The 124,651-nt window shown below is 35.1% G+C and overlaps 2 protein-coding genes across 6 annotated transcripts in view; one reads left to right on the top strand and one right to left on the bottom strand.

The window, feature by feature from the left end:
* LOC132558461 (transmembrane reductase CYB561D2-like) overlaps positions 1-3,538 on the top strand; it is a 7,254-nt gene extending 3,716 nt beyond the window's left edge. For both annotated transcript variants that reach the window (XM_060223037.1, XM_060223038.1), the window contains exons 2-3: positions 1,560-1,597; positions 2,976-3,538. In XM_060223037.1, coding sequence (XP_060079020.1) covers positions 1,560-1,597; positions 2,976-3,536 — 599 coding nt within the window. In that variant the 3' untranslated portion in view covers positions 3,537-3,538. The remainder of the gene's footprint in view (positions 1-1,559; positions 1,598-2,975) is intronic.
* Positions 3,539-8,501: 4,963 nt separating this feature from the next.
* Positions 8,502-120,104, bottom strand: LOC132558410 (FERM domain-containing protein 4A-like). Of its 4 annotated transcripts, none has more exons than XM_060222967.1 (22): positions 100,917-101,626; positions 98,837-99,538; positions 77,554-77,619; positions 75,718-75,812; positions 60,126-60,224; positions 59,472-59,556; positions 56,372-56,451; positions 52,824-52,907; positions 41,866-41,931; positions 40,525-40,582; positions 37,844-37,930; positions 35,230-35,306; positions 30,747-30,888; positions 30,152-30,299; positions 23,892-24,028; positions 23,508-23,609; positions 23,163-23,312; positions 22,830-22,914; positions 16,048-16,100; positions 15,102-15,211; positions 13,410-14,804; positions 8,502-10,492 (listed from the first exon to the last, which is right to left on the bottom strand). In XM_060222967.1, exons 2-22 carry the CDS (start codon positions 99,104-99,106, stop codon positions 10,276-10,278), a joined length of 3,606 nt encoding a protein of 1,201 aa, XP_060078950.1. In that variant the 5' UTR covers positions 99,107-99,538; positions 100,917-101,626; the 3' UTR covers positions 8,502-10,275. The 4 variants fall into 4 exon arrangements, with proteins under 4 accessions (XP_060078950.1, XP_060078949.1, XP_060078952.1 ...); XM_060222966.1 differs by having other exon boundaries at positions 100,605-101,626; XM_060222969.1 differs by lacking the exons at positions 98,837-99,538; positions 100,917-101,626 and adding an exon at positions 120,086-120,104.
* Between the last annotated feature and the right edge of the window lie 4,547 nt (positions 120,105-124,651).

Consider the following 124,651-nt stretch of genomic DNA (forward strand, 5'->3'; position numbering starts at 1 on the left):
GGGGTCAAATATGTCAAAATCTTTAAATAACTTCTTCTCAAATACTAGAAGGCCTAGGGGGCTAATACTTGGCCCATAGCATGCTGGCATGGAGCCCTACAAAGTTTGTTCAAATGAATGACCTTGGCCCACTTTCAAGGTCACAGGGGTCAAATATGTTAAAATATACAAAGGACTTCATCTCAATAAGCAAAAGTCTATGAGTGCCGATATTGGGTCTGTAGCATGCTGGGAGGAAAGGCTACCAAGTTTATTTAAATGAATGACCTTGAACAACTTTCAAGGTCGCAGGGGTCAAATATGTCAAAATCTTTAAATAACTTCTTCTCAAATACTAGAAGGCCTAGGGGGCTAATACTTGGCCCATAGCATGCTGGCATGGAGCCCTACAAAGTTTGTTCAAATGAATGACCTTGGCCCACTTTCAAGGTCACAGGGGTCAAATATGTTAAAATATACAAAGGACTTCATCTCAATAAGCAAAAGTCTATGAGTGCCGATATTGGGTCTGTAGCATGCTGGGAGGAAAGGCTACCAAGTTTATTCAAACGAATGACCTCAACCCACTTTCAAGGTCACAGGGGTCAAATATGTTAAAATATACAAACGACTTCTTCTCAACAAGCAAAAGTCCATGAGTGCTGATATTGGGCCTGTAAGATGCTTGGAGGAGAGGCTACCAAGTTTGTTCAAATGAATGACCTCAACCCACTTTCTAGGTTTGGCTTGCTTTTTGTCAGATGACCGTTAAGGCCCATGGGCCTCTTGTGATGTATGTTTAGGTCTATACCAAGTATAGCATGAATGATCTGGTAGTTTTATACTGTAACAATTTAAAATCTAGCTCAGTCTAACTCTGTTTACTGGGTTTATTGCCCTGATAACTGCCAACCGTTACTTTGAGGCAGGGTCTATTTGTAGTAGCTGGTGGCTGTGTCACTGAACAATATATGGGAGACCCCTCGTATGTCATCCACAGCAGTTGGGGTCTTGCCTAAGAACACAATCAGAACAGAACAGACTAGGCCATTTCTTAGCTTTCCGGGAAACGCAAACTGCTACGGGTGTGGAGTGGCTAATCTTGGATCTCCGACCGAAATTATATACACACAATGCACTAACTCTTTGATGGGAATGTCATTGTTAGTTTAATGTATCATAAATAGACCATCTACCTCTGAAACACTGTTTTCAATTTTCACAATAATTCATGGAAAAAGCCTTTGGACATTGCTAGCCATTCCATTAGAGTCAAACAATAGATGTATTTGGTCACAATCTCAACCCTCATACTATGTATAATGCTATTTTTTTTCTCCAAAAACCAAGTGATACAAAATAAATAGAATGTATTTACTTCAAAACTGGAGAAGTAATGACAAAAAGACAAACAGTTGTTATTGGGGATTTGCTGATTAATTCTATTTAACATAATAATTTTCATATGCACAAGAGCCTGATGTATTCAAACTCATAGTTACTGTCATTGTATTATGTGTACCTCCAATGAGATGTTGAAGGATTTTGACATTGTTTGACATTTTCCTTATATTTTTCAGGTCTCTTTTCCTGGCACCCAACCTTGATGACAATAGCGGTAAGAAATGATCATTTTAGACGTTTATTGATTTTGATATTTTCATAAAGTATATTCTTACATAAGTCATTGTTGTTGTCCATCTATAATGATCAAGGTTAAAACATCTTAAGATCCCCCTACTGATACCAACTTATTTATTGTTCATTATTTGTCCTGATAACCCAACCATATTTATATTGATGTTCAATAAAATTAACATCAAATGCTATTTCATTGTCCTGCATCAAGTTCAATTCCTAATTTTGAATCAGAATTTGAATGTTGCCCCGGCTTTCCTCTCACAATAAGGCCCCTTGTACACTTCAATTAAGTCTGGGCCAACAAGATTTTAGCTTGTGAACAATTTTTACATAAAGTGTATGCATAGTGTACAACCCCAAACCTAGGGCATTTAATTGTGAGCACCAGGACCTGTTAGTTTAAGTGCTTGAATTTGCTCCAACTTGGAAACAATGTTATTGTTTCAAATAGCCATGCTGTATCAGTCAGATATGAGTGAGAAATAATTTCCAATATTGTAGAGTCTGTGCACCATATGAAAAGTGAAGAAAAGATAATTTAGGAGCAATACACAAAGGTTTTTTTACCCAACTTCATTTTCAAGCACTTCAACTTATGGTCCATGATACTCACTCTTCAGCAACCCTAGGGTAGGGGTTGGACACTTTGTTATCACCGATATATCCCTTAATGAAAAATAGTTTTTAATCTTTTTGTTTTATACATATATTTTGTGGTTGTTTTTAATAAAATATTCTCACAAATGTAGACACTGGCAAATATTTCACAACTGACACACACAGCCACTCCCTTTAACAGGGTGATGAGTGTTACCTGGTATTACATATTTGAATGTTAAGGTTTAGAAAATGATAGAATTTGCCTGCAATTAGTTATTAAACATAGTGTGTTATCATAAAAAAAATCATGTCTAAAAAATATCTTTCTGAAAAAAAGTTACGTACATTCATTAAAGAAATTATGTATGTTCTCCTGAGCAGTTTTTGGCTTTTCAAAATACATTACATCTATGTAATACATTCTTCCCTCTGTATAGTCACACATGTATACTGTATATGCATTGTATGTCTCTCTATACCATTTGTAAAAGTGTTAGGGTATTAATCAAATTGTAAATTCTCAAAACGATTCACATACCGTATAGTCGGTAATACTTGTGAGGAATTTAACTATGCTATATTCAGATAATTTACTAACGTAAGAGGAAGCTCGAAATTGAAAGTTCATCACAACTCTGAAACATGCAAATGAAATAACTATACAGTATACTTTAGTGTATTAATATTGTGAATAAGTATTTATGTTTTATTAATAATCTTTAGTTACCGGATTTTTTTTCCTGTCTGTTTTGCAGTTTATGCTGCTGATGTTTGAAGCAATCATTGTATTCTCCAGAGAGAGCTCTCTGATTCAATCTAGCTCACGTGTTGCTAAGGCAGAGGTGCATGCCTGGGTCATGGGCATAGCTGCAACGTGTGCCTCATGTGGCTTCGCTGCCATCTACGTCAACAAAGACCTAAACCATAAAAGTCACTTCATGACATGGCATGGCTTTATAGGCCTTCTCACCCTGTGCTATGTCATGCTGCAGCTAATCGGAGGAATACTTTTAAAATACAGTGGTATACTACGAAGTTTAAACATCCAGATAAGATTAGCTGATATGAAGTTATACCATGCTACGTCAGGCTTAGTTTTATTCACAGCTATCAGTGTTACTCTAATCTTGGCCTTCTGGTCCGACTGGTTCGTCTCACAAACCAACGTTTATACATGGTATGCATGTTTTATGGCCCTGTCCTGCATTGCAATGATTGTGATGATGCAGATTACATCAACCTACCTACCTCAAAGCCGACGACCCGGAATAGCATTCAACAACGCTCCAGCCCGCAAGCGAAAAAAGCAAAAGTAATTTTGTACATGTCATCATCATTTCATGTATTTCTATTGTTTATACTTTCAATAAATGTTATTTATACAGATGTGTTTGTGTAATGTTGTGAATAAGCATGTGACTTAACATGTTTTCTCCCAAATCAAACATCTTGGATAAGAGATCATCTACAAACCTATTCTATGTGAAGTCAGTTTTGCTTTGTTGCACCTACAAAAGTAGTAAATAGTAATTGCAAATTACTTTGTGTGTTTGTCTGTCCTTCAGTCCATGCTTTTGTATAAGGCTTTGTGTGTTTGTCTGTCCTTCAGTCCACGCTTTTGTATAAGATACCTCCTGAACCCATCAATAGATTTACTTCATAATCTGATCATCAAGTTCTATGCTCGATTTGATTTTAGAGGTCATCAGTAAAGGTTTCAGGTCAAAGGTCACACATTACCAGTTTTGAAACAAATTATTGTGTTGAAGATATCTCCGATGTAGTTCACATTTATTTACATCAAAGCTTCACACCATCAAGTTCTACACCTGACAAGATTTTAGAGCTCAACAGTGAAGGTTAAAAGCCTAAGGTCACTCCTGACCATTTTTGAAAAAAAACAAAACAAAACAAAAATTTGTGTACAAGATGCAATGTATCTCATGAACTCTCCAAATAGATTTACTTAAAGTAATGATCGGGGAGGAGGTGGTACATATCCATGTTAGCCCCATATTTTGTTTTTACCAATTCCACATTTTTTCTGTATTCATCCGAATGTTTATAAAGTCTTCTATGCATCTCAGTAATTGGTATATCAATCCTGCCTGATCTTTCACACGTACAGCTGTTCATTATTACGTTCTCACATGAAATATAAATATTTTTTATTAACATCCGATTGAAACGCCATGGACTCCAATGCAGAATGTAAATTTCTGATTTGTTGCAGTTTTATAAATTTTGATAGAATTGTCCTGCCCACAGAAGAATTGTACTGTATAATCTGACCTGGTGTGCTGAAAATGATGATGGTTTGTTGTGTTATTCCCATGTCGTTTTTATGATTACAGAAGTTGGGGTATAGTGTCGGCCATAACCCTTGCTCCCATCTTCGTTTGAAGCGGATTTTTTTTTGTCTCTATATATTTCATTTATTCACGTGAATTTGATCAAATGTCAACTGTAACACTACCCAAAAGAATATTTTATAGAATACATTTGATTTATTTTACTTTATTCCGGTGTTTGTCTCTATCCTGTTTATACCGATCCCATACAAAAGTTGCAACGTCACCGCATCCTGTACATTGATATCACCACACAACTAAGCTTGACGTCTTCCTGGGGCAGATTGCCAATTTATAACGGATATTTGGAAAGACACGAACTCGTTACTTATAGATGGAAACAAAATGCGGTCATCCTCTTTTAACTCCGCACAAACAAGAAATGACCACGTGATCCCAAGAGACATCCCTTAATACACATAATTTTATATCTAGATAGGCCTTGGCGAGTTTACTCGGACATTGTTCTCAGTCATCGGTTCATGAGTCACTCTGGAATATTTTGAATCTTTGGTCACTGTAACCTAATTAATTGTGTTTTCTTCACATTGTATGAACTATTTGACTGCCTTGAACAGTAAACGAGAATTTTTGCTACATAACCTTTACCCTGTGAGAAATCGACCTTCTAACAGATATAAAATAACACAGCATTTCAGCATTCCTCATTTGATTGTTACATATTGCCAATTTGCAATATTTAATCGCTCTCAGTTTGAAATAATCAATTATTATCATAAACTCATAATGGTCGCTCTCCATACCTCAACATAACACTTTATTACAAATAAATAATATACAACGAAAAGTCTATGATAAGTCCCATTTTGTCGCTCTCCTCTGTGCACCAATTTCAAGCTCATCGTAAATCGGTTCGGTGTCCTTAGTGAAAACAAAACAGTTCTACTCCATTCTCGGGATTCACTTCACAGTGTTTTGTCATCTCATTCTCAGTTCCGAATACCATAAGTCACGTTTGTATAGGTTTTTAAATATATCCCTGAATCCCCGTGTTATTCGGTGACATACACAATAAACCTGGTAAGATGAAATCGTTGATAACACACATATATAAAGCACAATGTTCTAGTGAGGTATTGATGTTGCAATATTGACGTAACAATCTGCTCTAATTGGTACCTAAGTGACTTTTTCTCTTTGTCTTGAATAACGGGCTTTGAACGAAGCCTTCATGGTAGCTATTTTTATCCATTCCTTCCAGACAAACCTTTGATGTTATTCCGAGCACCAATCGCGTCTTCAAGAATTTATACTTCCACATCTATTTCCGCTGCAGACTCGTCTCCGTGCCCGTTTTTGGGCAAAGGGTTAAAACTCATCAGTATCCAACTGAACTGTTGGTGTTATTATCATTATTATTAAGTAGCGGCAGATCCTAGTCTCGCTTTCAGAATTGACGCATATGACTTTCTGACTGCTGTCCGAGTGGTCCACATTGACGAGGTCTGTTCAGCTGTAAGGCGATGTCCATGAGCTAAACATGTGAACCTAATACGGGTTGGAAGAGATGTTGTACTTTTTAAGTGTAAACATATGATTGGAATCAGTTAAAAAAAAAGTTTGTTGTTTAAGTGAACTCTTCATCCGTAACTACTGGTGACATATTAAGTCTGTTCAAGCTGTGGACAAACGCACTTTTATCCGTAACTGCTGGTGGCATAGTAAGTCTGTTTAAACTGTGGACAAACGCACTTTTATAACTTAATTTTTTATTTGCAAATATCTTCACAAGCACAAGGTTCCAAAATAAATTCTGTCAAATGAAGAGTAAGAAAAACAAAATGATATTTGGAAACTGACTCATAGTCTACATAAGCAAACTTTAAGTAATGATATTAATTAGTTTGAATACTTGGTATGATTCTCTTAAACATGTAAACATTACTGAACACAGCGAGTCACGTGATTTTGTAAGTTACTGAAAATGAAACGTGTTCTGCTGTCAGTCTTTTCAAAATGGCAAATTGGCTGGTCAAGATGATATTTTGAATAATATATACAACAGACTATCGATATTTTACACACTGTATGTCTTTTTTTTTAAACGAAGATATTGATTCCGATACTTGGTCAAACCGTGTTATTATACCGATATACAAAAAGAGACGTTGAATTTTGCCTGAAAATGATCGACCCATTACAATACTTAACTGCATGGGTAAACTATTCACCGCTGTTTTAAACAATCGTTGGACGTGGTTTTTTTTTCAAATAACGAAAGTCTTTGTCCGGTCTGGCGATCCAGATTTTGGGGATAAGCTTATAGAATATTGCAGAATATGATCATTTTAACATTGTTTTCCAAATGTTTCAAAATATTGAATAATGTGTGAAGCACAACGGTAATGTATCCCAATATTTTTATTGCCATTCTGGTGTACGACAAGGCGAAAACCTGTCTCCTTTTTTCTCTTTGCCATTTTTCTGAATGACCTTCAAAAAATAAACAGAATTTATTAACAGAATATATTGACGTCATAATTCTGTTATATGTATATGATTCTGTCATTTTTGTAGAAAATGCCACAGAAATGCAGATATCACTGTCGGAGTTTTACAAGCGTGTTGTATACATTGGGAGTTGTTACTAAATACAAAGATTATCTTTGGCTCAATGTGTATTACAATACCGTAGATCTAGTTATCTGATAACTCTGGAAATTTCTGATTTCTATGAATACCCTGGTTTATAGCTGTTTCGAAAGTTTTTGTGATTGAAAGTATTGTTAATGTTAAACGAAATATACCATTGTATATGCTGTACGAGATATTAGGACTTTTCCCTTTAATGATTAATATTAAGAGTCTCTGGTCAGTGGTAATCGATATAAGTGTATAATGTCTTATTGACTGAACACATTGGTGGTTTTTATACCAATAAACAGATAGCTTTTGTCGAAAATATTTTTCAATGGCGCTAGTTTCAGTTACGTATGTTTGTCTCAAAATAACCAGTCAATACAGCAAGAATTTACATCTTGTTTTTTTAGAAGGACTTCATAAATATTCACAAATATAAAATGATACTGTTTACCATTTTTGAAAAAGTTTATGCTATTGACCGTTAAAAGATCGTTTAAATTTAGAAAAAAAAATGCAATTTTAAACGACTGAAAACACCTTCAGAAGGTATCGTACAGGTAACCATTGACTTCCAATGGAAACTGGAAGATGGGAAAACATTGCCAGGAGAGAACTTATCTGTCCATTGTGATATGTCAGCGCTACTGATGGTTCAATATATACCAACCTGCTCATATATCATTTACTGTACGACTCTTTCATGTGACTGGGTGAAGGATATTCCTCCCCAAGGTCACACAGTGTCGTAAAACTGAGGCTTTGTCAAGGATTTTACCACATTTTGTGATCTCGAGGGCGAAATATCCCATCCTTCACCCCGATATATGAAAAAGTATTTTTTTTCTTGTTTCTTATCCTAAAATATTAGGACAAATTAGCTTCAGATGTTGACAATGTACTTCCAGGTTGAAGACAAAGGAAAAAGCTGTATTATAATAACTATGATCATGTTATGTCATTTTATCTTGTGTTATATGAAGTTCAATGCTTGAGAGTTTGCATATTGTTTATTGCTAATATCACGATTCTCATTTTGAGAACGTTGCATGGATTTGATTTACAGCGATTTACAAGTCGGTGAAGGAGACTGGTGTTTCTCTACCAGAACAGGTAGTACTATTTTCTTAGTACTTTTTCTGAGCATCTATATAATATGTTCATTGTTCAGTTTACCAATGTTTTAAGAGTCGATCTCTTTGTTTGTGTAATCAACATAATTTCTCATTCAATGACAATTTTTAAGAAACAAATGCAAATAGATATTTGCTCAACTGTGTTATCTGATAAAAATACTTAAGTTGTAGCGGAAAAAAACAACAACAATGATTTGATTCTTATAGAATTTTTAATATATATATTTCAAGTTTTAAAAAGACTGAGAGCATAACATCTCACCAACAAGCTGCCATCACTTAAATATGACTAACAAGTACTTCATCACTATCTAATACACATGTGCTGCTATCACTCAAAAAGGTTTCTGCCAGACACCCGCTATAACACTGACACTCCCCAAACACCACACGTAGTCAAACAACCACCACTCTCGCCCCACAATATCCACACAGTTGTGTTTTCCTCCTGATACATCTGTGTCCACATATCCACATAAACACACTGGATTTCTCTATCCACTGCCACTTAATGTAGTTTCTCAATTTTCTACTGGTGTATTTTCCTCAAACTATTAGTCCAATAATACAGAGACCTAAATATAGATATGAAAATACAAACAAACGAAATAGATGACTGGTATATCTCGAAATTTGTAATAATAAGTATGTCCTGGTCAGAAAGAACTACTATTGGAGACAAATTCCTGGTCTATGTTAAATTTACCTACGGTTCAAATCAAACCACTTTTTACCATCAAATCTCATGCAGTACAACTTTACATATAAAATTATTGTTTTTCCTCATAATAAATTGATAAGATCTTTTTTTCCTATCACTCCATAGACAAAATCCAGGGACATAGCTCCGAAACATTCCTAGAAATTTCCGTCCTAAAATAATCACTGCTTTTCTGACCTTTATAAAGCTTAAACCTGTTGTCCGTCTTGATGGTAGTTGACCTCTCTGACTCTAGATTATTATAAATTGCTAACACGAACTATAGTGTATATTTTCTTACTTAAACACACCCAATATAGCATACTGAATATTTTGTATATATATTTGAGCAGTCACAAAAGTCTTCTATCAATTAATAATATTCTAGTTATAAAATATTGATATGACTAGGTATGTCTAATCTCAAAAAATACTTCATCTGAATGCTGAAGACATAGGACTGGAAATATACATCTCTCACCAGCAACATCAGGCAAATCATTCAAAGGGAGATAATCACTGCAGTCTACTATGTATCTGCAACATAGTTTTGCCTTTTTGGATGTTGGAGACAAGACTGTTGATTATTTCTTTGTTGTCAAAATAGCAGAGACAAGTTTGTTGTAAACAAATATTATCTTTTCATAAAATTATATCTGAATTAAGTTTAAAAACTAATGAATCAAATTTGAAAATCTATAATCTAGGTGCATACACACTAATTGAATTGCCATTATAAGACGAATAAATTTGTCCATTAAAAAAGAAGCGTAAAAATATAGAGTCACAAATTTAACAATCCACTAATTCAAAGTTTCTGCTAAACCTTAAAAAGAACACTACAAGTTAAAAAAATATTTGTTCTCAAGTGTTGTTCATGGATAAAATTTTTACTGATTTCATACTAAGAAACATTGCAGTGTACAATAAAATCACTTCAGGAGATAAAACTCGATCCCGATTAAGATTTCACCATTTCTATGTTGGCTATTCCTTGTTGTTATTTAAATTTTCCCAAAAAAAAAAAAATAATAACTCAAAGCCCTGACTTCTAACAAAAAAAGGGGAGATAATTCCAAATAAATTTATCCTTGGGTTTGTTCTAAATGAAGAAAAAAGGGAAATTGCCATTTTTTGATATCATGGTATTAATTACATAACAATGGTTACAACAGGCAAAAGAATATAATAATTGAGAAATATATATCAAAGAGGTTTTAGAGAAATTGGTCTGTAGGTATAGCACTTGACTACATAACACATTAGATCATACATAGGACGGTTTCTTCCCGATGTTACTACTATCATCATACCAAGCCATCATTTCCTCACTGAAATCATTAGCTACATTGTCCATAGGCTCTAAGGCAGAAAATGTTGTATCTAAACAGGACACTTGTGGTTCAACATGGCTCCGTCGATGATCTCTATCCCGGGCTTTTCGCTGGATTTTCTGGTCCCTGATGTCTTTCACTTCTCTATGCCTGTTAAAAGTTAAATTCCATTACATTCAGAGTTAAATATCATCATTTGTTTTATACAGTATTGTCACACAATTACAGAAATAATGATCTGATATCTAAATTTTTTTTCTTAATTTCACAATACCACATGTCACCATCATCACACTAAATAGTTTACTTTACCTGTAAGAGTTACTTCCCTTCAGTACAGTAGAGCAAAGGCCAATTTCAGGAACTCTACCTTGAATTCATTTTCATTGGCAACCAAAGCCATCACAGTATAATAACAGGCTCTTGTGTGTGTTTGTGTGTGTGTGTGTGTGTGTGTGTGTTATATTTTTGTGTTTTTGTTGTTGTCTTTTACTGGAATAGTCTACTTTACCAAAACAGATACTGTGCATGTTTCAAAGTACAATAAAGATATTCTGCATCAGTTGCAGGTGTGTCCCATGTGTAAAAGGCATTGATTGATATAGACAAAATTTGAACCATGTACTTTTAAAAAAATTGATATTTGAATCTCTAATCAAATTTTTGTTCTGGGGTCACATATTCTGACAAAACACTGAAAATCATAGGTTGTGTCCAGGTAGATTGTACAGTATTTGTGTGCTCATTGAGACAAAACAGTTTATAATGGATTTCATTTTAACTGGATGGTCATAATTCGGGTCGAACCTGATCTGGACAGCCTCACTAAGGTTACAGGATAACCTAAGATATGCTTTAATTCTAAGCCCCTCCCTGGAATCATTCATAAACACTTCAACATGATGTCACCACACATGGTATTCTGGATGTGTTATACATTAAAGGTCAGGGTTTCTAAAAGGGTGACATACTCAACAGAAAAAATGTTCATTTTCATTTACAACACAATAAGTGGAAAATAGCCCATTTTTTTTTTTTTTTTTTTTTTGTTTATTTTTTTTATTCTTGAACTGTTTTTGATATATCAACCATATGTATCGTCATGCTTTAAATTTTTCAAGCTATTTTATCTTAATATATATTTCACCCAGAACCCTAATGTACTGAAAACTTGCCTCAAAGGTTTATATCTGTATAAGTTTATTTTCAGTAGCCAAGAAATCTTACAAGTCCTACATATGAATCCCAGTTTGATATCTAGACTTAGTCAGAAGCTAGATGTTTCTAAACAGCAGTTTGACAATTACTTAAAAAAATAGCATGAGCTAGCCCACAGACATGCAGCAATTGAAATAAACAACACAGTTATATGTTTAAAATGTTTTATTTCAGATCTTGTTTCAATATCTCTATAACTGGTTCCAAGAATAAAACACCTCTTTCTTTAATAAACATCTCTTTATCATACATCAACAATACCAACATTTGTAATCAAGATAAAATAAATTAAAAATTCACAATAATTAAAAAGAGTAAAGATAAGAAACCATATTAGCATGATGTTGGTGAATTAATTACAAAGACTTAAAGGAATAAAAAAAATGCATAATATTTTCATAAGAAATAAAAAAAAAACAGTTGGATCACATGCGGAAACATGACGAGAGATTCTGTAGGCGGATGTGATGGCATTCAACAATGGGGTGAAAAAAGCATGGGAGATGACCTAAGTGAAGAAATGACAAGCAAGGGAGGCAACCTCAGTGTGGGTAACAAGCAAGGGAAACAATCACAGCTGGGATGACGAGCAAAGAGACAATCATAGATTTACATTGCAGTCAAGAGAGGCAAGATGAAACAGCAACAAACAGAAAAAAACATATGAAGTCAGCATAACTGTGTGCAATTCAGCAGCAAAAATTTTATATACATTGCGTTAGCAGGGAAATCAGCAACAGACAACATCTTCTAAAGTATCAATTCAAGAGAAAAGTGAAATGACAAAACACGAGTATTCCACTTAATGACCGTAGAAAGAAACAGCAGAGGAACAATACATGCAGCAGTAGGTTTTGTTGATAAAGATGTAAGTGTGCTTTAGGGTGTGCATGGAAAAAAGTTTTCTCTCAAACAGGATTAAATCTTTGCTGTTGGTCATGGATAATGCATGCTTGCTTCATGAAAATATGTTGAGTTATATTATATCTTATAATAATATATTATATTATATGATATTATGTTAAAAAGAATGATATGCTTTGAGAAAACACTAATGTTTGAAATTGCCTTCAATTTAATAACTTGAAAGAAACTTTCAAAAAAATTTGATGTAAAAAAAAATGAACTTGCTTATGGAGTATTTTAAAACTTATTTCTATGGTTGACAGCAAGCAGCAGTATCCAATGTTTAAGAGATGGAAATAACATTCTAATTAGTGAATGTCTGAACATGTATGTTGTTATAAATGAAAATGTGAATGTGAAGCTTGTAGGAGGAAGCGGGTGCAACTGAATACAAACAAAGCATCCAATCGATCAAGATTGTTAAAATCAAATGAAAACTTTAAAGAAAAAATGTATTCATAATTTCATTGTTCTAGGCACCTTGACAAGTGTGAATTCAAAATTATCCTTGTTTCAAAAAATAACATTTGTCTCATATGGCTGTCCATACTTCTGTAAAATCAATGTCACAGGAATTTTAATTTTAAAATTGGAGACAGATCGAAAGTCCTGGGGAAAAGAGAGAGCTATCTTCTCAGGAACAGTGCAGTAAATGCACACGCGCAACAGAAAAGTAGGTCCCTGTTTGCAATTTGATTTGTAATAAATTTGGGGAAAAGCTCTGTATAAAACTAGTCCATGTGAATTTTGATTGACAAGCAGTGTAGGTATAAAGGTCACACAGAAAGGCAACACACAGTAGATTGTGGGGGATCACACATGAAGATTTTGAGGTCACAGCTCTAGACTAGAGGGGGGCGGGCTGCCTATACACATCCTCCGTACTGAATCAGTCTTGACTAGGGTTTCCGCATGGTTGACAATCCACCTGTGTATATCTCACCTTGCACTGGGTGTGCGAGTGGATGGTGCAGAGGTCACAGGGGTGGCAGTCTGGTTCCTCACTGGGTCACACTTTTGAGGTGTTAAAGGTTTGTACTGTGTATGTGTGGTTGTCTGCACAGATTTATAAACACGTCCTCCTGTCGCTGTCTGCACTGTATATTGCACGTGAGTACTGTGTTCTTTAACTAGCTTTGGTGAAGCATGACTAGGAAACGGTGACGACTGGTCATATCCTTCTCGCTTGTGGGCAAGGTAGGGTGACATCTGTCGACTAGCTGTGGCAAAGTTTGTAGGGGGACCTGCCCTGAAAGGACTCTGTGATGGAGAGCCCTGCCCTGATGAGCCCTGTATATATGAAGGGTGGCGGTATGAGGTAGAACCTGAGTGGGAGGTTTCCCCTGAATCTGATGAGTGCTGGGAGGGTGTGGAACACCGCGAGCCCCCCATCAGCTGCTGCTGGTACTGTTCTATCATCCGCTGTCGCCGAATCTTTTCACTGTATTTATAGAAGTCTGACATTTCAAATGGTTTTGACACCAACTCCACACTCTGGTGGGGGTTTAACTTTGTCACAGTTACTAAAGCACTTGGATGTTTCTTGTGTTGGTGAGATTCTGTCCTCTTGGTCGTTGTGCCTGCCTGGTCGGCTGACTGCACGTCACTATGACTTTGGAATGAGCCTTCGTATATACGAGGGCTATAACACTGTCCTGAATAAACACTGTCTTTACTCTCCTGTCGCATGTGTTGAGGGCTCTGCACAATAGGAGACGGCTCCGTTTGTGCCGTGTCCTGCCAGCTATGCTCTGGCTTCTGCGACGTTGAGTGATACTCCTCATGCGATACAGGCACCTCAACTACACTGTTTCTTGGCGTTGTCAAGTCGTACTCCGATTGTGAGGATCGTTTACTCCCATATTTAGAAGGTTCTAAATCTACAACAGGAATATGAGTGTCACTGTCACTATGCTGTCTATCTCGCGGTCGATTACTGGGATGTTGATCCCTTTTTTTAGAATTTCGTTCTAAGCTTCCGTAACTTTGTTGAGAAGTCAATGATTTTCTATAGCTACCATCCAAACTACCATGTTTGGACTGCACAATTCTGTCATTACTAAACACACTGTCAGTATCAGGGTGTGGCTCCTTGTTGGTGGGTGTCTTGATCTCGTCCGTACTATCATAGTGTGACGTACGTTGAGTCATTAAGTTATACATGTTATTTGCTGAGCTGAACCCGCTATCCTGACTGTCATAGCGGTTATAGCCACGAACATTCTCATACTCTGACTGGTTAGACATGTTGCTTCCTGAGGACTGTGAGCGATTGGCCAATACTGGAGAACAGACCTTTCTGTTATATTGGCCACGACCCTCTCCACACAGCTGGGGACTGAAAGTTATACAAACATGTTTACAACAACGTTATATTTCAAAAGAATAGCAAATTGTATGCAGACATAGCATACAGAACTTGTAAAAAACTGATCCATCACGCCAATCTATGGCATTAAACTTGTAGAGTATTACATTCATATATCAAAGATGTAATTATTATAAATAAATCAACATTTGAATCTTCAAAAGATGCTGAACTTAATTCATTACCTTAGCTAAGATCATGACATCAACAATTTTTAGAGTCAGTTTTTAAATCATAATTTCTGTGTATCACACTGTGCATATTTACCTGCTGAGGGTAGGACTGAGTTGTGCAGGAGAGCTTTGTGTTGGTGATAGTTCTCTGGCCGTGGCAGATCTCTGCATCATAGGAGGGAAGTCCAAATCACCCTCCCGATCCTAAATGGGAGATAACTCTTATTCATAATCTTATTCATAATCTCAATCAACAAACAGCAATGGTCAACATCTTTGTAAAATAAACTAAAACATGTACCATCAGAGTTCTCTTACGTTGAGTGCTAATTGTCTACATATATCTAAACTACTTTCATTTTACACAACTGGTTCATAAGCTTATCACAGAGACAAAAGCATGCCACTTGCCAAAATGTCAAATGGCATCATGGTTTAGGAGAAGTTGTTTTTCATATCAACACATTTGACCGAATGCTACTTTGAAAGTGGGTCAAGGTCATTCATATCAGCAACTATCAAGACCCTTGGCTTTTTGGTTACTGAAAGGATGTTGTTTGAAGCTTTGAACACTTTTTTTTTATCTTAAAAAGACAGTCTTGGTCATGCCAATGAACAAAATACCAAAGTTAACCATCTAAAACACACCATTCTTCCGGCTTACATATCATGGTCCTGTGAATTTTAGGTACTAATTAAAGAAAATAATAATTGGAGACAGAGAATGGACAATTGTTCCGCACTAAAATAAAAGTCACATACTTATTTGACTGGTGAGATTAAAAGAATCTGAATTATTTCATGTTGATCCTCTATAGAAGACAGGATACATTCATAATATACCTGGTAGCTGGATATTTTTTGAAAATTCTATTTGAAAATTTGTGTTACTTCAAAGCCAATCTTGTTGTAAATTAAGTTATTATCATAGACAAAACCCTAATTAGAATTGTTTCACTAAATATGACTGGACACATTTAGAAGTTCTAAACATTATCAATACTGTATATTTACACTGGGTTGTATTAATCTGTACTTACATATTCCTGTTGGCGACGAAGTTGCTCTGGAGACTTTGTAGGACTTTCTAAATCTGCAACAGAAATCAAGAAAAAAAAATTATTTTAGTTGTACACTACCATGATCCTGTTTGAAATAACAATAAAGTTAAATTCACTGAACCAATATGTGTGATGATTGTATTAACTGTTAGGTAACTACATGAGAAAACAAAGAAAACATCACCATTCTCATACCTCGTAACTGGTCAACATGCAATCAGATACGATAGAACATATACAAAACATGCATGCAGTAATCCACTATTAAACCCTCAGATAAAACAATACCTTTGTAGTACAGAAAATTAATCACAGCACAAAACCATAATATCATAAATATCAATTTAGCAGCCTTTGTATTCAACCTGTTTCTGTGCGAACAAAGGACTGCTACCACATACAATTCACATGTGTCTGTGATTAAAACTGAGAGAACAGGTGAGCCAACACAACAGGAAATGATTAAAAACTTAACACACTTTTATCTGTGAAACTTCCACAGGTCAGACGAACTTTCTTAGAGACAGATACAGCCTGTCGACCCGTGTGTGCATGTAATCATGTGCATTTCACTCTGTTCTGACCCCATTACGCTACAAACGAACCTGTCTCAGACATACACTCCTCATAAAATCTAGCCACAGGCACCTAACTTCAAACTTTACAAACAGCTTAACAGAAGATTATACTTTTTGATGTGTGTTTATTCTTATACTCAATCTGCAGAGATTTGTCCTAGAAAGATAAAGGTCTCATATCAGTCTGATTGGAATCAGTCATTAGCTGACTGCTAAGTACTCATATCCTCCAGCTTCTGAAGTGGAAACCATTGAAACACCAGGAGTAATCTAATCTCCTAATGGTACAGGGTTTTATAGATTTTTTCAAAAGTGATGCACTTTGATTTCAACATCTCTGACTCATACCAAAAAATATGTATATACTCCTCTAGAGGGTTGTAGTGCATTTAGATATAACAGCAAGGTTAGATTTTATGTGCATCAATGCCTGAACCTGATTAAACTTTAATATTTCTCTATGTTATCGGATAGCATTACTTCACCTGTTTACCATATCAGTGAATTGGAAAGGATGCTTTCAACACCTGCAGGTGAACATAACAAGACCCCCTCTGATGGTCATACTCTGGCCATCTTCATCAGTTACATGCAAAAATCAGGACTATTTACATAAGCTAACGGATCTGCTTTACAAGGGAGATAATCAACTTAAGTCTATTTGTAATAGATAACATACAAGAAAATCCATTATCAGGTGTGATCAGATGAAAAGGTTCACGAATCCTGTACAACAGGTTAATGAGGAATTGAATTTTAAGACATAATGTGAATTCATTAACTCATTTAAGAGGTGCTACTGTTGGAGGTTTTACCGCCATTAAGTTTTTTTTTTGTGTTTTTTATTTTAAATATTATCGGTCTAACATCATTTTCATCCAATATCATAAGTCAATTTCATAAAATAAAAACAACTCTTGTTACATTTCCTGTAATTTTTGTGTTAGAAATGATCTGCCTGATTCATCTTTTAATTTAAAATCTATCTGAAACATATGTGACACCAGGTAATAAGCAATGATCTTCAGTAACCCAAGGGAGGTAAGTATCAAGTTTTCTCTTAAATATTGACAGTAAACCAAAAGATAAGAAACACAGAAAATTAGAAACCAATCTGGCAAGACAGCTGTAATCACTCACAGGAAATTCACCTTCCCTACGTTAGAGTGATGGACCTTAACCTCCTGAGGAGGAGGTTGTAACATGTTTACATCACTCTCTATACTGATGATATACTACTACTGATAAAAGACGATATACACAAGATTTCTCAGAATTGCATCATTGGATTACTGACAGCTGTTTTTCTACTTCATTTTTCATCATGTTAAGTTGTGAGCTTTTTCATCCTGTGTGGGTGTGCATCATGTAGATAGATAGCGTATTATTCAACATTACAAGTAATGCTACAGAGTGTCTTATCAATGGGAGGCTAGGGTTGTGGTTTGTGGCGAAAGGAACTCAATTAGACTTTCTACAAGAAAGATTCAATTAAAATGATAGACGATATCATTGTACTTAAGATTTTTTTTCATGTTACTTCTATGTAGATTTTTTCCTTCTATGTTTTACTGATGCACTTTGGACCCCTGGAAAGTAACCAAGAAGATCCCAGAACAAGTAAATTACTTCAAATACTTGTATAAAAAAGTTTAAACGTAAAATAAGTTTTTTTTTCATTTTACTTTTTTCATGCTGGTTGATCATAATTCATTTCTATACAAAGATCTTATCTGTAGAAAGTGTTAAGAACTCAGTTTTTCATCCACTCTAATTTTTTTTCTATTTTTTATTTAACGGCTGGTTAATCCTAATTCATTTCTACACTAAGATCTTATCTGCAGGAAGTGTTATGAAATCATCAGATTTTGATCTACTCTAATCTCTTTTTACAAACGCTATATGAATTTTAATAAAGTATAAGCGCCAAGTTTATTACAATACTTGTGTACGTAACAAGTCACCATTTGTTGAAGGGAGTCGGTAAGAGTCATATATACTGCTCATTAAATTAAAGGGTAAAAAGTTTAATATCCAATGTGAGTTCCAAGTCTATTTTCCATATCTGAGAGGTCCTTGTTATTCTACACGATTGATTTTAAGATACATACAGTGCTATTTTGATTTCTATTTTTTAATGACGGATCCCCATTCTCTACTGGCTATTTGATCTTTTTGAAAATATGCACGAGAATAAGTTCGTCATCTCCTAGCTGAACCTACCTACCTTATTTCACATTTAAAGGATTTTTTTTTAAACTGTTAAGAAAGTAAATATTACTTATCTGCTTTCCATGTTACAGTCAAATACATTTTATTATTTACCTATAGCATTATTGAGTTTGTTCAAAGTCAGTATATCAAAGATATTTGAAGTGGTTTCTTTTGAAAGTTTATTAATCTCTATTTGACATTCTCATTTCTTTTATTATCATCAAATTGAGTTCAAGTTGGTTAACACCTGAAAAGGGATTTCAGATTTTATTCACCCTTAATTTGCCCATCCATAAGAAGATAGGGCTTGCTTTGTAGGTGTAGGTAAACTGTAAGGAATGTGTTGTTATCATTGAAACTATCAGCCAGGTGCTACTAATTGGTCTATCAGCAGGTGCTTGTCCTGGGGCTTCCCATGGAGACTTAAAGACTTCTACCGAGTATCTGTACTTTGATTTTTCAATGTATAGGTATCTGTATTGTGTGAGTCCAAAGTGAGTCTGTAGAATCCTAAGTTATCAGTGAAAATCTATGGTGGGCAGATGTTTCCAGCTGTTGCCTATTACCAGTACTAACTAGACACCTTCAATAAAGCACTCAGTTATTTGAACCCAATTACAGAAGCTCTGCATGACTTGTAATTAACCATGACACATACGGTGACCATTTTGGGTTTTTTAATCAGACCACTTACTGAAAAATAAATTTTAACTGATTGTCTGCCCACTGCTTGTTTTATGATGTGTTTCACAAAGTCTATTCTCTTTGTTATGAGTACCTGTTATAAACAGCTGATTCCATTTACAGTTGGCCATCTGAATCAATTACATTTAAAACCACATAATTGGATGTCCAGACAACATCTCTACACAATGTTCCTAATGTTGAATGAAAATTTTATCTTCAATCACAATCTAACTGAATGATTGTGTTGTAATTGTTATTAATGCATTACAATGAATGCCAAAAAATGGCAATTCTATCTTGTCAAAATTTCCAAACTCATGGCATTATCAGTTAGCCTTATTTTCTACAGACATCAAACTTTTCCTCTTAACCTTTCTGTTTTCTGGGGAATTTATGAAGTCATTGTCATTAATTTGTTGCAATCATCACAATGACATTTGACCTTGCCCTATTATTTTAAGTATAATGTAACCTTTGACCTTAGTCTTTCCTGTGAACTCCTGTCCTTTGACCTTGATCGAGTCTTTTGTGTATATAAACTTTATAGACTATTGTTTAGTGTAAACACTTGTCCTTATCTTAATGCTGTCTTCTGTTTTAGCTGTCAATCTTTTGTCAGCCTTTTGCTATACTAATGACTGTGACCTTTGACATCTTTTTCCTTCACTATTAAGAGAAGCACTTTGAACCTGATTTGCATGTTGAAAAATTGATATGACCTTTGAAATTTCTTATTCAGCTCGAATTGACCATCAATCTAGTCATATGTGTCTATGTATTCATCTAGGATCCTGTTTCAGTCAGTGACTTATGATATTTCTTGATATTGAAATAATTAATAGTTTACTTATACAGTCAAACCTGCCATGTGAAAAATTCAAGGAAACCAGATTTTTTATTTAACAGAGTCATATGGTTGGTGTAAAGTTAGGTAGGGACCGACAGAATGCTTCAAATTAAAAGAGTCTTTGAGTTATACGAGTTTGAGTTAACAAGTATTGACTGTATATATACCTAAATGTGACTTGACATAACCTTAGCCTTTGTGTATTTATGGAAGTGACCTTGAACCTGCCAACAAAGATTTTTGACCTTACATGAATACTGATATTGTCTTTTGACTCCTGGTGAAAAAGGGAAAAGGTGAAATGGGATCTCGACTTTTCTGTTTAAATTGTTATTTCAACTTCCCTGTCAGCTGGATTCCGCTGTCCACTGGACCTGAAAGTGACATTTGACCTTGTCTGCTAGTTTGTTACTGGCCCTGAATTTTTTTTTTTTTTTTTTATGTTTCAATTATAGCAAGAATACCATAACTTGAAATAAAAATGATCACCGTGTTGATGTCACAATCTTTGCAAGTAACTTTATAAGTGTCATAATGCAATTGTCCCTTGTCCATGAAAAAAAGCACAATACTGTGAGATTATCATTTTTGCTGGGTCTAAACACAATCATTCAAAATTTTGCTTTAATACCACTTATCATCTTTTTCAACATTTTCTTTAGAAATGTTGTATATTTATATATCTTTATATTTTCTTCAGTGAATTTTGGCCAAACTTTATCCAGCAAATACTACAACCTTCACAGCAATCCACAAAACATGGTGACAACAGAGTATCACTTAACATTTCAACCACCACTAAAACATCTCAATCTCAAACACTGCGCTCTTTGTGTAAATATTATTGGTTTAGATTAGAAGTTCTGCCATGGAGAATTAAATTCTTTTCCCATTTTTTTCCATTACTAATAACAAAACATTAATATTTTTTCCAAACTGCCGTAAATGTTGGGAAGTGGTGTTTGACTAGATGTGCTGTTGTCAAAATTTACATGCAATGAAATTAATGAAGCAAATGAATACACAGATCATGAAAATATATATATTTTAATAGTGAAGGAGATGATATGATTGGTCAGAGACACCACACACAGGCATTATATGTAGCCACATTTAAAGCCATTAAACCAAAGCAAACGACACCAACAAACAATGTTACATAATGAACAATGCTGCAGATAATTCCTTATTCAGTTATCTCCCCCTAATAGCCTCTTTTAACATTTTTTTTCAATACATGCATTTGATACGTATACCAATTCTTTAGAAAATTTAAGGTTGAAATAATCATGGAATTCATCTTTTCATAAAAAAAATACCTGCAAAATCATTTTTTTCCTTTTGTTTTTCAGTTTCAATAAAAAAAAAACAAGTTGATAATTACAATAGGAATTCTGTCAAGCATGATAAATTAGAAGGAAGCCATGCATTAACTCTTATTTAACCAAGCGTGCAGTTTATACAGATATATGGCAGTGAAGCAAGGTGGTTAGGCAATAAATATACAATGACACACACATATGGATATGGAAGATGATACAGTATATATAATTTTCAGACATACATGATTGTCAGTTTATCAACAAGAAACAAGTCAGATCTGATTTTGTTATTTAAATCATCACACATATTGGCAGTGAAATCTTTATAACAAAAATTGCATAAAAATAGTTTCCCTGGATATCACAAAATGTCCTGATTGTCAGGGCTGAGATTGTTCAGTGTACATGTCTCCTTCACAAAATTACATACAACAGGGCACACACAGGCCAAAACTTGTGTATAACCCTTGGCACTATTGGAATGATAAATAATCTTTGTAGCACAACACAACAATCAATAAATAAGAGACAGATAGCCTCACAGTGTCACTAACACATGCATAGTTATCTCCCCTTTGTAGGGTTAGCTCCCTTCATTAAGGCACTTTGAGTATATATACAGGATCTGTGTTAAAGTTTGTCCCCGGTCACATCCAACCACTAGGAAACCAAAGGCTACATCACAGTTCCTCCAGATATCCAGCCACTTTTAGCACCAACACTTATAAGACACTTGGAAATGAAGTCACATCTTAAGACACTTCTCAATTACAAGAAGTCACACCTGACTCTCAATGGCTGGCGGTAACTGATGAATCTTCTCATAGCAGTATGTGTGCCAAGAAGCACGGCTGGCAGGAGACATCTCAAGCACAGAACAGTCAAACACTTCATCATCGAGCAAACTGGAAGAGTTGGTGCTACTGACGGAGGAGTCAAGGTCGTAACTGGACTTGTTGAGCTTGTGGCGATAGGAATACTTGTAACGGAAGGACTTGTAGAGGCGACTGGTGATTGAGGAGTGGAAACGCTTCTTACCGTAATCCTCAGTACGACTCTGAGACAAACAATCATCTAAACTATACTCTAAACTGTCATTACAACTGTACATACCATCATATGATGGTGTTGATGGGGTCACCTCGGCCAAACCAGCCTCCCGCTGGCTCTCTTGTAGCTTCTTCTCCATCTCCTTGAGCTGTGGACAATCAAATGACATAATTAGAATAGTGCAGGTGATGTAAAAACTTCAAAAATATATTTCCCAGTAAGACTGAAGTAATTTCTTCTGTTTTCATATTTAATTAATTTTTTTCTGTTCTTTGTTTGATTGATTTTCTTTTCTTTATTCATAAGAGAGGAACCTATCTTAGGAAAGTTATGAATGTTGAATGAAGTATTACACCTTTTTTCCTTAACGCATTTAGAAACTTTAATGTCACATACCTTGGTCTGAGCACGATGGAAGGACTGGCGTCGTTGCTTGCGGACGTATTTGCTGACATTCTTGTCCTGGGACAGCTTGTGGGCAGCGCTGGTGATCTGCTTCTGGAGCTCATACTCCAACTCAATACTTGACACCTGGTCATCATCATTCTGAAAGACAAAATAAACTCTGTAAATATCACACTTAACAATCCACAGCAAAGACATAATACAACCAACAACACAGCTAAGAATGGCTAGCAGTTATTATTTTATATATTGTTAGACAAATATTAGGGAAAGTAATAAATGAACTATGTTTCAATAAGTATTATATATATATAAACTTTTTATAATTGTGCTTACCTTGGTGGATAAGGAAAAAGCTGTTCCTACACGTCTGCGAATCTGTGGGGGCTGCTCTCCAGGGGCCAGGGGGGTCTCCTTCGGAAGCTTACCAGTCAACTCCTGTAAATAATGAACAAAAATGTTATAAAGAAACATATTAGTGTTTTATTTTATTTAAATAAAAACATTACTCAAAAAAAAAAGAGTTTATTTTTCTTGTTGTATTCTAAAAGAATTTCACAAGCATTTATGCAAATCTGAATAAAAAATAAAAATTTCAGTCTGTTTATGGAAAAGATGTAATTTCAAACATAATCAACTGATTATTCTTTTTCAACTGACCACCTATCTGAAATAACTTTAAAAAAAAAAAAAATCTGAAATGACAGTTTGGTGACTTACCCCTTCTTTGATGCAGAGAAGCTTCAGTTCCTCTGTACGCTTACGGAGGGATTCCTCAAGAGCCTCTCGGCGGGCTTTCAAAGCCTGGTACATCTCCCTCTGGGCCTTCAGTGCGTCTACGTGCTCTGGGATGTTCACTGTAAAGAAATACACATGTTATCAAAAGCATATAGAAACCAATTTCTTGATGCTGGCTAAATATGCCCTTAATGACCAATGGAATAGTAAATGTGGTGGGATTACCATACCTGGTATTGACTGATCAGCTCCTAACTACCCATCACACCCATCCCTCTCTGCCATACACGCTGTGTTAACCCCGACACTCCATCACGACTACTGCACTTTATAACCCTAACTCTTCAACCACTAAATGGTATCTCGAAGGTCTGTAGTAATTTCATGTTTATATATCCACTGCCTCTTTGATATGTTATTGAGATCATTAAAATCGGATATCCATGTCCCTCAGTCAACTTCCGAATTGATTATTACAAGAATACATTTACAAAAGCTATTGAACTTTTGGCAGGTAAGCATACATGTACCCGGATACTATCCCACTGACACATTTAACACACCTATTGTAGTAGTTCTGCCAGGCTAAGTACACACCTGTTTCTACAAACTATGGGTACACATCACTGCACATTGGAGTCACAGAGACAAGTGAGGCGCCCCTGTCTTAGAGATAGTGAAGCATCCCAGTCACAGACTCGTAAAGATTGGTGGGAACCTGGAGCACCACTGGACCAGATACTGTGATTAAATCTCTATGTTGGGGGTACATCCCGTGTCTATACATACAAACACTGACTCATCTTCGATTCTATACTTTGATATTTATTACGCATCCTTGGAAAGTAGAACTCTGAGTGCTGCTATCTTATCTATCGTGATTCAAGTGTTTTTAAGGATCAGGTTTCTAATATTTTTTACCAAAATAACAAATTAGAACCCTTAATAGCAACAGACCATTGGCTAAGCTGTACACTAATAAAAACAAGGTTGTGCCTTGTTATACACAGGGAACTATATTTGGATCCATATTTGATTTTATCGTATTTTAAACCTGACAGACAGCGATGATCTTACAATGACTCATTAAAAATCATAAAAACTTAAAGAATTAACAAGAACAAACAACATGGGATATTAAAAAAAAATATTTCTCCTTACATCTATAAGCACTAGTTTTCAAAAAAAATCATTTTGATACCATCTTAGCTTTCTCATTTGATTGTTTGTCAATAATTCTTACTTTGTATATAATATTCATGTCCTTAGATTTTTTTAATTCTTCAAAATGGAAAATTGCACTCAAAAGTTTATTTAAACAACTTTGAAATGTAGACATTATTTTCTTAAACAATAAAGAAACAGATTTTAGTATTTAGAAATTTGACTCAAAAATGAAAAACTGATGTTTGATTTTGGAAAAAAAGTTAAATCACATAAGCAGAATTTCAAATGAAAAATTTCAATGATAAAAGCAGAACTGAAAACTGAGAGACCATTCAGCAAATTGAAGATATACAACTAACAACATAACATAGAATACATACCAAAAATCTTCATTCTGAGAGTGTGAGTGTTACTATCAACATGCTATGTCTTACTACCTTCTCATTTCTCTTACCTATCTGTATATCATTGTGATGTCAATCTTATCTACCTTCTCAGTAGCATTACACAATTACTTCTTGTGACTCACCTGTTGTCACTAACGAGATTTAGGTACACCTGTCAGGTAAATGACAATATACAGGCCAGTTAACACTGAGAAAAACCCAATACACCTACAACAGGTGACCCCTGACACACCTGAGGAATGGCATTTTATGAATGGATGTCTAATTTTAGAAGTATATATCGTACCATAGTTTCCAATACAAATATAGATCGTGATGTTTATATAAAATATTGTCCACAGAGTAATAAAAGTCAGACGCAAGTATTTCCTTTCTGAAGTTTTCTATTTACTTTAACTATTTACAATACATATACAAACGAATAAATTATGTGGAAGTATTATATTTCTAATACTTGGAACCCCAAAAATCTACTGGCAAAACGAAATAAAATTAAAACATTGTTTCTTTATTGAGTGTTCATGAAATTTCAGTGTCGTTTATCACTTTTCCAGTACAGACATTACAAGATTAATTTAGAAATTTGTTCTTTTAAAAATTCATTGCTTATTTTAATACGTGTATCTGTTGATATACCACTATGTCTGCATTCAGAAAAAGAGCTTGGGACCGGATCATAGAACATATGCTAAGGGTCACGTTAGCCAGAACTTTCTACAACATCTTCAGTATGCCTTGTTATGCCACACTGAACAGTGATCTTGAGAAAAATTAAATGATAGACTTCAAGGTAAGGCAGTATCAAGAGCTTGACTCCTTTGTTTCAATATCAGAAGAAGAGCTCCAGTATATTAATTACACAGATCTTTAATAAACTTTATGTATATCAATTTCTTAAGCTGCTTGTTTTAAAGACTTAATTTACCAGAAATTATATCCTGTGTAAGTAAACAGGGAGTATGGTGTTTATACAGGAGCTGTGAATAAGCCAATTCTCCAGACTGGATCAGACCTTTACTGTTATGATATATCTTTTGATGTGACTAAACTGATTAATCAGAGACAAGAAGGTCTTTCATCTGAGTATAATCTATAGATAGAATGGTCAACCCATTCAAAATACATAGACAGAGTGGAGGAATGAGAAGGACGTTTACAAAGCCCAGATAATCCTATTTGGTGCCAGATAACTAAATTATCAAAGGTAGATGCGACCCCTATATTGCTGTAAAAACAGCTGTCTGGACACCAATACAACATCTCAACACCTTGCCTTCCTCTAGTAAACCAAAAAATCTCAGGTTTCCCAACAGAAAGTTTGGATAAAATAATTAGAATAATATGAGATTTTTTTTTAAAAAAAAAGAGAAAAAAAAACATCATACTGTTGTGCAATATTTCAAATAGTTAATTTCTAAATTTGCATTGATATAATGAAGGATGATTTGATTTAAAATCTGTGTAATATCAACTATAAGCAGAATTTGTATTTATTATCAGTTAGCATTAGAGTACAAAACAAAATAAAATAGAATTTGTCCTATGTGAGATATAAAAGTAATGAAATTTACAAAAATATATTTTATATAAGTATATACATATTTCTTTTTAATCTTTATCAATAATTTTAAAATAACATAATTTTAAAATATAATTTCAAAATTAAGCAAATATTTACCTAATACTAATTATAGTTTTCTTAATTTCTAATGATAATAAAAGTTTTATATATTTACATTCACTCAGTGACAAAATTTACATCCTGATTTGAGATGCATATCCAACTTAAAATGTACTATTTTACCAACATAATTATTAGGCTCCAAATAAATTCAATTTGATTAACTGTTAATAAAGTTTAAACAAGTATTTAATATCCTTCTTGGTCAATTATAAAAACTGAAGATTTCAATATTACAAATGATCATATTAAACTACCATATGGTGTCAAGTATATGGTAGAGGCAGGTAGGTGTATCAGGATGATGACTGAAACACAAGATCCCATTATTTGTAGTGGATAAGGGATATCACAACTTCCTAACATAGGAGATAAACATCAGACAATTGATGCAGACTTGATGGCTACATCAGAGAGGAGGACAAATATTGGTACTCACCAGAGTCATTGAGGAAGGAATCAGAGATAGGGGTCAGACAAATATCCATGATTGAAGATCCTCAGCCTCTAGATGTCAACAGTAGTCAGGAAAATGTCACAATGTCATTCCCTGTACAGGCTATCTCGGGGTAAGGTGCGATGTTGTGATGGGAATCAACTCAATTCTCAAAACACTTGGCAATCTTGACCAATGGCCAGACAGAACAGTGACCTTCAGTAATAGTGTTTGATAGGTTGAGCAACTCTATGGCTGAGTTCTTCTGTCAGACTGTCTCTACACTATCCAAGCTGACCACTATGATAACATTAGACTGGACACACACTTCTTTACCATGAACAGATCAATGAGCTTATGACCACACTGACCCTCTGATCTAGACTTATACCCACACTGACCACTGAACCAGTACAGGTGACTGGTCTAATGAGGTGGTAATTGACCAACAATTACCTGTACAGGAAACACCTTTGTATCATGTAATGAGACAACAATAGGTTGTTTACAAACAAATCAAGGTAATCATTGATCACAATGCCAATCAGCCGTCACTTAATCACTGACCTGGGTGTTAGGGTACACAGTGTAGTCACTGAGCTGTGACAATGGGGGGAGTAGTTCTTGGGTATGCAATATTGGGTCACAGGTAACATGTACCTGAGGGCCAGAAATACAGAGAGGTGTGTTAATTGATGTAGGGTATGTGGGTAAATGAAGTGTAAGAGTCCATTATCCTCTGGCACAGGTGTAAAGATCTCTGTGGGAATATGGTACCACATGTTGGAAACAATGGAGAGTAGTTTCCATACCTACACATCATCTGTAAGGTGTGATAAAGTCCTATAATACTGTACATCAACATTACAACCTATGACAATACATTATATCTATACAGATAATAGTATAGGTGCACATGCTATCTTAACATGATAAGAATGATCAGGACAATACCTGACACTGGTGAACTTTCAATCATTCTTTATTAAAATAATACCCATTATAAAGTGTTACTTTTAAGGAATTGCAATGAGTTTTAAATTGGTAAGTATGTAATATGTTTTTTCTATTGGTCCTGTTGAATATTACATGTTTTTTTTCTCCTTAATTTCAAACAAATACAAATTCAATTCATTTTTATGATTTGGAATGAACCCATTGCACTGGCATAAATGATGTAAAAATATTTGAATTCCGGTTTTAATCACTAACTTCAAATGCCATTTAATCAGCAGTTTATAGTCTGGCTATGTGCCAAGACTGTTCCATTTTATTAGTGTTACAAATATGATGATATTTAGAATACATGCACAGATATATCTTTATTAGCCTTCTGATCAAACTTCATCCAAGGTAACACCCTCTAACACCCACCTGTCTGCCTACCTGGGGTGTACCTATAAGTTCAGCAACCCCGCCCAACTGAAGACCATAAACAACCCAATCATGTCACACCCATCATAAACATGTAACACACTACCATAGAACCATAAATAGCACTAGAACTGTGGATTCCTAAGACGAGATTTCCCACTTCATTCTGTAGTAAACAGGTGTCAGGGTAGACACCTGGCCCTCACCACTAATTAGGAGGTACCAGCTGATTGGTTTATTAGTTAATTAAACAGTGTCAAATAAATGCCCCCCTGACTGGAGTAGAAGGTAAATACTCCACATCCAACATGAGTTAAACATAGCCTGATTACTTCTACATAACATATAGCTACCTCATAAAAAATCTTAATGAATGGTTGTAGATAAAACCAGAGCAGAATGTCAAGACCAATTTGTATACGAGTAAGTAATTTGTTTCATCTTGGTGTTTTTTCAAGCATTTAAAGATATTTAATTTAAAAAAATGATTGTTATAAAAAAAAAAAATAAATAACAATATAATTTCTGTTAAAAAAATCAAAATTTGATGTGAAATAATCTAAAAAATTTAAGGCACTTGATCATCTTATAAAAAAAGACACATCTAATAGATAGTTGGAGAAATTAAAAATAAGACAAGAATTCAGTTACTTAAGCGACAACATTAACTTTTCAACGTTATGTATTGGCATGTGAATCATATATACTTATATATCTGTTACACGTTTGCCAGTGAAATATAGGAATATATTATATCATCACTAGCGATGATAAAACTTTTCATTGATGATGTAATAATTCTGACCAATAAGAGCGATGCTTTCTAGTCACCGTATTAAAATTTACTTTAAGACGCAAATGAAGAAATAAAAGAGTTGGTTTTCCATCCAACTTTCCTTGTGTATATTTTGGGTTTTCTCTAAATTGGCATAAAAGCAGTTTTGTCATCACAATTCTTTCAAGATAACACGGAAAAAAGTTGCACAGCTTTTTTAAACCACCCATATAAAATGGCATTGTTATGTGCAATGTCAAACTATTTTGACGTGCTAATATCTCTCAAACTATTTTCCTTCTCGAGATTTTTATACACAAACAGACATATCAGGATATAACTGTTTCACACCAAAATCTAAGTGTAGTTTCAATAATAGAGACAAACTGAGGTAACACTCACAGTCAAATCTGGACGTGGACAGACTCGGTAGACTAGCTGAGCTGCCGCTGCGACTTATCCCGTCTGACCCAAGTGAGCCTAGAGATGTTGTACTCCGTGACAACTCGGCAGCAATTTCGTTGACACTCCGCACACAAGGAAGGTTAACCTAAGACAAGAAAATGAACGTTCAACATCAGAAGCATAATCTACCGAAATGTTTTTCTCCCTTAATCTTAATTAATCTGAGTCTCCAGCTTTGAAAAAAGTAACAAAAACCACAATTTAACTCAGTATGACTGAGTCAACAATGAGCAAAGTTAAGTGATGTAAGAGGTCAAGTGATACAGCAAAAACACCTTCACTATGGTAACCAGGCATTTGATTCTAGAACAGGCACATGCAGGGTTCTCTTGATTTAAGTGTCTCCTAAAGAAAGCCCTAACAGACTTCCATGTGGACATACAGAAGTTATTGATACAATTTGTTCTCAATGGTTGTAAAATAAATATAGTTTATAATAAATGTAAATATTTGTTGGTTTTTAACAGTCTTTTATAAATCTGCCCTAAGGGAGATGACTGCAAAGTGTAGGATTATATTATTGTGTACTGACCTTGCTATGTTTGCGGTCGAGATAGAATTGGTGTTGTGCTACGGCCATAGACCAGATACATTTTGTCAGCTGTGGTGTGGCCCCAAACCAAGCATGGACAACAACATTCCCTGGACCAAATGTCCGCCGACTCACTGACACTCTGAAACAGAAGCAGATATTGTCATTACAAAAAATAAAACTGAAAAGTTTCAAATAAACACTTTTATTTGTAGATTAAAACATTTGATAAATAGTCCTGAAAAAACTACAAAGAATCTGTCATGTTAACATGCGGTCAGCTAAAACCCGGAGCTGAAGGAATCCTGTAGTAACACCAAAATTTTGATCCAACCTTTATCTTAGTAAAAGACCTGAAACCTTGTTGGTCAGTCCATTAATTATAGATGAATTCTCACTTAAAACATCTTTAGCTGCTAATATTTTATGCTTCAGATGGGTAAATAAAAAAAATATGAAATTTGAAAGAAAAAAAAATAGAGACCAAAATGATACCTTCTTCTTGTCTTGAAAATAGGCAAAAATTAAAACCTATCCCATCTCTTCATTAATCAATGTTTTAAAATAGGTTGTCAAATTGATGGTACAATTTTTTGAAGTGGTTTACTGGTCAATAACTTGTATAGATAATAAACAAATATTACACAGTTTTGAATTTGAAGTGTTTTCCCTGAAAAAATAACCAAATATGGTAGATTGTTATGCTTCAGACAAGATAATGTTAACACAAGGACATAATATCCCATAATATCATATCTTATCAAGACAGTTGTAAAGCTTAAATAAAGTACCAACATTATGTACTATTAAATATATAATATACAAAACACAAATTCTCTCAATTCAAATAACCAAAAATTCCTTCAGATCTGTTAATCAATGTCAATGATAAAACTCTGATACAATTTTCATTTGTGATAAAAAGTTTGATGATCATATAATTCAATATTGAACTTTATGAAATGTTTTGGATTTCTGGGAGCATCTGTCGATATAGTTTTTGACATTCACTTTTTTCACTTTTCGTCACCCCTCCTGGCACAGTATAATTCATTATTTGGTTATGCTGTATCTATAACTATGAATTAGTATTGAAACATGCTATTATCCTGCGTGACTTTAGTACAACCCTTCAATAACTTTATCCCTGTTCTTTCCTGTAGTAATGGTCTGAATGTTTATCTCCCTTTCCTGGTTTAAATCCTAAAACATCAGGACTCTACGACTCTACTAAGATTAAGTCTGAATCATCATCTTACCTTCATGGGATAACCTAAAAACATCACGACTCTAATGATTAAACCTGATCTTTATCTCACTTTCCTGGTATAATCCTAAAACATTACCACTCTAATATGATTAAATCTATCTTATCTCCCATTCACTACGCAAACCACATCATGTGCTTTATCTAACACATTACAAATATACAATATTTTTCTATATGTCTATGAATTTAATTGTTATAACAAACAACATGAAACCTATCCTTTGATACACATAGATGTTCAGCAGTTGGTTAGAGTTTACATTAACACATGTACCACAATAAAATTACTGTATTTACAATACAGAGTAAATAAATAAAGAGTAAAATACACAAAAGAAATCAAATAAAGTAAAATCAAAGCAAATTAGAAATATCCAACACTAGCAAAAGCATAGCAAATATGAGGTGCAACAAAAAACTGGGATCAAGCATGACACAATCTGAAAAGATAACAAGCCTGGTATGATAAAGAAAACCATTGTGTACAGTGGAGAGTGATTGTAGAGTTTTGTTAATATGTCAATAGTTGTAAAGAAAAGAATTTCTGTAAAATGGAATTTTCATACCAAACACCTGACTTCTTAATCAGAAGACAAAGAGAGGTTTTTCCTAGAAGGTTCTAAAATATCTTCCACTGGAGCAAAAATTAATGTATAGCAAGTCCGTTAGAGAGATACTGTTATGTATCAACCACAAAGCAGATATGATGATTCTTATATAGCACACAGTCAATTATTTCTTGGTCAGGCACACTGACCACACACAGTATCCAAAATAATGGTGAAAGACCATATCTATGTCATGGGTGAACTTCTTTTGAAAAAGTATTGCAAACAATGACAGACAATTATGTTTTGATGTGTCTGTATAAAACTGATCCCACAAGACAATATGTGGATAGATGAAAAGCATCGCATCATCAGATCTTGTTGTCTCCTTAAAGAGTTATCTCCCTTATATCTCCAAGCAACATGCTGTCGTGCAAAATGTAGTATTTGTTTATCAATAGAATTTGGCAGAACCTTGTTAAAAGCAAAATGCAAAAGAAAATGCCAATTGGGAGCCAAGGATATTTTTGTTATCTGAATAGAAAATAAGATTTTTTTTCTAGAATTGAAAAGAGAAAAACAATTGAGAAAGCATATCAAAAAATGAACACTATCAATAATATAAAATCTGTTTGCCATGTTTTGGTGAAGAAGCTTGAAGGCCAAGGTGTAGCTCGCTGACCAACCAGTGACTTAGGGTGATGATAGCTCTCTTTCTATTGGTGGGAAATCCGAAAGATGTAGAAAGCCCTCTTTTGATTGGTGGATATCTAAGTACTTACTGAGTGGTAGGGTCAGAAATGGCGTTGGAAAGGTCATCAAATTCCTCTGGTGGCTCTCTAATGGCGTCCTCATACAGATTAAAGCTGCTGAGCGTATGAACAATGCTACAAAAGACAACACGCCAGCATACATACACATGCACTATCTACATGGATGAGATGTTTGGGTCAACAGGTAAAAGATAGGAAGGAGTCATGGTCAGTATATATACCAGTGTCCAACACCTACAGTGTCTATATAGGTACAATATATACTATTTCTACAGTGTCCAGTTTTAAAACAAGTAAAAAAAATAATTCCATTTTATTATATTTCTGAACAAAAAAATGTCTTGTGGTTAAAATATCTGTTAATAGTGAAATATCAACACTGACTTACACAGACATTGTTTACTATGACAACTGATTATATAATATAGACATCGGTACAGGAGTTATCTACCCTTATACAAATACTAAATGAAATAAGAGTTATATACCATTATACAAATAATGAAAAGACATTGTACATGAATTACAGAGAGTTATCTACCCTTTTATAAATAATAAATATGACATCAGTACAGGAGTTACATAGATATCTACCCTTATTCCAATTATAAATGAGAAAAAGTTATCTACCCTTATACAAATAATAAAATAAGAGTTATCCACCCTTATATAGATAATGAAAAGACACTGTACAGGAATTACAGAGAGTTATCTACCCTTATGCAAATAATAAATAAAACGTTGGTACAGGAATTACAGAGAGCTATCTACCCTTTAGTAAATAATAAATATGACATCAGTAGAGGAGTTACAGAGTTATCTACCTTATTCCAATAATAAATGAGACAAAGTTATCTACCCTTACACAAACAATAAATGAGACAGATTTATCTACCCATATACAATTAATAAAAAACAGTTATCTGTCTTTATACAAATAACAAATAGGACATTGGTACAGGAGTTACAGAGAGTTATCTACCCTTATACCAATCTAATTTCACTAAACAACAGGCTATACATTTGAACCATTTACCACACTACATATGATGTGGCATGCTGTCCAGAATACCATGTGTAGCTTCCCTTAGGAGGCAAAAATGTACATGGATGGTCTTACTTCCCCTGTACACAAGTTGGTTTGCAAAAATCAGACTTGTCTCCCTTGCACCATATAATACACATGAGGATGAAGTTAACGATAACACAATAAGCCTTATTAGCAAACAACACTGAGCACTGAAACTCAGACACAAGCAATGCAGCTCTGCCATTAACAATGGTTAGAATGTTTAGGTTTTGAATGGCATACCAAGTAAAGGTTCAATATCTGGTTTGAAATTTAAAGAAAACATTCACTTCTAGGGTCTAAAATAAAGTCTATAAAATAGTTTTGACAATGAGAGCACTAGTGCAGCAACTAAAAATACTTTTGGTAAAAGCAGCTTATATCTAGAAACTGAATAATTAGACTGGCAACAAAAACTTCACTATTAATAATGAACAGTTTTGACAATTGTGATGTGGTTTATCGCGAGGCTGAATACAAATATGTATATATCTTTAAAATTATACGCCTTTATTTATCTATTTATCCATTTATTTATTTCATTTATCATAACCTTTTATTCGGTTGAGTGAAATGGGTTCGTACTGAACACAACAATAATTCAAAACTACAGTTAGGGAGTAAACGTAAAATAAATCAAAAATAAAAACCACAGAGCAGGCAAAGATTATAAATACATACATGCCAACACCAACTCAGGCAGTGGTTGGGAAAAAAAAAAACCCACAACAAAGACACAAAAAATACAGCTTTCTTTTAAAACAGTTGTCTCCCCTATACCATGAGCTCTTTGTTACACAACTAATTTTCATCAAAAACTTACCGTTTTGGATCATGGACTTCAATCGAAAATTTCTTATCTCTGTAGTATAGATTTTCTAAAAGCTTCCATGTAAATATCTGAAAAAAACATAGAAAAAAATCTATGAATATCAACTCATCAACATTTAAATAGCTTATGCATCTCAGAACTGTAATTCAGAAATCCCCTGGAGCCACCTCCATGCTATCTTGTATCTACAGAGTACATCGGAGCAGACCTCAAAGAGATTTACAGCTTATTAGATTTCTTCCCTTCCACACCCATACTTATCCCACAAGAACCAAAATGCTGATATTAACCTCCACAAACCTATCGCTTGTAACCCGATAGCTAATTGTATGTATCAAGTAAGCACAATTAGTTTACACTTACTGACAACCATGATACCTTGTTGGTGATTCTGGTTATGTCACACAAAGACCACCAGCTAATGCTGTGGAACTCACACCAGTCACTACTGATTCTCCCCTCACATAAAACTCTGGATATCCAATCTACTCCAAGTCAATCAACAGTCAGTATACCAAAAATACATTATATGCTCCACTTAATGTAGAGTTCCTGTGCTACAAGTTCTGTTTTCTTTGATATTCATACACATAATTTCTGAATGTTATTTTTGTTGTGTTTTATATTTGGTATAGATTGCAAAGTTACACCGTGGAGAAATCCAAATCTACCATCTCCAACATTTGGTTCTCTAATCCTACAGTCTTACAAACAACACACTTATATATACACTTATTACATGGCGTCAGAACCTAAGCTGCGGAAATAAGACTTACAGTATTAAATCAGAATTGGCACTAGTTTATACATTACATCTATTTTCATGTTAACACAACCTGTTTAATCCAGAAACCTGTTTATAACCCCCGACAGCTACATTATCTCCCAGGATTCAGTCTCACTATTATTCAAAAGTAGCATACACTCACTATTACCATCAGATTAAAATCAGGCCAAAAGATGGCTACATAATCACAAATGCCATCCCAAACTTATTAACGTAGTAAGCCTGGATAATTACAGAGATGTGTGACGTAAGTTTAGATAAAATGTATTAGGAAAAACAAAATAAAATGACTATCTCTTATGTCATGTTACAGTGACTTGACCTTAAATAACTGGATCATGACCTAGAAAACCGCATCACCGTATCAAACTGCTTCATTCTACTGAAAGTACTACTGTCCTTATGTTAACATATAAAACTAGTGTTACAGTCATATGTCCCCTGTATATTCCTCACACAGCCTCCTTCTGTTAGTCCTGTGTTGTGTCTAAGGAAAAGACTACTGTGAGGATGACTTGGGGGAAACAAGCTCAGCAGATCTGGCTAACTGGCAATAAACTCTCTCTACACTGTACTGATGGTATAAAGGTGTGTTTTGCTGGCTGCGGGGATTATAATGAAATTGATTCACGGTCTACATTACTGACATCCACTGGTTTCAATCAACAAGATAAACAATTTACTGGATAACCAGCAAAGAAACATACATTTATGTGAAAGTCTGTATGTTTAACAACTCTTTTGTATAATTTTCTGGTTTCTAAACATGCTTTAAAGATTTGATCGCTCCCAATCGCTGAAACACTCCTGTTTACTGTACCTGGTGTGTGGTCATAATTATTTAGCATCAGTTTACAAATAGAAGACAGATCTTACGTCCTCAGTAATCCTTAACAGTATCTATGCCTAGTTTCTCTTGTATGAAACTAAATCTTGTCTACTCCAACAAACCTGACAAGGTAGGGGCCATCAGTGATACATCTCAGAACTGAATAGACATTAACTGATAAAAGTTTTGGTAATTCTTGTTCAGTGTTTATGGTCCTTAACATACAACATCACAACTAAAAAGACCGAGATCAAGTATTGTATGGGTCTTGATAAATTTCTGAAAGTGCGTAGGAAATAAGTTCTTGAGAAATATCACATCTTATCATTGCAAATCACAACACGAAAATGTTGTTATTGTAGTACTACAAAGAACTTGAAATTTATTTTTTTTCTTAATAAGTTTGGAAGTTTCCAGATATGAATTCCTATCTTGAGACAGGAATGTCCTTGCTGGTAACCAAGGAGAAACTTGTAACTTTTTAGTATCATTGGCTTTGTTCAAGTATGTACTCATGAATTAAGGAATTAAAATAAAGTCATGCCTGCAGAGTTTTATTTAACAAACTCCCAATGGAGTTAGGTAAGGTTCTCCAATTCCAGTCTTGCTGTTTGTGGGTGTGTGTTTGTGTGAATGTGTGTGTAAATCATAATTCTTAATGTTAAATGGCCATAAGTGAAGAAAAAAAATTATCACAACCATATTCAAACTTAATCTGCATGATTACTTGTATATCTGTATCCATTTAATATGATATGAGCAAATTTGAAAATATGACCAAATGGCGGACAAGGGTAACTCTGTATGCCCCTCACCAGAAAAAGGAGTGAGCATAAAAAATACCATCATACCAATTTTTTCCCATGAACTTTTCAAATTTTAAGAAAATTGAATTATGGATTCTAACAAACGACAGAAATCATAAATACAGGAATCCAGTGAAATCATCCTGACATGGTACCGTGATAAGATAAAGGGAGACAACTAACCTTTCTAGGTGTTGTTTTGTCTGTCTTGTCATACACTGATATCCCCTTGTGGCTTGCTCCTAACCACCAAGGAATCTCCTTTTTATCCTGAAATTAGAAAGATGTATTTAAACACAAAACAATAAAATGTTTAACTATCTTAAAACACACAAGAAACATATTACAATCAGATGTTTCAATAAAATGTATTATTCATGACAACATACAGCGAACATTAAGCTATAAACTCGAAAGAACACAGCATGAAGGTTTGTAAATAATCCTGACTAATATTTTGTCTTTTCACATTCTACATATTCTCAGAGAGTTAGTAAAGTATGCTAATAAAATATTGATATGTTTACTAGATCTTCCAGCAATGCACCTTATACAAGTTTGTCTTTGTTATCTGTGATATATATCAGAAGTTCTCTAAGGCAAAACCAGAAGATTTACACTTTCTGATCTGAATTATTTACAACAGGTGAATTTGTAAAATGTTTATTGGTGTACTCTAGGGTAAATAAACCTCATCTGTCTGTAGCCAAGGGATATAACATTACCATAGTAACTACTCTTTTTCTTAATTACACCACACAAACGTACATGATTTCAAACCTCCAAACTTAATGAAAATAGATTTTTATCATGATAGACCAACATTTCATTTAAGATATCTAAGTATGGCAGACTATAAACACAGCCAACTAACATCCAGAACAACTAATGTGTCACATTATCCGTGTAGACTAATAGCTATATATGGAGCCCAATTACAAAGATTGTAAGCCAAATTAAAGCTTCTATTACCTTATCTGGTATCACACTATCATCAGATGGTAACAATACGGACTATATCAGATGATTCATGAATCCTCGTAAAACAGCATATAAATATTCTGTAAATAACGCATCACTTTCGCTACATTACACAAAAATAACCCTGCCTAAAATGTCAAGCCGATCATTTCGAGGCAACACCCTTGATGTTAGTGAGTAGGGTTTGGTGGATGAGCAGATTGGTATAGAAATAAAAGCTGATTTGATAGCCATCAATAGGTAGAGCAGATATTTGTATATCTTACCTCATGTAACTGGTATACATTACTCATGTACCTTACCAAAGAAACCTTACTTGTGCACCTTACTCATGTACCTTTTCCTTAGTCAGTAGTGTACCTTATCAAGTGTACCTTATTCAATGTACCTTTTCCTTACTCAGTACCTTACTATTGTACATGTACTGTGCCCATTGTACTCTACTCATGTGCCTTACAGTGTACCTTACTAGTATACATTGCCCAATGTTCCTTACCTGGGTACCTTACCCAGTGTACCTTACCAGCATACATTACCCTATGTTCCTTACTCATGTACCTTACCTGGGTACCTTACCCAGTGTACCTTACCAGCATACATAACTCTATGTTCCTTACTCATGTACCTTACCTGGGTACCTTACCCAGTGTACCTTACTAGCATACATTACCCTATGTTCCTTACTTATGTACCTTACCTGGGTACCTTACCCAGTGTACCTTACTAGCATACATTGCCCTATGTTCCTTGGGTACCTTACCCAGTGTACCTTACTAGCATACATTGCCCTATGTTCCTTACCCATGTACCTTACCCAGTGTACCTTACTAGCATACATTGCCCTATGTTCCTTATTCATGTACCTTGCCCAGTGTACCTTACCAGCATACATTACCCTATGTTCCTTACTCATGTACCTTACCTGTATATCTTACTCACATGCCTTACTTGGGTAGCTTACCCAGTGATAAAGATGTGACTGTACTCATCACTTCAAACAGAGACATATCAATGAGATTACATACTCCACAGTCAAGTACCAATTCACTGATGAAATGAATGGGCAGATCAAGAGGACAATTGTGTGGGGATTACAGTTTACGTTTCTAGACAGCCTGCATACATCTGACAACTATAAAATCACACATCCAGACAAGGATATATTGGGAGATGAGATCATGTCCCATCTTTGATATAATGAAAGGACAGATAGCTGGTGAAGATGATGAAGACTTGATCTCTTTTATACCCAAGTGACCTGTTGATGACTGCCGAGTGGGAACTCTCCTGTCTGGAGATCTGAACAGTCTAAGCATCAACCATCAGTCTGATGATGTTACAAGTATACCCCCTTCCTTCTCCCGCCAAACCTGCATTCTAAATCCATTCTAGAGATGAAACTGGTTCAGAGTGAAATCCGAACATTATCCATCATAACCTTACCTCTTAGATACTTGCATATTCTAAATCAAGTGCTTTTTCTAAAGATTAATTTTGCATTTTTTTTTTTTTTCATCTACTGCAAAGTCAATTACAATAGACATTAAAACAGTATCGTCTCATAATTCCAAAATTTTGCCTTAAAAAACCCAACAGTCAATTTTCAAACATAAAAAGCATACCTCCCAGCAGAAGTGTGATAATTAGTTACAGATCTAGCAGTAAGGACTATGACATACAGAGTGTACATCACTCTCAACAAAAGCAAGGAGAAACAAGCTACCACTTCCTGAACATTTTCCAGGATAAACAGATTTTTTTCACACATTTCCCTAATTGAAAGTAAACAAATTGCCTCCCTCCAGGAGAACAAGATACACATGGAACATAAGTATAACATCGGGTCTATGTCTAGTGGTTGTGACATAGCATCATATACTCACCTTTACTTCGTAATAGTGTATTCCATATGTAGGCAGTGCTTCCACTATGCTCATATAACTGTAAAACGTAAAAGAAGATAGTTACTGAAATATCAGTCACATGTACCAACAGTGCTGTAAATTTCTTTTGTAAAGTGAAATCCCAAGGATCTACATTCTATGTTAAGTGTTATTAAGTATAAGTCCTTTTCCTTCAGTTTCTTAGTACAGTCATTCTCAGTATCAGGAAATTAGCTCCTCCTACATATCCTCAGAAGCAATGATGTTCTTCACGAACAGGAAAGTGACACAGAAATGTATGAATACTGACATAACGATATCATTATAAGATTTTACATACACACTACAATACTGACAAGCTTTTTTTACCCACAATGCAATTCTGTCCACAAATCAGGTACATACAAAAATGTATTTCTTCAATTCGCTGTGATAAAATCATACTGATCTTTCTCACAGGATATTTTACCTTCAATTTCACTACAAAGACATCAATTTACCTATTCTTAATCCTAGCACAAGTTTACTCCTTCGATCCAGGACAGACACTAGATAAATACATCTATTTCAATCCCTGTACAATTTTTACCTAATAAATTTGTGATGCAAATAATAAATACTGATCAAATATCCAGGAGGTGTTATTGTCCTAGAATGTGATACAATCCATAATACACACAAAAACATCCGTGTGCCTGCACCAAAGTCTATTAGATATACAGTGCACCCTTTCTCAACTGCATTATAAACAAGAGTACTATCTGGAATTTTCCCACACCTTGTTCCCTTCTGTAGCCTATACAAACCGCTTTTTAATTGATTAGTAAACTGGCATTTTCAAATCCAGATACAGCACTGAATATGAGAATTGATCCAAGTTATCTCTTTGTTTGCCACAATAGATGTCAGACCACTTTACCCGATCACTGTGCAGAATACCCTGTATAACAAGTCTCACTAAATGCTGTGGAATACAAACAACAACTGATTGATACAGGATTTGGCTTGGGGCCCATCATTTACAAAAGCTAAACTGTTCTCCATGATTAATGACACAAAAATGCAAAGTCATATTGGATTCTATATAATTTTTTTAATTTTTTAATTGATTCTGCATTAAAAACAAACTCCAACCAGAATATATTCATTTATAAACCTTGTTATCCTTATACATGTAAGCATCACTAATATTGTGGGCCTGTTAATGACTGCTAGACCTACTGCTGTGTAAATGATAGCCAATCTATTATCAGGCATGGATCTAAGATTTGTCAAGCAGGGTACTGCAACTGTTATATAGATAAAAATAGGGACGACACTGGTGAACAGGGATATACTTACTTTACAATAGACAGACCCCTGGAGGTGCACACAAGTTTCTTGTAGTATTCAATAACTCGTTCCTCACTGAAAAAAAAAACAATATACATAGATATATGTGTAATTTTTTTCTAAAGAAAAAGAATGCCCATCCATATCAGCAAGATGGACCCACTAACAGAAACACTTTTGAGCCAAAAAGTTCTCATTTTTTGTTCTGAGGAGATGGAATGTCTTGAGGATATAAATCTTAAGACAGTTGACAGTACTTGTTGGAGCCACTGTAGTAGGAGGTGTAATAAATGTCTCCCCTCCCACCTGTGTCTACTGCTTCCCTTCTAACCTCTGTAGGAGGCCGTGTGATATACGTCTCCCCTCCCACCTGTGTCTACTACATCCCTTCTAACCTCTGTATAGTGTGATATACCTCTCCCCTCCCACCTGTGTCTACTACCTCCCTTCTAACCTCTGTAGGAGGTGTGATATATGTCTCCCCTCCCACCTGTGTCTACTACCTCCCTTCTAACCTCTGTATAGTGTGATATACGTCTCCCCTCCCACCTGTGTCTACTACATCCCTTCTAACCTCTGTATAGTGTGATATACCTCTCCCCTCCCACCTGTGTCTACTACCTCCCTTCTAACCTCTGTAGGAGGTGTGATATATGTCTCCCCTCCCACCTGTGTCTACTACCTCCCTTCTAACCTCTGTAGGAGGCCGTGTAATACATGTCTCCCCTCCCACCTGTGTCTACTACCTCCCTTCTAACCTCTGTATAGTGTGATATACGTCTCCCCTCCCACCTGTGTCTACTACCTCCCTTCTAACCTCTGTATAGTGTGATATACGTCTCCCCTCCCACCTGTGTCTACTACCTCCCTTCTAACCTCTGTATAGTGTGATATACGTCTCCCCTCCCACCTGTGTCTACTACCTCCCTTCTAACCTCTGTATAGTGTGATATACGTCTCCCCTCCCACCTGTGTCTACTATCTCCCTTCTAACCTCTGCATAGTGATATATACCTCTCCCCTCCTATTCGTTTATCCTCTCTAATACCAACATATTCTATCATCACCATTCTTACTGAAGTAGAACAAAGTCAGAAATTTTTGTCTGACTTTTACATTACCAGGCAGCACAAAGTTGATACCACCCATCCATCCAACTGTATGTCTGTCTACACTAAGTTCACCTATGGAAGGACTGATTTCTTACCCTTCAAAGATTGTCACTATTGAGAATCATCACAGCATTTTATCAATTAGCATGTAAGGAACATGAGCAGTACATAATGTGTCTTCAGATACACAGACAAAACTGCTTACATACAGACAATGATATATGCATCACACAATAGATACAGAATTTATTCAGTATACCATCCATGCAGCTAGCACAGTCTCCCAAACTTCAAAATATTTCAGGAAACTCAAACAAGATCATATGAGCAATGAGATAAACATGTTCATATAAGCGTGTATTGTAAATGACACGATAATCCTAAAACTGCACTAAGCAAGCTGTTGAGAGTTTGTATTTTTCTCCCAAACAAACAACTTTATTCAGTGAAGCTGTCAGGAGCCTGTGTTATTGACAGTCTTCACTGCTTAAATTTCAGGGAAATGACAGTTTTGGTATGAAACATAGGCAGTACAGGAGACAGACATGGTCTAACCGCTAGGATCAGTGTTGTATGACCCACATGCCTGCACACAGGGACAATGAAGTAACCAATTATCTAACTCTCCACACAACCATAAACAATTGGACTATGCTTGTGTCGAGCAGCTTCTGTTTCTTGTGATCAATACCAGTTTTTTCTGATCAGTTGGTATCTGTGGTAACAGATCAGCCACAGTTTACATGACTCTCAATGGATTTAATCTAAATTATTTAAAGCTATTTACATAGAACAATGGTTAAAATATTTACACAATAAAGTAGATCTGATTGGGCTGTCAATCTTGTGGATAAATTGGGTTCACTGACTGGGAGCACGGGTTTATTAATACAATTGTTTTAACAAGACTATCTAAACTACATCTTGAACATATTTTCTTTCCAGATCTTTACAGGTCTCTACTTCCAATGGCTAAAATCAATCTGCTTTATTTGCTGATCTCATAGCTGATCCTGACAACCGATCATTTTTATTTACGGGTCCCAATGCTGACCCTGACAACCAATCAGCTTTATCTATGGGTCCCAATGCTGACCCCAACAACCAATCAGCTATATTTACTGGCCCTAGTGTTGACCCCAACAACCAATCAGCTATATTTACTGGCCCTAGTGTTGACCCTGACTACCAATCAGCTTTATTTACTGGTACCAGTGCTGACCCTAACAAACAATCAGCTGTATTTACTGGCCCAAGTGCTGACCCTGACAACCAATCAGCTTTATATACTGGCCCTAGTTCTGACCTTAGTAATGCATCATGTTCAAACTTACATCTAAAAGCTGAAGTTTTCAGAGTCATCATCAATCATGCTTTTCTAAACTTACTAAATCAACTCAGGACTTGCCTTAAATTGAATGTTTCTATGTCAGGTTTACCTCCCCATGAACAGCTAAGGTCATTTTGAGATGGATTTCCTTGTAGTTGCTGGTGCCTTGCGCACTGAACAACATACAGGAGGCCTGTCACAGGCCATCAAATACAATAAGGCTAAAATGTCTTACCCAAAGACTAAACCACACCAGCACATACCAAAGCATTTCTCAGCTTCCTTAGAAACATAACTGCCATGGGTTGGGAGTGTCAAATCACACACCATGGATCTTTAACAGAGGCAACATAGACCTACACTTTAACCAACTGAGCTATCACAGTCTCCCCTTTCATTTCTGACACTGTCAGCCAATCAGACACAATCTTGCACTTGGTCAAACATCCAAATTGCAAACCTACTGACAATTTATATCAATTAGGAAAGGAGACAAAATCAATGACCAAAGTGTCAATGTACCAACAAGTATATAGAGTTACATTCCAGTACACTTTGCATGTTGAGTCTTAATGTTATTTAAATCTGCCTTCTACCATCCCAGGTGTAATTAAGCTACACCAACACAGCAGTAGTAGAAATGTTTTTAAGTGAGCCTTCAGAAATGTAACTGTACATGTTCACAGCTTACAAGGATAAGTTATTTAAAAAAAAAAAAAAAGATGTAAATTTTGATTAATAAAGCATACAGTGTAAAAGTAATTTTCTTGAAATGTTGCAGACATTTTAATTAATCATGAAGTAATCGTTCTGTAGCTCAACCATGAAAATTACCTCACATCCCACATATACTTAATCTTACCATACCACTACTACATCCTAACGCACATGTAAACCACAAATATGCACATGTATGTTTAAAAAAAAAAATCATATGTGATTGTAATTTTTTTGTTTCAAAATAATTATGAACTGGTCACACTAATGAAAACAGCAAAGCTGATTAAGTCCATATCATATAAGCCTCCTCCCAAAATTTTTTAATAAATATCCTATGAATATACCATCCCTTCTCCTCTCTTCAATGAAAATTCCTGAACTGTTTTTATGATAGTCTCATCAATTAAGAGATCTTTCTATATGTTTCTCCTTTACTAATTCAATTTTCAATTAACAAGATTCCAACAAAATTAAATGAAAGGGTATTCTGAGAAACCTGTATCAGATTATAAAGTCTATACTCTTAGAGCTTGGTCATTCTATGTCAGCCATCTCTCCTGTAGGTGTCTATATTGGATTACAATGTCCATCGTCTATAAGAGATTGGCCAGTCTATATCAGTCCATCCCTAGAGGTGTGAGGAAGTATACATACCAAAATCAATAGGATTCATCCAAATCCAAAATCAGAATTCAATTGTGCGACGTGTGCTCCACCTTCAGAACAATATCTCCCGAGATATACGTGGCCATGTTTAATCTGGCCAGCTTTCCTGGGTAACTTATAGAAGCCATCCAGGATAAATAAAGCATCCTTTTTCCCCCCTCCTCACACTGGCCAATTTGCCTGGCTAACTGTTCAGGGAAAGAGCTCTAATCTACATAGATACCTCACACTAGGGGACAGATAACCTATAAAAAAATATCTCAAAAAAACTTGTGTGCCCTTTAAACCGAGGTAGCGGCACCCCGTGGGAGTCAAGGTTGGCTGTTTTGATAACCTCCCTCCAACAGATACATCACAGGAAATACTGGTTTATATACATTTCAAAGGCGCAGGAAAAGGATTAAGCGATTGTACCTTTACGGAGAAGCATCTTTACAAGCAACTTATCACACGGATCAAGTGCCCATCTTTGCAGTGTAACAACTTATCACGCTTTAAACCTGAACATTAAGAAGCAGCCGTGGGGAGCTCTCAGTACAAAATCTCAACAAGCCAATATACTCATGGCTTTTAATATTTTTGGCTCATCTGATTTTTTTCCTTCAGATGAAGACCCATAAAATTATATACATGATATGTTGTATGCAATTCTGTGATTCGTGATTCAATATCAACAGACAAGCACCATTACAAGGGTCTAGCTCTGATGGATTGGAAACATCTGTGAGATAAACTTGTCATCTTTCTCTCAACACATCTTACATGTTATCTGGTGCTATCTGTACAGAATCCTATCACACTTACATACAAATACATCTGTATATGTTTTAGTGTCTTGTATGTCACTGCAAATTGTAAAACAGCTCTTAAATCAAAATTGAAGAAAATTTCAACAGTTCTAACAAGAAAATTTATAACTATTTACCCATCTCATCCACACAGCTTAGTCACACTATTTACCCATCTCATCCACACAGCTTAGTCACATTATTTACCCATCTCATCCAAACAGCTTAGTCACATTATTTACCCATCTCATCCACACAACTTAGTCACATTATTTATCCATCTCATCCACACAACTTAGTCACATTATTTACCCATCTCATCCACACACCTTAGCCACACTATTTACCCATCTAATCCACACAGCTTAGCCACACTATTTACCCATCTCATCCACACAGCTTAGCCACATTATTTACCCATCTCATCCACACAGCTTAGCCACATTATTTACCCATCTCATCCACACAGCTTAGTCACACTATTTACCCATCTCATCCACACAGCTTAGTCACATTATTTACCCATCTCATCCACACAGCTTAGTCACATTATTTACCCATCTCATCCACACACCTTAGCCACACTATTTACCTATCTCATCCACACAGCTTAGTCACATTATTTACCTATCTCATCCACACAGCTTAGTCACACTATTTACCCATCTCATCCACACAGCTTAGCCACATTATTTAACCATCTCATCCACACAGCTCAGTCTCACTATTTACCCATCTCATCCACACAGCTTAGTCACATTATTTACCTATCTCATCCACACACCTTAGCCACACTATTTACCCATCTCATCCACACACCTTAGCCCACACTATTTACACTATTTACCCATCTCATCCACACAGCTTAGTCACACTATTTACCCATCTCATCCACACAGCTTAGTCACACTATTTACCTATCTCATCCACACACCTTAGCCACACTATTTACCCATCTCATCCACACAGCTTAGTCACATTATTTACCTATCTCATCCACACACCTTAGCCACACTATTTACCCATCTCATCCACACACCTTAGCCACACTATTTACCTATCTCATCCACACACCTTAGCCACACTATTTACCCATCTCATCCACACACCTTAGCCACACTATTTACCTATCTCATCCACACACCTTAGCCACACTATTTACCCATCTCATCCACACACCTTAGCCACACTATTTACCCATCTCATCCACACACCTTAGCCACACTATTTACCCATCTGATCAACATCACCTTCTTAAGTGAACTGTTTTATACCTGTCCACAGCAATCTCCAAGAGTCCAGACTATATAGTTATAACACAGTCATCGAGATGTATCCCATTCACAACATTTTAGAGCAATATATCCAAGATAAGTCAACCATTCCATTACCTGATCATCTGACCAGAAGAAAAAACACCAAACTATCTACAATGGCTACACTTCTGACCGTCAGTAAAATGTTCCAGACACCCAGCCTGAAGGCCAGACAAAACATTCACCAGGGCCATGTAATACAAATACATAATCTGTAACAACACCTGGGGAGATTGATTAACGAGGGCCAAACACCAGTCCAGTCCTATCTCTGCCCTTAATCAGTTGACCAGCAATGCCTGCTAGACCCCCAGTGGTTAGACAGTGGTCAGATCCTAGTCAACACTGTGTTCTGAGGAAATATTTATTTACTTTTTCATAACGGATTTGTCACTTGAAACCGGATGTAATTGGAATTTTAACAGCGAATCATTACTTGAAGAATTCCTTGGAGGTTTTTCAGGTGGAATTGATAGGATGGAGGATTATAAACACCAGGATTATACAGATTTTTAAAACTTTCCACTGATATTGATAATTCAGTGAGTTATATTTTTCAATACAATTCAGTGTAAATTACTTATTGAATAACACTTAAACCACAAATAAGACAGACTACTACCACAGTGTAACAGTTTATCCACAGTTTTATTTTCAGCTTAGTTCCTCAACTCCCTGGCACTAGCACTTTCTTGGCCACTAAAATCTACAGAATAAAATGTCTTGTTCTCGACTTAAACTTCGACTGGGCATATCAGAGCTGTGAAAGGCACCTTCTCTGCACCAGCAAAGCACTTACATCTGACGCCAAGAAATCAGGGAAGACACACCACTTGGAAAAGAGGAGACAATTCTGTGTGAAGTAGTAGAGACAGTTGGGCGGGATATAACAGACATGTTGGTGCCTCATGTCCCCATGACAATTGGTGACAAGGTTGAGCAGTAGATGACAGCTCATAGCCAAGATGGAGGATGCTGGTTGCATCCATTTAATGCATGCTGTACCTGTTTCTGCCCCACTTACAACTACTTTTAACACAGCCGTGACTAAGACCTCTGGGAACCTGTATACATCACCTACTCTTGTTATCGCCTCACACTTGTGGAAATCTTGAGAAAATTCTCAAACTAATTCCCTTGTCAATAGTTGTCAAAAGAAAAAACCTTTCTATGTGTGCATGTAAACATGATTTTTGAAGTTTTCATATCTTTACTACAGTCCATAGAATACCAAAGAATGTTACATCTCAAATATGGGAATCTTTTGGACAAGCTAAGTCCATCAAAACTGGTCTCTGTCTTGGAGATAGCGAGCTATTGACTCTGTAGTAGAAAGAGCAGATTTATCAGAAAGCCTGTAATACATGATAGTTTTTACCCCGATAACTCCTTGGGAAATTCGATGGAACCTGACTGGATTGATCAAACAGGGCACAAAACCCAATTACCTTGCATTACCTTGTGAACCAGCATAAGGCTAGAAAATAATCAATGTTATGTAACAGTAGGATAATCTGTTGAGAAAGTTATTGGTGGGTGTAGTTCCATGGACAGTCTAGAGGAATGCGCCATCGTCGTAATGCATTCAATCAAGTTTATTGAAGATTTTGTTACTAGATAGAATTAGCTTTGTTCCATATCCATGGAGACAGACAGAAATTGTTTCTGACCATTCTGAACTGCAGGTGTTTGCTCCTGCCAAGCTTTGCAAATATTATATGTAGAAAAAAGTTTCCAAATACACTTTGTCCAGCGAGGCAGATAGATAAACTAGATTTCCCCTACCTCAAATCACAACAAAGAAACAGGTATAAGCTTGTCCAATTATCTAAACCTAGATATTGGAACTCCAACATTCAAGAATCTTATGAGAGAACATGAGATTTCTTGCTCTCAAAGTTTTCAGAAAGTTTTATTTTCCTCCAATCCTTAATTAGAATGATTAAGGAAAAATGCACCTCAACTATGACAACAGTGTTATGCAATTTACAGCATTTTCTCATGGAATGTCGTTTTTACTATGCAGTCTCCGATAACATAATAAAATTCTTTCCAATGGGAAAGAAAGTGTTTCCTTCACTGTTTTGCCTTGCCTTGCCTATATTAATAACCGATGAGAAATAGAAGTGCACAGTATATGTGATAAGTATAGACCATTTACTTGCATGTCGTTTAGAATACCGTCCAATATCTTCCATAGACAGGGAGAAACCTATATTGTTAACACAATTACTCCATGATGGAGACAAATGCAGACAAACTCATGTCTCCAAATCTATTAGTAGTTTCAGTCACTTTTTATCAACCATCTTCCTGATATTTTCCAAAAAACCAAAATCAAGATAAAATGAATACAACATTATAGGAACATCCAATCAGCAATGTTACATTGTAATTCATACAAAACTTATAGAAGACCAAATGAAAACAAAATTTTACAATTTTTATTCATTTCCTGCAGACTGTTAAGTGTTCGGTGATGGCTACTTCCTGGCTGCTGTACGAGTTTTCGTCTGGTTTGTATAACCATCCCTGTCTGCACACGCACCATACTCTCTGATGTTTAGTACCAACGAGCAAATGGTGCAATTTAATTGTACTGCGCTTCCTCCAATATGATTGGAATGCATTGTTGTTGCTGTTATATTTATTACTGCTGTTTACAAGAATTCTAGACGGTAATTAGAAACACAGTATATCTAAAGACTATTTCATGACTGCCACAGACTGTTTAAGATTCAAGCAAAACTTACATAACATTAGGTCTGGTTGAGATGGCCAGTAAGATTGCATTAAGTGTTTGCTTAATGACTGCTAGTCGTGGAGAGAAAGCTGTAGACAGCTGGACAAATTACTCTTATCAGTCAACATTACAAGATCTTAAGATCGCTGACGAACTGAATTAATATTTAACAACACTTAAATGCATTCACTCCATAGGACAGCCTCATCAACTTACACACATAAATTGTGGCAAAAACAATGATTATCACTACACAATTAACCAGAAACCAATGTGATACAACAGCTGATACTGGACTTGTGTCACCACCCTAACAGCTATTAAATATAAGGTCCTACATACAATATTGTAATATGAGCCAGTATCTCCCGAGAAATAGAGATAACAAACTTCTATAGGTAAAATCCAAGATGACTGCTGTCAGCCATTTGTTCTTGTAATTAATCCAATAATCAAAATGGCACAACAAGGGACAAAAGGGAATCTACATGTAAAATTAGGGAAAGATTGATCCTGTACTTCTTCTGAAATAATGATAACTTTATACAGTCAAAAACCAAGATGGCAGCCTGTCAGCCATATTGTTTTTTTCCAATCAATCTCAAAATAAATTAAGGTGATTGATCCATCCAGTACTTCTTATGAAAAAGCAAGCTATTACTGTAAAATTCCAAGATGGATGCCAGGTGGCCATTTGTTTTTTAAAATCAGTTCAAGGTTGGGACAATCCATAACTAAGAACCAATGGAAACCTATATTTGGAATCTGATGAAGATCCAGGTACTTAGTGATAACAAGGATAAACAGATGATCACAGACAGCAGAGAAAGGGTGATTTGAAAAGCCCACCACCTAATGATGAAATGAAGATATGACTTTTAACAATGATATGTGTTATCATTGATTTTTTACCTGCTTAGTTCTATGACGTCACGTGTCACCAGAATAACTACAAGTTGTATTATATATCAATCGAGTACCTGTCTTGTCATATTTTTACTCTTAGTATAATGGAATATTTCATCACAAAATTCTGTGGCGATAGGAAACACAGATAAGGCACTGCTATATTGGTGATCCTCATCAGTGATTCATACACAATGATTAAAACTTAATTAGACGACGTTTGAAGCAGAGCAACAATCAGTCTCTCCTCAGACAAAGGACTAGACAATTTCATCACATGACATCAGATCAACTTTCAATCAATGCATTACATCACACACTAAACAGACTTAATATCTGAAAATTCAGTGTAATATCAAAAATATTTCAGTCCATTTTTGTCCACAGCAGTATATTCAGTGTACTATATAAAAATATTTCAGTCCATTTTGTCCACAGCAGTAAATTCAGTGTACTATATAAAAATATATGTTCAGTGTACTATATAAAAATATTTCAGTCCATTTTGTCCACAGCAGTATGTTCAGTGTACTATATAAAAATATTTCAGTCCATTTTGTCCACAGCAGTATATTTAGTGAACTATATAGAAAAATATTTCAGTCTATTTTATCCACAGCAGTATATTCAGTAACATTTATATATATTTAATAATAGTGTTTGTGACACTAAGAAATTATCCATGCATATTTCAAAGATGTACTTTTATGATTTTATATAACCTCTATAATACAAAAGAACCATTGATCAACAATGCTTTATTCCAACAAAGCCAGTCTTATACCAACATCAACAGAAAACCCAGTACCTCGTCAAACATTAAAACAAATCCTTTTATACTTCAACATCATCAATATCACCATGACAAATTAGTGGCCAACAGAGAATCTAAGGGCAGATTATGTAATCGTCTCCGACAGGACCATTGACCAGAGACTAAGACACTAGAAATCAAAGTTAACAGATCATTGTAAAAAACAGAATGGCAGCCGGGGACAAAATCAATATATTTCCATGGAAATACATGAGGACTCATTAATCATTGCCATAATGAAAAAATAGGGAAAAAAAAAAAGATAAAAATAAAATATTGAATTTTTTTTTTGACATTTTCTAATCTATTTATGCATCTTTTGATTTTCAAAAAGATGACATTTGGAGATTGATTTTTGCCCGAGCAACCAGCACAATCTATCAGAATTTGTAAATATTTAACAGCCTTCTGGTATAACGTAACAAACAAAACCCTTGAATCCAAATCAATTTCATTAATAACAGCAGAAGCATTGTTAATCACGATGTCACAGAACTAGATCCGTGGCCAGAGGGTGCTGGCTCTCTCCTCACTCAACATTATACCAGTGTACAGTATTTAGAGGTACTTACCAGTATGCTATGGAAGGGTGCTCCTTCAAGGCACTGGTAGGTATCACAGGCAGTTTTCTAAGGTCATCCCGCGTGGTGGCATCACTGCAAGTGAAAACAAGACAACTGTTACAGTGGCTAACATTCAATACAGCTCTCCGTGTGTCTGCTGTCGCCAATGAGCTCTTGTCTCCTGCAACACACAGTAGTCTATAGGCTGTTTCAGAATACTCCAATGTTTGAATCAACGTATCATTAATTCTAGGGTGCCTCTGCGAAAGCAATACCTCCTTGTTCCTTGTATATCCTTACAATAGAATAGTGCCGAGTGTCTTGCCACCTCAATGGTCACACCCTGACAAGAAATTTTGAGGTATCTTTCCACTTCACTCGTCTTAATATGGTGACAATGTATCAACTTTACCATAAAATGCAGTGTGGTGTTTAGGATAAGGTCCAAAGGCGTCAGAAACATTGGCAGAATTATACATCAGAGGGCTAGTCACCCATACATTCCTCCTCGTCAATTCATCACTCAAGACCCAAAAATATAAAGCTTGCCATTCATATATCCTTCTCTACCACATCACCACAAGACAGGTCATACATCCCTCCCTACCACATCACCACAAGACAGGTCATACATCCCTCCCTACCACATCACCACAAGACAGGTCATACATCCCTCCCTACCACATCACCAAAAGACAGGTCATCCCTCCCTACCACATCACCACAAGACAGGTCATACATCCCTCCCTACCACATCACCACAAGACAGGTCATACATCCCTCCCTACCACATCACCACAAGACAGGTCATACATCCCTCCCTACCACATCACCACAAGACAGGTCATACATCCCTCCCTACCACATCACCACAAGACAGGTCTTACATCCCTCCCTACCACTTCCTTAAACACTTTTCCTCTAAAGGATATATATCCATAGAAGAGATACATATATCTTACAGGACAATGGACTCTTCACCTCTAAAGTATACCTGAGAGACAAAATTGATTAATTATGTGGTATTAAGGACATAAAAATTACAATTTGTAGAAAATTTCATATCTTTGTCAAAAAATGTATCTTCTTATTAATTGATACTATTTTTTTCAACTCCAGGATTTCTTTTCACGAAAGAAAAAATTCTGGGGTACAAAAGTTAGGTTATCCAGATCTTGTTTTTAATGGTCTGATGATGGGTTCATATTTCTATTTTTTTTTTATAAATATTTTGAAGTGTTAAAATTGTTTATGATGATTGTAACTTTTTTAAAATGCAATAAAGGTGAAAAAGAGGAAAACAACAATATGAAACATAAACTGATACATTAGAATGATTTGAAGCTAACAATCCTAACAGCGTGTTTGCTACTGTTTGTTTTTACAGTAGCGACATATAACAACTGGGATATAGTGTATATACTCAGACAAAATGAGGAAAACTCCTGATTCTAGTAAAATGAGACAAATTACTATTGTGTCAAGAGTCCTGACCCCCACCAGACAACACCAACCTGATCTGTAAAGTAACCTCTGTCCTCGCCCTCATACATTCTTAGCATGGTTTTAACATGAGACTAGATATACAAATGATACACATATTAAGTGTCCCATCACATCACAGACACATGAGTGAAAATTTATATGGGGATAATGTAACATACCGACATACATCTATTTGATGTCTGTACACATCACAGAAAATATACTAAATGTACCTGCCACAATTCTTCCTGGCCATCAAGAGATAATTAGGATGATTTAGAATCATTTTAAGTGCAAAAGGGTGACACTTATTAGCACACATTACTACATAAATTTTATTTTTTAGGTATATTTCAACTTTTGTTTACTTTCCAGAGTAAATCCATTAAACATTTGGAGGTTTATTCTTGTAGTGTTGGTGTGTTTTGTTTATTTTTCATGCTCCAGAGGTTATTTATACACTACTGGAATCATCACTCGTCAACATGTGGGCCATATAAAGATCGCCCTTTACATGAAAGCTTGTGACAGTGATCTCAACCTTACAATGCTTTCTGTCAATATTTTCTCTGTGTCTAATGCAAGTCTAACATTAAAATAAATCACCTATATCTTGCAAAACAGTGATTTTCCACAAACCAAATGTGTCTTTTATCCAAACTGATTATTTCAAAATCTAAAAGACAAAGTACATCTCCCAACGCTCCAATGAGTTTGATGCTCTCTTCATCATTTTTTTCATTAATTATCATCATTTAAACTAATTCATGTAACATATATATCCATAACAATCAAGAGTCATTCAGAGTTAAAAGCTGTGAATAGCATTAACAATCACTTAATCTATATTTATTTGATTCAATACTTTTTATATGAGAAGTTTCATGGTGAACGCTACCTAAAGAATCCTAGCTGAATCTAGCTCGTTCACATGTTTGTTTTTACACTGCATATAACCAATCCAGCAGAGTATAGGTCGTTAACATGTTTGTTTTTACACTGCATATAACCAATCCAGCCGAGTCTAGGTCGTTCACATGTTTGTTTTTCCACTGCATATAACCAATCCAGTCAAGTCTAGGTCGTTCACATGTTTGTTTTTACACTGCATATACCAAATCCAGCAACGACATGACAAAGATAAATAGTTAACAAAGATTGCAAATTAAAAAATAAATTTCTTTATTTTTTTTTTTACCTTTTCTGTTTATCAGGATAAATTTTTAAAAATGTGAAAATGAACATCATGGTGTGATACTTATTGAAAAGATGTGACACTTATTGAAAAGATATTACACTTATTGAAAAGGTAAAACAGTGTAACATATGGCAGATGAGTATGACTGGACATTGTTTCAAACTATCAAAACATAGATACATGGTTATTTCTTGATAAGTATAAAAGATTCTACAGATTTAAAATTCACTCCTGCTAGATGTACAGTATAGCATATATGGGCAGCAAAGTAGAGTATAAACAGATTTCCATGTAGGACACAACAATATATGCATACACAGACTTCATCCATAAGACCCCGAGACAAATGTCTTCAACATAACATCTTCAATGTAGAGCCCTCGATCAGACTAAGATGTGACAGATGTCATGTACACAGACCGACCAATCAGCACACATTCCTCAACCTCTGATACCCATACATAAACCATTATGTTGTCTGACATTTCGTCCAGAGATGTTAGAATCCAACACGTAGAACTTTCATCCATATGACATATCAATAATTGATTAGGGATCTTTACTGAAGTCCACAGACAACAGTAAAATACCACTTAGTTGTTTACTCTGTAGTTTTACTGGAATGACATATTCTGAATATCTTATAAAATCTAATAAAAAAAGTATGATAAAATTTTAATTTTACATCCATATAATATGTAAGTGATTTCCTACACAAAATTTCGGTGCTTTCTGAAACAGATACAATATGTTTGCTACTTGCTGTAAATTTGTCTAGAGTGTCAAATTCAATTATTTCCTCTTCACATAATTCACTTATTTGGAATTTTGATTAATTGATTCATTCATGCAAATGTATGGTTTTAATACTTACTCTACATAATCTCCATAGTTAGTCTGTAGTACATAGGCTGCTAACTCAAACACAGTCTCAGTGTCACATTCAATCTGGCCCTGAAAACAAGGAGTAAACAAGAATTATAATAGAGACTAAACACTTCTCTATCACTGGTACTATAGAAATGGTTTTACAAGCATGAGGACATACAGACAGACGCAGTATACGCAAAAGGAAACAAGGACAAAAATACAGACAAATGTACGCAAAGACAGAAACAAGGACATACAGACAGACGTAAGTACATTCTAATAGAAACAATGACATACAAACAAATGTACACAAAGACAGAAACAAGGACATATAGACAGACATACGTATATATAGACAGACAGACAGACAGAAGTACATACTGACAGAAACAAGGACATACAGGCAAACAAAAGTACACATTGACAGAAACAAGGATGTATAGACAGACACAGAATCATGTTGCAGACTCCACGTTGTAGACACAAGGACAAATGGACAGACACAATACAGGCTCCTCTCCGAAGAAATACGGGCACAAGGGCATACAAATTGATGGTCCTCGGTTTGGAAAACAAAGATAGACACTCAGTGACAGACATAATATAAGACATACATACAGGCACAAGAATAAGCAGGTAAACAATACAAGCTTTCTCCTCCCCAGACAGAGCCAGTGGTCTGATGATGGCTCTGAGTTGTTGTTGTAGCACTTTGCTATGGCCTGCTACATTCCTGGTACTGACAGTTACTGACAGTTATCATCACCCCTCCAGCTCTAAGGACAATACTGGCCTCAGCAGTTCGGAGCCCTACTTCCACAAGGACTTGACATGGAGTCAGAATAATCATTATACAAGATATTTGCACACATTAACATGAAACTCTGACACCTCATCATTTTTAATGCATCACAGATTTGTCACTCATGTATACCATCTTCTATGTCTACTCAGTAGATCATTTTTCTATTGTTTTGTAAACAACACCTGATTAGTGTTATCTGTAAATACCAATGTCTGATCTGGATTTCTACATATTAAATGAATTTCTGTTCAAAACCATGACCTCTATCACTCCTAATAGATAACCTCATACAATACACAACTTCTAAATACACCCAACATATTTCTGTCCAAAAAAAAATGACCTCTTCCATCCCCTAACAAAACATTCCTCATCATCTGACATATTTCTGTCTAAAAAATGACCTCTACTCTCCTTTAAACAACCGTTGACATCAAATGTATTTCTGTCTAAAACAGTGACTTCTTCCCTCCTATATAAATGACCGTAAACACTAAGTGTATTTGTCTGTACAAAATAATGACCTTTACATACTATTAGAAGTTTTATCTACCAACTAATGTTTTTTCATCCAAAACATTGGACTCTGCCCTTCCTAATCCCTTCCTAATTAACAATGCCCTTATGCATAATGTTTTGCCATAATGCACCACCCTCCAGCTGTACAACATCCACTTCTGACCATCAGAATCACCTAGTAAAAATGACATAGGAGGTGATAATTCTAAACACTTGACAAGACCCAGTCACCACTGAACTCGTCTACTCAAGCTGGACCCTTCACACCGAAATGTCTATGACCCGGTTCCCAGGGGAACAGTTCCGGCCTAAGTGATGTATTCCTATCATTACAATGAGCATCTCCAGTCCACTTGATCCAACGACAGTGGAACACCTCATTAACTGTGGCATTAGGTCACAAATGACCCCTATGTGCCAAATTTATTAGAAAAACACAATAGGCATAGAGTGGCTTCCCTTTCCTACTTCACTGTTTGAAAGAACATAAATTAGATTTTATTTCTAAATTTGTATTTTCTCTGTTAAGAAAGTACAGTTGATCCTCAAAGAAGGAATACGGCAAAAATTTGTTACCAGAAAAATCGCACTTTTTTTTTTTTAGTTTTCTTTAGTATATTCTCCTTGGAATTTTTTAAAAAGAAAAATGAAATATTAAATAATATCTCTTATTGTAATTCAAAGTGCAGGACATAGTCACCAGAAAGTATTCTAAATATTCCTTGTGTATTAAATGCCAGAATGTTGTATAACATGTACAGACCATTACCCTGTCTTATAACACTATGAATAGGAGTCGTATAACCGCACCTAGCTCCTTTCAATCACTGCCAAAATGACGTAATGGCCTCTTTATGTACTGGTTTTTCTATAATTATATGTTTGGGTGGATAAGTAATAGGAAGTACTATCTTTTGTTAAAAAAAACTGGAATAGAATATAGTGAATTATCAATGACAAGAAACTATAAGAAATGTCAGAATGTGTTATTGAATACCTGTCTTACCTTTTGTCTTATCTGTCATATAGAACTGACACCACCATAATTACCCAGGTCCATTATAGCAATATGATGATCACGACTATCTATTATGGTGACAAGGGCAATCAGGACACAATTTATATCGAATACCCAAACCTGAATAATCTATATCCATGTAAATTGTGGGAAATATTGGGTAAATAGAGGATATATATATACCAGATTAATACAGTTTCATCCACTCATAAAAATTCAAAGTATCCTAATTAATCATATTGTGAAATAGAGATGCTAACGTCACGATTCTGATTTAGAATTATTATTTAAAAAAAAAAAAAAAAAAAGAAACAAATCAAAAATTTTATTCTTCAAGATTTTGCCTTATACCAGTAAACAACTTAACATAAAAGATAGCTTTTGATACCAAATAACATGAACCATATTTCTATCATATTGTCAACTACAAAAAGATTTTTGAGAACAGTGGACCAATGCAAGAACCACACAACCAATTAACTTCTACGACAAAGACCTTTGGTATTTTCAAGCTAATTACAATTCCCAGACTGGATTAACTTTGAAGGAACATGTATGTACCATACAAATGCAGCCTACTATAAATCTTATAAGAAAGTTGTTCAGTGATCTATAGTGTGTTCAACCTTTGGTATTTTCAAGGTCTAATTTCAGTTGGCAGCTTAAAATTCTACCATTGTATTTGAAGCCTTGCAGTCTGTTGCTAAAGCACGAGTATTCTGAATACTGGTTTGGCGCAGAAAGACAGCTTTATTAACTTACTGTGAATATTGCTTGTTTCGCATTGAGGTAAAACAATTCTACGGTAGCTGCATCCCGAAGGTTGGCAATGGTTTCGACATAATTTCTACAAAAAATAAAAATGTTTACATTATTATAGCTACAAAGAAACAAAACACAAGACCAAAGAACATCCTAGATAAACTGAACAGTTTCTATCGAAAAGCAAAAAATGAAAAAAGGCTTGCTGAAATGTTAATTTTAAATATTAATCTGCATTTCCAACATTATTTTTCATCATCTATTAAGATTTGAATTGATTTCTTTCTAACAAGTGCTACCTGGCGTAGGAGAGAGTGAGTCAGTTGTGAAATGAATCAATGTTCATATCCACACTGTGAATCAGAAGTAACGCTGCAGGTCTTGTTAAGTCTCCCTCAGGTACTGAACTACTTCACAAAATACGGGTAATCCCGCAGAGTCTGGTGTAACTATTTTACATCCTGTAGTTTTATTCCTGTTACTATACCAACACTTACAATGGATTATCGCATCACTATAATCTGTCTGTACGATTATAAAATCTTAAACAATTTTCTCATATTCGTTTGATGAAATGCACACCAATCACATCAAAGAAAGAATTTAGGTAGATTGGAATCAATGTAATTACCCTTTTCGAGATACAATACTTACCGAACTGCAAAAAATAGAACTAATATGTTGACTTTCTTAGGGAAGTCATGTTCCAGTACTCGTTTATCAGGGTTCAGCCAGTTATGGTTCCCTCGAGATCTGTAATAAATGCAACATTATAATTATATCATGTGTGAAAATCTCCATTGCTAACATTGACGTAATGTTTCAAACACATCAACATCTTGAGAAAACATCTCTTGAAACATACATGAGTTGAAGGAATAACTTAAATTCCAACTTCAGAAATATTTCAGATTTCTCAGTATGGACAGAAATCAAGTGTTAACTTAGCCTGTGAGCATTATCTTGATCCTGTTTATATATACAATATCTAAACACACACCTCTCCAACACAGCTATATCCTGGCACCAGGACCCAGGAGAAAGTATGCCTATTCCTTCACCAGCAGACAATCATATACAACACAGATGGATATTAACCAAATCTCAAGTACTGCTCTATGATTTTTTAAAAACATTAAATTCCAACAGATAACACAAAGAAGCTAAAAAATATCTCTTAACCTGAGTGCCTTTGGTTAGCAGATTTCACAGATAACGAGTATTTGTATTGTCTGTACAGTTGTAAAACAGAAACACATGTATGACCTGGGGGACTTCTGACCAAGATTAAAATGTCATACAAACATGAAACATGACAACAATGCCATAGTTTAAGTATTATTTATGAGCAGGTATGGTATAAGTGTTGTTTCCTCCAATCAGATAAGCTTTAGCAACACTGTCACTATGTCTCCCCCAATCAGATAAGCTGTATTAAGTTCTACATCATAAAACTGCCATCTAACTGTACTTTATACCTAGACTTGTTCAGGTATTTTTCATTTGCAAACAAATAATGTACAGCAAAAGACTATGACAATGATGATGATGATGATGAGGATGATGATGAGGAGGAGGAGGGGGAGGAGGAGGGGGAGGAACAGGAGGATGACGACAATGATGATTATGATGATGATGATGATAATGATAAGTTGATGATGACGTCGAGGACGACAACAACATTGATGATGGATTGTATTGCCAATATTGTGCATATACAAACTGACAGTATGATGTATTCTTAGTTAGAAAATATTGTTTTTGGTATAGTTACTCCTTAACTACTATTAGCTTGTCTCTGATGCATTGATAGGTGTAAATGCTACAAAGAATGTATTACAAGAAGTTCTAGAATAATAATAATAAAAAAAATTCTCATGGGAGATGTCTTTACTGAATATCATTGGCATGATATGTAAAACAGCATACATCTTTATGGTCATACTGAATAATAAGATATTGTTGTGGGGACTCAATTTCAAGCTTTTTGGGGAAAATTTTTTTTTAAAGACTAGATTTTGTGGATAAAAATAGTGCAAAAAATTTACTTATACTTACCAAGAGGTTTGGGGACATATATTTATTAATTAAGAGTACCCAAAAAAATAATGAAAATAAAACTCCACAAAATTAAAGATTTCACAGTATTGGATTCCAAATAGTCAATGCATTGTAGGCTAGCAGATATATCAAATATACTTTTTCAGTTGATTTCCTGCAGTCCAATACTTCAAAACCAATTCTTTGGTGGTGATTTTTTATGGTTCAGCACACGACTTCATGTACTAATCTTAATGTCTCTGAATATAAAAATGACAATGCAGAGTGCATAGGTTTTTGGACAGTACCAGTACAAGTGCTTCAATATCAGATTCAACAAACATCAGTTCCTATCTGCATCTTATTCCGATAAAAGACATATCTGTATGATAAAATCAGCATCAATAGTGAAAGTGCATTATGGGTCCTTTTTAAGCATTTTGTTAATGTGAAGAATGTCACAGTACAATGCTTAAGTACAGCTGTACCTTGTATAAAATTTAGATCTTAACACTTTATCTGTCGTTCACACACATCGATATCTGACACAAGAACAACATTGCTGACACTATCTTAGAGATTTTTACCAGTAATTAATTTTATGAAAAAAAAATCATGAAAAAATAAAATGCACTAAACGATTTATCAAAATCTATTTGTGTAAATATGGCAAACAGAGACCCATTCATGTCCTAAATTTTTATAGCTAAAACAGCAGTAAGATTGGGTGTTTTAACATCTCCTTCCAGTACAGTTCAGTGTTTTTTCACACAGATCTACAGAAGCCAGTGTTTTCAGGTCAGACTCCCAGCTGTTATGTACATAGTATCATTATCATGTCAAACCGAAAATTTCAGAACTTTTATCAAAAATCTCCATTCCATTTTTGAGTATTATAGCTCTCACATAGCAACTCTATCCTTTCCTCACTGCTGTGACCCCCATCACCATGACAACTGGCCAGTGTTTGGGTTCAGAGCCTGGGACAGGAAGTATCTATCTTATCACGGTAAACTAAATCTCCACACCAAATGACACTTCCCCTCAAGTTCGTACTGGTCTACTCATCCTTATCTGTTCTCCATGGCTAATACAAACTAGTTCTAATGATATCTGACAGACTAGCACATTAAGACTGTTAAACATACATAATTCCACAGCTCCCTTTGACTGGAGTTAATGTCAGACAATAGGAAAGATTGCAGTAATCATGAGTGTTAAATCACCATAAACATCCCCAGTCCCATCACTGCCTCTGAATCTGATCCTCGCCAGGTGACCTTGGCCGACCTTTGTCCTCTAAATCTTCCCAAATCATTGTCAATTATGACTACACAAAGGCTTCAGTGGGCAGGCTGACAGAGGGAGATAACTCTGCTGACCTACTGACCAGATACCTATGTGGTAATGGGATATTATCATTCTCATATAGCCCCTGCGCAATACCAAGTTCAGCAAAGAATTAACTGATAGACAGTTTACTGGACTATCTGGGGTGGGGAATGGGCCTGGCTTTTTGTTGATAGGTTTTGGGAAAACTGACCAACTGGGAAACAAATTTTCAAGATAAATTTCAAATTTACAAAATAATTCAAGCCTTTATTTATAGGATTAAATTGATAAAGGAAGAATTTCTTATTGTCTGAAAAAAAACACTCAGAAATAAGATATGGTTTGTAACTGATAAACTATGAAGGGTAACAATAAGGGGGAAAAAAACAGTTGCTTCCACTTGAAATTCTAGATCACTGTGTCAAATCAACATAAGGACTACTACAGAATCAATGGTTCTCTTCCTTATCTTCTTACTAGGGTCAATAATTGTATCAAAATAAGTTTGTCTCCTGTATAATAAACATATTTTTTTGTTTCCCTCTTGTTTCTGATCAAATTTTTCCTGTAGTGACATACTCTTGTCCTGACTTTGTCACACTTTTGTGGTTTTCTGTCGGTAGTATAACTAGAGTATAAGTATGTCATATCTATATATGTATATCACATTTACAGTATGGCTATTACTAAGGGACATCAGTACCTGATTTGTCCACCTTTACAATAAACACCATTATGATCATCGATGTAGACAGAGAACCACCATGTGTATATAGATGACACATACCAACTGACCTGCTCATCCCATAAATAATACTGACCACAAGACACACCTTTGGCATGACACACCTTACAGACAGAAACATAATGTATTTGTCCTAACAAACAAGAGGATGTACAAAGGTAAATCAAATTGAGATGCTGTCAAATACACATACATTCTTCATGGAAAACCTAAAACTTTTCCATTCTAGCATTAAATACTTACATCAATTTAAAAAAACACCCTCCATCAAAGAACTGGAGGTGGAGAACGTGACTTCCAGTTTATTAAGTAAAAACACTTATGATTACATCTTATAGAAAATTCTCAGCCTTTAAAATCATGAAATGAAACTCTGGTTTCATTACTTTGACAGATATACAGATAAACTCATACTGGAATGAAAAGTTATTATGACTGAAATCTGGTAAGTGTTGTTTGATAACCTCTACCATCATTGTGGGTGGTTAAAGGCAACTTCTATTGGACATGGGTTCAAAGGGTGCAAACAACACCCCTTAACCACGGGAAGGGGTTGAAAAAACAGACGTCGACTAATGTTGCATCTCAACTCATAACCATACTTCAAACAGGAAGTATTTGAGCACAAGGGTAATTTTGAAGTGAAAATTTGCTGTCAAAAGTAAATTATTGAAGAAAATTATTCCTTAATTTTGAATTACACCAAGAGAATATCTTAATTGGGGTGGGATAACTCATGTCTTACATTGGGGAAAGGAGGGGCAAAGAGTACATCATAATAACTAGGTACCACTTATATAGCTATTGATTGCGTAAAGAGAGCATCCTTGTTATTTAGAATGAATAATTGTTTTACTAACAGGAATCTAAAGAACCAATCTACTGTCGGCTAATTTGATATATTTCCATACCAGATGTTATAAACTTATTTTAATAACCTGTTTTTTTTCCCCGTAGATCATTCCAATCAATGTCCATTGAAACAGAAGCACACAGAATCGGTCATTCCTTTCCTCTATTCACCAGGTGCTAACGTATCAATTTAGTGGACCACAAATGGAATGCAGGTCACACTGCCATATGTCATAATCAAATCTCCCTAAAAATTGCTACATTTTTTCCTGTGTGCAAGTCTGTATTTGGTATTTAATTTCACATGATTCAATTACGTGAATTTCAGGATCTAAAAGGGATGTGCTGCTGGGGATACTTAAAACCTTTACTTGGGCTGTAGCACACGACCTCTGTTCAAAGAAAACATAATTAGAGAATGCATCACAGCCTCTATAGGAATTCAATGGTAATAAAAGTGACAAGGAATTGACAAAGTCTGTAACGTAAATTAAATGTTGTGCAAAATGTGGCATGGTTTTATTATGACACATCCCACGTCTGGATATGGATGCCAGTAAAGACCTAAGGAAAAACATAACGGGGCTTGGAGGTGTTATATGTCCCTATTAACCGAATGGTTTTAAAATCAATATCGTCTTGTCCATTCTGACGTAAATAATCACAGAACGTTGTTCCTTAAATTCCCATAGGGAACTTACGAGGTTTTCGTTTTTAGCGGAGGAAGGACCTAGCCCCTCAGCACTATAGATATAACAAGGGAAGAATTGAACTTATTTATGGGCTTGTGCAAGTGGGTCTAAGTATTGAATTGCATGTTCTACGCTCTCTTACTTAAAACTGTAATGATCATCTCCTCCCTACAGTAAATGATTTACAATGACGTTTTCAAAGCAACCTCTGATTTTATTATTTCTTATCCATTAAACTATGCAAAACAATATGTGCATTTGCATACTTGTCAAGTATTTTTGGAATATTTCTAATCTGAAGCCTCAGGAAAGTTCACTTGTATCTCTTTTTAACAGTGCATGTACATATCCTACAACAACCAATTTTCAGATGATCTCTCTAGGTGTGAATATTCCTTTTTCACTTTCAATTTTGGTCTGAAATCAAAGTGACAAAATTAAGAGCATTTATCCAATACCATACTCCTTTTTTTGGGTATGCATTTCTGATGTTTTTAAAGCAATATATAAATACTAAAGAGCTCATCTCTCTACTGTACCAGCAGAATGATTTTCTTTTTTTCAAACCCCTTTCCCAGTAGAGTGAAGTCCCTATACATGCCCTGAAGCATCAAGCCCTTATGATAGTTTCTAGCACTTCTTCAGTGATGTCGAAGTCCTTTCTCATTCCAAAGTGTTAATAAGTTCCTGTTCTAGTCCCCTAAATAGATCATCCACAAGTGTGAATCCCCTATATCAGCACCTATAAAGGCAAGTGTGAATCCCCTATATCAGCCCCTATTAAGGCAAGTGTGAATGCTTAATATAAGTTGTCCTCGAAATGAAAGGGACTATTAACAGAGGAACACACTTTCACCTCAAAAGTCACCAAGTGTCCTGTCTGCAGTCCTCACAGATAATGACACAGACAATGATCTGACCTAGGACCCAATTAACTAAGGAGACAAACTTCTCCATTACAGGCACAAAGGACAGCTCAAATGGTCAAGAGGTCAGATGATTGCTCACTAAAGCCTCATTTCCTGTACATAATAGTACCTACCATATCTATAGATGTCAGCCTGTTAAAAACTACCATTAATGGCACTTACAACTGCCTTTTTTCTGGATTTTTTTACCTGTGGACAAATTGACTTATTTGTCCGTGACACCATTACAGGGAAGGGTACTTCCTGCACCAATTACAAACACTGGTCAATCGTGTATATTTAAACAGCTCCTAGAATGTTGTCAGTAAACATTTAGATCTAATAGAATTCCTTTCACGAATCAATAACATTATTTGGGGGTATATTCTTTTGGTAAACACTTTAAAATCTGTAGCCCTGGGCAATCAATGAGACAGCTATGCAAAAATAGATTTTCGCTTTCAGCTTGTGTATATCCAGATTCAAATCATTTAATTATTCCTTTAGGCATGTGTGGTCAAAAACTGTCGAAACCTTTTCTCACATGACAGGTAGACACTTCTTTAAAAGGCCATAAAACTTTAGATAAAAAAGTTTAAATTGCCTATCATAACTTAAGAAATACTTGTCATGTCTCCAGGTTTGGACTTCATGGAGACTAATTTATTTCAGGTTTAAAAATATGGAAATTTTTAAAATTGAAATAATTTTCATGTTAAGCAATTTTTTTTATTCCTAGACTGAGTAGACATTGTTATACTATGTTGAACCACAAACATAACTGAATTGAAGTAAAATGACCAACTATCTCCAGTTTGTGATAGACTGACTTTAAAATAGACTGAAGATTTCTAGTTTTTTTGTTTAGATCCATGCACAGCTATGCTTGACTAAAAAGATTAAATCCATTTTTTTTTCATTTTCTTTTTTTTTCAGCTATACAAATAATAACTTGACTACAACAAGTACACATGTCAGTACCATTTGAATGAACCACATCAAGTTATTCTGTGAACATTGAGACTGTCCAATCCAATTATTTGTCATGTGAACATCACTGCATTTATACTTGTACCATTTATTTTGGAGGCAGCGATCTCCGCCAGGAATGGGGAGATAGTATCAGCCTGGGGCTGTATCCCCCATATCCATTAGGCTGCCTAATGTCATTATGTATTGAGTCACTGTGAGTGGCCAGCGTGAGGACAAAACTATCAGAAACCACAACTATCTCTTAAGCCCAAGTATCAGGAACCAAGCTCAGAAACATTGGCAAATCGACCACTAACCAAACACATTCTGAAACACTGAGGAATCCTTCTCAGAAATGACCACTATCTTTTATACCCTGTGTGTCAGAATTCAGAAATACAACATTGAGGAATCCCTCCCAATAAACGATCACTATCTCTTATAGTCCATGTATCGGTGATTCCACCTTAGAAAGGTAACATTGTGGAATCACTCTTCAGAAATGACCACTATCTTTTAGATCTTGTATGTCAGAATTCAGATATATAACATTGAGGAGCCCCTTCTCAGATACAACCACCTTTTCTTATAGCCCAGAAATATAACATTGAGGAGCCCTTTCTCAGAAACAACCACCATTTCTTATAGCCCAGAAATATAACATTGAGGAACCCCTTCTCAGAAACAATCACCATTTCTTATAGCCCAGAAATGTAACATTGAAGAATTGCTCCATAACAACTATCTCATAAAGTCCTTGCATCAGAATTCAGCTAAGAAAGGACCACAAATTTCTTAAAATCCACATGTCCTGTATCAAGCTCCGACACGAAACATCCAAGACATTAGAATTTACTACCAAGCAGACATAAATCAATCACCTGCAGATATAGTCACAATTAATGCTTTATCCTGTCATATGCAGTTGAGTGAAAATTTACTTCTGCTGCACATAGTACAACAGAAATTTTCCTCTATATAACAGTGTTTATGCTGTACAATCAGACATTCGTATCATAATCTTACCTACCTTCATTAATAAGAAATATCTTCTTCGGTACATTTAAACAAACAACACCTTCATGAAAGACAATGAAATGGACATCCTTGTCATTTCCAGGTAACTAAAGACCGATGATTGATTCATGAAATCAGATCATATTCGTAAACAAGAAAAAGGTTCAATCTCTCAATGAGAATTACTACGATACGCAATCTGCTATTGTATAGTAAGCATGTAAGTATGTTAATGTTACCTGTAATTAAGTCATCATAAACATCTCACCTGTCACTAAGCTGTCCAGCAGTCAGGGAGGTTCAGACAATCACAAAAGGTCTAGTGTCTTATGTAAAAACACAGCAGTATACAGCTCCTGGGATATTATATTGTATGACTTCCGATTCCTAACACCGTCAAGTACACCTCTACGGGGCTATATCACATGCCGTTACCCAGTCACATCCCATTGAACACAGTGATCAGTCAAGCATAACCTGGTCACATTCCAGTAGATAAGGAATACACTAATAAATGTCACGCAAACATTTTTTTTCTGTAAATAATTCCTATAGTAGTGAATGACGAACAGACACTTAGAAGCACTGGTCTGTAGCAACAATGCTCATAGACATTAATTGTGATTTGGATACACTAGATGGCCTGTAGTGGAATATACATTGTAGTATACAGGTGTGGGACTTCAGTCAAAGAGGCCCTGTGTCTGGCATATGTGGAAGAGATGTCTTGACTCCACCCACTCACAGTGTGATGTTTTTGGGGTAAAGGAGTGCTGTACCACAACTCACCTGTGTATACTACTACACCAACTAAATACACCTTACAGGTATAATAATGTCCAGTAAAGCACAGAATAACATGTGCCTATATACCTGTTGTAATGGTTTCATTGAACTCTCCAAACACAGGAAACAGTACATCCCTTAACAGGAAATACTCCGGAAGAGAGGGTTATTGAATGTCTAGCAATTACAGGTGGTAGACCAGTCACCCAAATTCAGTCACCCAGCTCCATATTACCTTACAATAACCTGTTGTGAAAGTTAAAAATCTAATCTAATTCAAGATGATGGGTTAACCCACTGGTGATCCAGTTAATAACTTGTTTTCATAAAGTCACGCCAAGCTGTGATTTCAAATTGAAAACATATGACAATATTACAAGCCAAAGTTTCATGGTGATTTTTTAATGTTTTACAAGCCTTAATGTGATATTTATTTTCCTACATGATGAGCCAGAGAAAAGACTTGTTTTTCTTTTGATAGATAATTCTGTAATGCAAGTTGATGTTCCATATCATCTGGACCATATTAACAATAAGTGATTCAAAATTTGATGCAATTTGAAGTCTGTAACCTATTTATCAAATGGTCAATTATCAATATGACCTGATGTGTGGATATCCGGTACAAGAACTTGACCAAGTCTCATTGTAGTGTCTAAAGGTAAATAAAAACTTGAGCAAGACTACATCACATTAATTTTAAACACTTATGGCTCTGCATTTCTTTAGAATCCCAGTACTTGAAAAAGCTTATAAATATGCTTTAATGGGTCGTAACTCGAGAAAAACCTGCACAGATGTCCTGTAAAATGACTCAGCATGGATAAGGCGTGGAGTATCCTGAAGATGATTTAGTCCAGAACTGTAAATGGTAGTCCTGTGCTATGTCTATAAACTATAACAGGTCATAGGTGTGACTTGGCAAGAATTTACAGTACAATGCAACACAATAGATTTTTAAAATTCACAGAATTTTCTGAATTTTTTGTTACAAAGTCTGGACTGTAATTGGATACACATCTTTACATATGTAAATATAAAATATGTGATAGTTTAGTGGTACAATACAAACTATCAAGATTTTTTAATTTTAAAGTTAGATGTTTTATAACAATGAAATTGATCTTTAGTATGTTCCTCATTTTCCTTTCTTCCCTTGAAATGTGAATGTACTATATATAATATACCACTGATGTATTATTATATCATACATCCCTGGATTTACTGATATATCAAATTATCTATTTATTCTTAAATTTGCTGAAAAAAATTCATCATTAGTTTTTACTTTGTAACTCTAATATTTGTTTGGCAAATTCTGCATTTTAACATCCTTCACAAAATTACAAAAATATCTATCAACCACATCTTTTTGTAGGTACGAAGCGATCATTCTTTTTTCTTTTTAAGACATATTTTGGCTTCCTGGCATGTCTCACAAAACATTAAAGATGAACCTTTGACTTCCGGAAAGAGATTTTTGTCTATAAAAGTGATTAACACCAGATCTAGATCTGTTTTGTACAAGGCCGTTTTTCTGCTGTATAATCCTATAATGATTAACGGTTCCCTGTAACAGGCACAGGAAATGATGTGCTAAACAACGCCTTCAGTAATTGGTATCATTATGGGGTACAATAGCAAACCAGATATATAGAGTCAGCTCACTTTCCTTGGTAATGGAGAGTGTAGCCTCCAGAGGGAAGACCATTTCCTGGTGTGGACAGGGTCCTACCATCAAATTTATTGTCTTTGTGTGTCTCCCTGTTTAATACCGTCTAGTCTATTACACCAGCTATGTTGTGTTGACCGTTATATAATCGCAAAATTATACAACACCAGATCAACATGGTTTAACATTTAAAACTCTGAACAGATCTATGTATAGAACATTTTTAAATAATCACATACTGAAATCTTTGTCAGAACCAGTCTGATACTTGTACAATACCCCCAAGACAATACATGACAATATAGGAGATCTACAAACTGTTTCTGTTCTGTCCCTAATCCATAATGGCTGTGCAATTATATCATACAAAATTTGAATTCCACCAATATTTAGTAAATTATATCACAAATGAGAGTGCTGTGTCAATAGTTTCTATCTCAGGTAAAATTTGTCAGAATATCAGGATGGTTTGTTGTTTTTGAAAATTAAAACATGTTGATAGTGTTATATAATTCCCTGTGTGACCAGCTAAAGTAAGTTTCCTTGCATAATCATTAAAACTCTCAACAGCCCTTTATTTCCTTACATTTTATCTTGAACAATCTCAAAAACAGTCTTTTTTCCAGACATAATTATATAACGATCATTTCTCTTCATTTTTTCGATAGAATATACTGCTGTTTTTCTGTCTGTACGTTCAGGAAAAGCCTAGGCTGCAGCCTGAGATACATTTTTATTGTGGTGTTGATTACAGTAACTGGCTGGGTCCTGATATTCCATAAAGTATGTGAAAGACACCAATACTTCCCTCACAGGTCTCTAGCTAAATGCCATGACATGATTTGGCAGTTAGACTTGAGCAATTCTCACACAGCCACAATTACAGACCCTAATCATACAGCTCAGTAACGCTCATTTCAGGGCAACAACTGCTGGCTGATGAGACAGAAAGCTATTATATAGTGGCCAATACCTAATAGCTTTGTCTAGTGTTATATAACAAATCTATTGTACATGCTCCGTATGTCTTTACAACCAATGCCATTCTCATCTCCTGCTCTCATAGCAGACCTTATTTCTCAAAAAAGGATATGATGACTTTATGCAACATCAAAAATAGACAGAAACAAGATAACATCACCTTCAATTGCATAACATAACTTCACAATATATCTGTATATCACATGACCATTAAAGAAAATTCTTCCCTCATGCCTTATATCTTAAAGATAAAATAAAATAAAAAAAACATAAATTAATAAGGAAAATTTTATATTAAAAAATATTTCATAAATATTTATTATTCAATTATTAATTTTAATTATCAACTCATTTTTGTGACATTTAGGTGCTGTGTTAGAATTTGCCTGCAGCTAAGATTGACAGAGTTATTCCCCTTGGACCAAAAAATTTTGCAGTCATAAAACAAGGTAACTTTGAAAATTTCCTTTCCAGCTGTGCTTTTCCACTTAACACTCAACTTAATATCAACAACTCTGACATATGACTAAACACTTCACTGTAAATCACTGTCAATAGTCTTCCACTTTGCTATGACTATCTATGATCAAGCACAAAAGGATGACTACCACACTAAGTACTACCACACTAAGTACATTATTGTATTACAAGTGGATTACATAAAGTAAATTTGAAACCAATACATTTTCCTAGAATAGACAATATGAATTTCAATTTTCCAAAAACATGGAATACTTCAGAATACTTGGCGATACGTACAATCACCACTTATCATAAATTGTTTTAAAATTACAAGTCGAGCATGCTAGTACTTGACGATTTCATCATGAGGCTACACAGCTAAAGAAAGAACATATAGATTTTGCAAATATGTCAATCAATTGAGACTTTTTAATTTTTTGGGTCAACTGTAATGTGTTAAATAAACATAACCGTAATGAACATGATTGAAATCATCTTGCTCACATTCTGAAATATAGGAAAATAACCAGCTCCTTTGCTCATAACATAACATTTACGGACATTGGCAATTCGCATAAAGATGAGAAGTCTTGAATACCAACCCTCAACACCAGTTAAATAAATGACAACTGTTAAATAACATTACTGAATGTATTTAAGGATTATGAACTGTAGTTATTGCAGAAACAGAAAAAGCCTGAAGATTACATAATTACAATCCAAGTAAACACTATAAAAGTCAACAATCAACAAAAATCAACAATAGAATAAGCGTATAATTTTTAAAATCCTAAAACAAATTCTGCTAGCTTTAAATGTCTGTTTACCTGTTGAGAAAATCTGGGAAATTAAAACTTTCATTTTCTATCAAATTTGTTTCATGACAAGATCAACTAGAACAGGTGAACACCTGATCCTATGAACACAAATCATTTTGACTATACAGATAAATGGAATCCTAGAATTTTTCATCGATTGTGTTATATTTAAGAAATTAAAAAAAACAATCTCCATATCATTGTATCATTATTCATTATATATACAAAATTTACTTAGATATGTTACAATTTCAACACATTTATCATGATTATTATTCCCCATCCTTTTATAATAAACATATAGAATCTTACATAAGCTTCCATTTCATATGAGATTCATGAAAGAATTTGTCAATTTCAAATGGTAATCCCCTGGCAAGCGAAATGAAAATTTGTAATGGTGACAAGATTTAAAATCATGTATGATATTAAATGAACATAAGAACCCTTTTATTACACAATCATCATTTCTGCAAATATTGCAGACAACATTCATGATGTCAGTAACACTTCCTTCCCCTTTACATACTTAATGTCAGTAATTTTCTAATTTATATGTCATTCACTTAAACTCCATGACATTTTCCTCCATGGTAACAAACAAAACATAACCTTTAAGATTCAAAAGAGTCAAGAGATAAGATAAACAGGTATGAGTAGAATCAATTAATGTCTAAATTCAGAGTAGGTAATGACAATACCATCTGTGGCATGTTATATTTATTTACGTAAATCATCCTCTCCAGAACCAGGGTTGTCATACACATTCATCCTCAGTGTCTAAACAGGCTATCTGAGTTACCTCCCCTACATCACCATACTACAAATATGTCGCCAACATTGCCTGATCTTATGTTTTGTAACTGTGAAGAATGTCCCTTGTGACCTTACACCCTTCCTTTGATGTCCTAGAAACACACAGGATGTCAAATCCTATCTATAGGCTAAAATATCATGTATATATGATATGCAAACGTAAGAAACACAGAGCTGACTAAGGGTTTTTATGTCTGATAGGAAGAGACAGAAATGTTTTTTTAAACTCATTTTTAGATAACAGGTGAGGTACATCATACATGAAGCATATCACAGCTGCATTCAGTATACCATGTGTAATGTGTATTGCAATATATTATCAACCTAACCTTCACCTTCATTCACTTTTTGGATATACTGTATCTAATTTTGAATTTTTAACATGTATTATTCACTTGTGTATATTTTGCACAATCCTTCTCAGCATACCACTATACAACAACTAGGTTTTCTAGTCCCGCCTGACCTGTGTATTCAGTCTACCCTCTATGTTACTGACAATATACACAAGCCTTCAAGGGTTTCCAATCCTGCCTGACCTGTATTCAACCTAACCTCCATGTTACTGACAATATAAACATGCCTACAAGGTTTCCTAGTCCTGCCTGACCTGTGTATTCAGTCTAACCTCCATGTAACTGACAATATACACAAGCCTTCAAGGGTTTCCAATCCTGCCTGTCCTGTATTCAACCTAACCTCCATGTTATAGACAGCACAATCCATCTTTTCGGTTTTCCAGTCCTGCCTGGCCTGTATTCAGCCTACCCTCCATGTTACTGACAATATAAACATGCTTACAAGGTTTTCCAGTCCTGCCTGACCTGTATTCAACCTAACCTCCATGTTACTGACAATATAAACATGCCTACAAGGTTTTATAACCCACCCAGCCCTGTATTCAACCTACCCTCTATATTACATACAGTATATTTGTGCCTACAAGGTCTGCCAGTCCACCTATTGCCCTGCCTAATCTCCGTATTACATGCAGCATACACATGCCCAGGTCTCTAGTCCTGAACTGTATTAAATCTATCCTCCATGTTACAGACAGTACACACCAGCCTACAAAGTTTTCTTTTCGTACCAGACCTGTGACAGCTGTGCAGAATGATATGTTATTTGCAATAAAATACCACAATCGATACCTGAGTTGCTAGTTTAGCAAATATAATCCTCTTTCTAAGCACACATTCAAAAATTAAGTTAGCCTTTAATATTTTCCTTTTTCTCGCTGTATTCAGATACCCCTTAAGTATTAATTCATAACCATTTTAATACATGAAGAACTATTGGGTTGAGGTAGGAGTGGGGGGGAGGCGGTTAAACAACGTATCTGAACATGTTGCCAGTTGCCACTGCTTCTGTTTCCATGGAAATGAAGCAAAACATCATCTTAATAAATAATTCTGCTTGCGGAAAATTCAGTTTAATACTTATCAGAAATTCAGCACAATAATCTTGAGACTCAAAACTGACTCAGAAACAGATGAAAAAACAAGTCTAACCTTAACATATAACCAATGTCTCCTTTTTATAACCTTATGACCTAATGTTCTGATAGTTTCATATATCACAACACAGTATCTATGGAATCTGTCAGCTTTAGGATCCAGATCTAAGTAATGGTCAACAACACTGAAGGAAAAATTATCCAAAATTTTAAATTCAGTCCTTATATACATGCAGCATTCTATGGTCAGTTTATTACAACAAAAAAATCTCACTTCAACAATTTTTTTTTTTTTTATTTTTTGACTTGATTTCCCAATTTCAGAATTCATCAACAGGATCAATTGATCTAAATGACTCAGAATTTTGAGGGGACACATTCTAATTAGTTTTAATAAGATATTGTTATCGTTTGTGGACAGGGTGATATTAGAAACAGCTACAAGATCCCCCGAGCGGTTGTTAACAGTAACAGAAATAGATATATTTTAATAACATGATGCCGACTTGATATATCGGTGAATGACCTTCCCACTGTAAGTATATCTAATACGTTCAGGAAACAGAGAAATATAAGAAGACCTCACAAAACAAGGACCATCCTTCATATCCACTACAACAATTATACACGGGGAAAGTGCGCACATCCAACATACATTATGATCCACTTTGATAACTTAAAACCATTCAGTACTTACGTCTCATCAAGATAATAAATCCCAAAATATTCTTTCTCTTTTAGTTTAAAATGTGATGCTACCAGATCTAACAGGTCTTTTGTGTTCAATTTTGGCTGAAATGAAAAAAAAAATACATAAAAATGTAAATAATTAAATGAATATAAATTATAATTAGATATCTTAATTTCTGTACAAAGTGTTCAGAGCCTGATAACAGATAATTTTCATATTCACAGTATATAAAACCTATATACAGTTTGATTTAATGTACTGAATATAAGATGTATTATAATAAGTCTGACATAGAAGCCATAGCTAGGTTAACATTAAAGTCACTTCAAGGCACTTATCAATACACCGAACTACAATTCATACAAACAATATTGTACAATTTATACGACCAATATAATATCACTAAATACAGTTTGAGTATACATAGTAACAGTCCTAAGCCACCATGTTAATACGTCCATGTGTACGTATGCCCACATGTCTAGAGATCATGATGTACTGTGTTCTATCATGCAGTGAAGCCATGATGTTTCATAGTGACATCTAACTACACAGATACTGCAGCACACACCCAAGACCAATGTAAAATTCAACTCAGATTACTGAAATCGTGTTTGAAAAGAATTTTTTTTTCTGTCAAATTCATGCTTCAACTTAAAGCCACCCTGCCCACATGCAATGTAGAAGTGTTTACCACATTGCCAAATATCCTCACAGACAACCATTCAACTAGTGTATACAGCCATTCTGATTCAAGGTTTCATCCTCAAAGTCATTAGACAAGAATATTGTGTCCTATAAATTCAGACGAGGGAGGTAGGCTGAAAGTTCTCAACAAAGTAACTGATACTGCTAATGAAGTATTGATATTACATACAGGGACACATCTGACCTACTATATCTTTTGTTTCTCTCCAGTATGAAATTCAGAGAATATATAAATTACTTACTTCAGATAATCAGTTATATATCAAAAGATTTTTTTTCAAATCTAACAATCCTGAAAATCTGTCACTTCTGTGACCTTGACCTTTGACCCTCTTTACATCAAAGAAGTATTATGCCTCTTTTGTTTCGGAAGAGATTGAGCACATCTTCAATGACCCTGGTCTTGCATAAAAGATTAATCATTTCCCCTACTGTTTTACCCTAAAGACTTTGTTGACATAAAAAAACCTCTGTACTTTCATACACAGCAAGATTCAAGTTACAAGGACAAGATCAAATAATCTTAAGGGTTTGATCCAATTTCTAAGGAGATTTTAAGCTCAAATTAATATCGTAATCAAACACTCTTATTTACTTCAATTTGATCTCAGTTTACTAGGATTCAATGCATTCTGTTGCAGTTTGAAATTTTCTTTTTAATTTTTAATCAAAAAGTCAATTGAAATAACAGGATTTACATAACTCTTTTTCTTATCATATCAACATTAGATTTTTTTCTATCAATCATGAATAAATATTAGTGTGTAACATATATTAACTTCAAAATGATTTTCACTACCTAATCAATAGTAAGCATGTAATGAATATTCACTGTAAAATTAACGTTAGAATCATTATTATGTTAATGTGAAAACTACTGTGTAATTAATCTCAATTCATTGAAATAATCTTAAATACAATGGTTACTGCAATTTTCCCTCTTTAAATATTTCTGTAATTAACACAAAGCGATAATGAACACCATAATACTGTTAAACTTGGTAAATGTCTCCGAGAATTGCATTCAAGCAATGACACACAAATTACTTGTAACCATAGTAAAATGATGCATGCAGTAATTTGCAACCTGGAGTTGTATTCCAGGAGTAGTTTACCTATAAAAACTCTGCTTACCTGTATAAGAATATCCAATATCCTTTCATCTGGCAGTACAATTTGACTTTTTCTGCCCTCATTCATCTGAAAAATACAATGAATTTGTCAAGTTAAACGCAATCCATTCGTCAAAATACACATTACAGCGCCACATGCCATGATTAGATAAACTAACAAATTAAAGCTCGTCTAGAGCTCAAATACAGAACATCCTTGGAACAACGGAAACAACTGACAAATCAGGTATTGTTTTAGAGCTTCAAGCCTCAATACAAAATACTAGAGTTTTAGGCTATAGAGAAAAACATCAACAAGTTATAATGTACACATCCAACATTACCTCAGCACTTCAGGATTCTCAAAGTATGCAATGCTGTGATACAAGTTATGTGTTCTTAAATGAAGAAAGTTGTTTGATAGACATCTGAAATATTCCAGAGATCTCTATCACGTCTTGAGTTTTCACAGCTACTGAATCTTTCACATGTATGCTGTCAGTAACTTGTGTAAGTTGTAGTCTCAAGACAGATATTCTATCCCAAAAACTCTTGTCATATACAAAAACAAATCCCTCATAACTGTAAATGTTTTCTACAGATCAACAGACAAGCTGCTATCACGCATGTTTTCACTTTCTTCACTCTGGAATGGCTCATTGCAAGAGAATCTGATTGTTTCAGAAGCTTTACGCATCTCAAGTCAGACATCTGTGTGTGATATTGCAACCACGATTCATCAGTGGAATTCCATCATCCAATTTAAACAAAAGCACGTTTGTATGAAACATATCCAATTCTTAACTGTTTACACAACCACTAAACAACATAATTAGGAGCTCAGCGACTCCTAAACAGCCGAGTACGAACACCATGTCTACTCCATAGAGGTTTAATATGTCGTAAGTTCTACATGTCTACAGAACAATGAAATCAATAATAATATCACAATTTGCCTCGAAAGCGGAAGTGAATTTCTACAATCAATGACAGGTATCAGATGTGATTTCACAAAACTGGGACAAGGTTTGAAGATATTTTCTTTTAACGCCCGTTCCAGACACTTCTGATATCAGAATCTTATCTCTTTTTCCAGAAAACACAAATCAGAGGTGTCAACTTGACCTAGTACCATTTTCACCCTATATACACAAGACTAATTTTATAAGTAAACAGTGTTGATTTGTGAACAGAATCACAAGATGTAGACACACTATATAACAACACAGTAAAAATTAAAGAAAAGTTATTCTGAAAGAAGAGATTTCAAAATCCTAAATTCAGTTGCCTCTTACGATCATGAAGTGAAGACAGCAGGTTCTATTCTCTTATGCACTCTCTAAAGTATAACAATTCCAGGACATGTTATCTTACAAACATGAAGGTCAGCTTCCTGTGATGAGGTCTGTGTATCCTTGGAAACTGTAGTAAGATATCCTATACACAACACTTCCTTGATAACCTATCTAGTAATATAATCAACTTGTTCAAGGCTTACAAATCGAATTCTGACTCTTACTAAAATCATCCACAAGAAAAGAAAGGTTTTTCGAGTATGCTCTTTCATCTATGACTTTACTCACTGATGAAGTTTGTGTGGCAGAGAGGTCTGTGTCTCCAACCTTATAACAACACTGTAAATTAGATATAAAGTCACTAGGGACACTGCCTTTAAGAGCACTGAAGACAAATTCTACTTTTATTTATCATTAAAGCTAGTTTTAAAACTTTAGAATGTAATTGAAACAGATTTTTTAACAGCTGATGAGGTTTAAATGCAGCTTAGATATTGTAGGATATCTAATTCTGCATTTTTATTCTTTTAGATGGTCCTAACACATGAAGTAGGCCTTATAATGATGTAACAATAGTAGTAGAATTGTCAGAGAAAAACAACTTATGTGTAGAGGTTCCTAATATCATTACAGTTCTATTTCAAGCCCTATTGTCTCTTTACAGAGTGATTGACTATCCTACAGTAAATTTATGTCAACAGTTTTTTCTGGGTGTTATATATACCAGGTCCACCTTAAGGAATAGCAGTAACTTATTCAATGCGAGCATCTTTTGAACCAACAGTTTTCCATCAAATAGGCAAGACAATAATTATTATTTTGGGACGAAAAACATGTTCAGAATATGTCTTGACTGAATGACCAAAATGATACTCTGCTATTTAAAGTCTGCATTTGTGATGGATTCACTGAAATGAATTTGGGTTAATTTTTCATTTATATTATAATTGTGTAGGGTATCTCACTACGAACACCATGCATGCTTTAATCAATAGTCATTGGTCTAAACAAACAGATGCTCCTCTAGCTGGTGCTAATTTCCCACAGGTCTGTTTCACTGATATATTGACCAATATTGCATGGTAAATATGGGAATAACAAAGGTTAGGGTGACCTAAGCTAAACTGGACAATGACCTTCTAAGTTCTGACCCATCACAGACCGATATCTTCCATCTCCCACACATATGAGAGCTGAAAGTCAATTGAACAAATGAATAAACCTGTCCACAAATACAGGAAAACACAGGTAAACAAATGATCAGACACACACAATAAAGCATGGCTACATGTATATGAGACAGCAGGCCTGTGATATGCCCTTGCCCACAGCCAGGGTGTCACTGCCAACTTGACAACATATTTAACCTCTGGCCTTGCACATAGGTCATGACCTAACAATCTGCATACAGCAGGAATAAGATTTTATTTAGTAGGTAAAAACCATTTCCCATTATAAATGATGTTTACGAAGAAAACAACGTTGTTAAAAGACTTTAATGAGATATTCATTGTCATTCTAAAACATTGCTGAACGGGGATGAATTATTAAGAGTTTCATCACAAATCGAAGATTGTTGGATATGGAAAATGGGAAGAAGGTGCATCTTTTAGCAGTGAATATAAATCACCGTATATAAGATGCAGGTATCAAAGAACAACGCAATAGATGCTGGTAGGAACTAGGCCCATTATTCTCACTATACACAAAGTTACATCCTGTTAATGCCCCTACAATGCCAGGTTCCACCACAGACCAGCACTGAGAATAATTATTCCATCTTGAGAAGTTCTACCATTTCTGAAGAGTAAACTTCCATTCAATTTGTGTAGTAGATCACTTACAGTCTGCCTTTCCTGTGGGAACCATTACAAGGCTGTTAATTCCATATATAATGTATTACCTACCTGGTACAGAAATCCCCCTAAACACTCCATAGAGGCTTGTTTTATACTCCTCCACAATTAGTTGATCTGCTTACAGTTCAATAAGGACCACTAAGGACTACCTAACCATACCAAAGTCTTCGTCTGCACGATCTGAACAACTTATAAAACCTGCTGCGGAATGGTCTCTAAATGAATAAATTGACGAACAGCCGAGATCTAGCGAGCAAGATTAACAAAAGATTACTTTGTACATTCTTCCTGCATTCAGAAATTAATTAAGAAAACATGTTTTTGTGATGTAACAGAGTTTTTGATGTTGCAGAGTTTGTTGAAGTTCGGAGTTAATTAAATGTATTCCATTAGTACGACACTACTTGGCACTATGACAAATCTTTCTCACACATGTAATTACTTTCACATTCACAAAACAAACAGTTGCAAGTCACACTTTTTTGTGGAAAAGTGATATAACTATTTGGTTCAATTTTCATTTACAGCATCGTGTACCTTAACAGGCAAGGTCATTGACAGCTCAGGGTCATTCGAACGTGCCTGTGTTTGCAATTGTGTTTTAATGACGGCTGTGTATATAGGAAGTGAAATTAGTGCCAAGTTTGAAATGTCAGTGTTTAAGGAGGTGTAAGAGGTGCAGTATATGACAGACAAGCCTGGTAATTACCTCCTCACTACCTATCTCTGAAAGAACTCCTCCTGATTCTGTTCTATCTTATCCCTTTAAGTGCTCTATACACACCACTATCAGCGTATCATTATAATTCAGCAGCAATGCTGACAATAATACCCTAGTTACAAATGCTATCAAATTTTTTTCATTTCACTCAGATTTCCAATTTAACATAGTTACAACATTTTATCTCTGGAGAAATATTTTATCTTAAACCAGCATGAAATTAATAAAACTGAAAATCATGGTTTTGAAATTTCATCGCAGATTTCCTTCATGAAACACAAGTGTCCACCTGAATTGCATAAAAATTTGATGATGTAATCATTAAGGTCAGAGGTCAAGGTTCAATCATCTTCCATGCTGTGTACAGCTTGCTGGAGCATTTTGATAGAGATTTGTCTGTAAATATAAACACTAGTACATGCCATGTCAGACAACCTGAAGACAAAGACGATCACATCACACTCGACAAGTGTACCACTCATTCATCGCACATGTAATGCACATGCTGTGGTTAATCACACCTTAATCATGACAGAACCACAGTCGACTGCAGTTTCTGGAGAAATTTATTTTTGTATTGTTGATATAGTACAAAGTTCATAATAACATAATTATAAAATTACGAAGCCCCGTGTGCAACATGGATATTATACAGTAAAACCATGGTAATAAGGCTTTAAAGCTGTTCTAATCTCTAATAATGAGAGGACTATACAGATGGAACACCAAATAATTAAACAAAATAGGGAAGGCATGGGTGATAGGTCTCAAGGCTCAACATTAAACTTCATTTAGCCTCATTAAAACAGATTATCCTGGAATGACATGATCATCCCCACAAACTGAAGTATCTGCAACCAATTCATCAACACTGTGTTGATATCACTGTTAAACATAAAATATGACTTCATCACATTCTAAACCTTTCAAATCAATTAACAATGCTTAGTCACAATTCACAAAATAATGATTAGCCCACTTGACCTCTTACTCATCCCTGTAAATATGACCTCAGAGTCACCATGGTATACACAAAGGACACACTTCCTGTGTGTTCTTTTCACCTTCCCTGATACCAGAGGTCTGACCTTTAGTAACATGTAGCCTCAGAGAAAACAGGACAAACACTTCCTGCGATTCTCTGAAACACAAATGCAGAGTTGCCTGCAATACTTCCTATACCATTCGACAAGACACAAGTGCAGAATCCCCTTCCTTGTTAGGATTTCATTCAAATCATTTGTCACAGATGTAATTTATACAGCACTAATCCTTCATAATATATTCCAGAAAGCTAGTAATTTTCAAGGTTCTAAATTTTAACAACTTTCAAATAAAACAATTAAATTATATTTCAACAAATTAAAATTTCATGAACTGGATGTGCAAGGACATCAAATACACTTGTGTCTCATTGTTCCCCAGATCTAATCGTTGAGATATCATCCCCACACATTACAACTCATATTAAATGGAAAAGCAATTAAGACGTAGTTTGTACAGCAATTTAAGAAATAGTTCATCTCTTTAATAGAGAAATATTCAATCTATCATGTAACCAATTTTTAAAGAAATATTCATGATTTGAAAGAGGAGAAATGCTAGGGTTCACTGATAACCTGTTGGAATATTTCAACAGCTAGTTACAAAAGCTGTGACAAAAGGCTGAAACCTGCATTATGTTTAGCCTAATGTGAGAGGGGGAACGATCGCTTTTCTAAAATTACATGTACTAATTTAATACCTAGAATATTGCATGTTGTAAGAGTAATCAAGGGATGATATCTTTGTCAGAGAACTTAAAATTCTGTAGCCATTTTTATTTGATGTACTTGAAACTCATATTTCACAAGCCCCATATATATTCTGATTCTGTTATGTCATTGGACAACTCTATAATACTGTTATCAAGGCTAATACTACTGTATTGATATCTGTATATTCATAAAAGCAAAAATTTCTTCAAGAAGTCAAGGATATCTCCATAATGTATCTTCATAATATCAAGGATATCTTCATAATGTTAAGGATATCTTCATAATGTTAAGGATATCTTCATAATATCAAGGATATCTTCATAATGTTAAGGATATCTTCATAATATCAAGGATATCTTCATAATGTTAAGGATATCTTCATAATATTAAGGATATCTTCATAATATCAAGGATATCTTCATAATATCAAGGATATCTTCATAATGTTAAGGATATCTTCATAATGTTAGGATATCTCCATAATGTTAAGGATATCTTCATAATATCAAGGATATCGTCATAATATCAAGGATATCTTCATAATGTTAAGGATATCTTCATAATGTCAAGGATATCTTCATAATGTATCTTCATACAGAGCTCTCACATCCTATTTTGGGACTGGGGCCCGGGGCCCTTAGAATTGGGAAAATAGCTGCGTTTTCCTTAGAATTGGGAAAACTTGGGATCTAAATTGGGAAATAAAGATACTATTTTGCATTGGGAATGGGGCCGAATATCGGTCCCAAATCTGGCAGATCGAGAGCCCTGTCATAATGTCAAGGATACCGACATTAAATCAATGATATCTTCATGTTGCATCTTCATAATGCCAAAGATATCTTCAAAATGTCAAGGATACCTTCATTAATTTGTAACTACAAATTTAAGGACTTTCACAAATGAAGGCTATGTAAGGAGAGATAAGAGTATTACTGTAATTTAATCCTAACTTGACATACAATATTTACTCTAATAAGCCTGGTAATAATTGTGTATATTTACTACTAATTCTATAAATCCATTCCTTGAGTATGATGTAATATTTGTGCCCCCTTGGCTAATACTGCAGAAAAAATATGATATCATCAATCAAAATATGTAATGAGATGGTCCTGTGGAAATGAGTTTGTAAACTGGTGAAACAATATCATTGTTTTGACATTGTCATCATTAAGAGTCATAAAATTATAAAATATTCACAAACACTATCATTCTCTTCTTTTAAACTGAACCCCAATACTGATCCATTAAGATTACTATCAAGTTCCGTTCATTGATAAGATTTTATATTTTCTACGGCCAAACAGTGTTACACAAGCTCCCTATGGGTGTAGGACTTTATAAAATATTCATCCTATATCAACTTATATTATCATATATCATTTTTCTCCTGTAAAAGGCCTAGTCATCATACATACTCCGACACAACGTCAGGAGGCAGGATTTATTTGTTTATAATTCTACTGAACACCTATATTTGTAAGTGGTCCATAAATATGGTTAGTTTGGGATTACTTGTTTAGTCCCATAAATATACTTTATTAAAGAAATGCTTAGTTATGCGACAAAAAAATCCTCATACAATCTGCTGAACAAAAAGTGAGAGAAAAAATTACTTATCTACAGCAATAAATTTTAATCAGTTATTTAAAACGTTCTCATTACAAACTTCCCTATATAGTGAAAGCGATGAAAAATAATACATCCATTATTGTCACAAATTTCCCACTTGACGAGGAAACGATAAGATGAAGTTCCCCATTGTAGCATACTGGTTACCACAATTACAGTAACAGGAAACTACACACAGCCAAAAAAACACTAAGAAATGTATTTATACATAACATGCTGACAGAGACTTTTCAAGCTTAATTTACGAGTTTACATTACATGTTTTGTTGTAAATATTCAGACATACCCTAGAGGTGAAATTATTTATTCCACACTCCCTAAATACCTTTGTATGACGAAATGATCAGTGGACACATATGAACAGGTGAACGTAAAAACTATGTAATACTAGCCCCGTTAACTTTACATAGACAAGTTTATGTTTTTAAGTCTTTAGCAACAATAGATATCAGCCTAATTTGTGTACCTTTAATCTGGTATTATGGTGTATTGGTGTACAGTTATAGGTACGTACATTATATACAAGGGAACCAGATCCAAATTGGCTACGTTCAATACACAAGTTAATTATATAACATAAGGGCTGGTAATTCAATATGACATAACACAATGAAGTTCATTTGAATCATGATGTTTTTTTCCTGTGTTATTCAATACTAAAATACTGAAATATCTGAAATGTTTAGAATGTCCATGATAAGTTAAGAGTCTTACTTTGTATGATAATTACCTGTTATGCCAGTTAAAAAGCTTAGTGAGGACTGTTTAGTACAAAGTACTCTACATATGTACACAGGCCATTTGCCAACTCATATAGAAGTTGTAAAAACAATTTCTTTGACCACAATCATGTACATTGTAACGAGCATGCCCGTTCCTTGAAAATTCGTAAAAATGTTGTGAAAATATACATTTAAACATGTCTAAAGAACAGTATACGGACTCGCATTCCTCCGTAATGTGTTTACCTATTAACCAACAGTCATATCTAATCTCCAAGACGCACCTTAATAATGTGACATTGTAATCTCTTCTACAACTAATCCTTGGTCTTTTAATTCAAGTTAAAAAATTTTGAATTCAAGTGACAGAAAATTGCAGACCAGGGTAATAATCCATCTTCCTGTGATGGGAGATAAGTTTGAAGACAAAATATTTGTCTGACCACATGCGATAATCACTGGTTATCTACCTATCTAAATGTTAACAAATAAAGTCTTACCCAAACAAAAGACAGACGACGTCTGACTGACTTGGACATCCTCCTCCTACCCAGTGACATCATGACATAGAGTCAATATACCAGGGTAGACATAGTATGGGTGTTCTCTGTAACGACCACCCCTACAACAGTTGTGATCATGAGCCCCATATGGCGTATATAATACAAATGAAGGGACTTCAGGATGTGAGCTCACAGGGACATATTTCCTCACTTTACAATCAGTACACATCAGAACTATTATCACACTAAAGCCTCTTGTCAGGCAAACGGCATAAAATTCGCTGACTTCCTCTAATCATAGGAGATGTATTAAACTCCTTGTGTTTTCTTTTTACGATCCAATTCCAGGTCAGCTCCAGTTAAAATAGCTGTGCTAATGTGTCTGTACAGTGGTCTTATGTAAATCCACAATGACATGTGCCAGTATTATACACAAGGACTACCACTACATGCGTTCAGTCAACTTCATATTAAACTGCTTATATAGGTACATCAGACCTATTATACACCAACACACCTTGGTGTCCCATCCTCTAACATAGTAACAGGTATCACATACTACCAGGTATACAGTGCCTAGCGATGCTTATAATCTAGACACATAAATATATAACTTATTCCCAGTAACTTTAAACTAGAGGTAAATTCTGTTAATTCAATGTGAAGAACAAGCCAAAAAGTGTACATTGGGCGTTAGTCTTATTCATGAAGGCAAATATTTTATATGGTTGAAAATTTCACTCCCTGTTTCTGGTTCAGTTACTCTATACATAAATATATCTGTTATATGTTTCATATTGTATTGTTACTACAGCTCATTATAGCCTAGCAAAACCACAACACTGACGTTTATCATCATAAATTAGTCATCAATAGTCAAGGTACAGGTAACATCAATGTAAAATCCAAAATACAAAGAAAAATATACAAGCAGTTACAGATAAACAAATTTCACCTTGACTTATACACTCGGAAATTGTACATTAGGTAAATACTAATTTGACAGCTGACCTACTTTTGATTTAAATTTACTCATACCATGAAGGTCAAAAAGTACCCTGGTTATGTCTCGTTAACTGTAGAAACTGAAGCGTATTACAAACATATTGATGAGTTTATATAATTGTTGATTAACACTACTTGAGCAATCTATCTCTTTACAACATATACTGAAAGTTTGACCGCTAATGACTTGATGGAGTCAAAGTGAGGGTATATATATGCACTATGGATACTTGATTGAATACCCTAACTGAATTACAAGGCATTGGTCATTTGACAGACCAAGAGGACCAATGAAAAAACAAGAAAGTGCTTCAAAAACTACCGTCTACTTTTTTTCATCAAAAGTGATTATCTAATGGAGTTATGGAGAGACAATAAGAGACAGAATTAGGTATTGCTACATCTTGAAATACATCCTCCAACATTACTGAGTGTGGAATGGCGGGCGTAATATACATATAACAGATACATTACTGAGTATACATTTAAAAGCATTAGGCACTAGTCTCCTGATGCTTCTGTGAACATCGATTTAGATAAAAAAAAAAAACCCAAAGTAATGACCAATAACCTGACAATGTCCTGTTTCCATGACAATGACTATTATGTCCTGTCCACATCAAAGACCATGTAATTCAAATTAATTCTCCAACTGCTTTATTTCATACAAAGGCTAGACCTAGACCACTATAGATCGGCTGGTGTAACGCCATTAGTGTACCAGGATTGTCATAAAACCTGTATGTACACAGAGTGACTGCCTGGTGATGAATATTTGTATGTATACAGAAAGACTGCCTGGTGATGAATATTTGTATGTATACAGAGAGACTGCCTGGTGATGAATATCTGTATGTATACAGAGAGACTGGTGATGAATATCTGTATGTATACAGAGTGACTGCCTGGTGATGAATATCTGTATGTATATAGAGAGACTGGTGATGAATATCTGTATGTATACAGAGAGACTGCCTGGTGATGAATACCTGTATGTATACAGAGAGACTGCCTGGTGATGAATATCTGTATGTATACAGAGAGACTGGTGATGAATATCTGTATGTATAAAGAGTGACTGCCTGGTGATGAATATTTGTATGTATACAGAGTGACTGCCTGGTGATGAATATCTGTATGTATAAAGAGTGACTGCCTGGTGATGAATATCTGTATGTATACAGGGAGACTGGTGTTGAATACCTGTATGTATACAGAGAGACTGCCTGGTGATGATACCTGTATGTATATAGAGAGACTGCCTGGTAATGAATACCTGTATGTATACAGAGAGACTGCCTGGTGATGAATACCTGTATGTATACAGAGAGACTGTCTGGTGATGAATATCTGTATGTATACAGAGAGACTGGTGATGAATACCTGTAGTGTATACAGAGAGACTGGTGATGATGCCTGTATGTATACAGAGAGACTGCCTGGTGATGAATATCTGTATGTATACAGGGAGACTGGTGTTGAATACCTGTATGTATACAGAGAGACTGCCTGGTGATGATACCTGTATGTATATAGAGAGACTGCCTGGTAATGAATACCTGTATGTATACAGAGAGACTGGTGATGAATACCTGTAGTGTATACAGAGAGACTGCCTGGTGATGAATACCTGTATGTATACATAGAGACTGGTGATGAATATCTGTATGTATACAGAGAGACTGCCTGGTGATGATACCAATATCTATGTCACCACTGACTGCTGAGTGATAGAAATCAGAGACAAAAGGTATTGATTACATCAGCAAAACACAAGGGAGATTTATTACATTAATGCAAAGCAGTGACAATGTACTTTTCACCAATGACATGTAATGTTGTCACAAAACCTGTCTGACAGCGTCATCAACACCTCAGCTTAACTGTTAAAGTAGCTAGCACCAGGAAATTTATCCTAAACCGTCAATATATAGGTTGGCCTGTTGGCTGGTTGTCTGGTTCCAACTTTTTTTCAGCTCTGTGACTTTTCCTATTACTAGAGGCTGGTTCACTGATGAATGTCAGTGTTCTGACATCTGTCAATGGGACAGTCACTATTCTTTATCAACACCTGTCTTGAAGTTCCAGGGCCATGTCCTCCTTAAAACCATACTAAAGCTGTCTTACAGCCACATCAATACTTCTATGCTTTTTTAGAGGTAGCTTGCAGCAAGACATTTGTTTTACATTTGTCTATAAAACTGACTATTCATTAATAACACTTACAAAGGTGGGTATATGGCAGTACCTTATACATCTATACAAAATATGTAAACCTATCAGCCTCATCAACACCACCAAATGCTTTATAAGATGGCTGTGTGATAGTGTCCAATAATGACAAAATATCTCATTAAGATGACATTAATCCTAATCCTGTCACATAAGTACCCACCTTTAACACAGCTACCAAAGCGACATGTTGCCTGGAGTTCAACACAGAAAAAGTCTAGTCCCCCATATACCTGCAGTCATGATTATCATAAAGGTATCTTGACTGTGGGCAGATATTATCTCAAACAACAATCTGTCATATGACAGCCTACTTAACGCCATGATAAAGACTATTTATAATAAACACATAAATATCCTTTGTTATACCTTAAAATGAAGACAAATTTTTCAGATAGAGTTGTCTCTCTTGTTCAATACCTTGTGGGTTTCAAATATACATATATATGTAAACTGAAACAAGAGTTCTTGATTGAACTAGACAGATAAAATTCAATCTTTATCCCTATAAACATATGGTAACGCAGTAGAATCAATAGTAGTCTACCTTAAAGGCCTGGTCCACCTATTGTTATGACAGATGGTGGGACAAATCAATGACATGTACTGGCCGGATAATATCTCCGTTGGTAGTCATAATTGAATCCCTCCAAACAACTAAAGGCTGTTATTGATCAGTACTGGCTTATATATCAGCTAAATAATCACAGGGAATCTGACATGTATCTTTAATACATTCATCTCTAGTGATGACATAGGCAGGAAGTATTTTAACATTCTACAACTACCTCAAAGTAGCATTGCATGTTTGTACCACAATTAGCCAGAATTAACTAGACGTGACTGAATATTTGAGGAATTATCATTTAAATGATAATGATGTTTTAACACAGAAAATCCATACTGACAGAAAATGCAAACTGCTTCACTAAATTTCAGGAACATTTAGAATTCAATTTACTACAAACATTTACATGACAAGAATGTCTGCCCCTATCTCTGGTAAAATGAACAAACACTGGGAACAGTATTTCATACAGAAATTTCAAATGACATTACAGACAAATATTATTCATTTTCCACCACAGTTGCAGCCTCCTAACATTATGTAATACAATGACAGACATTCCAAAGCACACAAAGTTGGCAGCACACTTTTCTGAGAAATGTCACAATGCCAAAGGCGGAGGAGTAGATGATGGGTAGTTATGTAGCAGGGTAATTTCCCAGACCTCACAGACTGTCAATGTCATTGCCAATTTTGTAAGGAAATGTAATTCCATTTTTAAAACTGACAAATGCCTGGAGATAAATAAAATAAGGCAACATCTGACCTCTTTCACCCTATAGGTGTTACTTGTGTCAGCGAAATTTTACACACCGATTTTCTCTTGTCGTAATTACGCACTAATCATAGAAAATGGTTGGCAGATTCAAAACTTATCACATTGGTGAAACTCCAGCAGGAAAATTTCAAGAGGTAGAGTGGCTATATTGACTCTAATAAGTAGGCTTGTTTGATTCCATCTACTTCCACATACTTCACAAACAAGCAGAAGAGGAAATGGTAGAAAGCCAAGTATGAGAATGAGGTGAACTGTTAAAGTACAAAAGTATCAGTTTTTAATCAGACATCTAAGTATTAAAGAATTCATAACTGAAAACAGGACGATACTTCAATTTATTCTGTGACCTATGCATTAATACACAAGTAGTTACAAACACGAGCATGGGCTGACCTTTATAGAAATTTCATATCCTGAAGTCTAAGTATCAATTCATGCATCAGACTGGAGTGAAATGCACTGACAGGAAAATTGTCAGTGCATTTCCTCTTCTCTCTCTCTCTTTAACACGGAACCACATGCTGTGATATTGTTCATGTATTGCCATATCTTCTTTGAAACTCTTCCTCTTTCTCCTACCTCTCTCTCTCTTCAATAAGAGATCACATGCAGTGATAATGTTTAGGTATCATCACCTCATTTTGTAGAACTGCACCCCCCCACCCCTCACCCCTCTCTCTCTTTCTCTCTCTCTTTCTCTCTCTTCAATAAGAGATCACATGCAGTGATAATGTTTAGGTATCATCACCTCATTTTGTAGAACTGCACCCCCCCACCCCTCACCCCTCTCTCTCTTTCTCTCTCTCTTTCTCTCTCTTCAATAAGAGATCACATGCAGTGATATTGTTTAGGTATAATCACCTCATTTTGTAGAACTCCCCCCCCCCACCCCACCCCCCTCTCTCTCTCTTCCTTCAATAATGGACCACATGCAGTGATATTGTTCAGGTATCACCACATCATTTATGGAACCCCTTCCCTCCCACTTGTCTGCATTCATTAGGTGACCATATATCCAGCATGCAGTGATACTGTACAGGTATCGTTAAATCATATCTTCATCACACAGTGATCACATTAAGTTGTTACTGTTCAGGTATTACCACCTTTGGGATCCCCTGCCCTCTCTCTTGATCCCTTCTAAAGTGACCTCAATAATACTCTTCAGATATCACTATATCCTCTCAGGGATCCCCAACTCTCTTAGGATCCATAAGTGACCACAGTGACCAGTTCTAGCACCCTCCAATCAGATCATAGCAGTATTTATTGTGATAATTTATGGGTTATATCAACAGTTTTGTGTATCCCTGCCAAGACCAACTGCTTCATTTATGCCTGATAAGCTAGTCCATTACAATTGTCTAAGCTTGGTATTCATACCATTTTACATGCATGGCCTCTATATATCGTTGTAACCTATCATTTATGTGGGGCTGAATGTAGATTGCAGTTGTCACAGTCCCTGTGATGTCTGAATCTACTGTAATACAAAACTTAAAGCAATGATCCTGATAACACAACCATCCCTCCAATCTTCAGTGATACTGAGGTAATGTTTACTAATAACATATATACCTAGATCACATTTCAATACAATAAATTCCTCTTGTTTTAATGAAAATGGGGCCAAAGACAATTATCTTGTTTGGAAGGAACAGAGCTAAAGACGAATTCCTTCTTGCTTTGATAAAAATGGAGCTAAAAACCAAATTTAATGAAAGCATTAACATCTCTAATTGAAATATCTAAATGAAATGAAACCACAATGATAAATTTAAGCAAGTTAAGTCCACTGAGCAAGCAGCATATCACAATGACCTATTAAAAAACATATTGATGTAGTCCATCTCCGAACATTATGCTTTCCATCTTAGTGCAAGGTTATACTACAACCAGAAAGATCTGTAATTTTATTAACATCATGTACACTGTGTACTTCAGGTTAAATATACTTCAAACCAGTCAATTGTCTGATGAAGGTGACGGTGTAGGTGACAAGATATAATTAATGCTGTAGGTACTACTGAAGACAAATATTTACAGTCTTATAATTAATTATGAGACCTAGAACACGGACAGGTTAGCAAGGACTCTCGCTATGTGGCTGGTATATAAGCATTGCATGAAGTTTGATTTAGATTGGGCAAAGCAAACTCAAGTTATCACACAGAAACTGATTTCAACTTAGAGTTACAATGACCTTTGACCTCTGAACCTGAATGGCAATCTATCTTAAACAAGCAAACTGTGGTTCAGAAGCATTTCATTTTGATTAGATTGGCTACAGCAAACTCTAGTTATTCCAAAAAATGGATTTTCCATTATAGCAACAATAACCTCAACCTTTGACTTCTGGGTCTAAAAAGTAATCCCTACCAAGCACTTTCAGTGAGAAAGCATTGTATAAAGTTTAATTTGATTGGCCAAAGGGAACCAAAGTTATATCACAGAAACCAATTTCCTACTTAGTGTAACAGTTATCTGGATCAATGACCCTGGAATCTGAAAAGCAACCCAAAGCACGCCATTTTTGTAAGGAAGCAATGTATGAGCTTTGAGTGTGACTTGCCAAAGCAAAACTGAGTTATTGCAGGAAAACTGAATTTACTATTTATAGAAACAGTGACCTTCATCTTTGACCTTCAAAACTTTAATGCAATCCCAAGCAAACACTTTCAGTAAGGAAGTACAGTATGAAGTTTGGGTTAGATTGGTCAAAGCAAACTCTAGTTTTAACATGGAAACTGATTTTTCATTTGTAGCAAGTGACCTTGACATTTAACCTTGGGAGTTGAAAAGTTACACACCCCAAGCAAGCACTTCCTTCAAGGAGGATTGGCATATAGTATGAGTGCCACTATCCCAATAGAATTTGAGATACTGTACAGAAACCAAAAGACGAATGGACGGACAGACAGAAAAGCTGATTACTATAGGGCACCCGCATCTTGATGCAGGGCCCTAATTAGATAGACAGTTGCAGAAAAATAAGTCTAACACAATTTTGTATATGTACAGACAGATACAATGTTAAAGACAACATTATTGCTCTCTCCATATTGCTGTGGTAAATTCAGGAACTCATTCATCACAACAACTGGAAGCTCTTCTCATATTAAGGTGTATTCAAATAATGCTGACATTTTGCAGGCACTGCATTAAAACTGCCTCCTAAAGTATAAAGTTCAAGGAGCCTATTATTTTCAGTTCTTTAACAGTAATTGTAAAACGAAAAAAAATTATATACTAGGTACTTTGAAATACAAAATGAAATTCATTCAGCATTGTACGATTTAATAAAACTTCATTTATTTTATTAAACTGTGTTTATGAATATGTATTTAGAATACTGCTCTCATTTCATGCTGATTTCATTGTAGAAAACGTGATGTCTGGGTAGTTGTGTTTTTGTACATACATGTGTCTGGGGTCATTCAAGCCGTGGGTAACAAGGAAGTGCGTCATTCTCATTCTTACTGAGAAATAAACGACAATCCACACATACAACAGAATATAACACATGACATCACATATTTATAGAGTAACCTGTGTATAACATTGCAGGATACATCCAGCAGTCAATATGACTTGACAGATTTTGCAAACCTCAGTACTCTTATGTATACATGTATACATTTCAGTATAATTTTTGTTAAACAACAATTGTGAAACAAGTTTTTCCAACTAATATTAACCACTCTTGTTGGCCCGAATAGAAGCATGCAAGGGGTCCTATTACAGGGAGAAACCGGCTGTACCCGGGGAAAACTCATGCAGTCTGGCAAGTGACCCCACACCTTTTCACATCCATTCCACGAATTGAACCAAGGATGGCTTGATGAAAGACAAGTGCGTTACCACTGCACCACCTATCCACCCCGATTATATCTCATTCATGTCATCAAATAACATCTTGTCATAAATAACTAACTTGAATGGCATGAAGCAGATTAATGCATGTCTTCAAATTGAACTATTTTTTTTTTAGAAATCTGTCCATGGAAATGAACATCAATATCTGCTTCATTTACAAATACCAAAGACTAAATCTACATTAGACATGTAACTCCGGTCTTGAACTATGTATAGTACTGGGTCCCTGTTCATAGAATTAAGTGGAAATAAAATTTTGAACTGTGAGATTAAAAAGTTTGTTTTCTCCTTTTTTTTTTAAACAAATAAGAAAAATAGGGACATATATGACCCTATTCAAATTAAGGAGAGATTTGATAACAAAATGATTCTGGAAAACTAGTGCTATGTGGTCAGTCTCGGCTCATGTCTATCAGGTCATGTTACATTAATTAAACTGTTGTGTGAAAACCTTTATAATGATCCCAAATTAATTTCTTTTACATAAAATGACCGACTTTCAAAATTATTTCATACTATCAACACAAAGAGACAGGAAAAACACAACAAATCAAGTACATCTGTAAAAGTAATGTTTTGTTTTTGTAAGTTCTTATGTGTGTAACTTAAACACTGTTATCTCCCCTTGCCCAACTCTCCTCTGACTTCTGATCACTTGAATTTCGATACACATCCTAGATATGCCAAAGTCATCAATATTAGCAGAAAGTTCACAGAGGCAATACCATGCTAAGGATTACTCTATCAAGTCTGCCATATCAAAAGTAACCAAGTACACAAATCTGAACTCCTACTAAAACATCCCCTTCTGGCTTTCAACGGATCACAGGCTACAACAGTTCTTTACATGTAACACAGTTGTTTTTAATTTCATCTCTAAATTTCGTTTATAAACAGCAAGTGGATGTGTGATATGGCAGACGTAGGGCTGAAGAAGCTTTTGTCTGTGTTTGTGGCTGGTGAGGCCGTGAGCTTGAGATACCCACACACCTTAAACATATCCGCCAGTCTTTGATAATCTTGCCATAACATGTGGGTAGCATTTCTCCTCAAACATAAAACCAGATCTTTCCTATCATCACAGACCCTTAGTACCATAAAGCATTTTTATCCTGGGTAAAGTTTTTGTATTCAATAATCCACAAGTGTTTAACGGAATTACAGATATCAAAATAGATAAAGTAACTTTGAAGGAATGCAACTTGTCATATCTCAAAATCAAGCACAGAGTTTCACTGAAAAATAACGTAATTTCTGTAAAGTTTTTTTTTTTGTCAAAATCACGTGAGAATGCTCAATGTATGATACAGGGTTTTCCATTGATACATCTATCTTAAGTTTTTATCTTTAGTTTGAGTGTATTTCTCTGACATTCTAGACACACCTATAACACATGTATTTTAACCTTTCCAATTTTGAGTAAAAATCTGAACACAACAGTACAATGCACTTTCCACTTTCAATTATAAATTGTAATATAACTTCATTTTTTTTTCACATTTTATTTAGATATAGGATCAGATGCTGTACTGATGAATATTAATTCCTTTTCAAAAAACGTAAAGACTGGACTTCATCACAAGGTAGTTAGAATTCACAAAGTGAGATTTTTTGCCAATTAAACAAAACTGACCTACAAAATACCACAAAATAGCTATTTTCTACAGTACTTGTGAATCCTCTGTCGACTTTGTATGCAAATTGTCAGTCAGTAAAAACATCTATCAATCATGTTTTGCTTACTTTTGTCAGCTACAGCTACATATGTACGATGTTACACTCTGTAGAAACATATACTGATCTGTAATATTCTCAAGCTTCTTGAATTACATTTCCAACATTTTTGGTAGGTAAACATAGGTTGAAAATAGTTCATGGACAATTAACTTCCTTAAAACCTGTGAATTTTATTTTTAAATTGAAGAACCATGGTTTTGTCAATAACCGAGTTGACAGTAGTGCCTACATATACTAACAACTGTCCGTGCTGACAAGACAGAATGACAGATATCAATAAATAAATCTCTGTTCTATCCATAAATGTGTCGTACTGAACTTCTAACCAGTTTATAACGCATGTGACACATATTCCTCATACATTTATGCCCTGCTCCTCTCAGGTGTAATTCAACACATATGTTTATATTCAGAATGGTTGGAGACCTACATCTGTAACTGGTAAAAATGAGGATGTGCTATAGAGATTGGATAAGTGGATTAGGGGTACAGGTGTACCCAAATACACACCCTTGTTATTAACATAGTGCTCTACTTTCATTTCACTAATAAGTGTAACATTTCCTGCACTTACTGAGTAATTACGACAAGCAGTAATCGTAAAGAACTTACCCTTTCCTATTAATGCAGTTATTCAAATGAATCAAACCAGGCCATACCTGTACATAGTGCTAACACATATTATTAAGGAAACATTATCATTTGTTATCTGTCACTTACTGCAGTACATTTGTATTATTGGTTAGACCCTACTTTCAATTTACTAATATATAACATTGGACTACTCTGTGCCCAAGAGACTGTTGGAGAAATAGGTATGTCAGTTAGAATTATAATAATTTCCAATAACGATATGTACAACTCCTAGATCCTAGATTTCATCTTGATCTTATCAGGAAAATGATGCAAACACTGAAAGGAAATTCCTTCCATTGTACTTAATTATTTAGCATGGTAAAATTGCTAAATGGAGTATGAAACCAGTACTACTCAAACAGCCATCTGGTTATAGTTGATTTCTATTGAAACAAGAGGTCACAAGGGCCTGGAGATTATTACACAGGCTATAGCTGTAGGGGCTAGAGAAAGCTCAGAGAGGGTTGGTACAGATCCATATGGTACTGACCACAGCCCTGGAGAGAAAACCAGAACACTTATGTATTTATACAGGAGTGTATTGAATTCTCCAGGGCAGGCCTTATTAATAAAACATCAGGACATCATAATGATCAATTTCCACCATTTACTGGACCAATTGTGGGCTGTCAGTCAGGTGGAGGGACTAAATGGCTAGAACCTCCAGCCTAGCAGTACATAGATGCAGGACTGCTTTTCATCATATATGTAGAGATTAATAAGTGACCATGTGGTGAACAAGGGCCTCTAATCTTGCACGGGAATGAGAGGCACATTATCATGTCATCATGTACATATTGTTACAGAGGGAACAGCTCTGTATTGGTATACAGTCTGTGTACAATAATATACAGGACACCATCGGGACAGGAGGGAGGGGGGGGGGGAAGGGAGGAAAGGTCCTGGTATTTTACTGATAGACAACATGCACATAATCTAGACAGCTAAAGCATGCAAGGGAAATCATACACCTACATACATACATCCTAGCTGATATATTACTCTCAAGTATGAGACAAGGAGAGGAGGGGGGACCTACAACATTAGCACAAAACAGGTATAGCACCTGCTAATGAGTATTTACCACCACAAATTTATACATAATTAATGTGTTTGTCAAACATACACCATCCTGCCAACCACCAATTAAAACCCTTCTTTCCAATTATCTACCAATCCAGAAAAGATCTACTGAGATTTACCTCCCATGGAAATTCAAAGGATAATTCCTGAAAATTCAATATTATTTGTACATACTTAAAAATATTCTGTTGCTTGAAATTATCTGTTGCTTGAAATTAATCAATTTTTTCATAAAATATCTAGTTCCAGTGAATAGATGTTTTTGCTTCTTCTAAAACTAAAAAATCCATAGAAAAATTGTCAACCTTAAATTTGTTTTCCAACTAGACCAATGACCTTTGAGAATACTATCCTGCTGAATACCTTTAACTTTTGAAGCTCTATCACACCTACATACTGAAACCACTCTATGTCAGTGTTGTAATCACAATCCCAAACCATTAAACATTGGCAAGCCCTGTTCATAAACATACAGGTTAAGATAAACTAAACTATATAGCTTCAGGTTGTTCTGAACCACATCTCTGCCTACCTATCTAGGATAAACAACAATTTCTAAGTAAGCTAATTCCACTAAGGTATACCTGTACATCATAGCCCCAAGGGTTTTTTCACACTACACAATGCAGTAAAATGCAGTACCATAATTAAAGACGGAGCCTTTATCATCTTTATATTGAGGGTCAATTGAAAAAAAAAAGTTGATTATAAAATGATGACATCCTTAGGCTTGCCATTTCACAAAATAAGATATGTTGCTAATTAAATGTCCATTTATTTCATAGAAACTGATAAATATGCAACAGTTACTTAATTAAGACCACCACTTAAAAAATGCATGGACAATCTTCTAAAACATTGGCGAACTTCTCCAAATACATCTAGAATCTTAACTTACCGTGTAGGTTTTAGTCTCAAACATCTTGACGAGGTGCCGTACAGAGTTCCTGGACCCTGTTCGTACCAGGGCCACCAAGCTGTGTTCCCGCTTTCGGGGAATATTTTCCTTAGGGGTTGTTGACTTAACATCTTGAGACTTAGATCTGCGGACACGGAATCGAGAGCGAGATCTACTCCGTCCTTCTCGACCTCCAGATTCTGGACTATCCGGAAGGTCCTCTGCAAATCCCACCTTCTTTTTGCCTTTGCTCGGCATTTTATCCTTCATCCAGGCAGTGTGATTTTACCACTTAATAATCCCAGGCAAAACTACAGCAGAATCATATTGGGGTCCTCATCATTCCTAAATAGGTTTTAAACAGAACTGCTGTCGTGCTTTCATTGTACAAGCTATGCTGATTGCAATCATAATGTTACAAGTGCAAAAGACTGTCATACAATAGTCTTATTGTCAAGATAACAAACATCCTGATCACACGCCCCTCATAAAAGGCAGTATTACTCAAGTCGTCATGAATGAAAAAGACCACACTTCCCCGTCATGAACCGGTGAATTGTAGTTAAGCATAGGCATAAGTTTGGAATGTCAGATTTGTGACAGTCCACTTGATTTTTGGAAGCACAAGGTATGACTTCATCCCGTTATAAGTATACACAAGTCTATGGACACAAGGACGTCATAATCTCTTACAACTTCCTCCTTCAGAAGAAAAGCATACACATTTATTTATAACCTGCTTAAGAGATTTCATATTTAAATTTTCGCCGAAAATATCATCAAAAATGAATGTTTCTTTTGTTCCTGACACATTCATAAAGAATTTCTTTTGTTTGCGTATTAGCGACTATCAAATTTCACTAAATCAGTAATAAGTTTAAATAAATACTTGACCATTTCCATATAAGCATGTGTGATCAAAGTTAAAATTACTTCTGGCTTATATTAACTTGTCACGAACATTAAATTGCCTTTCGTGGACCGGATATATGAAACTTCTGTATTGAAAGGACCTATTTCCTGCACACATTTACAATATTACATATATATTTGTGGATACAACATCTATACCTTACAACAAGAACCTGACATTTGCGAACTATGAATAATTAAAGGGAAAAAAGACCAAAAAATTCATGTATGATTCTGCATAAATAGTACATATCTAGTATACTAACAGCAAAATTTGAATAGAACCCTTGAAAAAAACTGTGACAACATTACACAAGCTATTTCAAGGCCAGATTCCAGTCATAATTTCTACATAGAAGTACATACAACAGACAGAAAGATAGCAATCTCTCACATTGTCAAGATTGTAGATCATGAATAGATCCCTCCACCCAGCACATATTCTGAGTAACCTAATATATAATTACTTGTAGAAGCTAGGACAAAACTTGATCTTATTTGTTCTCCAATAAGGTGTGAATCTGATAATTAACGAGATACAACACCTGAGTAGCTTATCACGACAAGCAGAATTAACCGTTGTCAGACTCATGCAGATCTAGAGTACAGTACCCTTTTAAGCTTCCATGTGCTTAGGGAATTGAATTCTATTTTCCAGCAGAGGCTTAAAATCGAAGAGTACATTAAATTAATTACCAACAAAAATCTAATGAAATCCTCCATGAAAACACAATAGATAGACTGTCTGTCCCTTACTCCTCTCACATCGATAAATCACACAAAGTGTTAAATCTTACAGTCCTTACCACAGTTTGATTACATTCCAATCCAATCTGTCCATACATTGGATTCTTACCTGAGAACAAACCCCTCTATCCTGGGGGAATTACCTGGTAGACAGGTAGGTTATCATACTAGTATTGACCTGAGAGGAGTAGAAGTCCGTGGTGTGTATGTGTATGCCGCTCCAGCAATCATCCACACCGCCAACACTCAAACATGCCATTCATCTCCATTGGCAAACAAATCATCTGTGACACTTCTTCAAACACGCATATCTGGTCAATGAATGTAGAAAATCCTCTCCAATCCTATTTGTCTTAGCGTGTACAGGTAAATTATAAACATCTACGTAACACTCTATTCTACACCATAAAGAATTAATTACCTGGAATCCTTGAAAAAATCAATATACCATTCAAATGGTGATCCGTCCTCGTCTCCAAAGCATTCCAAAGTATTAAGTTCAATATGATTTAAATTCTAAATGGTTCACACCAATATAAATACCTGTGTGTGTGTCACAGGCTTATAAATATAACTAAAGTCACATATTTCTCATGGTCCATTGTACTTGAGCTATCTCATTCAGGTATCCAACACGTTTTATTGTGAGATCCTGTTAGGATGTGAAATTGTTAGGTTATAGCCCAGAGTTTACAGGCTACCTGTTAAAATCACTCAAAAAAATATGTATTTTCTCAACTGCCTGGAGCATGTCTATTACACAGCCATGGCAAAAACACTTAAATTCCTCACCACTCAATACTTCATCTATAAGCAAAACAATGTGTCCGTGCTTGGAATTGTCATATAACTTCCATGCTTATTCCTTACATCACTGTCGCTGTATCTCTGTCGGCACCTCCACTACTTCAATTATCACTGCTGCTATGACATAATTTCCAGTCAACTCCTCGACTTCATCACGAAAACACGATTATTTCATTTCTCTTGTTTAACTGAACACATATCAGTTGGCCTTGTTAGATGATTTACATTGAAGAGCTACCCTTCACCAACCCGAAACTTCAGTCAGGTATGCTGGAGGTAAACCCTCCTCTACCTACAGCTCCCCACACTGTGTAAAGAGCCAGCTACACACAAATCTCCACATCTCCACTCTTTCTCAGTACATGTGAGATATCATCACCTTGTCAGCTGATTCCTCCCCTACACCAGTCTATCACTTGTCCAGAAGTCTGACAGTTTGATCATACTTCCCTTTATTCTCGGCACAATACACTATAAAATATATACATCAAGCTTATCTGACCTCCTGTAGAAGTTTGAACCTGTAATTTTTTTTCTGTTTACAAACGGAAAGTATGAAGCCACAGTAACTACCCTTCCTTCCTAAGGCTAGGAAAGTGTGAGGTTCACTCAGATTTACTGTCAGTCAAAAGAGCCACCTTGTATTATTTTCCGGTACATTCCATGAGATGGTACCAGTAGGGAGGATACCTGATCCAGTCTGTACATATCACTGATACCTTTGACAGTACTATTCCTCGGCAGTGTCACTCCGCCCCCAGCCTCAGAACCACTCTATATTTAATTAGACCAACTCCTGACAATGGCGAGCGTGAGTTTGATATATTACGACCAATCAATGTCCCCTTGTGTCTCATGTAACTAAAGATCAGTTCACCTAATTGTATAAAGCCTGATGAAGGCTCCTGCATGCCTTCTGTGGTAAAATCACCATTCCAATACTCAACAGTCTTTAACTAAAGAATGCCTGTAAATGATTGTAATATATCGCCAGTCAACAAACACACGTCATCCGTCAAAAAATATTCTGTTCTCCTTTAATCAGTAAAATACCAGTAATACATCTATGTGTGTATTGCATATTACATATATAAATATTGGTATAAATACATCTATATGCATATTGTATATTATATATACCGATATTGGCATAGATTATAAAGATTATTGTATACATATACGTATATATACATATATCGACAAGATATATTCATTACTTTGTGATTTCAATGATATGTGGAATTTCATCAAATCAATAATTTATTTACACAGAGACGTGTTGTCTGAATACTAGCAGGTGTATTATTCGACAACAACAAACACCTTTAAAAGCTTCTGTAATTCATATTGCATCTATTGTATCTTGTACCTGAAAATTGAATTCTAGATTCTAAAAGTCAATAGAATAAATACCTGTTTCAAATGGCATATAGTAAAACTATTAATTTTCCATTTACAGAAAATTTAAAGCATATGAGATTTCACAATTTCTATAACATGTGAAAAAAAACAAATGAAAAACAAGTCTGTGAATATCCGATTTTTCTATGTTACAAAAGGTTGATTTTCAAGCTAATAAATCAATAGATATTTCTATGTTATATATAAAAAAGGATGACAGGTGGCTGGTAACATAAAACTGATCTGGAAGTATAGCATGTGTTAAGTAAAATGATCCTCCGGACTACAGCTACATATCAATATAACCATACATTTAGTGCATGTCATCAATGAGTACACACAACATGCACAGGCCTGGTCCTAATTACTGATATTCTCAAATTCAACACGATTTCACTCAAGTTCATTTACCATGACAACATATGTGGTTTCTTGTGCTTCAGAGATTTTTTTTTTTTTTTTAATTTAAGTTCTATGGAAATATGAAATAGTGCCTAAGTGTAATCAGTGCTGACTACAATGCTGGTTGTGTAATACCAGTTCTCGTGATGTTGAGTTTTCTGTACAAATTAATGTTCTATCTGCCTCCAAATATAAACTAAAAAAGGTGAAAAATAGTTATCTGCCCTTTGATGATTTGCCGATAGCATGTACATTGAAGTACATTTTATCATCTGTGCTATACTGTAAATATAATATGCAGAGTTATCTGCCCTTTATATTCTGTGTCTAAGTCTTGTTTGACCAGTTGACCTTTACAAGTCAAATCAATAAGTGAGCAGGACAGTCCCTACCACATGAAATGTCACTGGTCACTGAGAAATGGCTCTGGTGTGGGATGGATTTTGTTCCCCGAGGACAAATTGACAGCTACAAGTAAATGACAGAAAGTGACCTTTGCATAAAGGTCAAATCATCCAGAGCTAAAGACAGTTGTCCCGTTGCATTATTTGTCATTCATCATCACATGAATCCAACATATTGAGAATGTTCCATTCATGAAATAAAATGTAAAGGAATGTTTTGACAGACCTAATCTCCAAGGGATATATAGAGGTTTGATATACAAATATATCTTATGGCTAGTGTATATATAGCTAGAATCTATATATCAGTTATTTCATATGTAGGTATCAAGGTGAGTTTATCTTGTATGACGAAAACCACAGAACACCCTATCTCTATGAATCCATATCTTCCTGAACAGAAACCAAAAATTCTGAAGTTATCTCACTGCCAAAAACTAAAACCTCGTCCATTTTAATGGTATCCTGTTCATCATTTAAGAATCACCTTTCAGACGACCTGTTACAGGGTTTCGCCCAGGTTTCCAGGTCACCGGAGGGTTATTATTATATACAACATCCTCCCTTTATTACTAGTCTGACTCCATTAGACTAGCAGCAGGGCCTTTTGGGTAAACACTTTGGAGCCTGTGGTATATACAACAGGTCCTTTCCCCCAATAGACACCACAAGATATTGCTTTACACTGGGAGTTAGCTGTTATTATCATACATATATAGTAATGTTTTCTTAGCAAAATTACAAGAAAGAAAAGTTTGTACAAAATAACACTAAGCCAGATTTAAAAGAATGACAAGACACAAATATGCAAGGCACAATTAGTCCTAAAAATTCAATTAACACTGACTATGAAATACAGAACTTATATATCAGAGCACAAAAGTTTAAATACTGTATTAATCTAAAATGAACATCAACCAATATTTCAAAACACTACCTCAATAAAATACCAAGGTACATTGATGGGACAGTCAATGTCATTTGAAGAAATTTATGAAACATGAAATGGAGTAAGTGTAATGACTTATATGTAGAAAGATTTGTCAAGCATATCAGACAGGGTCCTTTCAAGGTTGAGATAATAAACTCTAGTTTAAGGAAGAAAGACATTAGTATCCCTAAGATAATACATGTATATACCTGGAGAGGGTCAATGAGTACTAAGCAAAACTCAAAAAGAAATCCTTTGTTTTCTCCATATTTATTTTAATTTTACATAGAGTGGTCCAGCCTACTTATGACACTGGCTAAAAATTAACTAAAAATTGTCCCTTGCTTAAAACTCTCAGGCTTTTCCATGTAAAATAATGTAATTTGGATTGTTTAAACTAATACAAGCGAAAACATCAGGACCAGACATGTTAAAGTCAGTTCTGACTACGAACCAATTCTCATGGCCATTTCAAACAGGATATCTATATATATATATCAACTATTCCTTTCTTTATATGAAATAAGGCATAACAGAACAATTTCTTCTTTATATAATAAAATTACAATTGTCAGAGGAATTTCAAGACAGGCATCACTGACATTCAATCTAGCATTCTATCTCATTATCCAATGTTCTAGCACCTGTGTCACAATAACCTCTCACATTCCCATGCACCAATCAAATGGGGACCCTATTCCCCTTCATAAACACTTAACAAGAGAGGTATGAATTCTGTTTAGAATAAATATTAGATCATCTTCCTTCCTCTTTGTGTGACATATTGTGACAAGAGAGGAGATCAGTGGAAGTATAACATAATGGGCTCAATTGTAATTTTTGCCCTGAAGTAGGGAACCACCAAACAGGATCTGATACATCCTGTTTAGCTAGTACAGAAGGGATTGAGTGACTGTGGTTGTTGTATAACTTAATACATGTCAATATTTAGAACATAATTAAAATATAGGGGTTCATTTTTAAATACTTTAACACAAATGTCCTGTAAAATGTATGAAACAAATAGAAAAAACAAAATTCTTATGTCTTTCTCCAAAAGACAAGAACCACCTCATAGAAGTTATCAGATTGCTCGAACCATATACAAATTATTTTAAAAATTTCAGTATGTATCAAGAATTACTACTTTTCTTCATAAAACAGACAGAAAAGGCACTTGTAGATTTTAGATTTATATTTAAAATGGGTGAGTAAAAGACTGCTTTCCAATGATATCCATACATTTCAAACATAAAGAGGGTTAAATGCTTTCCTGATTTTATCTTCAAAGGGAGGTAATCATCTTCATCTTAGCATTCTGATTACATGGTTAGAACATTGACATGGAAGTTGAAGAACCTGCTTTTCCAGGCAATGACTAATTAAGTGACTGAAGGCTCGTCCATCATTAACCATTAGGCACTCAACCAAATATGGAGTCAGTTCTAAATGGGCACCCAAATCAATTACTCCATAACACTGCCAAATGTGCCCTTGCATTATTTAAACACAACAGACCAACCCTAATATCAACAGAGCCAGAGAAAATCAATTCATGTCAACTTGAATTTGACATCAGATTTCATACAAATGAAATTCAAAAAATAAATCAGCTAAATTTTGTCTAAAAGATCAATCACAGAAAAAAAAATCCAAATTCCATCACCGTTTAAATAATACTTTTCATTGGTCATTGAAAGCACAAGTCCTTGTTCATGTACACTAATTTACCACAATCAAATTGTATGCAATTATTCATTTCACATTCAACAAAACCCGATTTTAAAGCAGCAGCTGCAAATGTTTTATTTTTCTACTCCTAGCAATGAAACCAGAATATAGTTTGGCTAATTCCTCAAGCTACTGAAACAGGTACATTGCTAACATGTGCACAGAAATATCACAAATTCTCTGTTCACTTAAAACAAGCACATTTATTTTTCAATTTTTTATCCCCCCGCCCCCTCCATTATCTAACATGTTTCCAACCTTTCTCCCTCCATTATCTAGCATGCACCCCCCTCCCCCACCTTAATCTAGCATGTTTACCTAAAATATCTACGGATTAAATTTGTCTTGTCCTGTAATAAGGTTATATGGCGATGGGAAGATGTGGTGATACCTATGTTATATTTATATATCCTGTAGTCCCCCAACATCCCCACCTGTTCTGTGATAGCATGTGAAGGGAGCTTTTCACCTCTACCTGTGCATACACATTACCTGCATATACTATACCAGCAACATCACACCTGATTATCTAATAGAGGTTTAAATATCTTGCATCTTATCACAGTCGTCAGATATTTTTAACCAAAAAAATGTCAGATTCTTTTTATAGATTCACATATTTTCTTTCATTTCTTCAATATCTGATAAACAACGTCCATGGTTGCACTGCAAACGCTGATAGCAAAAGTGCCATTTATCTTTAAAAAGTATATTTGCCACAGTACTGTATATGTGATACACAGACCATATATCTCACCAAGTATAACCCCATGCTATGGATGAGCCAATCCCCCATATCATGAGTTCCACAGTTTTCAAAGTTGTGATTCAGAGTCATGCACAAGTGAAGATGCATGGGAGCAGAATATATTTTTCAAATATTTTTAAAAGCTCTGAATCTTTTGAATTGTCACCTCTTCATCATAAGACCTTTCAATAATGCTGACCCCAAGGGGGATAATTCTACATGACTGCAATACCAAAAACTACCAACACCCTTTTGGCCTAGATCATTCCTGTTGTAACATAGTTACATTGAAATGGTTTAGACAGGTGATCTCCCTAATGTTAGGTGTAGGGTCAATGATTGGTAGGCCACAACTGGTTTATTCTAAAAGCAAGATGCTGTCCAGTCATGTGCCAGCTATTTACTGTTTACATCAAGTTCAGGAGTGGAATACTTCCATATGGTCTTCAAAATCCATTCTATAGACATGGTGGAACATCTGTAAAGTCTACTTTTACTCATCATTAAGCTAGATCATATTGGTGTTTCCTCTTAATTGAGCTAACTATAAAATTCTATTCAAGATGTTAAGAGTCATACAGGATCCACAATGACAGGTTGGTTTTATATGTAACAGTACCCAATAAGACACAAAACCTCAATGACATCAATAACAGTGACAAAATGCCTCTCAACCTGCGTTAATGATCAAATCCTATATTTAGTTTAGATTCATTGATTTAACAACGAAAGTCACTGAAAACACAAAACATTTTCCATTGTACTTTCCTCTGGACATACATTAAAAGATGTGACCTTCCTCCTATGGTATAGATGAGAGGGCTCTCACACCCCATTTTGGGACTGGGGTCTGGGGCCCTTAGAATTGGGAAAAATAGCAGCGTTTTCCTTTGAATTGGGAAAACTTGGGGTCTAAATTGGGAAAAAAAGATACCATTTTGCATTGGGTATTTAGCCCCAAATCTGGCAGATCAAGAGCCCTGGATGACAACAGCTTTGAGAGTTGTACTGACTAAATATATAGTACTGCTGAAGCAGGTAATTAAAGAAAAGTTTAGGGATAAAAACTTAATTTTCCATATTTTAGTGGAATCACTTCCATTTTATATAATCTACAAATTCACATCACAGATGGGTATCAAAGCTGTTGTGGAGGAAATACTTTCCAATAAATAGCTAATGATACCCGTACATCTTTTTCTGATCACTTTTACACAGCAAAACACATTTATACATGTTCCCCTGAAGAAAGCATTGAAAGGAACATATGGAGGAGAAAGGAGACAACTCTCTCCTAAGGCAATTTTTCGAAGATCCTGCACCAATTCATCTCTCCATGTGGCCTGGAGACAAAATAACACTAAGACTTTCTAGCTATAACCCATCTGGTACATAATGTGATTGGAATTTTATCATATATAACTCAATAAAATACATTTAATTAAATTTGACATATCATTTTAATTCCACTGTCCCAAGAATAGGTTGACTTCAGACCTTATATCTAATATGACTGGTACAATATGTCTTTGAAACATCAATAGGAATAGTTCTTTGATATTTCTCTGTGTATTTGATCTTAAAATCAAGTTTTACAAGCAATCTACATGCACTAATCATACATACATTAAACATTTCCGAAATAAAATTTTGAGTTTAGATTATTTTTCTGAAAAGAAAAGAATGAATAGTTATGATTACACTACATGTTAACGGAATTCAAACAAGATCACTCAACATTTACAGCATCAGAGACACAATGTGTCAGATGAAAACTATGTACAAGTTAAATTTTTAACTAAAAGGAAATTGCAAACACTTGGGAGGCAATATTAGCTACTAGTTTTCCAATAAGTGACGTTAATATGCAAAGATCAAAGAAGAGACATCGATACTAGGCTATAGAAATTCCATTTAATGTGAACCAGCCCAGAAATTACAGGAGGGTATATATAATGTATAGGTAAGGTTGATAACAATCGGGTCACACTTACTTTCATGTACAGTAATTATATATACCTGTATTCCCTTTTACCTGGAACTTCCATAGACTGTGTATTATTAGCCGTAATGAAGATGCATCAATATAACTACCACAGACCAATGTACATGTAACATTTTAATTTGTAGACAAAATATCTATTAAAACTAAACTGAAGTTGAAACAGCTTCTCAATCTTGTGTAATGCTAAACAATCAAGATATATTACTGATATAATGTTTTCCATTTTCATGTCCTTGCAATTTCATGGCTGGGGGGCATATAATGTTACCCTTGTCTGTCATTCCATCATTTTTTGTTTTTGTTCAGATAGAACTATAATTTGGTATGAAGTTGTATGATTATATTATGCAGGTCAAGTTCTGATTTGGTCAATAATGGACAAAATCTACACAAATTATATATATTAAGAATTCTAAATAAATACAGAGGGAACATTAATTTCATGTCAACAAGAGGCCCATGAGCCTTAACCGTCATCTGACATAAAATACAAGATTTCAAATTTTGAACTTGAGAAGAAGTCGAAAATGTGTTTTCAAGATGGTGGCCATGTTGGATTTCAGACCAACCTGAAATTAACAAACAAAGATCATGTCACAATCATTTCCAGTAAGTTTCAGCTCAATGAGACATGTAGAACTTGAGAAGAAGTTGAAAATGTTTACGATGGACAACAGACGACAGACGACCTACGACGCTGGACAAAAGGCGATCACAATAGGTCATCAGACCCTTAGGTCAGTTGACCTAAAAATTATGACAATAACCTCCCCTTGGTTGCCCCTAGAGGCATTTGTGTCACTCTAATACATCTAGGCTCTGCTTCACTTTTTTACACCATGTAAATAATTTGTTTAAGATTTAACAAGAAATAATTAATTTCCACTTCTTACAAATATAGCCTAGGGGATGCTGTAGCAACACAATCACCTTTCCCCTGGACAGTCTGGTTTGGATTCCCAGACTAAAAATGAAAGCATATGAGGTCACCGGAGATTCCAGGCCAACAAGACTGATATATACTAGTTGATGAGACTAAATTCACATTTTATATACATTTGCATTTAAATTTCTGAATCAAAGTGACGCCAGGTATGGAACTTCATTGTACCAAAACTTTTCATTACATTGTGGCAGAGTAACTAAGCTGTTAATCAACACGTCTTTTTCACCAATAGTTCTACTTTCTGATGAATGCCTGCAGACAGTTAAAAGAGATGTGCAAAAAAAATGGACTTCCTGAATTATAAAACTGATAGATACTGAGAGGACCCTTTGTAATGTGTGCAAGCTGATCATGACTAGCCATACATATATGCATACCAGTTTTGTACACCCTGGTACATTTGAAACTATATCCCTACCCCTTGTACTATTTTAAAGAGAATAGCCTTGACATCTTCTTATACGTAACATGTAAGGAATTTTTTATTTCTGGATTTTAAGATACAGTGGTCATTTCTGAGAGAAACAGAGGGAAAGACAGATGGACAGACTTTCACATCACAGCAGTGCAATGATATAACTTTGTTATCATAACATACATCCAATAAAAACTACTGTGCATTAGGGTTAATCCTTTTGTAAATATTTCTGTAAAATTCATCACCTATCCTGACTGCTTATTAGTTTGTTATTGTTTGCTTACTGTAATCCTTGTGGGAACCATATAACCTCATTCCAGTGGATAATACTAGGTACAGAGCCAAACTGTTACTGGCACACTATAGGGTCATCAATGTTTACCTAGATACAAACTTGATCAAGATCATTTCCATCAGAACATCCCTCCCTAAGATTCCTGAACACCCCTCCCAAAGATTCTCCTGATCGCCCTCGACAGTTGTCAGCTGAAGATGAGAAAATAGACTGACAATGACAGTTGTTGATAGTGCTTAGCACAGCCATTACATTCCAAGCAAAAGTCGGCTAGTATCACCATGAGTTGTAGATATCTATACAACACGCAACACATTTCCTAACACAACAAACATTCTAAACCAATGATAACACTTTATAAGAAATATCTTAAAAACACACAGTTGTCAATTTTCGGAAAAATTTGTTAAGTTGAAAACTTTGTATCAATGAATGTAATTAATACATCCATACATGTATTTTATAATTTAATTATTAAGAAATCAGAATTCACCTTCCATTGATCACCAAGTCAAATGATTATATATATTTCTGGTTATGTGATCTACTAACAAAACTACATATATATGCTACCTTCTTATTTTTCATTTCTGACTAATTGTATTGATAACAGTATTTTAAGAAATGTGTCAAATATCTAACAATGAAACGCCCACTTTGAAGTTTAACACACAGTCTGTGCCCCATGATGAAATGATAACGCATAGCCTTGGATCCTGTGGAGTTTTATAATATAATTGATTTTTTCTCTGCTTTCTATCATCACTAATCAAGCATTAAAATCTGCTGATCTGGAGGTGATGAGAGGAAGTGGACGATCCTTCTCCTGTGGCCTATATCTCTTTCACTTAGCCTCCATACAACCCTACAAATCTACATACAACCTCTCCCTTAGGTACACTTCACAAAGCTCTCCACCTACAGAGAGACCACAGGCGAAAGTACAGCTGGACAGCTGGTTATATTTGCATGTCAATCAAACACAGAGTATCTGCTCTGTGGCTTACACCTAAAAAACCTAGGATAATGGGTATTGTACATCCATCACAGCAGCCGTACCAAACCATCTCCAAGGGTCAGCATTCTAGTTGGTTTCGTTAATCACTTCAACATATCATTGGTTACCATAAAGTACTCCGATCAATTACGGCAAAGCCCTAATTCTATCTGCTGTATATTTACACATATACCAAAGTCAGCATGTTTGTAGCTAACTTGATATGATTTTTACATCATATCTGATGAAAAATTATTTAGAGGTCACTGCTGAGCATTCACTATCAGTATCTCATCAAGGATACCTCAGATTTTCCAACATTTTTATGATGTCCGTGGGCGTTGTACATAATTATTGTTTGAACGTGTTGAATCAAATACATCGCCTTTTTTATTTTCACGGGAACATACGCACTCAGTGGTCACGGCTGTTTCCTCATTTCCAAACAGCAGAAAGTAAAGACAGTACAACAACATTTTTCTATGTACCTAACTACACATGAAATTAATACACTATAACCTATGATCATTTTGTCTTTATTTCTTGATTTATCAGGGATTCAACATCACATGTGGAAGTTGTGCCAGAAGAATGATACTTTACAGAGACAACAACTTCTGACATTGTAAGCTACACATCCGTTTCTTCCAACAGAAGCTAGTTCCTGCCAAGTTCATGCATTTAATGTGAGATAACTTGGAGGGAAAAGATGCCAACACACCAAAACATTTACAATATGAACAGGCTGTCAATATTTCATAATTTTTTGCCAAAAACAATATACTATGTAGATGAAATTCTTGCACACGATCAGTTTCTCAGATGTGTTAGATCTGTCAGTGTGTTCCCGTCAGGTTTGAACGTGGAATCTAGAGATTACTAGCATCATCTGTGCTTTGTGTTACTAAAATACTGTTGCAGTCAGTTTGTAATGGTTGGCTTGGTGTACAGCTGTAATGCACCACAGACTGTGCTGACCAGATCAAAGAAATCCACAGGCTAAATAATGCAGATTGTGCAGTAAAACAACCTGTACAGAAAAATCTTATGGAATCATGTATTACCTACTACAAATTATACATCAACCAATCTGTTGTACAAAATGGGCTTGTATATAGCTACATGATACCAAATATACCCTTTCTAATAGTAAAATTACTCATCAAAGCAATATCTACCTACATGTATTCAGGGTTCATTTTGTCCAGCCCCCTTGTGCCATTGGCCCACTTGTTACAGAAATGACCCTGCTTTATTTCATCAAAGGGACAAATTCACCCCTAAGTTGTAAATATGATCCAATATCTTCATCCAATACAGTCATTTCTAACACACCTTTCATCAACAGTCTGTAAAAGTCTTGGTGACTTGGACTTTGAATATATTCTAATAACCAAATAAACAAAAAGAAATCAGGAATATAACAGACCCTATTACATATATTAGCTATATCTGGAATTTGACTAGTTTCATTTTTATACCAAGCACTGATATAAGCGCACTGATGATCTAGACAGTCATAACAAAGGGCATGCTGCCTGGAACCAAAACAGTTGAAACTTCCTAAACTTCTACCTAATCAATGACCTATAACATCTTTTTCAAAAATGAAATGATGTTCATAAGGAACCCAAAAGACCAACGGAGGTCAGTGAAAATAAAAAATAAAGTCTACAGCGTTGAACTGAAAGCAATCCTGACAAGGGAAGCTAAGAATTTCTCTACGAAATTGAATGTTTTTGGAAAAATATTTTGCTTTAGTGCTTTTTTAAGTAATCATAGAGGTGCATGAATGGGGCATTTTAACCAGGTAGACTTGGCTAAAATTCATTTTGGCCCCTGGACCCAGTTGGGGGCTTTGTTGGCCCCCATACCCAAGGCCATATGGGTCATTGACTCATAACTTTTCATTTTGAAAATAACCCATGCATATTTATAAACAAAATATATCATTAATCAAGGGATATAACTCTGATAAGAATATCTATACATAAACCATGCAGGCTAGGGCATCTTTAGCTAAAGCAGAAACAATGATCACAATACAGTACAATCACAACAAATGTATCAATATCAACACATATTAAATTTCCATGTATAAAGTTTAGAACTGATATTATTATTAACTCATGTACAGAGTACAATTGTTGTGTACCATATGGTAAGAACAGACAAAGAATCAAAAATCACTGAAAAAACACTTCATCAAATAACTGGTATAGTTCAGGAACAATCTTTTATATCAAGATTGTACATAAAAGTTTAATTCTTGGTATAAAATGGTTTAAAGGCAATTTACATTTTGAAGGCTAAGTATGATGTGTCGTGTTCAGTATTAAATAGACACAAATAGAACAAAAAACAATATTCCAAAACATAAAATTCTAATGCATGCGTTTATTTCTTTTTAAATTCCCAAACGTATCTTTCCAGAATTCCTTTATATGAACAGCCTAAAGTTGCATTAGATATCTTAACTGCTATGCACATTCAATTATCTATTATGAAATCAGATCTTATTGTAATTAATATCTTTTTGGTGGAATGTATTTTGGGGTTTAAAATCAATAAGGCTACCTGTTTCAGCCAACTATAAAACATTGACAGTAACAACCCTACCAAATTTTGTTCATTACATTGGTATTTTGTGTATACATCTATTATCTATATATTACATATGTTATTTTTAAACACTATATACCTATCTCAATTCAAATTTGTAGTTCTGATAACTTACTCAAATAACATGTAGAACCCATCCTACAAGGTAAACATGTATCTTTATTAATTGGTTAACAGTTGCATAGCCCGGAATTCCTGAGATAAGGGAACTAACTCTATATTCTGGTAATTTATCAAATGCTATCACAGCAGAACAGGTTAACAGCAAAACTTTAAGCTTTGCTGATTAAGTGTGTGTTTATAAAGATCCAGATTTGATAGGAAACAGATCTAGAACTTGCTTTTTTTCCCTACAGTCTTTTTGGATTTTGATTTCCAACATACACACATGGAGGATAGATCATTGTACAGGTTTAATTGGAGGGATGATCGATATCAACTGCATGTATCTTAAGAGATGTACAAATCCATATGTATTTAACCAGGACATAAAGGCTATGTAAGTATGATACAACATCTGATCTACTTTACCAGGAAAATTAACGAATAGTTTATCACAGTTCCTCAAATTCTATAAATACATCACCCATCAAGTAGTCTTTTTGAACAAACTGATCAAAGCAGCAAAACCAGGCAAAAATACATAGACAAAGCAAAGAAACAGACAATATGAAAAGTTAAACAGACCTCTGTGAGGAATTAAAGATAAATTACTATCTTTGATATATGGTTATTTCACCCCTGAAACATATGCCACATATAAGAGTTTAATGACTGACAGGTTTACAGCATTTAAGTAAAGAAGTTGAAATTTTAAATCTGTTGTACCAAAAAATAGACTGATGGACTGACCAAAACATGAAGTAAAAGAATTTAAAAGGCAAGCCACTCATTATCCACTATACTGCTCTGTAAAAATGGTTCCATATCAAATTTAAGATATTTAAAGTATAAAGCTGTGCTGCACCCAAATATATCTAAACTATTGATATTGGTCACTGAAATGCTTGTCAGTACTAGCATTAAGATATCTGTAATGTTTGAAGTGTCAAAACAACCGAGATTTGCCAATATTCGTTCAATATGATTTTGTCACATCTAACCTATATCAACTGTCAAAATTACATATAGACTTGTACTGCAAAGCATTGATTGTTGTTCAGATTCCAGCTATGTGCTTATAAGGTACATCTGTAATCATCAGTATCTACAAACAAGGCATCAGGTAATTTTTACAAGCTGAAACTTACAAAGCATCAAAATACAAAGATATCTAGTAGTTTTCCCAAAGGGTACAATTTTAAGTGGATGAGCACCTAGTATGGTTCTATCAGACTCTAATTAAAGTTTGCAATCTTCTTACTGAAAAAGCCAACATCTTTAATGACAGAAAGAGTACATGACTTGGTGCTGAACTTTGAGCAATCAGCTCCATGTTGTATCATAAGATTTTGATTTTATCTATAAAGCAGAAGTTAAACCATTATAAAAGGTTTCTCCTCACTCATTTGGGAAAGAATTTCTTATCACATTTTGGGAAGAAAATTAATCAGTTAGTAAGGAGTAAACAATTCAGCCATATTATGAAATAAATCCAATTTGGAATGGAGTCCATAAATGGCCCCATAGAGCCCTAAGAAAAAGCTGTGGTACCACATTTAATTTTGTTTATTTACCTTAATTTTGATTATTTACCTTAAGCCCATCAGTACATAATATACAAAAATTCATACAGTCATTAGATTGATAGACATCACCTAAATAAGTCAATATTATAGCCAAACCAGTAAAAACCCTGACACTGCATTTGTACACAGAAGACAACAAGAGTGCTCTCCCTTTAGCTGACAGACTATATTCAATAATCAGAATAGTACACAGAATAAAAGAATACAAACAACTAAATTGATAATAAAATATTATATCTTTTATATATACATATATATATGTATAATAGCAAAAAGCATATTATTTGACAATAATTAAACAATCTCCCATTTGTTTCAGAGGGAAAGTTCCCATTAAAACTGTCTTTTCATTTGCAAAATATATTTCTAACAGTTTGGAAAGTTATTAAAACGTGATCCATTTTATATACATCTATATATATGTTTTTACATACAGCAAACAATTACACATGTATATGCTATTGCAGACAAAAAAAATTAAAAAATATTAACTTTGCTTTTTATCATTTTTTTTTTATTTATAAATTTATACACCTACAAATCCCACAGGCAAATAGAGACAGTGACATCCTCTACCTATACCTACAACGGGCTAATTCAAGAAATGACTCACTATACAAACATTGAAACAATGCTATAAATTATACAGCAGTCATATATAAATAGACCAAAATCACAGTCGTAATACTACACATACATAATGTACTATGTGAAGTTATAAACATTGATATAAATATTGATAACATTTTTATTTTCATTGAATTTAATTTATACTTATTATGAAGCCATCCATACTATATTTTTAAGAACATAAACTTGAATATTTCCTTAATTTACATTTTAATCTTAATTTTTTGCACCAATATTTAAATTATCCAGGACTTTTCTGTTCTATCTGATATTACCATCTGTTCTGCATATTGACGATATAGTTCTCAAAATGTATACAATCATATTTTTAAGACAATTTCTAAGACAAATACATACATATTTATAAAGACTAACATCGGCCTCCAATTCTTATAAGGAGGAAAACAAAATTCAGTTTTGTACGAAGAATGTTCTTTAACATGTGAAAGGACTGTCATTTTACGGCATATATATTCTGTTGTTGTATAATTAAAAGTTTCTGTCTTGAAATGAAGCAGATGGCAACACGTTGAATCATCACTGCCAACAGTTAAAACACCACTTCTTTTTAAATTTTCTGGTACACAATATGTCACATATCTATAATCTGGACTGTTCCAATTACTAAAAAATGTCTACAGTTCAGTGCCTTTTCATATAACGTTACTGCAAAATTGTATCACTTGCTCGAGAAAAAAACAAATAGGGGTTGTGATATTTATGTCAGTACATCACATACCTGGTACATGTGTACAGCAATAACAGAGTCATAATTCACAAAGAAGGTATAGAGTTTTCATGTTGGGAATACAAGCTTTAGAGACACAACAAAACAAGAAAAGCAGAATAATATTTGACAACTCAGATTTCAGTCATAAAGTATATTCAATTTCTAATTGATATATGCCTATGAAAGCATTTAATTAACTTTTCCAGACAAACGTGGATCAAATGAAATTCCAAATGAAGCTATTTCTGTTACTGCTAGCTCTGTCGATAACATTTAAACCTTGTTGTGAATGTATCATCATCCTCAAGATAAATGATACTTAATTCAATTTTTGTAAATCAAGTTAAGTAAATGTATGTGGGAGTGAAATCTGCTGTCTTCCTTATTTTTTTTTAAAAATTGAAATGGACTGATTGGTGTATAAAGAAGAAGATAAAGGTAAAATGTTTATGTCCACTTACAAAACTTTGTGTACTTAAATTTATGTGGTGAAATTGATAACCAGTTGAAAGTGTCCATTTCAGATTTCTGAACAACAAAAAACAGGTTAACCTACCAATACCTATAGCTGAAAAATGCACAAGTTGAATGTGCATATAGAATTGTTTGAGAGTTAAAGAAAAAAAGAATTAAGTATAACACTTGAAAGTTCAAACAATTTCTTGTTCACATTAGAAAAGAAAGTAGATAAGGTTCCTACATCTCAACATTCAACAATAACATTTTTGAAAATTAAAAGGAATATAATTATTCAATCTGATTACAATGCAGATCTTAATTTATCACTCTAATAATTTCTGATCTTAATGAACGGAAAGTAATGGAGTGGTAAATTAAGATATGTATTTTAATCAGATTGAATAATTTTGATATAATATATAGTTTCAAGTGCAGATTTCTATTTTGTGTATACATATTACATGCAATGCACAGATAAAAGAGCATTGTTTGCTGTATGTCTCCACCCCTACCAGTGGAAGTGGTGTGTGTATGTTTACTTTGTCTTATCGTGACACTAAACAGGTCATACACCACGATAAACGGATGTAAAATATGATACACTACATAAAGTTACAATTTTCAAGTTTTATAAAAATGCGACGACATATATGTTTTTCACATGTTGCAGTTTCACATCAAACAAGTGAAGTTGATCAGAGATAAGCATTGATGAGAGAAATCAGCTCTTGTGAAAAACAAATAATTGTTTATAATTTTTATCAAATATTGAAATAAATATTCAAATTTCAAATCTTAAACTGTCATTTTGAAAATATGAATAATTTTCCTAAGTAACAAATATCTACTATATCCCATGTTTATACACTGTTCAACACTCTCATACATAGAGGGGGAAAGAACTGACAGGCTGTCCTGCATGTTCATTAATGCCATGCATACAGATATCTTGTCATTTGTAGATGGATCATTATTTTTACACATTTACCTTTTAAACTCTGCTTATAGATTTGGAGTAACAAAAATGTTGGGGACTAATATTTGGAAGAATAGCAATTCCAGATCTCAATTACAAATGATTTTTAAAAGTACATCAACACTCTTTCCAACTTAAGTTTATGACATATATGACACAAAATGTCAGTCATGAATGACTAACTTTTCATATTTCACGATCAATTATCATATCTTAACACAAAACATGGATCAATGAACAGCTGTTTAATCCTTATTTCAACCTGAGATGTCAAACTTGAGGATATAATAACTATATCATCAGGATTGTTTCCAGGACTGTAATGGAGACCTGAGTCTTATACATCTTATTATTATTGGACCTGCAGATTTTTGCAGACAACACGAACATAAACATCTGTGGAATCTAGTGTGTCTTTGTCAATTATGATATTCTCTTTACAGGATGTAATCCATACGAAACCTCTGATACACTCCCACTTAACACCACAATTATTGGCGACTATATGATCCAACACAATAACAAAAGATAAGTTAGATAATGCATCAATGCATGACGGCATTATGAACATACTATATACATCATATTTAAACTTGTTGTTGAAGAGATAACAAAATATGTGTCACGCTCTATGTAACACTAACCTGCATATGTATACTGTGTACATTAGGTATTTAAAAGGTCGATACTTTTTTCCCCAATATAATGTACCAAATATATATACACACCTAACACTCTATAGCTTTAAATAACCAATGTAACTTTTTCATTGAAGTAATATTCATAAGATTGACTAAAATAAATTTAACCATAAAATCAGAGGCCTGAGATATTACTCTTCAGACAGTTCTCATCATAGTATATGCCTATTGCGTATGCGATTTTTACAGACGCTAATGATAAAATACACATCCCTGTCAAAACTATTGCTCTCCTTTCATGTTGCAATAGCTGACAGCTGTAGTAATCAGTGCAGACTGTAGTTGGGGTTGCTGCCATTGGTGACACACGTGTATGTTACGAGAATCTACATCTAACGCTGACGTTACATGGTACAGCGTCTGTATAGAACTGGATGATTCATGCACGCATGCATGCATGACAAAATTGTTCTGCATGTGTTGAAACTGGTTATTGTGACAACGCGCGATAACACAGAAAAACGAAACTTATTTCATTGTTTTTGGCTTCCAAAGATACGGGAAGTATGAAGCAAAAAGATATAACAATATGTAGGGCATATGTACACGAACAATAGCTTAAATATACACTGAACTTTAAATTTACTTCTGTAAACAATAACCACGGAATGAGTCAGGTGAGAAATGATTTTGAGGAGAACAGTTCGGATAGTGAAGACGAAATCTCGGTTCGATCCTGAAAGCATAGATATAACATACCTTGCGTTATGGATCCTCAAACCGCTACAAAATATTCAAGACATTGTTGATCAGCATTCGGACTATCTAGCTTGTAACAAATCTGGCCGCCATTCTCTTCACTTACTTCCGTTTATGCGCACGCTGCAAGTACCTGTGAGGGAAACCCCGGATGAGAGAATTTCTCAAGAGGTCCCACGGGCCTGTAATTATTCTGGGTATCGACAGACCGGTGTACCGAGTTAGAGAACACCTGCAAGCACCCAAATAAACTTTTGTTTCAAAACTGCCGAAGATGTGTTTTTATATATGATAGTATATGTAGCCAGCAAAGAAGAAAGTTCCATGAAATGCAAAATGTAGTAAAGTTTAATCATTCATGAGCAATAATACTTTGTAAGAGACACTTCTTTCTGATCAATCTGTTTCTACCACAATAATAGCACTGTAATATACCAACGTGAGCTTTGTTTACGATATCAGTTGGGATGTAATGATACTGATCCCTGGGGAAATGCCGCTGAATGTGCTAAACTGACAATGTCAGAAAACACGTGGTCCTTATTAATACATGTAACTTAAAAATACCAAAAGTAATGAATAGGTTTGTTATCTACAAAGTAATAAGTTGATTGGGAATCATACAGCAATACAAATAAAAAAAGTCACATATCATGAATTTCTTTTCATTTCCACTTGTCAGTCAGCCAGTCTATTCAGAAAGGGATTTTTCCAGTCTATATATATATCTGAAACACTGTACATCGTTTTTCTTTACTCATTATAAATAGATACAACGACACATCAACTAGATCAGTATCTAAACAAGTCGGGATATTTTTTTTTTTTTAAGTGAATCATTAAGGTCTTCCTCGTTGAAGGCAGAAACCATTTAAAAAATATTAAATAACTTTCAATATTCATAACGGTTTTTAATCACAACCCCATTTTTCCGGAGGATTATAGAATGGCGAGGCACGTTACTACCTGGTAGGTTTGATCTGATGTCAGGGTCGAGGGATTCAAAGCACGGCTCAGTCTAGTCAGAGAGACACAAATAGGTGTTTTAACACAATCAGCCAGTGACTGCGCATTTTTACTTCTAATTAATTAAAACTTGCAAGCTATTTTTCTTTCGCGGTTTTCGTTTGTCTTTAAGACTCATCGCTTCGTTCTTTCACATGGTCGAATTGCGAACACCAGCAGGATGGTTGAGGGACAGTGCATAACTCAATGGAAGTGTCTAGTATACAAGCAGTTCCTTTTTAGAAGTTGAACTGACCACACACGAAATTCTTTCTCAGAAAAAAATAACTTTGAAAAAATAATAAGGAATCCAGGAATCGATACATAAATTTCCATTTTTTTCCTTAAAAAATCGTCGCCGTGTGGACATGGTGGCAAGTTCAGTTTTAAAAAAAATTATGTTAGCATGATTAATATTTGTCAAATAATTTTAACCCGTTTACACAATCGTGAAATTTAAGGACAAGGTCTTTACTAGCTGTTTTCGTAAGCTCTATTTTAGAGGCAACCTCGTATGATAACATCGAGAGACCATGGGTAGGTAGAACAAAGTCTTTTGGAAGATCTAACCACCAGACATTTTAACAGGAAATTTAAATCGTCCATTTTTATGACTGAAATTCAAATTAAACTATGTAAGTTGTCTTTTTAGGTAGTTGATGCCGCGTTTGTTACAGATTGTAATAGAATTTACATGTTGATCTACATTGAAAGTAGATAAGTTTACATTCTTGCTGGTTAGTACAATGTATCTATCGTTGTATATAATACATATGTACTAATTTGTATCATCCATCCTCAGAAACGTAATGATGAACTCGACTCCGTTGACATTATAACAGTGATTCAGCTGTACAATCAGTGACATTTATCCGAGAATTGTGTTGGTGATTGATGGTAATAAACAAAGATGACACATCATTAATCATTACTTTTAAAAATGCGGAATATTTCCAGATACATATCTCTATGCTAATACGAACAGGGGGCACGGTTTTGAGTGGGTCTTGGGTCGTTGCAAAGGAAGCTGACTTCAGATACACTCAGCTATGGGCCATACGTAACACAAGGGGGATAATAATTTAAAAAAAAAACTTAATTTAGCAAAACACAGAAAGATCAATGAGAGAGTTACCGGGACACCAGGCATAATTCACCACCAATAGGAAACAGAACACCAGGACCACTATACTACTTACAGGTATAGCGGAAACTCAAGGCGTATCACACCTCCGATAGATACCGAAATATCAGGCACGTGGCACCGCTACACGTAATAAGAAACGGAACTCTGGGGGTGTAACAACACTAATAGGTGCCGGGATACCTGGGATTCAACACGACTTATTGGTACGGAAACACCGGACACGCTGCTTACAGGTGCCGGAATACCAGCCGCGTCGCACCACAAATAGGTAAAGAAACGCATTGCATGTTACAACACTAATAGGTACCGGAACACCAGATACGTAACACCACTAATAGGTACCAAAACACCAGGCACATCACACTACTAATAGGTACCGAAACACCAGACACAATACAACACTAACCGGAACACCAGACACGTCACACCACTGATAGGTACCGGAACACCAGGCACGTCACAACACTTACCGGAACACCAGGCACATTTATCCACTAATAGGTACCGGAACAACAGACACGTAACACCACTGATACGTAACGGAACACCAGACACGTAACACCACTAATAGGTACAGAACACCAGGCATGTCACAACACTTACCGGAACACCAGGCACATTTCACCTCTAATAGGTACCGGAACACCAGACACGTAACACCAATAATAGATAGCGGAACATCAGGGACGTTGCACCACTAATAAATAGTAGTGTGTCTTGTAACACAAGAGCAGGCATGTAGCTTTGCTTATACGTACCATAACGCTAGACCCCTCCTGTTACCAGCAAATAACACAAAGTAAGCCACACAAGTAATAGGTTATGTCAGTATGCTACATCACAAAGTGGTAACGGAACGCTCGGCACATACACCACCAAGTAGTAACAGAACACCAGGCACATACACCACCAAGTGGTAACAAAACGCCAGGCACATACACCACCAAGTAGTAACGGAACACCAGGCACATACACCACCAAGTGGTAACGGAACACCAGGCACATACACCACTTACAGGTAACAGAACACCATAACGCTACACCATTTATTGGTTATGCAAAACCAAGGACACTGCACCAGTGTCACATCTCTTATTACTACTAGAACAACCTGCACACTACACCTTCTCTAGACAACACAAAACCAGGTACGCTATACTGTCAATAGGTAATGGAACACTTGGCATGCTAAACCACTTAGAAGTACCCGAATACCAGGCAGTCTACACATCTTAGAGGTAAAGGAACACCAGAACCTACCATGGAAACCACACTTCACCACTACTGAGCATCGAAACACCAGATGCATTACCCCAATGATAGATAACGGAACATCAGGCGTGTCAAACCACTGAAACGTAGCGGAACACTAGGTCCGTCCCACCACTAACAAATACCGAAACACCAAGCACGCTACACGCCACTTATTATAACCGGATTATTCGGAACTGTACAACACGTAGATGATGAAAAAAGGGAGAACAAAGAAAATAGGGACAGTTAACCGGTAAACAGACGCTCAGATTAGGTAGAATCAAGGACTCCTCAACAGACAACCGGAAAACAGACTGACAAATAACCGGTAAACAGGGTGACAGATAACCAGTAAACATGCTGACAAATAACTGGTAAACAGGCTGACAGATAACCGGTAAACAGTCTGACAGATAACCGGTAAACAGGCTGACAGATAACCGGTAAGCAGGCTGACAGACAACTGGAAAACAGACTGACAAATAACCGGTAAGCAGGGTGACAGATAACCAGTAAACATGCTGACAGATAACCGGTAAACAGACTGAGAGATAACTAGTAAACATGCTGACAGATAACCTGTAAACGGGCTGACAGATAACCGATAAACAGGCTAACAGATAACCGGTAAACATACTGACAGATAACCGGTAAACAGACTGACAGATAACAGGTAAACCTGCTAACAGATAACCGATCAACAGGCTGACAGATAACAGGTAAACAGACTGACAGATAACCGATAAACAGGCTGACAGATAACCGGTAAACAGGCTGGAAGATAACCAGTAAACAGACTGACAGATAACCGGTAAACAGGCTGACAGGTAACAGGTAAACAGGCTGACAGATAACCTGTAAACGGGCTGACAGATAACCGATAAATGGGTTGACAGATAACCGGTAAACAGGCTGACAGATAACCGATAAACAGGCTAACAGATAACCGGTAAACATACTGACAGATAACCGGTAAACAGACTGACAGATAACAGGTAAACCTGCTAACAGATAACCGATCAACAGGCTGACAGATAACAGGTAAACAGACTGACAGATAACCGATAAACAGGCTGACAGATAACCGGTAAACAGGCTGGAAGATAACCAGTAAACAGACTGACAGGTAACCGGTAAACAGGCTGACAGATAACCGGTAA

The sequence above is a fragment of the Ylistrum balloti genome, unplaced genomic scaffold (genome assembly GCF_031769215.1).
Source record: "Ylistrum balloti isolate Yb309-2 unplaced genomic scaffold, AGI_CSIRO_Ybal_v1 Utg370790, whole genome shotgun sequence".
Lineage (NCBI taxonomy): Eukaryota > Metazoa > Mollusca > Bivalvia > Pectinida > Pectinidae > Ylistrum > Ylistrum balloti.

Coding starts and splice junctions, on each gene's coding strand:
- LOC132558410 (XM_060222967.1), bottom strand. CDS start 99,106: ATGAAGGATAAAATGCCGAGCAAAGGCAAAAAGAAGGTGGGATTTGCA. Junction 30,300..30,746: donor TCGACCGCAAACATAGCAAG/GTCAGTACACAA, acceptor TTCTTGTCTTAG/GTTAACCTTCCTTGTGTGCG. Junction 15,212..16,047: donor TTCGTCGCCAACAGGAATAT/GTAAGTACAGAT, acceptor TCTCCCATTTAG/GATCGGGAGGGTGATTTGGA.